Here is a 135044-nt window from a genome sequence, read left to right as displayed (position 1 = left end):
TGAATATGGGTCATCTTGGGTCAAAAAGTAGGTCACTAGGTCAAATCAAAGAAAAAACTTGCGTTTTTGTATTTTTAAAACAGATTTGTATTTTTCAACTGATCTTCATGAAATTTGGTCAAACATGTTTACACTGTTATGGTGTGTTTCTCAGGTGAGCAACCTAGGGTCATCTTGGCCCTCTTGTATTGTATTTTGTCAGAGTTGTGACCAATTTTGCACTTAAAAACTGGAATTTGTTTGTAAGAGTTATGTTTAGATCCATTTTTCTTGAAAACTATAAGGACTGTAGCTTTGAAACTTTGTACACTTGTTTATCGTCGTAGATGAATATGTAGCACTAGAATCATAAATTTCACTTGTATTTTGTCAAAGATTTGACCCTTTTTATTCTTCGAAATTTGGAATTTCTTGGCTAGATATTTACAAAAGTCCTTCTTCTGGAATACTATAAGAGATTGTACACTTGTTGAGTATAATAAGGGCAGTAAGTAAGCATATTAAGCTCTCTTCCTTGTTTATTTGTAGCTTTCGTTCACAGACAACATCTCAGAAACCATTTGATGGAATATGATCGAACTTAGCCTGGATTTTTTTATCGTCCTCTTCAAAAGTTCAGCTTTGTTTCATATAGCGACCACAAATTAGAACGTCAATATGCACATGTGTAGCTAGGGAAAAGATAAGGTGATCTCTAACCTGGATAACCTGAGAAGAGGAGATAAATCAGTGATAAAAGAAGCTGAAGTTATGGCCTCTCTCATCTTCCAATTTATCATTTAATTCCATCCGGAAGCTAGAAAATTACATTCCGTACAAATGCTTGGCATAGAATGTATTATGACACTGGAAAATGATAAAGTGGATGAAAACAAAAGTTAGGCATTGGTAAAAATGCAAAAAAAATGTAAATTTTCTGTATTATTTTAAAAGCATTGCAATGGTTTACTACCTTCTGTACAATATTTTTGGTTATTTATAAGAATATCGAACATCATATGTCAATAAGTTCGTCACTATTACTTCAGAGTACTCACTTTTTATGGATGTTTGAGAGAAATTAATTTGCATAAAATGTGTTGGTAAGTCCCTTAACAACAACACCAAATGTATTCACAGCTTTTCACAAACTATTTATGAACTCTTAGCAAATTTTTGGCATGCTGTTCTAAATAATGAAAACTGAAATTTGACGATCGGTAGAGTCATAATTATTAGATCACCTGAACAGAAGGTTCAGGGTAAACTATTGGTATAAATGTAATTTACATAAACATCTTCTTTGAAACTACTGATCAGAATTACATCAAACTTGGTCTGTAGGCCTAGCATCCAGACAAGATCCTTGCTCAAGGGAAGGCACTTGGCCCCCTTTAGAGCCCACTAGAGCTTAAGATAGAAAAGTGTTTAGACAACTTCCTCTCACGAACTGCTTGATGGATCTTCATCAAACTTGGTCTGTAGCATCATTGTAAAGTCCACTGTCAGATTTATTCAAATCAGGGCACTTGGCCCCTTTTGTGGCCGCTACAGGTACAAATAGAAAAACCTTGAAGCGAATTCTTCTCATAAACCACTGGATGGATCTTCATAAAACTTGGTCTATAGCATCATTATAAGGTCTTCTCCCAAATGTGTTAAAAATAACACTTTTAAACAACAATTTCTCATGAACCACTTCATTGACCTTCATCAAACTTTGTCTGCAGCATCACTATAAGGTTCTCTTCCGAGTTTGTTTAAATGGGGCTACTAGTACTAAAAATAGAAAAAAAACTTCAAATGACCTCTTCTTATGAACCACTTGATTAATCTTCTTAAAACTTGATTGAGAATCATTGTTAGGTTCTCTTCTAGATTTGTTGAAAAGGGGGCACATGGCAATTTCTAGAGGCCATTAGAGCTAAAACTAGAAAAAAACCAACTTTAAATAGATTTTTCTCAAGAGCCATGTGATGGATCTTCATCAAACTTAGCCTGTTGCATCATTGTAAGGTCCTCTCTTCACTTTGTTCAAATGGGGCACTTAGCCCCATTCTCGGCCACTGGAACTTATAACAGAATACATTTAAACGCCGTCTTCTCTTTAAGTGTTTGAAGGATCTTCATCAAACTTGGTCTGTAGCATTCTTATAAAGTCCTCTGTTAGATTTCTTCAAATTGGTGCACTTGGCACTTTTAAGGGGACACTTGAGCTTAAAATAGGAATCTCTTTAAATGATGTTTTAGGGCACATCTTCATTGCATTTTGTCCATAGCATCCTTGTAAAGACCTCTCAAAGTTCAAATAGGGGTACTTGACCTGTTTTATTTTTTTAATCACAATTGTTACAATTCATGATTCAGTGTGTCATACATATATTTAAGATCAAATAGTCATTTTCATGTGAGCGACTTAGGGCTACTATTGCCCTCTTGCTTCTTGAAAACACATTAACATTAAAAAGTGAAAAAAGCTTTGTTTTTTCTTTACTTACCATGAGCACAAAGTGCTCAAATTGAACTATTGTGATCACCTTGTATCCGGTGGTGTCTGGCGTCTTGTGCGTCATCAACAGTTTGACTGTTAACACTAGAGGTCATAATTTTGGCCAAATCTTAATGAAACTTGGTCGGAATGTTGCCCTCAATAAAATCTTGGACAAGATCAGTACTGGGTTATCTAGAGTCAAAACCTAGGTCACTAGGTCACTTAATATGAAAACATTGTTAATACTCTTGATGCCATTTTTTTTTTATCTCATCTTCATAAAACTTTTTCAGAATGTTTGTCGCTTTTAAATCAAGGTCAAGTTTGAAACTAAGTTAACTAAGGCCACATTTTCTACTTGATTATCATAAATCTTTGTCAGAATGTTTGTCTCTTTGAAATATAAAACAGGTTTAAAATTGGATTGCCTGAGGTGAAAAGGTCACTAGGTCAAGTCATAGAAAAACCTTAACACTCTAGAGGCCACATTTTCCACTTGATCTTCATAAAACTTTCTCAGAATGTTTGTCTCCATGAAATCTAGATTAAGTTCAAAACTGATTTACATGAGGTCAGAAATAGGTCAAATAGAAAAACCCTGCTCACACTAGAGGCCACATTTTCCATTTAATCTTTATAGAAAAAAAGAATGTTTGGTCTCTATGAAATAAAGGTCTGGTTTAAAACTGGCTTACTTGAGATCTTTAACTAGGTCACTAGGTCAAATCATGTAAAAAGATTGTTAACACTTTGAGTCCACATTTTCTATTTGATCTTCATAAAACTTTGTCAAAAATGTTTGTCTTCATGCAATTAGGGCAAAATTCAAAACTGGGTTATCTGGCATCTTAAACTAGGTCTCTGGGTCAAATCATAGAAAGGCATTGTTAACACTCAAAAGGCCACATATTCTAACTGATCTTCATTAGACTTGGTCGGAATGTTTGTATGTTTTGAATGTAGGATAAATTTGTAACTGGAAAAAACTAGGTCATTAGGTCAAATCCGATATTCGGTTATCTGAGGTAAGAAGTAGGTCAGGTGAGCGATACATGGCCTTCAGGGCCCTCTTGTTTTAAAAAATGAGAAGTTCTTTTTACTACGAGTAATAACATAACGTAACATAATGTAACTCAACACTATTCAACACAGCTCAACACACAATGCAACATAATAACACAACACTGTGACAGGAAAGGCCGTACCGGCGACAGTAACCATCAGAACAAATCAACACCCTTTACAATATTTACAAATTTATTTACATAAGATGATTATTAACAATGAATAGATATGAAAAGAAAAAAAACTGATTATAAGAAAGAAAAAAAAAGAAAGTTCAGTATCTCTAGATACAAAAGTTCTTAAATTCCATTCTAATCTGACGTGACACAGTTCTTTAATTCAATTGTGAACTTTAAGTAGCACAAACAAAACGCAGCTTCTAAATTCAAAATACAGTCCCTTTAAACCGTGAATACGTTGATTCCGTGTTGGCTCCCTATGGTGGTAGGTGATTGCATCCTGAGCTGACTTCAGAGGATAACAAAAATCATCGTCCTTGCGGTTTACGGCACAACCATGGGACGTAAGCTCTGCGCTGGGAATATCACATCCAGGCGAGTGAAGACAAGTGAACCTCGGGCATTGTACTTCCGGGTTATGACATCACCAGGTAAAATCGTCTGGCGGAAGAAGCTAAAATATATAACATATGGTAAGCACCATAGCAAAACAAATAAGTCAGGGCATAAAACTGCTCCTTTGGGTATACCATACCTCCGTAGGCTCCCATAAATAATACGTGCTACTTATACAAAATATATGTGCTACTAAGTTCAAACGTCACATGATTAAAATACGTCACTTATTACTTCCATTATTACAAAGATTACTTACTTAAAAGACTAAAGTTAAAGTATGAAAAAGATATGAAAAGTTTATGATGAAACATTATAGTAATGGAAATGATAAACTGCAGCCATTATTTACAACTACAAATTAACAAAATTCAATATAAATCAAACGTTATATGAGAGTTGGCATCCATATAATGTCTAATGCCATACATTAAAACGGACATTGTATGTGTCTGCAATAGACTGTCACACAATTACAAATTACAATAATATATTACATACATGGTGCTAGACTTGCCATATAGATTTATACATAACAATACAATGCAGTAATGGCGTTCCATAATAACGAAATGTTTGACATAAGTTTTTGAAACAAAGTACTTTATAAATTTCATGTTACAAATTTCAGTATAAATCTAACATCTTATATAAACGAAACGTTTAGACTCCTCTTTCTAAATAATTTACAAAAGTCTGAAAAATTTAATAATCCTGACATACCGAAACTAGCCAAAATCATGTGCCGAAAAGTAAATGTTACAGAATTCTGTAGAATGAACAAAAATTTATCAAATAAAAATCGTAATGCAAAAATCATACAAAAATCTAACAAATAAATTTCTTACCTCGATCGAGCATAAATTTCTAGCAAGAAAATAATTCAGACATAGATTCGTCTATAAAGTCGTAAGGTGGTGTGCGCAAGGCATATCTAGTCCAGTCTATTTAAAGGATAATGTCCCGCCAAATACTAAATTTCATAGGATTCACGGCTAAGCCGTGGACTCCGACTATTGTCATTTTCACGGGATTCACGATATAGCCGGGGAATCTAACTACTTTGGCGCGAATTTAAATTGACAATTTGAGGCCCATTATAGTGGTTTTGGGGATAAAACATAAATTACTGAAGTTTATAAAATATCAACTTTCTTATTACTGAACAGAATTTAATGAAATTTACATGGAAATTTAAGTTATGAAATACAGAAAAACATGAGAGGTATTTCATGCGTGAAATCTGACATTTACCTCAATAACTCAAAAATTTACAAAAAGATGATGCAATACCTGCATTTACACTACATATAAAATAAGGCCCGTATGTCAATTTGTGACAAACACAAAACAACACGACTTTATTAGTCTTTCTGCCCTATTACAGTTGTATACTGTATATCACTGTGGGGAATCATATGATCAAAATAATCTCTAAACCAAAACAAATTTATGAATAATAAGGAATAATACTGAAACAACTTTTGCTGTCGATCTAAAATATAGTCGATCATATGACAACAGAGATGTTTCCTAAAACTACATAGATTTCAATCACAACCAATTTCTGATTATCTTGAACACTTCAAGAAACAGAAACTTCTTATTTTCCTTAGTGTTTGTAATTACAGGATATCTATCATTATTGTCAACTACATAATGATTTGACAATTTTCATTAGCCATATGTTAAGCTATGTTTAAATTTCATATCTTATCATGGTAGGAAGTTTATTCATGTTCTTCAAAATATATAACTTTTGTTTTAGATTATTTTGATCATGTGATTCCCCACAGTGGTATATGCTTTCCTTGATTGTCTCTGACGTAGATGTCAGTATAACCAGTTCATTAATCTCGCTGGGACTGATCTGTTTTATTGCTTGTCATCTGGCTTGTTTCTTTTTTCTTGCCGCTCTTCCTCCTTGCAGACCATATGGCTCTTTGGGTTTGTGTTAAAATGTTTATATATTTTTTTCAAGAGTATTTCATATTTTCGAAGAATACTTTTTCAGTATCATATTTAAATGTCAACACACCGATATCTATTTAATCGATTCCAGCATCTACCACTTCGGATGGGGTCGTCATATGGGGAAGCTATCCAGCCGGATTGCGGAAGGTTGGTGGTACTACCAAGGTGCACGCTTGTGACTGAAAAAAAGTTCCTGCAGACACACCCGGGGTCTTCCCCTGAAAAGTTAATCTGAACGGTGTCTGTGTGACTTAATGTCCGGCAAAAATATACAGATATAAGAGATTAACATGTATAGTTATATACTTATGGGGCGCTGTTTTACTATTTTATAGGCATTTTTAGCTCACTTGAGCACAAAGTGCTAAAAGGTGAGCTTTTGTGATCGCCCTGTGTCCGTCGTCGTCCGTCAGTAGTCCGTTGTCAACAATTTGACTGTTAACACTCTAGAGGTCACAATTTTGGCCCAATCTTACTGGTCAGAATGTTACTCAATAAAATCTTGGACGAGTTCGATATTGGGTCATGGAGTCAAAAACTAGGTCACCAGGTCAAATCAAAGGAAAAGCTTGTTAACACTCTAGAGGTCACATTTATGATTGTATCTTCATAAAACCTGGTCAGAATGTTAATCTTGATGATCTTTAGGCCAAGTTAAAATGTAGGTCAAATGGATTCAGAAACTAGGTCACCAGGTTAAATCAAAGGTAAGGCTTGTTAACACTCTAAGAGGCCACATTTATGACCTTGCCATAATGAAACTTGTTCAGAATGTTAATCTTGATGATCTTTAGGTCAGTTCAGATCTGGTCAGTTGGGGTCAAAAAGTAGGTCACCAGGTCAAATCAAAGGAAAAGCTAGTTAACATTGTAGAGGCCACATTCATGACCTTATCTTAATGAAACTTGGTCAGAATGTTAACTTTGATGATCTTTAGGTCAAGTTTAAATCTGGGTCAGGTGGGGACAAAAACTAGGTCACCAGGTCAAATCAAATGTAAAACTTGTTAAAACACAAGAGGCCACATTTATGATAACATCTCTATGAAACTTGGTCAGAATGTTTATCTTGATGATCTTTAGATCAATTTCAAATTTAGGTCATGTGGAGTCAGAAACTAGGTCATGAGGTCAAATCAAATGAAAAGCTTGTTATTACTCTAGAGGCCTTATTTATGACCATACCTTAATGAAACTTGGTCAGAATGTTAATCTTGATGATCTTTAGGTCAAGTTCAAATCTTGGTCAGGTGGGGTCAAAAGTATGTCACCAGGTAAGATCAAAGGAAAAGCTTGTTAACACTCTAGAGGCCACATTTATGACTGTATCTTCATGAAACTTGGTCAGAATGTTAACCTTGATGGTCTTTAGGTCAGTTTGAATCTTGTGGAATGTGACCTACTGACCTACTTTTTTGTTTTTTAAGATACAGCCTTGAAATTTGGATGACATGTATAGTTTTGCACACTGATCTTAAAACTGGCTTCAGTGACCATGAATGTGACCTACTGACCTACTTTCTTCAGGTGAGCGATACAGGTCCTTCAGGGCCCTCTTGTTTGATATCAAAAAATCATTTCTTGATATAAAAATTCGAATTCTTGATATCAGAAAATCAGTCACATTTTTTGATATCAGAAAATCGATTTCTTGATATCAAGAATTCATTTTCTGATTCAAGAAATCGATTTTCTGATATCAAGAAATCGATTTTCTGATTTCAAAAATTCAATTTTTTGATATCAGGAATTCATTTTCTGATATCAAGAATAGCTGTCCATATTTTGATATCAAAAAATAGAATTTTTGATATCAGGAAATGAATTTTTGATATAAAAAAATCGTGTAATTTCTTGATATAAAGAATTCGAATTCTCGATATCAGTCATTAATTTTCTGATATCAAGAAATCAATTTTTATATAAAAAAATGAAGCCTATTTTTTGATATCAAAAAATCAAGCCTGTTTTTTTTTATATAAAAAATTCGGCACTTTCCGATCTAAATATAGATGGATGAAACAGGATCATATAGAAATGTATAATCCCCGCTATGGAATGCCTAGACTGTCTTGACATGATGATTATTACTTCATCATGTGCATTTCCCAATATATTCTGTACAAATTATAATCTTTCTTGTAGATAAAACAGTTTGTTACGTACATTTACTTGTTTGTGTTGTGCATCCACCAGTTTGTGCTGTACAATTGATAGTTCGTCATGTGCATTTTCCAGTATATTCGGTACAAATTATAATTTGTCTTGTAGATTAAACAATTTATTATGTACATTTACTAGTTTGTCCAGTACGTTTCTTAGTTTGTGTTGTACATTCACTAGTTTGTGCTGTCTAATAGATAGTTCGCCATGTGCTTTTCTTAATATATTCGGTACTAATCATAATTTGTTATGTAGATAAAACAGTTTGTTATGTACATTAACTAGTTTGTCCGGTACATTTCTTAGTTTGTGTTGTGCATTTAATAGTTTGTGCTGTCCAATTAATAGTTCGTTATGTGCTTTTCCCAATATTTTCGGTACAAATCATAACTTGTCTTGTAGATAAAGCAGTTTGTTATGTTTGAATAAACAGATATGTATTAATCATCTTTTCAAAAGTTTCCGAAAATAGATAATTGCCGAAAAGAACTTATTTAACATAAGTACTAGTATAATTGTTGTATATATGAGAATCCACTTGTAAAGACAAAAATGTAAGGGTACACGTTATGTAATTTCACATGAAATCGGATAGTTTTAAGCAATCAATTGGACACCACAAACTGGCGAATGCACAACACAAATTAAGAAATGTACCGGACAAATTAGTAAATGTACATAAACTATTTTATCTACAAAACAAATTATGATATGTACTGAATATATTGAGAAAAGCACATAAGGAACTCTTAATTGGACAGCACAAACTAATGTATGGACATTACAAACTAATAAATGTACCGGAAAAACTAGTAAATGTACATAACAAACAGTTTTGTCTACAAGACAAATTATAATTTCTACCAAATATATAACTAGTGAATGCATAACTAAGAAAAGTACCGGAAAACTAGTAAATGTATATAACAAACTGCTTTATCTACAAGAAAGATTATGATTTGTACCGAATATATTGGAAAAAGCGCATGACAAACTGAAAATCATTATGTCAAGACAGTCTAGGCGTTCCATACCCCGCACTGAATAAATTAATTAGGGGTTATCCCTAATTGCATGTCTGTTTTTAGAAAGGCGGGAATTTTTGATATCAAGAAATAGTCCTTATTTCTAGATATCATGAAATGATTTCCTGATATCAATAATTCCATTTTCTGATATCAAAAATATATAACTAATTATTTGATATCAAGAAATGATTTTCCGATATCAAGAAATCGAATTCCTGATATCAAGAAATCGATTTTTTTAAATCAAAAATTCGATTTTTTGATATCAAAAAATAGACAGCATTTCTTGATGTAAAAAATGAATTCCTGATATCAAAAAAATCGATTTTTCAAGAATAATTTCTTGATATAAAAAGATAGTTCTTGATATTAAGAAATCGAATTTTTGATATCAATAAATCATTTATTGATATCAAAAATGCCTAGAAAATAGTAAAACGGCGCCCCATATTTACTTGGATGTGATGTCTTGACGGACATATAGACCGTTACTGTCTTAAATGCACAAATAAGTATAAAAGGTAAAGGTAAAGGTCTTGTTTGTTATAGTGTCACCCCTATTGAAAGGGCCAGCCAATTTGGCTAATGAGACACTTTTATTGTGCGTACCAATTACCTCCCAACTCCTACCACTATGCCAGGCGCCAGGCGGATAGAAGTCGGAAACCATTCATTTAACTAGCTCGCGGCTTACGAACCGGTCTTTTCGGAACGAGTCCCATGACAAACATCCCCCGGACGAACGCTCCCCATGGGGCTCGAACCTTCGACCTCCCGATCCCGAGGCGGACGCCTTAACCACTGGGCCGCGGTGACCGGTGACATGGGGACTAACAACCTATTCGCAACGCAACAAGCTGGCTTCAGACAATTCCGCTCCACTCAGGACCAGACCACTTATCTATCGCAAGAGATAAAGGACGCCTTCCAAGAGCAGAAAGTCGTGCTTACAGTATGGATTGATCTGCAGAGGGCGTTTGACAAAGTCTGGACTGATGGACTCCTCGTCAAGCTGATGAGGACTGGAGTAGGAGGTCACATGCTGAGGTGGATTAAGTCATACCTCCACAACAGAAGGAGAGCAAGAGTCAGTTTAGAACATGCCAACAGTACGAAGTTCCTGTTGCGTCATGGTGTCCCACAAGGCGGAGTCTTATCCCCTACACTCTTCTTGCTTTTGATCAATGATCTGGTGTCTGAACTACCGAAAGGAGTTAAGGCTGCTCTCTACGCTGACGATCTGGTGTTATGGTGTAAGGAAGAACTACAGCCACATACAGGATGCAAGAAGCCATCAACAAGCTTTCAGCTTGAGCTGAAGATTGGTGTGTATCGATCAATACAGAGAAATCGTCCATGACACTATTCTCCCTGTCGTCAAAGCAGAGGGCGGGTAAAATCAAGATTGGAAATACTTCGCTGATTGAAGCAGACGAGGCAAAATACCTCGGAGTGACCTTTGACAAACGGCTAACCTGGAAGCTCCACATTAGTCAAGCAGAAGGGAAGGCCCGTAGGAAGCTTGCCATGATGCGCAAACTTGCTGGAACAACGTGGGGAGCAAATGAGCAAATACTCAAGACAGTATATCAGGGAACAGTGAGACCCCATTTAGAGTATAGCTCAACTGCCTGGTCCACTACTGCCAAAACTAACCAAGAGGCTTTAGACAAGGTTCAGAACCAAGCATTGCGGATCATGACAGGTGCTACAAAGTCTACACCAATCTCTTTTATGGAGAAGCTAACAGGCATACAGCCGTTACAAGACAGAAGACATGCAAAGGTTCTGCTTCAAGCAGAGAAGTTCAGGTCTTTTCAAAGCCAAGCTAGATGGCTACACAAAGAATCGGCTCAAACGTAGCAGCTTCGTAAATGAGGCAAAAAAACTCAAACTCTTTACATTCTAAAATTTGAATAGCGTGACGTGCACCAAGATGCATGCCACATTTATTTAAGTTATACACACAAAGTAGTTTGACAGGCTAGACACTATATTTATATTTAAATCGGAAATCAGTCACATCCAGGTGCTGTTGTGCAAGATAAGACAGTTTAAAGAATCTTTGCAGAGAAAGACCAGCTCGAACGTTATAAATTACCAAGTTATCTTCTGTTTTAAGACATTTAATTATCTGCACATGTTTCGCAAGAATTAATGTTTTAATGACAACGTATATATAGGTTATTTTGTTGAATTATGTTGGCTATATTGATAGGAACGTTTTGAATATACTCTGCATATCAATCCATACTGTAAGCACGACTTTCTGCTCTTCTGTTTCATCGCGGTTACTGGTCTGACAGTGTAGTCGCGAACGACAAGAAGAAGAAGAAGAGTGCAAAGAGGCGTCTATAAATATATATATATAAAAACTTTTGAACGGTTGGCTTTATGAACTGCTTGTGAATCGATTCCTAAGAAGATAAAATTTCCAACATATGATATAATAATTATATTTTATTGATCGACACATCAAGGTATCGCTCTGGAACGGTCAGTTGTCCTACTAAGTTTTATGTAAAGAAAATAGCACCTCACCTTATGGTGGCTGATTTAGGACATTTCATTTTGTCGCGTTGACGTGCGCACAGTTTATGTAGCACATTTCGCATAACGAAACAGAACGCGACAGAACAAAACGACACAAAACTTCCAAAATTCCGATATGGCGCGTTGGCACGTGCGCCAGGAGGAGGCAGCGAAATTTGCTACAAAAGTCGTGCACCAACGCGACAATATGAAATGTCCAAAATCAGCCACCATACCGCTTAGCGAATCCCTTACATAAATAGAAGAAACAACAGGAAAGCAATTCAAAACAGAAATATATTCCGTAAAGATATAAATCAAAACCTATGGAACCGTAAAAGTATGTACTCAATGACTTTACAATAGCTAGAAAACCATGGGAAACACCATTAAGGGCATATCTAGCAGGATAGGGGACAATTATCAAACTATTCCGTCCCTTTGGGGATTTTAGAGCCACTTATTTTCACTAAGGACCCCTGCAAAAAATAAAACACGTGCTCAAAAAGGGTTGTATCTTCTAAAGCATATGATTTTGATAATGGATCTTGTTACATGTACGTTTGAGCATCGAACTTTTTTTTTTAATTATCAACATTATTAAATACATTAACAGTAGCCGGGACTTTAAGACAGATCGTTCGTTTTTAAAAACTCGACCACTCAGAACTTGTTTTATCTTGTTTATTGACTACAGAATAGGTCACACGCGGCTAAACCATCCTAAAATACATGTATTATGTATTTACTTTCACAAAACTTTAACTAGCACGCCTTCTTTTTCAAAGTCACAATTGCGTTCAAGTACATAAACAAAATTTATACATTATTGTAATTTTAGTTTTTGCATTCTAGGAAAACACTTTGCATTTAAGGAAAACACTTTCTGTGTCGTATTGAAATATCAAATTAAAAACGTTTCATACTTGGTCATGAGAATAACTATAAGTACTTCAAACATTTGCATGGTGAGTAGTTGTTTCTTTATACTCAAACAGCATTCTGGTTAAAAATTTATCATTTCAGTTGCCTCTCTCATTCTCAACACATTGACTGGATGATGCTTCTTCCATTGGGAAGAAAAAATAGTTGGCAATTAAACTTCATTCCCAAATAGAATAACAATCTGTCAAGAAGATGAAGGTATTCGATCAGAAAACGGTGACAAAGGAATATGCAAGAGATTTCTTAATGGATACAAGTCTCATTATACCACAGAAGCAAACACTAATTCTTCTATCAAATAAAACCTCTATCTGAAAGCCACAATATGACATCGCGAAAATATGCGAGACACTTCCAATAAAGAATAACCATTTTAAACACAAACTTTTCTAGCTAGTTAATGTAAAAACGCAGGCATATTCAAAACATGTTTCAGCCGTAAATATAGCTCATATGACCAATGATTTCTTTAACAAAGGGGTATGTCGAGCACACATTACTGATTGCAATTACGGGACATCGCTATTTCGAAATATTCAGTGTCACTTTGATTGCAAGGTATTCTTCATCCTTAAACAAATGTCGTGTTTTTATTCATCCTAAATTTGAAAGCATGATAGATATGTGATTGTAATGGGTAAAAATAAGAGTGGCATTTATACATAATGTATATCGAATGTCTATAGACGGTTGCGTGACGCATTCGTTGCTTTTGCGGTTTCATGTAGTTTACATCCTGTGCGAAAGGGTCTTCCCCTGTAAATAAAAAAATCCTGTATTTATTCTTGCCATTTATAAATAAGCTTTATTTTGGTTTATGATCGGGTTTTTACCACTGGTAAATGTGTATAAAAATGCACAGCTGGCTCTACATTTTAGCAAACATATCTTTGCCTTTGGGAACGTTTGAAAACATATTACAAAAAGATAAATATTTAGAGAAGTTATACTTATTACAAGAAGATAAATATTTAGAGAAGTTATACTTATTACGAAAAGGTAAATATTTAGATCTAGAAGTTATACTTATTTGCTTACATTTACTTAAAAACTTAAAGTAGTTATTTTCATCTAGTCATGGCACATAAATTATGCATCAATAAAGTTTATGCTGAAATAATTTTTTACTGTTTTTATGTCTGCATATTTATTAAAAATATTAATAAAACACTGTTTTTAGTAAATATTCTATTTGTATTCAGTTATACACGGAAGAGAAATTCAGCAAAATAGGTAATTAAAAAGAACATGTAAACATACACTGGTACAAATTTAGATAAGAAGAAAACACATTAGAGAGACGTTCGATCCATGAAACGAGTGCCGTATAATGTAATATTAGTAATTATATATTTTAGTTTGTCATTAATTTACTTTTTCTTTCTTCAGAGCAAAATGAGGTTCACCGTTTTATACTGTACACTGTGGTTAGTTTTACTCTTTCCTTTCAACACATCAGGTAAAGTGTGTTTAGACTGGACCAAAAACTGCTATTCCGAGCGCCGGACATGTCATGGAATGACTTCCGGATTAAATTTATATAATATGCAAAGTTGTTCGCACCAGTGTTGGAATATGGGATATTTACATGGGAACTGTATGAAAATAAATGAACCAAGAACATTTAACTGCAAAACAAGATCTAAACATGCATGGATTTGTTTGTGTGATCACAGCCGCCCCGGATGGAAGCATGGACACTGCAAATAACAAACTTTCATTGTGGTCTTCAACTCGTAAAGGACTGCCGAACTTAAGATCAAGGATTCATCTTGCACTGAAACATATAGGCCTATGTACGGCGATTTGACAAAACTACTGCTCATCTGAATAACGCCGATTTCAAAGATCGAGGGATTGATGAAATTCACAGATATATACTGCTTCAGTACACATATATTTTGATGACAAGATATACACACAACTTAAACCATGTGATAACTTACGATCTAGAAGAATGCCTTTACGGTCAGAAGCAGTATGGTTGAACTATTGATGAAAAAAAAATGATTATTTTACTTTTTTACTTTACATTATTCCACGCTGCCAAACTTCAATAATAATTTACATATTTTGTTATATTGTTTTTGATATTTATTTATTTATTTATTTATTTGTTGACCATTCATGCATGATTTATTGGGCTGTGCCCAGTAGCATATTATCACTGACATCCCTGTTTTTCGGCGACGCCGTCTAAATTCGTTTTCGTTACCTATGCCACGTGACTTCAGTTTGCAAATCAAACTACTTGATAACGCATTATAGATAATTTATCAAAATGGAAGATTTATGCAACACTCTTCCTGATTGGGCGAGAGTGTTAATTTCTTTCACTCTGTTGATTGTGCTACGCTGAGTGAAATGTAGACAAAGCGTTTATCCTAAACGACGCTGTTCACAGTTTTAAAGCTAACTTTGGCTCAGTATATTAAGCAAGAATATTGATATATCTCAAAATGATAAGTAAGTTTAATAAATATGATAAAAACCTGTTCAAATACCAACATATATCATATTAAAGAAAGAGCTGAATACGGTCTGTGTATCACATGAATAAGGGTGTGATAAGAGTCTTTTATGTAGAGAAGTATTTTTTAAAAGATTTTCCTTGTAACAATTGTCGTCTGTATATGAAAAGGTTTCTTGCTTTTGTGACTTATTCAGATTGCATATTAAAATGAGTACTTGTTTGCTTTGAATATATTTGTTATAAGTTATTTAACTGATTTATTATATATGAATATTTTTCTTTAGTATGGTATGCAAATATTGAACTCAGTTGAAATCTGTTTTATTATATATATGCTATATACTGACCGAATCTCATTACACTGAAATGAAGGTACGCTGCATACAGTTTATCTATGTGATATGACTACGGTCAAACTTTGCTTATGAATTAGAAATATTGAAATAATTACATTTGTATGTTTTGCTTGACCTTCACTTTTTTATAGGTGTGACGTCATTGTCCAAAGATTCATGAATAGCGAATATGCATTTGTTAAAGCGGGATCAGTTGGCCTATTTTAGAAATAAATAAAAATAATAAATAAAAAAAATCCTTTAATTGATTTTTTCTCATGTATTCTAATCAAACTTGATTTGTAGCATCTTTATTAGGCCCGCAGCCAACTTTGTTCAGCTGAGACATTTAACCCCTTTTAGGGGCTGCTAGAGCTAAAACTAGAAATGCCTTTATACAGCGTCTCATGAACAGTTTGGTGGATCTTTGTCATACTTGGTCTGGAGCATCATTATAAGGCCCTCTTCCAAATTTATTTATATAGGAACTTGGGCCCTATTAGGGACCGCTATAGCTAAAAGTAGATATGCCTTTCTTCGCATTAACCACTAAAATGTAATGGATTTTTATCAAACTCGATATGTAACAATATTGTAAGGTCTCCTGCTATTTTGTTACAAATGGGGATAGGGACCAACTTAGCTAAAAAATATAAACACGTTTAATGACCTCTTCTCATGAACCGCTTCATGGATCTTCATCAAACTACTGCTGTAATTATTCGTCTAAGGATAAACGAAACAAAATTGCAACCCCACGAAACCTTTGCGAAAAATTAAAAGAGAACCATTTAAATTGTTAAAGTGCGGTGTTTAGTTTTGCAATTTGAAAAATGTTAGATGAAAGATGAATGTTAGATGAAAAATTCATAAACTTCTTTCCTTATTACAATTCGCCGACCATTATTTTTAAAGATATTTCTTGTTATGTTATAAATTTGTATTGTACAATTTAAATGATTTTGTGCCTTTTACTTGTTATTTTTTAAATAAACTTTCACAATGCCATATGACTGCTTGTCTCTTGAATTTATTCAGATACGACATAGCAAGTTCATATTATTATTGATTACAAGATAGAGTAAGAATAAAATAAGTAAGCAGAACGAAAACTTGAAAATGCGTTGTATACTGTCAAAATTTAATCATAACTTCCTTGTAAGGTTTAAACAGATGTAAACGTACGTAAGTAACATAAATGTAGATACATGTATTATAACCTGCGAATTAAACCTTCCGGATTACGTCTATTCTTCAGTTAAAGGGGCGTGCATCTAGATTTAAGTTTTTGAAACCAGTGTTATACAGCTCCATTAACTTCTCAATAGCCTGTAATATTTCGAAATAAGTTGAACTAAACTGCTATTTAAAAAGGTAACTTCACAGCGTATACATGTTGTTATTTCAACAAAAGTGATAAATATAAAAGAATTTATTACCTTTATAGTTTATACTAATTTGTTTTACTCGATTGTGATGAAAGCTTCAAACTTATTGGAACCACTCTCCGAGTCCGCTTCCTGGAAAAACCAGTACTGGTGTCGTGAGAAGTCATGGTCGTGATCCCAGCGGGACTTGAACCCACAAACCCTGGATTAAGCGGCCGACACCTTATCCCCTAGACCACCGCTCACCTTCTTGCAATAACCTTTTTGCAATAACATACCGAAATTTCAATTGAGGCCAGTCAAAAATGTTTGGTTTTGATTACCTTTAATAAATGGAATACCTGGAAGGATAAAGCTAAGGTACCGAACTAATATGGAAAGCCTATATTCTATAATGCTTACATAATGGAAACACCAAATGTATTTGTTGAATGGACAAGGATAATACAAAAATCGTAGATTTTACAATATCTCTACCTTCCTGATTTTATTTGAAATTTAAGTGCTTCATGCGTTCGGATATATGTATAAATTGTTTTTAGTTCACCTAAACGCGAAATGCTCATGGCGAGTTATAAAATAGATGAAGTCTGTTGTCCGTCCGTTGCCGTCCACAATGTATTTAAAGAACATCTCCGCCTTAACCACCAAGTTGATTTCAATAAAACTTCGACTGTGCATTGGATTGCCCCCTTTTACATGCCTTCAAAACTACGTCAGTCATCTAAAATTCAAATTTTTAAACTACTGATTTTCGAGCTACCTAAAAATTCAATGCCAGCTCGAATTTAAGTTTCTTGAAAGTTTATAGTTTGATCTTTGAGCTGACTTGATATACCATAGAAATTCGGTTTGTTTTCTTTTTATCAAACTAATTTGATGAGAATCCATTTAGTTTAATACAAGAGCTAATATATGAGTAAAGCAATTTATCTGCATGAAACATTTTACAATGAACTCCCAACTTAGCCACTTTAATACAACGTATGAAACGTTCTACACAATCGTGTACTTTCTTAAAATCGATTAAATGAGCAACAATTGGCCTTTTCATTTTTGAGCAGGTTTTAATGATAAATATAAGACTGGAAGAAATGATAAATATAAGACTGGAAGATGGTCAACTACCCTTTCTCTTCTTCGATCAGTTTATTGTTTCTTCCAAACCAAACTGATAACCTATCGTTAACAATGTAACTTGTACATGGTGGGGCAAGTTTCTCCCGGTTGTTCATTGGATTTCTTGAGTCTGCAGAGCCAGCTTTCGACACAGGACTACTGAAACCTTTTTCTCCATTTAATATTTTACTAGTCTAAAAACACACACTGGAAAGGACATGTAAACTCACTGCCGTGTTATTTCTAAAGATCTTGCATTGAAGGTTTAATATCAAAACCTAGATTTATCAAACAGTGTTTTCAATCAAGACCTGTTCAGTATTACCATGTAAGCTTTCGGTACGGTCGCAGTTTTATAATTTTTCCAAAAATCTAGACCTTCTGTCAAGTTTGTTGCCAAATAACCATCACTATCAATGATTTCCATTAGAGTTCTAACTTTCTTAGTCTCATTTACTAGTACACCAGTTGTTCCAATTGTTTTCCAAAATCCATTCTGATCTGTCTCAACCTGACTTCACAATTCTTCCTGTAGATATTTTCAATTACTTTTTGCACTTACTTATAATATTTTATGGTCATTTTAGTACACAAAGTTTAAATGTTTTTTTTTTTTAAACTTGGCAATTTATAATTAAGCCAGTTCTTTCCGAAACGCACACTTCATCCCTTTCTGATTGGCTAGAACATCCATTATTTTCGAAGAACTTGTGGCTTTATAACTAAATTCTAAACGGCTCAACAAGATTGTTTTCGCAAAAAAAAAATGAATATACGGGGTTTTCGACGCCGGTTGACATGCACACAAACATTTACTGGTTAATTTCTCTTTTAAACATTATCAAAATATCCATTCATTATATATATACACATTAACTATGCAATATAAGAAAACTAGGAATTTATGTATATAAAGCATTTCAAAGAAGAAACGACATGTTATATGATACACGTGAATAATGTCTCTAGACATGAATTGGATTTCACTACAATAAGGTTTTTGTATAAATGAAAGACAGTCATTTCGAGGTTATTTCATTATTTTATCTTGTATGTGTTTAGAAGATATTTATCCATGCTGTCCGTCTTGCATTTTCGTTTCCGGTTAAGATTGATAAATCTGTGGATATAGTATAGTTTATTGGTGTTAAAATAAGTAGTCTTTCTTACTTTTCGTTTCGGTAGGATCGGTAACTTAGCCACAGTCAGTGCTTTTTAATGAGCCTATTTACAGTCCATAAAATATTTGCAAACATGGACGGATCCAAACGGAAGGGGAAGAAGCATTTTATAGAAATATTTCGATGGCAAAATGCAATACATATCGTAGTCCTGACCAACCTATAAACCGGGTCAGTCAATTATATAAGTACAACAACACGGCTGACCCATTTAAACGAGCTGTATGTTTACCGTTTGACAAAATAAATGTAACGCAAAACTTTCACCAAGAAATGCAAAATTTCAAGATGTATAATTCCTAAAATCTGTTGACATTCTTTTCTTTTCATAAGAATGTGTACCATATCACTATATAGTTTGATGTAATTAACAGAAACATTGTACCATAATTTAAATCATTAATGTTAAATGAAAAGGTCGAAAAATTATTTGTCAGACCTTCTCCACATTAAAGTGTGTGAAATTATATATATGTTTTCACTGTTCGTCATATCTGTATGTATGCTTGTTATGCCATGATGGGCTGATAGCCTTATGGAATAAAGAAAATAAACTCTCATAAACTCTCCCTTAAATACTATTGAAAAAGCTGCGAGAACTCCAAAACAAAATCACCTTATACATAAGTACTCAATACCTTTGCAGAAGGCAGAGCAACAAAACTATCTAGCGTCGAAGAAACATTTTTTCCTTCCTGGTTAAGTCTGGAATGATAAGTACTGCGGAATAAGGTCAACAACAGTTCCTTAAATTTTGTTGATGCATGGATGCTAAGGAAAAGTGTTCCAACAAGCGGTACAGAACAGAATACTTATCTTTTCTAGTTCTGACCGTCCCTTGTGCATAGGAAAACCGAAAAAAGTGCATTTTATGAAACTTCGTAAAATACTTTTGCAAGTATGCTCTACTGCAAACTAGTCTAAAAAAACTGTTTCAAGTTTCATCAAAGGACGTTTACATTGCAATAAAGAGGATGAGGAAAAAAACATGTGAAATTCCCGCCAGATGACTTTTAGTCTAAGCTGTAGAAGAAATGGCTACAGCGAGATGGTCTACGAAACGTACAAAACATGAAATAGGGTATACTTCTTCACTGACCTTTGAGTTGGACCTTTTGAACGGGTAGTCAGATATCCAGACTGCCTGTCATATCTTGTATGCAAGAAAGGGTATCTATTAAATCAAACTGGAAAATGAATGGATAGATCAATAAGTAAAATGGTTAGGTTTTAAATCTATTTAAAGAAGTTCGAGTCCTGACCTGATGAATTTTCTTTCACCCACTGTATGTATCTGTACAATCTTTAATGTCATCTTTACAGTTTGGTAAGTAGTTGATATGGGCTCTTGAATTTTGTTTTTAGGAATATCTTCAATACGGTCTATTTTTCTACCCATTTCCCTATCCAACACTATATCGTTTGATTGTAAGCCATCTCGAATACATAACTAAAAACAATAAACATATATATCAAAATATAAGGAGAGAAAGATTCGAACCATGAACTAACATGTCTAGTTTGATTGTACATAATGTAATTTTACTTGCATATGCACCCCTGAACTACCGAGCGCTTCAATGAGATGGTGTTGTTTTAAAGGCTACATTATTACATTAATTATATTGACTTACGTTACCAACCATCCCTATAACCAGGAGCATTTTATATTTTAACTTTCAGTCACAATTGATTACACCGTGACGAAGTTACTGTAACCGGTAAGTGTGATTCACTTGTATATTTGTGAACGACCTATACAGTATTTTCTATTGGTTTCAAATTCAACCTCGTCTATGCAAGAAAAGTTTAGTTTATCAAGTACATCTGCTCAAATTACATATTTCAACTGTGAAGTTTGGTTGGGATTGACGGAGTGGTTTAGGAGGGAATGTTCTTTAAAGACATTGTGGACGACAACGTATGGGCAATGGACATCCAACGAATTTCGTGCATTAAAAGGTGAACTTTTTCGAACGCATGAAGCAATAAAATTTCTTTTTTTTTTTACTTCATTAGATATTTATAACGGTTCTAATTGCGATTTTGTTCGCAGTTGAGGTATAAGTAAATTGAGATGCACAATGGCGACACTGAAATGACAGGAGCTATTATAATGCGCACATGAATTTGATGCCAAGAACAAACTATATATGATATATTTGATTGTGAAGGTGCAAATCAATCATACATGCATATTTCCGCGAACAGTAAACGAGATTTACCATGACAGTATCATCTGCACAGACGCAAAGGCCAACATTTATTTAAAGGCATTCATGTTTTGCATGACATGTTGTTAAAAATGGAAATGATAACTTTTTTGCACTGTAAAAATATCGCATTCCATTATGTTTTTTAATAGAAAACAGTGCGACATCTTCCCGAGGTATATGCTACCTCAGTCACGTACATTTCTGTTTTAGATATTTAAGATACTTACAGGTTATCTACGTGAAAAGAAAGCAGGTGGGTGGGAAAAGATTAATACCCACAAATACTAAAGTATGTAAAAATATGTGCGCTTACACCGATATCATCAAATAAATGTAGGCGTTAATTTTCAAATTCAGTGAAAAAGCATTATTATTTTGGTACCATTTATACGTATTTTTTCCAAGAATAATCAGTTTACAGAACAGAACAGAACATAATTTTATTTCAGTAACTTATACATATGAAGTATCTCTTTACAAGGTAATGTTCATGACTGCGAACATTAAAATACTTAATGCATGGCCTTGAAACTCCTTGCTGTTTACAATATGTTCGAAACAAATTAATTTTGCACAGTACTATACAGAAGTAAAAGAAATATAAACCCATTCAACAGGGCTATCTTATATGACATTTTAACCAAATTTTACGATCTTAATTCAATTCGTTTTCAGAATTCTAAACGCGACGTATTTGGTGTTCAGCAATTATATGATTGGAGATTACGCTTTCCTGGTCATATCGGAAGAAGCACGGCATATAGTTCCCATAACCCCGCAGGTACTGAGCGGCTGTTTGCATGTTTGGTCGAGCCCTTACTGGTGTTTACCGTTTTGCTCTGATTTCTGCAGAGTGCAATCGAATGTTCTTCGTTACATTGTATTTCGTACTATGCAGTGCATATATACTAAAACATTTCTATGTTGTGGGAAGGACCGACCCCTTATATTGAAAAAAACAAATAAAACAAACTTGAGCACAATCCATTTGCTTCAGATTTAAACAAGTATTGTATTTTACGTGTATAGCAATAAATGTGATTAAGGGGACGCATACTTTGAAATTAGAAAAAGTGGGTGGGGTATGATAAAATTTACCTGCAAAAAAGTACAAGGTTTTGGTACATGAAATGGATACTGTTTCAACTGTTATAAGTACACAAAGGATTGCTCACTAAAATAAAAATGAGAAAACTGAAACAAGAAAGTTATTGTTGAATTACATAAAACTTATTGTGTACATTCAAAGTCAACAATTAAGACTTTTTGGTGCAAAAATAATAGTGCTTCACCTTGTCCAAACATTTATCAATGTCCTACAGATTCTAATTTAAAGAAAGAATGTGAAATATGGTCACTGTCTTGCTTTTCATTTCGCATATGTAAGCTAAAACACATTATTTCGTTTGTTTACAAAGTAGTGCATAAGAAAAGATACGGTGGTCAAGGAATGCCACATTCCAAAACTAAAACAGTATATTCCCCTTAATACATTAAACATTTATCGTTACAGAAGTCTAGTGGCTTACAATAAGGGCCTAGAAATGTTGCCATTATTAATTTTAACTTGGTATTCATGAACTAAAATGCACTTAAATATCAAAACACATTCAACAAACTTTTGAAAATGTATTGTCTTAAAAATCCCTAAAATAAGGTATGAAATTTGGTTGAGAGGTCCAATCAGTGTGTATATGTGCAAAAGTAACATTCTAATCTTGTTCACAAAAGTTACTATAATACACAGCAGGCATGTCAATGATCAAAACTGGACGAATACACAGTTATCCTCACTTTAATGTCATTTATAATTTGTCCTTGAACTCTCCATCATACTTTTCATAACTCTGTTTGCACGAGTTGCACGAGAATGCTGTCATTCACGTAAAAAAATGGGGTCAAATAAGTTGTAAATGCAATATCATCTAAACGTAATTGATTGATTATGCAGTTCAAGATAAACTTTATCTCATAACGTAACGAACATGTTTAATGTTGAAACAACAACTTCACTTACACTGATTTAAGTAGCAGTCGGTTTATAAGTGACTTTATTGATTCATTTTTGTGTTTTGTTATTGTTGTCAAAAAGTATAACGGAAGTGCCTCACAACTGAGCGGAAACCAGTTTGATGCGCAAAGTAGTCCAATGTAAGTAATATCTTTTGACAAATGTCCACAGAAATTAATAATTTTCTAATATTAAACGAATATCTGAATAGGATTCATTATTTGATAAAGAAATTATAATCATCGACATGTTTTTTTTTAAAAATCGTACACGTGCTGACACCTAAGTTGTCTCCCGTTGTTTATTAGAGTTACCTTTCGTCCGGCGCAGTAATACATTTGCAGTGAATCGCCGAGAAGTCGTGGGAAAATTAAAAACCATGTAAATAAACTAAAATTAACCACCTTTTCAAGATGAATTTCAAGTGATCGCCATTATGCATTTAACCCGCCTGACCTGTGTAGCATCTTAGATATCTGTTCTAAGGTATTCATTGTGTAGAATGTCATGTTATGCCCTTGCAATGCTAATCCCACTCTGATTTTTTTTATTTACATTTTTATCAATGAGAAATATGGCGTCCATCCCGAGCTGAAATGACGTGGCGTTAAATTTTTACAGGTTTAAGCAAACCTGGTGTGTTAGAAAGAAAATCTCATCCCTTCAACATTATTTGGAACACTGTTATTGTAAAAAACCTGTTTTTTCCTTATACAAAAGCTGAATATTTTGTATTGAATGTATTTTCACAAAGACCTCTGTTTTCCTATTACATTCATAGTACCACATCCTTATCCACAAAATACTGAATATTACAGGTGTCCATCAGTATTATATCAGTTAAGGAATATGTTTTTTATTTTCCCACCATCGATTTCTTGAATATGCACCCCTTCCGCATTTCTTTATGAACTGTGAATGTAGCAATATGCGTCCCCTTAATGAAAACATTATGATTTCGTACCGGTGGAGATAACTTCATTTACACCAATAATTTTAGAAAAATTGTGTGTTGATGCGCAGCGTTAACTTGTTTAAACTCTCCAATGGAAACATTTTACGGCTGCCTTACGGCACATGTACTGAAAATTTTATAAAGATACCTGCTTTCTGATTTATAAAATCAGTTATTTTAAGACGTGAGTTACAATATATTTTCCTTGTATTACTTTTTTCAGAAGACCGTTTAATCACTATCAATCAAGATAGAGCAGAGGGTAATAAGCAACATTATATTATGCATATCAGTCACAGAATGTTTACGTTTAGGCTAATTGTAAATGTAAAATCTACAGAAATTTGGCTAATGTACTTTCAGTGATAAATCAAACATAAAAGTGTGCAATGATTAATGATTTGTGACTTAATAAATGTGCATACACGCATTTTTACTTAAACTAAATATAGCACTGTATCTGAACCTGTCCCTTTAAAACACTCTTACGACATGAACGTCAATAATAACGTCATATAGATAAATAAAATATATTGGATTATATTTAACAAAAAGCTAACAATTATTTTACAATTTTACATAGTACGCAAATTGCACGTGCACGTTCAATGCAGTCATATACCTCAAAACCTTCATAGGATTTAAATGACGTAATACAATAATGTAATTATATATATGTTTTCACTGTTCGTCATATCTGTAGGAATAAGGTCAGTAATTCGGTCGAAAATGTGCTTCCGTGGTGTATCGAAAGAAGTCCATATATAAATAGATCCTAATTTTCCCACTTTTTTGCTGAAATTCGTGTAGAACGAGTGCTTTAATCACATTTTTCACTGCTAGAATTCATTCTGCATGAAATGAGACGGTTTTCATGTTTATACACCCAACATGGCAAGTTTTGCGGATAGAAACCGGACGTAGGTGTTTATTGCGCGGACAAGAGTAAATATGCGCCATTTTTTGGGTAGCAGACCACAACTGACTGGCATTTCACTAGGAACTATTCAACCCCCTATTTTCTTTTCATTCATTGTACGTAAAAGAGATGTTCTATAAAGATACGTAAAAACGACCTGAAGTTGTCGTTTTTTTATTATAAAAAAGAAGGATTTGAATTACTGACCTTCAACCTGTATGTATGCTTGTTATGCCATGATGGGCCAATAGCCTTATGGAATAAATATCTTGTATCGTGTTTTCGCCTCTCAAGGTTAAAATGTGCTTCCGTAGTGCAGTCGAAAGAAGTCCTTAATAAAAGATTCTAATTTTTCAATTTTTTGCGCATTTGCGCGTAAATCGGGGGCCAAGTGGGCATTATTTTACTCATGGGATGAATTGTAGATAAAAGAGGACACTTTTCATGCCTATGTTCGCATGTTTTCGGGTTGTTTACTTGAAAACGAAAGTAGGGTGTTTATTCTGCGTGCGGCAATATGAGGGTACCTGACTTCAGTTGACTTGCATTTCACTGCATACTATTCACCCCTTTTTCTTTTCGTTTTCTTGAAGCAAATGTATGGATATCTTTTGGAAAATAGGTCTACGATTTTATATGAAACAAAAAACAATTTCTTTTATTGGTATATAGCCTCAACCGCAAAGGCGAAACCACGAAAACACGATGTTTTAATATATATGTTAGAACTTAACAGGCATCCTAAAGGTATGATCTGATATGCAGAGTGATTGCCGATTTATCATAGGAAGTAAGAATTATAGCTCTATTTGTTTTCAACTTATAGTGTAAGTCTCATAGTATGCTTGAGTATGATAATCGGAATCAAGTATTGTCGAACCTTAATTAAAAGGTGCATAGTTACCTTCTTTTGATACATATCATTTGGTACATTGTACCACTCAACCCTTGGTGTGTATGGGATCACGTGATTATGTAATGACAGAATTTGGATACCATACACGGATACAAATTTACTGATGCCGAAATACACTAAGCTAAAAACTCGTGTTTTATAGGTCACCTAAGTGTCTGCATCATTGTCTACTAGATAATTATGAACGATATTCAAATCATGGCCCCAGGGTCAAATTGGCTCCATCCACTTAGTGCTACATAGGCTTATATTAGAAAAAAACTTGTCTTCTTATTGTTTAAATGCAGTAAGCTGCATTTACTCAGGTAAGCGCAGGACCAGTTGGTTCTCTTATTTATTTATTGCTTGGCGTGTATTCTTTCAGATAAACGTCTGGAGATGTTTTATGCTGTTTCTTTAGGTATATCGCTTTTTAGCTTAAACGTCCTACTTAGTCCAAACACCTCAATTAATGTAGAAGCGAGGACTATAATGTTCATTTTTGAAGTGTTAGAACGAAGTAGAAAGTTTAAGCCAAAAAGAGATATATCGTCAGAAACAGCATAAAATATCTCCAGACTGGGACATGTCTGAAAGTAATAAAAAACGCCAAGCAACAAAAATATGACTTTTACCTCTGTGTATTTCGGTATCTGCATCTGTGCATTTTAATCGCGTGATCCCATATCCTGAAATTAAGTCCAATCAAATACAGGAGAATATTTGATGTTTGACCTTAATTAGGTGAGATTCCGAGACAGAAGACAAACAGAATCCGATTTGCAGATTTAAGGAACTAAAATTTCCTAATTAAAATTTATCATTGTTCTGCTAAATCTGTGCATGTGCGTCAGTGTTTTAACGTATGCATATTGTCGGGTCTGTAGGTCATATATGTAGCTACGCTAATGGTACGTGCTGTTATTCTAGGGCCTGTAGGTCATATAGGTAGCTACGCTAATGGTACGTGCTGTTATTCTCGGGCCTGTAGGTCATATAGGTAGCTACGCTAATGGTACGTGCTGTTATTCTCGGGCCTGTAGGTCATATAGGTAGCTACGCTAATGGTACGTGCTCTTATTCTCGGGCCTGTAGGTCATATAGGTAGCTACGCTAATGGTACGTGCTGTTATTCTCGGGCCTGTAGATCATATAGGTAGCTACGCTAATGGTACGTGCTGTTATTCTCGGGCCTGTAGGTCATATATATAGCCACGCTAATGGTACGTGCTGTTATTCTCGGGCCTGTAGGTCAAATAGGTAGCTACGCTAATGGTATGTGCTGTTATTCTCGGGCCTGTAGGTCATATATATGTAGCCACACTAATGATACGTGCTGTTATTCTCGGGTATGTAGGTCATATAGGTAGCTACGCTAATGATATGTGCTGTTAGACTCTGGCCTATAGGCCAGATAGTTAGCCATGCTAATGTTATGTGCTGTTATACACGGGCCTGTAGGTCAAATTGGTAACTACGATGATAGTTTGTGCTGGTTTGGACCTATAGGTCATATAGGCAGTTACGCTAATGATACGTGTTGTTTAGACTCGGGACTGAAGACCAAATTCATGTAGGTAGCTACGCTAATGATATGCGCTGTTTAGGCTCCGGCCTATAGGTCATATAGGTAGCAACGCTAATGATATGCGCTGTTTAGGCTCCGGCCTATAGGTCATATATGTAGCAACGCTAATGATATGCGCTGTTTAGGCTCCGGCCTATAGGTCATATAGGTAGCAACGCTAATGATATGCGCTGTTTAGGCTCCGGCCTATAGGTCATATAGGTAGCAACGCTAATGATATGTGCTGTTTAGGCTCCGGCCTATAGGTCATATAGGTAGCAACGCTAATGATATGTGCTGTTTAGGCTCCGGCCTATAGGTCATATAGGTAGCAACGCTAATGATATGTGCTGTTTAGGCTCCGGCCTATAGGTCATATATGTAGCAACGCTAATGATATGTGCTGTTTAGACTCTGGCCTATAGGTCATATAGGTAGCAACGCTAATGATATGTGATGTTAAGGTTTGGGGCTATAGGTCAAAAGGCATTCAACCTTATGATCATTATGTTTAGGTCCGGACCTATAGGCCTGATAAGTCGATGGAGCATAATTTATGAAGAGGCACTCCCTTTTAAGCGTTTGATCGCTACTGAAAAATGTGCGTAACCCGGAAGGTTTAGTGCTACCTATAACAAACATGTAATATAGATCGAAGGGAGGTATAACTTTTCATAATATACACAAGAATGAGTGAAATACACTGGCAACTATAAGGGGGTATACTAATTTTTGGCAGAACGAAAGCTCATCATTGTCTTAGTAAAAGAATAGATCCGATAAACAAAGAGGATTTTATGTTTAGGTCAGTTTATTTACAAAAGAAAACAAAACAAAAACAATAAAAAATCCACAATTATTTGTATTTTAAAAACATAACAGGAATGTCAATTGATATGTAAGTGGCCCCAGCCCAATATATACATGAAAGGTCAGCAAATAAATAAATAAATAAATAAATAAATAAATAAATAAATAAATAAAGTTGATGCAGTTGGCAGCAATGAATATGTGAAGTAAGAAAAAACCTTTTAAAAAGATCCAATAATTCGACTCCTAAAATCGCTGTTTCAGAGTGTATGTAACTATGTCAGATCAATTAGTGCATTTCGATACTCGCTCTATCGATGTATTTTCCCTCTCAAAATGTATTTACTCTTAAACTTACAGTTTAATCATCCCGTGAAATCTCTGTTTAGTTCTTTAAATGTCGTAGGTATTACGATTCATGTTTAAAATCGTTTCCCGCAGGACCAATCCTCGTGATGCCAGTTTTCATTACGTAGTAACATTACCTATCGGCAATGTCTATGTTTCCATCCAGGACGGCTGTGATCGCACAAACATATCCATGCATGCGTAGATCCTGTTTTGCAGTTAAATGTTCTTGGTTCATTTATTTTCATACAGTTCCCCTGTAAATATCCCATATTCCAACATTGATACGAACAACTTTGCATTTTATATAAATTTAACCCGGAAATGATTCCATGACATGTTATGCGCTCGGAATAACAGCTCTTGGTCCAGTCCAGGCACACTTTACCGGTGTTCAATGGCAGAAGTATAACTATCCACAAAGCACAGTGAACAATGTTCAACCTCATTTTGCTCTGAAGGAAAAAATGCATTATGCATGTAAATTAAATTATAAGGCTCTGGTTTCAAGGAAAATCCCATCAATACATGGTTTTATTCTTAAATCAATATTTACTCGTATATTTATTTTCAGTTTTATTTTAATTTTGGAAAAGTTAAAATATATTGTACATATATTTTTATCAATTTTCTGTTGATTTGTTGCAGTCAAACCATGAAAAAACAGTATTTCTTTTCTTCATACTTGAACGAATTTCATAAATATGCAAACGTGAAAAACAGTTGCGACATGTAAAAGTGCATAAAAGTATTTCGACATAAAATTCATTGATGTATAGTGCGGAACAAAGAACAAAATGAACATTAAGTATTTCAATAAGCAAATAAATGTACATTTATAAAAAAGATACATATCATCTATAGATTTACCTTTTATATTTTCAAGTAAGTTTCAAGTAAGTTTTCAAATTTATTCAAAAGCATATATATTGTTCGGAGTGTCCCTTTTTATACTACAATTCGCCCCCTTAAAGCAAAAATGTACCATGTGCTGATAATTAAAGGTTATGGTACCTTATTTGCATTAAGGGGGCGAATTTACCCATGGTTAAACGCGATCATAATTGTTTAAAAAAAAGATATTTATGAATGGAAATAAGAAATGTAGAACATTTAAATTTACTGGAAAAACCCATTTTGTATCTATAGGATATCAACTACACAAAACCACAGAAGCTACGCCTACGTCATACAACCGTTTATACATTTAACTGTTATCTCAAAAATATCTTTATCCAGGATGATATGAAAAACAACAACAGCTTAACATACCGCCAAAAGTATATATTGCAATTTTATTGTAGTATTAACAATATAAGGCGTCCAATATTGCTTACAATGTAGCTTTTAGCTTATAAAATCACAGAAAACATTACACCAAAACTAAATTAACAGGGTAATATAAACCAAACGTTCGCCGGAAAATACAATACATAGTAGTTACACAGTGTATTTTGAGTCTTTGACGGAGCTAGATAAATGGTATTTATCCCTTGAAATTTCTTAAAAATGGTACTTTGCACAAATTTTAAATCAATGGAGTAAAACAGAATCGGGTTTTTACATGTTTGAAACTTGTGCGCACTTTTCTATATAAGCCCTGGTGCAGAGAAACCACCAGTTTCGGTTAAATTAAATTAGTGTTTTAGTTCCGATCGATTATTTATGTTTATTTACAACAGAAACCATGGTGGAAATGTGTTCTGTTTTATTTTTATAAAAGAATCCTTTTAAGTTTAGAACAGTGCTAGAGAATGTCATTGGAACACGTTAAACGGATTTAGCACCGGCGAACGCCAATCACATCGTCACAAGTATTCAGTGTTGTTATATTTTCTGGTCCTTTGGGATCACGGAGTCCATTCGAAACATGCATGTGTAATAGAGTTCCGTGTACGCCGGTGCTATGGGGCGTGAGAGGTGTTGCACTTTCCATTACCTCTCATTAACAAATGTATTCAAACCAAGTCTGCTATTGTTTTGCGTAGTTGCATTCTATACTTCCAAAGGATTTCTTCTTACAGATTTTATTTCTTAGCACGCAGTAGCTATAATGCTCAAATTTTAGAAAGGATTGAGTAGATGGTATCTGATTACAAATTAAAATCTACAAAGTTAACTTCTAATAATAGAGTTTAACTAAGCTGACGAAATATGTCAACAGAATGTTAACGTGATTGTTAGATTTCATCTCGGCTGCACCTGTTTCCGCCGGTGATTCCCCTGTTTGTTGTTCTCGATTTATTTATGACGTCAATTTCAGTTGCTATGAATTGGTTTCTAGGAAGTAGTGTTTGCTAAAAAGCACTGTTTATGGTTTTAAGTTATTGTTATAAATGTACGTGAATGTTGCAAAATTAAACAATTAACATATAAATTGGTTTTTCCTAACTTGATATATACTTGTTAAATAGCTACAGTATCTGATATCGATAGTGAATAAAGTAATATTTCTTCAGAAAATATAGTATGAGTATCATTTTCTCATGAAATAGGAGTTCAGCTGTTTCGAGCCGAGTCCAGTAATAGGGTCGAGGGTTTGGTGGCCGTCTTTAATACAATATAGCTATGAACAAATCATTATGCATGATATCCCAACCTTGTATATACACTTGGTTTAAACAATATTATTAACAAGAATGATATGCATTTTCTTTGTACAACCATATGGCGAACTGCCAAGAATTGTGGAGTACTTTCATGTACGAACAATTGTGTTCCTAAATGTTTGTTTTGTTCTTGTTTTCTATTTGTTATACAAATACATACGCCGTTGTGGGGTCAGTATGTGGTCTCTTTCGCAAAGATGCATATTTCACAAAAACATAATAAGCATCCCTCTGCTAACCTTTTGCCGTTTGGAGGACTTTTTCTGGACTTTGACAACTGGGGATACGTATGTCAGGTTACGATTTGACATGAAAATCTTGTGTTATTGGTTGTACATTTCATTACCTGTCATTAATAGGTCCAAATTAAATTGAGCCAGCCAATACATGATTAGTTGCGTTCTATAACAACAGTCTTTAAGTGCACTGTGGCGGCCATAGAATGTCTCCCCGTATTTGGACTGTGTTTCTATATTTTCTGGTACTTCATGACAGATAACGCTGCTGATCCTGGTCTTTGTGGTAACTGGTATCAAGTTTGACCATGTTGAATCCTTGGACTAGATCCAATACAGAAGACAGTATATTTAGAAAACTATACGCCTCTTTTGAACAGGACATTTCTTCAACGTGTACTCAACGTGTATCCACTAGGCTCTGCCTTGGATAAGCCAGTGAATGCATAAGTAAATGTTCTATGTTCAATGGGGGATATGCATACCCCATACGTCTGCGCTAGAGTTGTATTTCTACACAGCTGATCCTGCAGGGTTTACGTAGCTAAACTTCTAAAGTGTAAGTCTGAAAGTGAAACCAAATTCATAACTAATCACTAAATGTAAAAAAAAGCAATGTGCTATTTGGTATTTCTATAGGCTTCTAATAAAGGCTCGAAACAACTACTTCAGTAATATTATTAAGTCATGAATTCGTGACTACAAGTTACAAAACATTCGCTACGAGACAGTGGTGATGCTGCATTTTCCTTTCTTTCATTAAAAAAACAAAACAAAAAACAAAAACAAAACGAGATGGTATCAAAAATAAAAAATGACAAAGATAAGATTGACTCAAACTGAACAGAACATCATTGGCGGCGTCGCGATATGAGATACAATTTTATTTTGTAAGGTGGCTATGAATAGTTTCGAAACGATAAATTGAACACAGTGAATAGTTTGTTAGAGGACCCACGATATTGCACAACAGATTTTTTAAATTAGTGGATTAACAAAAAAATGGCAAAAAGAAAACATAAAATGTATGTAATGCAAATTATCATGTGATAGAAATCAATGTTATTTGTCATTCCTCTCCTTATTTGAAGAGCAGAAAATAAAATTTCGTCAAAATGTTGATCTGATTTTGATAAGGGAGGTTACTCTAAGTCAAGTTTTCCCTATTTCTGATCTTAGTATGACCTACTTACCTGAAACGATGACATTTATTCCACAGTTAACTTATTTTTAAACTTTTGTCTTATTTTCTTTGTTGATAGGTACAGTAGGCTAATGTAATTTCAGAATGTGCACATTTTTGCAGATTTCTTTAACAGTTGTATTTTTAAATATTTTTATGGTTACCTTAATTTTGAAGTTTTTACTTTGCTGTTTGTTATTGAAGCTAGAGTCTCCCATATGGGACCACATGTTCAACTGGTCAGAATATTTCTAAATATTTTTAAAGTCATCTTGATTCTAACCTTTGTGTTCTTACGAAATTAACGACAATATAGGATCGGTAAATCCATGAATAGCGCTAGCGATTCATGTTTAATTTGCCGATCCTATTCTTCGTTCATTTCGCATGAACACGGAAAAAAAGTCTCATTTCTTATATTTACATTTGTAAACAAAATTATATCATAAATTTAAAATCATTAAAATCAGTTTCCCGGCTATTCTGTTCACCAGACGGAAGAACTGCGACGTCATCTATGGAACGTTTTCCCCGACTATACGCGGACGTCGTCAAACAGCGGCCCGTTATCACTAAGCAGCGTTGACATAACTTTCGTGCCTTTCCTTTTGCTGTTCATACGAAATGTACGTCATAATTTTCAATGGAAATGAATAGGGCGAATGTAAATATTTTTATATGACTAGTCAGTTGCTCTGGTTGTATTGTATCTTGTTACTTGTTTCTTTCTTTTTTTACTTTTTTATAAATATAATTTCTATTATAGTTTGTTTTGTATCTGTCCATTCCTGTTTAACTAGAAAAAAATATTTTCATTAAAACATTTTCTACAATCTGGCAGTGGGTTATTACGCTTGCTAAATTTCTTGTAATATTAGATTTGAATCCAGACACTGACATATTTCTAGTAACCTTACGGTTCCAAAGAGGACTTCAGGTTCACCGTTCGTCCGAAAAAACTGAATTCTATAATATTCCAAAAGTATATATAAGAAAGGTTCATGACATTTGCTTTGTGTATAGCGGCAATATAGATATTATGCATGTTATATCATTCTTTTCTTGGACAAAAATTTTGGTTGCTTTGGCAACGGAAACAGTAAAATGCTGTGTATAATCTGAATCCTGATATCTGTCTCTTCCAATCCTGAGGTCGGGGGTTCGATCCAGGGCAGCTACTCGGGAATTTTCAGAAACGCTTTTCAGTGTTTCCCACCAACTAGAGGTGTACTGGTCAGGAACCCAGGCAATCCTTGCGTGTATCAGTGCTAGGGCACGTTAAAGAACCAGGCTGTCTATTCGCAACGAGCTAGGCTAAGTTAGCCGGACAAGCCTTATCTGATTTCTGGTCTCTCTGTCGTGGAGGCTTTGTCTCACTCTGTCCCTCTGGTCAGATCGCTCTGTGTCTGTACTAGTAGAGGATGAATTTCTTTGATGCTTGCACCAATGCATTTCCTTGTACTATATTGAACTGTCTTATCTATTAGACTCCTGCGATACGGTATCGACATGAATTAAGGTTTACATTCTTGCCATTCATTACAAAAAACATAAAGATATCTACGGAATTAGGGTATATGCCAAAGGTGTTTTAAAACTATGGCCTTGAATCCAATACGTCCAAAAAGGACAGGCCCGTATCGAACCTGTTAACAACGTTTGACACCATAGATTACATCGCCTTAAACACAAATTCGGAGTTGCATGCAAAGCATGTGATTAGATGTAGTCATATCAAAGTGACCACTATCAAAGGAACTGTGTGAATGGAACCGTACTATATAGTGTACCTCAGGGGTCAGCACTTTGTTCCAAAAGTTTCATCATGTAATTTATAATCGCAACATGCTGAATCTCAATGCTGACAAACAGAAGTTCTGTTCTCATCAAAGCTTTTTGGACACATTAGTGGCATACCTTTGAACATTTGAAACTATTTGATGAAATCAACATACCAGGTGAAGAATCTCGCGACAGTGCTACACTCTAATATGAATATGAAAGTCAATGTCGTATGCAGGCATGGATATGCACAATACTACGCAGGGCAGGTCACATCTGACGGTATATTACCAGGGATGCCACTAATTCCTAGTGAATATTATGTGGTATTCCTAACACTATATTGTACTAACTACAATATGTCCCGGTAGCTTGCATTATAACTTGGACTTGCTGTCATATTCTAGAGATAGGCCCTAAAATTTTCAATGATAGAATTACATTAAATAAAGTCTAGAAATTAATTTCCAAGTCCTTGAAATAACCAAAAATGATTTTACAAATGTGAAGTTTATGATAGTTTTGTTAATATCAATAACAGAAGTTTTAATTTTTAATTTAAAGTTGTGATCCACAAAGAATGACAACTCTTGCCTTGGGCTAGTACTTATAAGTAGAGATCTATTAGTTTACTTCCCTTGCAATTACACAATTGAGTGGAAAATGAAAACTGTTTAAGACACAATATCATACTTTTTTGCACAACAAAATCATTAAGGATTTATTCATTTGTGTTTGATTTACCCCTCAAGACATGGTTCCTATGATTCTGTCAACTTACATATGGTAAAAAATTAACTTTTAACAAGCCAATAATAAAACGAAGTACCAGTAGGTAAATAATAGTGCAGATAATACAGTTTTGCTTGTATCAAAATGTCACAATAGATCCACTTTTGTAATACAGAACACCTGATAGGATTAGTAAAGGTGCAATTATATTGATCTCTATTTCCTATGCCTTCATATTCTTATTGCCCTTAATTAAAGGAGCTCCGTGGGTTACCAACGGAATACAGTGTACAGAACAGAGTTCCTTTTCACACCTTAAGGCTCTACTTCATCATTCCTGATACTATATTAAGGGTATGCTATATTTTTAAGGCTGGTTATGAACTTAAAATCTAAAGATCTAAAGACATTGTGTCATTAGTTGCGCCAAAGACTCGATCCGCGATGTATGGCCACTGGGGCTTCTTGTAACATCTGGTATCATAAAAACAATCAAAAACGATAATAATGATCACAATAAGAACAATATTATTAAATATAATAATACTGCTACTATTTCTACTGCCACTGCTGCTGCTGCTACTACTACTACTACTACTATAAATACATCCTCTACCAGTTCAAATACAGATCGCTCTGACTACAGGAACAGAGCGGGAGATGGTTGTCAGAGCACAGAGATATGGATAGAAAGTATCAGGCGTGTGTTAGCCTGTTTCCATAACGTGTCTGGTGTACAGCACCTATATTTCCGTGCAAGAACCACCAGTAGTGACCTCCACCAATCAAAAACATCTCAAAAAATCTTGTTCCTGGACAAGAGATTTATATAATAGATCTACAGAGTCAGTTGATATACTAGTATCCCGTTTTGTGGCCTCGTATTTCGCATAACTCGGTCTTTATTAAAATATTATAATTCACATAACAACTGGAAGTCAATACATTAAAGTACTTAGAATCAGCCATTCAAATTATAAATTATTTTACAAACATGCTATTTTTGCATGTGGTTTTGGAAATGTTTAATCGTGGTTTTCATTTTCTGCTTTGGTTATTTTACAATGTCAGATAAACATTATTATAAAATTCCTAAAATGTTTGTTCAAAGAAATCGCCCCTTCTCGGCATGTTACTTGAATTGTTATACTCTACCCGGAGCACGTCTTACTGTGATTTAGTTCTCATTCTTGTAAACAGGACGTATTTGCTCTAAACTGTTTGGATTGGTTACCCGCTTGAGCCGGATTTCAATGGAAAATAGGAAAGATGCATCGATAAAAATTACTTTAAACATCAATTACTGTTTAAGAAGATTTAATAATTTTAATAAATGCAAGAAAGATGGAAGAATAACCGTTCACTATGTGGCTACTTTGGTCAAACAGGTTGAAGGTATACGATGTGCGGAAAATATCACTTCTAGATATAAATGACGGAATTCAGCTAAAATCTTAGAAAGTGAGAGCCATTTTTATTGATTAAGTACCAACTTTTGAGATACCGTCGACTTTTATATCTGAAAGACGGAACGCCTGATGTGACCAAGGGTCTAAACAACCATCGGCCTTTCCTTTCATTTTCCTAGCAAGTTGCTGTGTACAGAGATATTTGCTAACAAATTTATTGAAAAGGTATCGAACATGTAAAAATCATTAAACGGGAATCATAGTGTAAACTGACTGACATTAGGATGCAAATATATTTGACTTTAGATAATAATTACTTAATTTTGTTTCCTGTATTGTAGACATGATGATAATGTTTCTTTATAAATGATTACAAGTTCTTAAAACTTTCAAAAAATGTATAATGTACTCATGGTGGGTGGATTAAGTCAACCCCGACGTTTTACATTTTTATTCGGTTTGTAATAAATAAAATTGTATTTTGTAACCACCGAAGCAAAATATTAATTATTAATTGAAAGAAAAGTCAAGCTTTGTTATTTGGAATGCCATATCACTTTCTTTTTCAGCATCAAAATAAAGGTTATGCCAGTATAACGCTTAATTGCATTCATTAGACACCAACGTTTTTAAAGTCATCATTACATTTTACTGACATTTTGCAAAGACTCGGACATCCAGTCCTAAATATGCCAGTGTAAACACCTTTGCATTTTGAAGTTAGATCTGTTGGTCGCATGGTTCGTTCACTGAAATAAGGGTTAAACATTTTATCTAAGTAATTACTTTATATACGAAAAGGGATGATAGAACTGACAAATCAAACTGTTAAATGACAACCTTGATTAGCTTTCTTGATATCTGGCAAAATATCAGCGGAATGTTAAAATATTCACCTCTGTATCCTGTTGGATTATATTCGCACGTTTAATAATAAAACCATATCAAGATATGAATAACACATGGTATCTGTTAAATGGATTATTTCCACTTGTATAAACATTCTGCATAATTATACGAAAACTCTATATTATTCAAAGCGTGGTTTAAAGTGTAGGAAAACTGCATTTCTGGAGCATAACTTTCCCTGTTGAATATTAATCCTCGATTTTTTCCACTCCCAAGGTTAATCCCTAATACACGCAATGACAGCAAAAGGTATGATATGTATAACACAGAAGTACTGTTGTTATCTATATAAAACGCCTTTGCAGAAGACAGAGCATCAAGAGAAACACCGTTTACTGTCCGACGAAACAGGCTAGAAGAGCATTTAAGAACTACCTACCATAGAGTCCTCAGTTCCGTTGTACATACTCACAGAAGGGAAACATAGCATTCAACTGTAAAAGGGTTAAACACTAAACATGCAGCGTGCCTCAAGGTTGGGCTATAACCATTTTACAAGTTGAAAAAGTACCTTGACCAAAAATCTTGCAAAGTTTGTAAACAAAATACCCATAGAAATTCAGTTTCGGTATACCTTTTCGCAGAAGTGTCTTTAAATTACTATTGAAGTTTAAAATAGTCTGAATTACGTTAGTAAAATTTAGCAAAATATTTACGCAGTGATTTATTTCGACGGTAGCCTTGCTGAAGAACTTTGTTTGTAATATACTGATTACGTTCATTAAATTCCTCAACATGCTTACACGGTCTTGCAAACCGAACTAACTGAGACATATATATCCCGTGTTGCCTGGTGCACACCCCCATCCAAATGTAGGAATTACGATACTCAACAACTAGTCATGAATTTTGGTATGTATTATATTGAATAAATAGAGAGATGTTAATCTTAAAAGGAAACAGTAGTATCAGAACTTTTTGATTTAATTAACTGGAGATCCTTGGGATGAATAGTATCCACAAATTGAGCAAAAAAAGCGTTTGAAAGGTATAAATAGTATAAAACAATTAAATATCGTCCAGATAGGATAGTGTATTGACAAATATAGTAATAATATTTGCTAGCGTATCTACGGGACTTTCAAATAATATTAAATGCTTCATTTTTATATTTTCTGGTCCTTTGGGGTTATGGAGTCCATTCAATTTCTATGTAGTAGAATTCCGGTTAAGCCGGTGTTAGGGGGCGTGAGAGGTGTTGCAATTCCCATTCTCATGAACAGACGCAATCAAACCGAGTCTGCTATTATCTTGCTTTGTTGCATTCTATGCTTCAAAGGGATCTTTTTACATATTTTATTAACAATACTTAAAGACAAACAAAGTCCATACCAATCGGTCTTGAACTCCAGTCCGTAACGATTCTCTTTAGACAGACTCACATATCAACGCCTTTTAGTTCATATCTTTGTCCATCGGCCGGTCTTCACATTACGGTAATATTTTTTTATCAGAAATAGTGCTGTTTAAACTTATCATTATAACCCAGTTATATCTCGAAATAAATTGCACAACTTGGATTTTGAAAGAGATTACCCAATACCGAAAAATAATAAATTCAATTTTCTTTTCAATTAGATTAAATGTAATTTAGCTCTATGCCATTTAGGCTAGCCAAATTGTTTCGATTGTCAAAAATTAACTGGATTTTAAAATTACTAGTTGAGGCAAGTTGTAAATATATTGTTTAATGCATACACTCAAGTACTGCATAGATGGCAGTTATTTCAATCCAAACAGTTTAATATTCACTTATTATTATTAATTAACAATATACACTGTATGGCGGATTCTCTAGTTGACTGTTTTCATCCCGTCTTACGTAATTCACGTCATACAAAATTTACAGCACGACATTTAGAACAATTGAATCTTATGACATATCAAAATCGATTACAAACAGTAGAACAATCATTTTCTCATAATTTCCCGACTTCTATTTAACAAAATTTCCATTCATTGAATCAGTTTTGACATTTCTTGTGCGCGAAAGTAGACGTCACTCAAAATTTTCCTTTAAAACCCTTTAAAGCGACAATATCAAACACCATGAAGATATTACGGTATTGGAGGGTTACCAAAAGTATAATGGACAGGCTGCAACTCTGAGCATTTTAAATTACGCCAACGTCACTACTAGTGTGTGTGATTTGACAACAGTATTAATATGGAACACCAAGACAAAAAAAGGAAGAATATCCAACAGGGAAAGCCACGTTCAAAAACGCAGCCTCCCTAAAGACACACACGAACAACTCTCGCATACCACACACAAAAATGAACACAAAAGGACAAAACAAACAAATACAGGAACACAGTGGGGCACCGCCTTGGAACGGTCAGTGGCAAAACCACCACCAAATCAATACAGTGTGCCGGTCTGGATATGCACAGCTACACGGAATAGGTAGCGTATGTCTACGGCGTGATATTCCAGTGAGGCAGCACTATAAAGTTGGGCATTGTGCTCACTGCTACAAGTAGACACCGTCGTTTATATGACTGACAAATTGTTGAAAAAGACGTTAAACCCGAACACACGCACGCACGCACGCACGCACACGCACACACACAACTAAACTAGAACTACGGTCCGCTGTGTAATATTTCTTGGTTACTCCAAGAATACAGGGTACAATGCAAACTTGCCCCTCACTTGTAACACTATAACAGATCATTCACCAGTCTATTGAAGGGACGTGATCGAAGCGTGCAGACATGCTAGATAGGAACTTAATTAAGGTCACAAAACACTGCCATTAGTTTGTACCAAAGACTAGAATTCGAATTTATAGCAATCACGGCTTTGGGCTCATTTATATGGTCAATAACAATGTTATACATGATAAAAACCACCCAAAACACTTTCCAGGACAAAACCATCGTAATCTGTCTACCATATTCATTGAACAAAGGCCTTTTACCCGGCAATGTGGTATTTTATGAGAGCTCCTTTATTTTTAAACCAGGAAAGATATGGCCGAAATGTCCATATGCCAAAATCCATGAATATTCTCTTTGAATTCACGGGTAGACCATTTTTTTCTGTAAACGTTGACAAATTTGATAATTTTGTTTCACGGAATCGGTCATGGCTACGCGAATTGTGAGAGTAAACATCTATTCAAAAGCTTCCGCAAATAAGATAGAATCATTTACGTGTGATTACTGACAAATATTAATAATGTACGAAGACTAGGCCTTCCTTTCACGTTTTATAACACTGTACTTGTATACAGTAATTGTAAATACAGGCATATTTGTACAAAATGTTAAAAGAAAGTGGTGTTGTTTTTAAATTACGACCTCGGTAACCTTGTTAATTGTTGATTCTTGGAAAATTGTGGCAGATGCATTGTCAGCGAAATAAATAGTATCTATGTCAGCATTGCATCATATACTTTTTTCACAAATGAGACTTATTTGATGAGTCAAGTACATCTTTGAATAACTAATGTAAATTGTATTACGTGTTTTAATTTCCCAAAATATCTGTTTTAAAACAGTATCATTTCTAAGAATACTAGTATCCGATAAACACAATGTACTCGGCGAGCACTTCGTTTATAGCAGTCAGGACCTACTGCTTAAAGGTGACAGTGAAGGATCAGTCTGAACATTTTCTTCAAAGATGTTGTTTAAAGGTGGAGACACTCTGGTGGTGAGCTTTTATAACTACATGCCACATCGCATGCCGTTTCTTTGTATTCTAAAACCGCCTCTGTATCCAAGTGGTAGTGCAGCTGCTTCGAGTGCAAAAAATCATTAGTTCACTACCTGTTCGCGCCATCTAAAGACGAGAAATATTTTACCAGTCTCATTTGCTTTGCGTCAATATTAAATCAGTATAATGTATTGAGTACAGTACTGATGGAAGATGATTTATTTTATTACGTGTATGAAAAGAATTCATTCCAAAAATGACACAAGCGCTAACAGCGCTTTGATACTTAGTATAGGATTTGGTTAGGCTATATCATGTGATTTTGTGATTTGGTGATATATACAGTTATGCATTCAAACCCCCTGCATATTTAAAAAAAAAACAACGTAATGTCACATTGCACAACTGCCTTGATTAATTTACACACATACTAAGCTGGTCATTCGCTTTGCAGACTAATTCGCCATCATTTTCGCCCCGCAAGACTTATAACCATTTCACGTCCTGGTGTGTATAGACAAAGAAGCGTGACGACCTACCATTTGGCGCCATGCATTCGCAAAGAAACAGTTCTATCATATTGATCTAAATTTTAAAATAAAGGCATATTAGAATCGAAATAATTTTTAGCAAAACCGTGTTTAAACACTTTTTATACACTCAGGCGGTTATACGTCGTTCGAAATAATTTCACGAGGGCTGTGCCCTCGTGAAATTATTACGCCCGACCGTGCATAAATAGTGTTAAAACACTGCTTTGCTATAAATTAATTCTTAATTCCATTTTACATTGTAAATCGTTATTGCAATCATCCCTTTTAAATATGATGTAATTTTTGCAAAAGTCACAACAATATCTAAATAAAAACAAAACAAAAAGAAAAGAAAATGGAAACGAGACCCTCACAGTGTTTCTGTAGTAGAGGTTGCAATCCTGTTATACTTTTTCATAAATAGAATAGATACCATATTAAATGCCTCAAGACTTTCAATCCTTGTTCCGGAACATATTTTCATTTGTTGTAATAAGAAGTAAATAACAAGACTGATTCAGTGTGTTCTGAGCAGTTTTATCGGTATGTAGCAAACATATAAAGCGTTGGTCACGCAATGAAATGTAAGAATTCAGCTGAACTTTTACCTTAAAAATCCACTAAAATACATTATTGATTTGCGACTTTTTACACTTTGTAGACTGTATTAATAATTATGGTATAGTGATATGCTTATGGCAAAAATCAGGAAGGTATAGTTGGTAGTAGAATCCTATTATTATTTAACTTATTTACATGCACATGTATATAGATCACAAGGAAGTTATCAATTTTGTCAGTATTCAATTAGGGAAAACATAATTATAAGGTTCAGTTTGGATAAATATCAGTTTTATTCGAAAAAACATTTTATGAGTTAACATTAATTGTACTTGCTAATTGGTATGCAAATAAATTCAAGAGACCAATAGTCAGAACCATATTTTATTATAAAAACAATAAAAAGCACACAATTATATGTGATACAGAAGTACAATTTATGGGTAACAGCACATGTTAGTGGTCCAGCCCGATATATACACGAATGAAAAATAAATAAATAAATAAATAAATAAATAAATAAATATGAATGAATGCATGAATGAACGAACGAACGAACGAACGAAATATAGATAAGTTAATAAAACTGAATCTAACGGTCAAATTGGCAGTAAGGAAGTTGTGAATTAAAAATTAAACATAAATCTATTTAATTTTTACGAATCCGTTCGGCTTGTAACCACTCGTGTTCAATCTATTAAATCACTGTGAAATACTGTTCATATGTGACGTGAAAATCTACATTAAAAGAGGTCTACGTGCCAAGGGATATGGGCTATCAATCGCTTGGTCTCTTTGTATTTCCCTCAGAACTGTTGTTCAATTTGTATTTTCTCTTTATGTTTTCAAACAGTTTAAATTTCATGTCCCATAGTTAACTCCCCATTGTAAGAGCATCTCTGCAGGATCAAACCTCGTTTTGTAGTTCAAGTTTTCATTACGTAGTAACGTTAGCTATCGGCAATGTCTATGTTTCCATCCAGGGCGGCTGTGATCGCACATACATATCCATGCATGTTTCGATCTTGTTTTGCAGTTGAATGTTCTTGGTTCGTTTATTTTCATACAGTTCCCATGTAAATATCCCATATTCCAACATCGATGCGAACAACTTTGCATATTATCTAAATTTAACCCGGAAATGATTCCGTGGCATGTTCTGCGCTCGGAATAACAACGTTTGGTCCAGTCCAAGCACACTTTGCCGGATGTGCTTAATGGCAGTAGCAAAAACATCCACAAAGTACAGTATACCACGTTGAGCCGCATTTTCCGCTGAAGAAAAAACATTAATCATTAAACTTTTCAAAATAAAGTACATTATGAATTTGTATAACATTATAAAACACCGGCTTCAAAGAAAATGCCATAAATATATGCATTTACTCTAAGATCAATGTTTACTCTAAGTTTTATTTTCAGCTTTTTGTAAACTTAATTTGAATATTTATGGTACATCATTATCTTTTGTTGATACTTTTATAAATGGAATACTGATTAATCAAATTGTTGCAGCTATTTCATGCTAAAGCAGCATTTTTCTCTAATTCATAACCATTTACAAAGACGCGGACGTAAAACCATTTCTATGCATAAAAGTATATTTCATCTTAAACGTCATCGATGCATATTTTAGGTGCCAACAGAAACTGAAATATAAATCTAAGTAAGAAATTAAGAAAGCAGATCAGTATTAATTTTTCAAATATGTAATTCTCGTATAAAGATTTACCTTTCTGTATTTTTGTATTAAGTTTTAAAACTTATCCAAAGGCATACATATGTCTGGTAAAATTTCGAGCGAACTGTGCGTTTTTATACTGTACGAACCATGGTAAAACCGATTCTAAAATTAAAGTAAAATCAAGATTTTTATGAATGGCAATACGAAATGAAGATTATTTTAAATTACAGGAAAAAATCCCCTCCTTAAAGGATATAAACACTTGCAACGAATAGTTGACGCAACCGTCTACATGTATATACATTTAATTGCGTATAATTGCGATTCTACTTTAACACAATGCGATCTCAAGTATATCTAAACTACGTTTCATATTTGGGATGATTTTCAAACAAATGCCGGAAAATTATGTTTGTAACTTCACAGTTGGATTATGAAAAGAAGACGTCCCATTAGTGTAAGTGTTGTCGAGTCCTTCAAAGAGATACGCTTTCACGACGTCTTGATACAGAAATCGTTGGAACCAACTAAATTGTAAGGTAAACAGGCAATGAAAACATGGGCGAAGGAAAATTTTTTTGCATTTTATGTCTGATGGAGCAGAAGATTTTGGTATTTTTTAAAAAAAATATACTCTATTAATAGAGCTTAACTCAACTGAAAGACCCAGATTAACAACATTGCCTGTGCGTGTTTACGTTTGTTTACCCTCACCGCCCCCCCCCCTCCACCCCGCCCCGCGGACAACACGGGTGAGCATGATTAACATATAAATTTGTCTTTATTTATTGTTTTTCTTTATCATGTTGTCATGTGTTCCCACTGCTAATATAAAAACTAAATTATTGTGCTCTCTATTCATTAAAACTTTAGATTAAAACTTAGTGTCTTATGTTTATTTATTATTCAGCAAGGAGTTTGTTTTGTGCATTATGCATTCAGATATATACAACCGTGTACTATTTTCTCCAAAAATTGATTTTGACCTTTAAGCTATCAGATATATCGCAAATGCACTAGGGACAATGTTATGTACACTTGAGTGTTGCATGTCGTAAACCGAATTAAGCTGTCGGTTGTGCGTGCTTCCGTTATTGGTGCGTCCTAGGTGATTCTTTTGTTTGTTGTTATAGATTGGTTTATGACATCACATTCAATTGTTTGTAACTGCTGTTTTCAATTGGTTTCCAGGAAGTACCGATTGCTAAGAAGGCAGTGCTCATGGCTCTTCAAATGGTAGATTAGGATATTGTAATTGATTTTATCAAGTTTTATAAAATTGAAAAATACATTGCTTTTATCCTAATTTGATATATAGATTCAGGTGTTTCCTTCATCATAGCTACCAATCCCTGTATTTATGCATAGTGATGTTGAATAACGAAATATTTCTACATAAATACTGTTTGAGTATTATTTACTCGTGATCAAGGCAAACCCAATGATAATTCGGTGACTGTATTAATACAGTTCAGTTATTTTGAAGTGTGGACAAAATCACTTTTGCATAATATTACAACCTTGCACATGTTCTTACAACTTGGTACGTGATTTTGTTCCGTTGTGATTTCTTACAGAGAGAAACTAAATGGAATGCCCGTAGTAAAGAATCATTAACAACAGATCACATCACCCAATCAGAACTCAAGAGGCTGGTTGGGTGGCAACTTTAGGCTTTGATAACTGGATTTATGTACTTCCAGTAATGAGCTGACGAGAAAATTGTTTGAATTGTTTATATGTCTAATAGCTACCACTTTTTAATAGTTATTTTTTTATATGAAAAGTGTCATAAGTTTTCGCAACGTCGAAGAACGTCTTCTAGAGAAGTCTTGTACAAAAGAACAAATTTATTTGTTTCTGTGCACTGAGTGATACGGTACAAATAAAACATACCTAAAATGTGAAGAAATCAGTGTGCATTACTTTGTTAGCGATTTCTAATTCAGAAGCTGGTTGGACATTATCGCTTTATTTCATTGGGAATGAAGGTTGCCTGGTTACCAGTCTCCACAACAAGATGTTGTTGCGCGATATTAATGTCGTACTTTGCCCGCTACATTACGATTACATGATGTAAGACGATCCGACAGTACGATGCGATAGCATAACTATATGCCTGGATGCGATCACGCAATATTAATGTCGTGTCCCATCGTGATGTCGTGATGTCGTATCATGTTATCTTTTATCGCCCTGACCTCTGCAGGAGTCGACAGTACAACCATACGGTAGCACTATCCTGGCAGTATTTATGTATTAAATACCCGGCAGTGTTCAAAATATTCAAAAGCTGTCAAATGCATTAGTCACGCAGTAAAAGCGAGATGTGAAAAAGTGAGAATTTAGCTTGTTCTACGTAACAACTTAAATACTCCTGATTACTGTTTTCATAATTATAACATTGTCAGGGGCGTAGGCAGCTTGCCTTTGATGCTGAAGCCAAAATAAAGATGGCTGTCGGAATTATGCTCCCGTATAAAATTCATGTGAAGAAAAGCTCTGATGCATTTGGACAAATATTTAGAAATATACATTTTAAATTTTGAAAATGATAAATCATATCTGTGAAAATAATGAGCCTTTATGTCATATAGGTGTAACAGACCGAGAATATTTCAGGCCTGACCGGGAATCGAACTCGGGACCTCTCACACCTAGGGCGGACACTCTACCACGTCGCTATAAAAAGGAAGTATAAATTCACCTTTATACTCTACCCTATTACATAGGTAGTTAGGCTACTGAGAGTTCATCTGCAGGCACGCCCTTTAACTTAGATCACTACCGAAGAATGTGTTTAATCCGGAAAGGTTAAGTATGCAGGTAAGTCGATCTTCATTTATTGTACGTGCTAACTTTTACATCTATTGTTAGATTACAAGGAAGTTATATACTTGACTAAATCACAAAAGAGCTTTGTATCTAAAATGAATATGGGTTTATTAACTGGTGTACTTGTGCTTGAATAGCTGCAATAGATAAACTGCCAGTATTTTATTAACGTCATTTCATTTTATACTTTACTGGTCAACAAATAAATAAATAAATAAATAAATTAGAAAAGATCTAAATACGTAAATGAATGAAAGAATGAATGAAGGAAGGAAATAAAATCAAAATATAAAATACTTTCCAAAGACATAATAAAACATTCCAAATGCATCAACTTCAAATGTCCGAAAATCACTCGTTCAGGTCTCGTATATATGTATCACCATGGATAATACGGCGTGCATAAAACCATAAATTAAAATTGATCTTTTCTTCAGTAAAGTTTGTTAATCAGTCGGTCTCTGTATTTTTCACTCAACGTTGTTGTTCAGATTACGTTTGTTATTTATGCTTCCTTAAAACAAACTTTACATACATGTGCTGTAGTTTTGTCCGAATTCTTGTCTTGTACATTTTTAGCCCACCATCATCAGATTGTGGACTATTCAAATCACTCTGCGTCCGTGGTCAGTCGTCCTTCCGTCCCTCCTTCCGTCTGTTAACAATTTATCTTTATCGCATCTCCTCAGAAACTACTGGGGGTATTTTGACCAAACTTTGTCAGAATGATGTATTGGTACCCTAGTTGTGTCCCTCTGAAAATAAGACCGGTTCAACAATTTTTGAGTGAGTTATGGCCCTTTGTTTATTTTTATAATTTATATAGATTTATATAGGGAAAAACTTTGAAAATCTTCTTGTCCAAAACCACAGGGCCTAGGGCTTTGATATTTGGTATGTAGCATCATCTAGTGGTCCTCTACCAAGATTGTTCAAATTACTTATATAGGGAAAAACTTTAAAAATCTTCTTGTCCATAATCTACAACATTCAAATTTGGACCACATGTATAGTTTTGAGTGGCTAGATGAACCTTGACATGAGTTGACCTTAATCTTTACCCAGAGACCTACTTTCACATTTCTGTAGCTACAGCCTTCAAATTTGGACCACATGCATAGATTTGTGTACCGAAATAAACTTTGACCTTGACATTGACCTACTTTCACATTATTGAAGGTAAAGGCTTCAAATCTGGACTATCATGATAGTTTTATGTTCCGTGTCGTGGAGACATTAAAAGAAGACAAAACTGTTGTCCGTTTTACGTTGACTGTTTACTTCATAGACCGGAAGAACAACAAGTGACGTCCAGGACGTCATAGCATACAAAAAAAAGAGCGCGTTACGTAGACGTGACGCCAAGAATGGCGCGTCGTTAAATATACATTTTACTTAACGTGACACTCCGGGGGCCACGATGCTGATTTTTAAACGTAAACATGTTATTTAGAGTATTTACAAGGCATTCTCGCATAAAACTGCTGTTATTGTCACCTTTCGGGGGTGTTTTAACAGGAGAGAAAACGTGTGTTAACAGAGAGATTCTCGCGCTCACGTGCTGTTATAACACCTTTTTATATATGCGCGTTCCGTTGCAAAGCGTAAACGTATTACGACCCAAAAACGGATAATTCAAAAGGAAATGACGTCAACGTGAAAAAACAACGTACACTTTACCGCGCATTTCATGGAAATTTAATGACGTTGAGGGAAATATATTCATTTATCTGATTTTTACGCGTTTTATGCTAGAATAGCGTTAGCGCATGTTCTTTTCGTGTTGTAACATCTTCAGAATCCCCCAGGAATCGTTGGTACCCTCGCCCGAACGGGCTCGCCAACCATTCCCTCGGGATTCTGCAGATGTTATAACACGAACAAACATGCATTATCCCTACATTCAAAGTACGACTTGACTGAAGTGAACAATTACAAAAAGCCATAAAACATAGTAATCACTTTCCCTGAAAAATAACAGTCTTTGCTTACTCCAGAATATGTTATATTACTTCTGTGGATAATGTTTAAACTAGAAATTCAGTCAAACTACTGTATAATCACATATTGCTGAACAAGTGTTACTGTCACTTTTACTCAAAACACAATCTCTTATACACATTACGCGTATTACAGTTTGTCTGATCTCTTAGAAATTCACTGTTACAATCACTAAGTAAGTTCTGTGTAATAATCACTGGGAAAGGTAACTGTTCTATAAGGAATCACGCACATCTGGTTGCTTCAGCTCGAGCGGATATAGTTTTGATATGGGCCGGGTAGTTACACCTCGTCTTGATCTAACACGGGCTGCTCGAACAAGTCCATCGTTTCCAACGATAACGTCTTCAATCACGCCAAGGGACCAGCAATTTCTCGGTAAGTTGGTGTAATGTATCTGCACGACGTCACCAAACGTAACAGCACCTCCATGGTTACCGGATGTTCTGTGAAACTCTCGCAGAGATGTGAGGTATTCTTGCTTCCATCTCGACCAGAAGTGCTCAAGTGTTGCTGACTTAAATCTATAGAGTTTGTCTGCAGAATCATAGGATAGGTCGTCTGCTGCGGTCTCCTTGTCGTCTGGATAAACAGGGGAGGTAACTCTTCTTCCATACAGTAGATGAGAAGGGATAAGTGGTTCCTCATCCATGTGTGTTTGAGTGGGCGGTCATTTACGATACATTCTACTTCTGCAGTAATTGATTGAAGAACTTCCATGCTAAACACGACTTCCCGAGTACTTCTCTGATACAGGTCTTCGTTATGCCAATAAGCCTCTCTCACCAGCCTCCGTACCATGGCGCGTGCTGGGGAATAAATGACCATGTTATACCATGTGTCCCAAGGACTCTTCCTTCAGGATTTTGGCGGTGGCGATGTACGTCAGGGCGTTGTCCGACAAAATGACCTTGGGTATTGCTTTTCTGCTGAAGAAACGTCGTAGAGCCAAAATAAATGAGTCCACAGTCATGTTCGGTACTATTTCTAGATGGACAGCTCGCGTATTGGCACATGTGAAAAGGCAAATGTATGCTTTCTGTAGTTCTCCGCTCGACGCTTTTACTGTTAAAGCTCTGGTAAAGTCTATGCCGGTTACTGTGAATGGTGGCTCAACCTTTAATCTGTTGCTAGGTAACGGTGGGGGTCAGGTACTCGATATGTTCTTCCTGTTACCTTACGGCACGTAACGCACGAGCGAACTATTTTCTAAACACGCTGGCGAATGCTCGGAATCCAAAATTTTTGGCGAAGATACGTGACTGTACTCTCAGTACAAGAATGCATATATGTAACGTGTGCATCCAAAATAATCAGCTTTGTAAGGTTATCTTTGGAAGGAAGTAGGTAGGGAAATCTCGTGTTGTGTAGTAACAGTGCGTTGGACATTCTACCGCCACAACGTATTAAGAAACAAATCAAGCTGTCTCACTAGGTTGGGTCTTTTCATCTGGATGTTTCTATTCTGGTAGATGTACTGTATCACGTCTGAAAAATGACGGCACTGTACGTACTTTATCAGCTGCTTGGCTGCTGCGTTGATCTCGTGCGACTCTAGAGGTCCGTAGATCTTCTCAGTATTTCTGCAGTTGTTCACAAATCTTAGAACATATGCTGTAACACGTATCAGCTTACGGATGTGACGAATCTATTGATGTCTATAACATCTAAAATGCCGGGATCGGGTGTATTTTCTCGCGATGTAGTCATATATGCGGAATAATTGGTACATTCGTGTCCACTGCCGGTGTGCGTACTCAGCATTAAGTCATATCCGGAAAATGTTGTCTCGTCGTTCAGCCAACTAGGACCATGCATCCATAATCTGTTGTCTGGAGTCTGTAAATAGACGGTGGCTGTATCTAGGTGTCGTACGCCTCCCTCTGTGTCTCCAAACCCTGATAAGCATAGCGTTTCACTGCCAGTTGGCTGTAGCTGCAGTTTCTGTGCTAGACGTTCAGTGATAAACGAACTCTGGGAACCTTCATCAAACAAGATGTTCGCGGTTGTGGAGGTACAAGATGATGTAACCATGGAAACGGCTGTCTTCAGTAAAACGGGTCCTGGTGCGAAATTATGGGCTGAGTGAAGCACGGATGACTGGGTTTTCTTCGCGTCGTGTGTTTTAGGGGGTTCATCTGTGGATTTGGTCCTTGATTCTTCCTCACATAAACTAGTATGGTGTCGACGCGAACATATCATGCAATTGAATTTAGATCTACACTCGCTAACCTTGTGACTACGTAGACAGGTAAAACATAACTGCTTTTCTTTCACAATATTGAGTCTCTTTTCACGATCTTTAATTTTTACACAATTTGTACTTGAGTGGTCTCCCTTACAATATACACAGGTTGGTACTTGAACGCTTTTAAATTTCACACTTGGTCTATGAATATTTCTTCTCTCCGTCTTTCGCGTGTCCGATTTCGTCAGGAAGGTTGCTGTAGGAATGAATTCTTGCCCCGTATTCAATGCACTTCTGGCGTCCATAATATTAATTTCATTTATGAGACACTTCATTAACTCATTCAAACACCAAGATAATGTTCCGTGCGCACGTGTCATGTTCGTTCTGACTTCCGTTGGTAATTTCTGAAGGATGATGGGAGTGAGAAGAAATCCATATATGGTCTCTCACTGGTTAAGTGAATCAAGTCCCCGTATGTATGTTTCTGTGGTATCGTAGAACTTTCTCAGACTGGTAACGGTGTTCACGGGAGCGGGAACTTCAAGCAAAGCTTTCATGTAGGTCTGTATAATTCTGTCTTTCTGTCCATACCTTTCGTGTAATAACGACACTGCCTTGTCATAGTTAGCATTAGTTAACGCAAAACCTGCAATTGTTTGTCCAGCTTCTCCTCTCAGAGACGACTTCAGGTAGTTGAATTTCTGTACACCACTGAGTGAAGGTTTCGTGTGAATACTAGTAGTCGACTCGTATGAGCCCCAAAATGACTGCCAGTCAAGAATGTTGCCATCGAATCGCGGTAAATCTGGCTTCGGTAGTCTATGGTATACAGAGCTGTGGGTGAAGTTAAAGTTAGGTTCTCTTTGGGAAGAATTACCGTGGATAACGTCCTCGTGGTTAGTTTGTGATGGTTCGCCGTAGACAGACACACGGAAAGCATGAGAATTAACATTCAAATTAGAAAGCGTTACCTTTTTAGCTCACTTGTCACGAAGTGACAAAGTGAGCTATTGTGACCGCTTGATGTCCGTCGTGCGTCGTGCGTCGTCAGTCAACAATTTCTAAATCTCCTTCTTGAAAACCACTAGGCAGAATTACACCAAACTTCACAGGAATGATCTTTGGGTGGCCCCCTTTCAAAATTGTTCAAAGAATTGAATGCCATGCAGAACTCTGGTTGCCATGGCAACCGAAAGGAAAAAGGAAAAACTTTAAAAATCTTCTTGTCCAAAACCACAGGGCCTAGGGCTTTAATATCTGGTGTGTAGCATCATCTAGTGGTCCTCTACCAAAATTGTTCAAATCATCCTCCTAGGGTCAAATATGGCCACGCCCCAGGGGTCACATGGTTTATATAGACTTATATAGGGAAAACTTTGAAAATCTTCTTGTACAAAACCACATGGCCTAGGGCTTTGATATTTGGTATGTAGCATCATCTAGTGGTCCTCTACCTAGGGTCAAATATGGCCCCGCCCCGGGGATCACATGGCTTATATAGACTTATATAGGGAAAACTTTGAAAATCTTCTTGTACAAAACCACATGGCATAGGGCTTTGATATTTGGTATGTAGCATCATCTAGTGGTCCTCTACCAAGATTGTTCAAATTATTCACCTAGGGTCAAATATGACCCGGCCCCGGGGGTCCCAAGTTTTACATAGACTTATATAGGAAAAAAAATGTTTAAAAATCTTCTTGTCTGAAACCACAACACTTAGACCTTTGATATTTGGTTTGTAGCATTGTCTTATGGTCCTCAACCAAATCTTTCAAATTGTACCCCTTGGGTGAAAAGAGGCCCTGCCCTGGGGGTCCCAAGTTTTATATAGGAAAAAGCTTTAAAAATATTTTTGTCTAAAACCATACGACCAAGGCTTTTGATATTTGATATGGTGCATTGTCTAGTAGTCCTTTACCAAAATTATTCAAATTATGCCCCTGGGGTTAATAGAGGCCCCGCCCTGGGGTCACTTAGTTATTATGTGAGTTATATATTAAAAATACTTAAAAAATCATCTGATCCTATTTCCAAGACTGTTTAATTATAATTACCTCATGACCCCAAGTAATATTATTCCACTTGACTGTGACCTTGACCTACTGACCTACTTTCTTGTTTTTTAAGATACAGTCTTGAAATTTTGATGATATACAAAGTTTTGCACACAAATCGTAAAACTGAATTTTATTGACCATGAATGTGACCTACTGACTTTCGTAATATTTTATCATCATTTTTTGACATTTGAAACATGTAGCTCATATTACTCAGGTGAGCGATCCAGAGTCATCATGACCCTCTTGTTTGAAACTTGCTATTTTCTGTATCTTTCTCTGTAAATTATAGATGTACTCATTATGATCCAGTATCTCCGTCTCGATTTGTTCCCCGTCATCTTCTGGAATGACATCTATGATATTCTCATGGATCTCGGTGATCGTCTGCTGTTTCTTCCTCAGAGAATCTTCTATCGTCTGCAACTCTTCCAAATCAACTGCTTCTTGCTGAATCATCTCGAATTTTGACAAAAGTCGTGTAACTGCAACCTTGTGCCTCTTCTGGATTGATCGTAGTTTAGTTGCCATTGCTAATGTTTTTCGTCACGGCACCAAAATGTCGTGGAGACATTAAAAGAAGACAAAACTGTTGTCCGTTTTACGTTGACTGTTTACTTCATAGACCGGAAGAACAACAAGTGACGTCCAGGACGTCATAACATACAACAAAAGAGCGCGTTACGTGACGTGACGCCAAATACGGCGCGTCGTTAAATGTACATGTTACTTAACGTGACAATCCGAAATGAAATTTGACCTTGATTTTGACCTAGTGACCTACTTTTACATTTCTCAAGCTACAGCCTTCAAATTTGGACCACATGCATAGTTTTGTGTACCGAAATGAACTTGACCTTGTTCTTGACGTAGTGACCTACTTTCACATTTCTGTAGCTACAGCCTTCAAATCTGGACCGCATGCATACGTTTGTGTACCGAAATATACTTTGACCTTGCCATTGACCTAGTGACCTACTTTCACATTTTTGCAGGTACAGGCTTCAAATTTGGACCATATGCACAGTTTTGTGTTCTGAATTGAAATTTGACCTTGATTTTTACCTAGTACCTACTTTCACATTTCTCAAGCTACAACCTTCAAATTTGAAGCCTATGCATAGTTTTGTGTACCGAAATGAACTTTGAACTTGAGATTGACCTAGTGACCTACTTTTACATTTCTCAAGCTACAGGCTTCAAATTTGGACCACATGCATTGTTTTGTGTTTTGAATTGAAATTTGGCCTTGATTTTACCTAGTAACTCCTTTCACATTTCCCAAGCTACAACCTTCAAATTTGAAGCCTATGCATAGTTTTGTGTACCGAAATGAACTTTGACCTTGAAATTTATCTAGTGACCTACTTTCACATTTCTCAAGCTACAGCTTCAAAATTGGACCACATGCATGGACCACATACACAGTTTTGTGTACTGAAATGAACTTTGACCTTGATTTTGACCTTGAGCTAGTCTTGAAATTTGGAACATTCAAAAATGGCTCAATGGTGGGCGCCAAGATCACGCTGTGATCTCTTGTTATCATGTAAAAGACGTTTGTGAGGTAAGAGTTCTTTACGAACTGAAGTACACTATCACAGTGTCTATGCATACAGGGCGGTTGTGATTGCACATACAAATCCTTGCAAGCTTAGATCCTGATTTGCAGTTAAATATTCTTGGTTCTTTTATTTTCATACAGTACCCTGATGATGTAAAGGGAACAGAGTGCACTAACGAAAATTAACAAAACATGAAAATTTAAGATGCATATTTTTCATAATGAGCGGACATTAGAAATCGTTTTAATTTGAAATAATATTTCTTGTCTATAATAAATATTTACAACCAATATGATAATCGATTACCAAACACATTACTTTACTCACAGATTATTAGGTATAGCACAATTCTATTTAATGGCCTATAACACAATTAACAAAACAAGAAGCACGACGTGTATCAATGTGTAGATGTATAGCATTAATGTAGAACACCTATTTTAGATCATTGTTAAATTTATTATCAACTGAAATGAAGTATATCTTTTAAACAATCTAATTCCATGTACACTCCTCTGACTCTGGAACATGGCAGGGATAAAGAGTGATGGTTTGCACGAAATTAACCAGTTCAAGCTCCGCCACCGGCCATTCCAAGGCGGTGCCACACTGTGATCCTTAGTTTGTTTTGTTGTCTTGTTTCTGTTTGTTTTATTTTGTATATGTTTTATGTGTATATGTATGGGGCGCCGTTTTACTATTTTATAGGCATTTTTTGATATCAAAAAATTATTTCTTGATATCAAAAATTCGATTTCTTGATATCAAGAATTCCATTTCTTGATATCAGAAAATCAGTCACATTTTTGATATAAGTAAATCGGTTTCTTGATATCAAGAATTCATTTTTTGATTTCAAGAAATCGATTTTCTGATATAAAAAAATTCGATTGTTTGATATCAGGAATTCATTTTCTGATATCAAGAAATGCTGTCCATTTTTTGATATATAAATCAAGACTATTTTTTGATATCAAATATTCGGCACTTCCCGATCTAAATATAGATGGATTGAACAGGATATTTTTTACTTTATTACGTAGTCATTCCAGATTGTGTTGTGCTGTTGTTAGTTTGTGCTGTACAATTACTTCGTCATGTGCATTTTCTAATATATTCGGTACAAATTATTAAACACTGCACCTGCAAAAATAGAGGGATTGATGATTTACAGTCAACTCGTCCCCAAATCATCTCGTTCTCCAGTCAGCTCACCCTCCTTACACGTTTCGCCCCCATTTTTCGAATTCATTTCCTGATATCAAAAATCCGATATTTTGATATCACAAAATGGACAGCATTTCTTGATATCAAAAAATGAATTCCTGATAATTTAAAAACATCTTAAACTGCATCTTTTAGATGAAACTGTGTAAACAATCTCTCTTTATATTCTATTTATCTGCTTTCGGCTCTTAATCAAACCTTATGTACATTGCCTTAATATCTTTTATATTTTCTGTAGTCAGTTGTATGTTTAGACACTTGTGAAGGCCTCTAAACTGGTCACCCTTGAGAAAGGTATATACAAGGATGCCTTTGGTCAAATTTGGGGAAGATCCATTATGCTTTTCAGGAAAAAGGTGTAAAGAAAACCTTCCGTTCAGGCGAGGCACATAGTATGCGGAATTGAATGAAGCCTAGATACATTTACTTTAGGACGGTTTAACCCGCGGTATCAATAAGATGCGAAGACACAATATAACATATTTCTGTTGAAGAAACAGGACAAAAGTGATATACGTACTGAGTGCCGTTAAGGCCATCTTTGTTTCACCCTTTCACCCTGTAGACTGGTAAGGGCAATAGTGCGATAATTCGATGTGAAAGCACAAACATACGATGCGATGATCCAATAATACGATGTTAAGACGCAAAGATACGATGCGATCGCCAGATGTTACGATGTGAAGACGCCAAGATACGATGTGATGGCCCGATTATACGAAGCTAAAACGCGATAACACAATAAGAAGATGCGATATCAAGATCGCACGTTCGCTTCGTTTTTTTCACATTGCGTTTTACAAATGTATGATAATGCAAAGGATCGAATCAACGACAGCCGTAACAGAACACCACATATACGTAATTCTTAGGTTTTGAAACTCGAATAAACGTAGATAAAGTATCCTGACATTGTGAAATATAGCTACCTTAACACAGCATTGATATCTTTTATAAGATACCACTGTTCCAGAGTTCATGATATTGTTTTCGTAACAAAAGACACGTATAATATATTTATAGTACATTTTATTCATTTTTCTTTCACAAAACAGTTTACAAGATTGATTGAATTGCATACAAAACTTATAAATAATTAATAAATATGTACATATAAGTCAATCAAATTAAGAAAATGACAAATCATTCATCTCTTATCAAACTTGGCCTTATCGATAATCACAATCATCAAACAAAAACTGTTTTCCCTTTTCAAACCGAAATAACTGGTATCATTGTATTGTTTATTAGAGTCATCCATTTACAAAAAGTATAAAACATATATAAAACAGCATTAATATATGTAAATGGTCATTCTTTTACAAAATTACAAGAGACTCACAATAGATTCATGCTATGGACAATCAATGCTTTTGGCAATCAATATTCAGTCAAATTCATATTCCAAAAAACTAGACTACGAGGGGCGTTCAGAAATACGTAGACTTGCCATATCGACGTAGACGTATTAAATTTGTATCAGTTTCAACGATAATGTATCTGCAACAGACGAACCAAATATGAAACTGTTATCTTGCAATCTACATTACTTTTTTTGGGTCTTTCCTTGAATCAAGGAGTAGGCATCCTGGCCAACACCAGCGACATCTGTCTGTATGACGTCAGATTTGTTTACGACATTTTTTCATGACGAATTTATTTTTTTCAAATTATAATATAATTTAAAAACCTTTTCTTATAGAAAAGCAAAACAAACTTAGAACAAACACAATATCAATTTTTTCATTGAAATATCAACATCACATCGTTTGATGTAAAATTACCAAGCAGTGAAAGAAACTCCAGCAGATTGTTTCTATACTGACATTTTTATTCCCCCCCCCCCCCCCTCCCCCCGCCATGGCTCCGAACATTTAGTCATCATATAAAAATGCGCCATTTGAGAAGCTTACAATTTCCTTATAAGATATTTTTTGCAGTATTTATATAAAAAATAACCATGTAACTAGGGAGCCAGGATACTGATGCATGTAAATATATAGAAAATATGAGGTTACTGTCTTATAGATTTAATTGTATTAGGTGGAGTCGAAGAAAATATAAAAGTCGAGGCTATAACAGTTTGAAAATTTATATGCCACTGACATGTGTGGACAATTACACAGCTTCTTTGGTAATTTGATTAAAAATAGCTCTTACAAATCCCTAACTTGATAAATAAAAGAGAAAAAACTAAGGCTAACCTTACGTTTTGTACCCGACATCTGTGTACTGCTTAACATGATGAAATAACTTGAACTTGATGCCAAGAGAAGTTTTACCCCAAGTTCAGTTGCTAGTCGGATAACCGTTAGACCTGGGTTAAATTTATCGACTGGCCATAACGCCACTTAAAAGAAAATATAGGTACCCGTTTCCTCGACGACTGATTAAATAACATCCCTTTCCAAATGCAATATTCTACACGTACAGTCAGAATCGTAATGTATTACTGGTTATAATGGTACCATTTGTAACATACTGCATGTAACGTGAATAAAGTTGTAGAGCATATCTACGTATTTGTTGAATATCCCTCGTATTTTAGTTTAACTTTTCAGCGAAGCATTTGATTCCTGTCTCAAAACTCCGACCAAAGCTGACGATCATAGACAAAGACGTCATTTTTCTTACTTCATAATCATAAAATCACATTAAGCTGTAAATTTGAGGTTAATACTTTATTGCCAAGCGCGATTATGGGTAAATTGCAAAGAAGTACATACCAACCTGCCTGTAGCTCTGAAGGTCGTTATTCACTTCTTCGGGCAATTAACCCATAATCGCACAGGGTGACATGAGGAATTATGTAGACGCTCTGGCACGCACATTAAACATATTCATTTACCAAGACGGCATCTTGCGATTTAAAAATAATCATTTGAAAAGAATCTGATATTACTGCAGTGATAGGGAGATAAAATTAAAGTAGCAAACTGTTTTTTTCTGTTAATAAGTGTTATATTTCTTAGTAATTGGTTAAAAACAAAGCAAAAAATGCATAAGTGATGGACGTGGCTCGTAATGCCGACAAAGCAGCAATATTTTCGTTACTATATATAGAAATATATATTGATAGCCTAGGTAAACTTACAAATACAAACAGGATATTTTGTCCTTCTATCATGTAGAAGTCGGCTTCATTTTGAACATTTGAATATATATAATGTCCGTGTGTTCATGTTCAATTCACAAGCTTCCAATTCAGTCCTCCTAGCTAAATCTACCATTTAAATGGATATTTTAATCAGCGTGATAAATATCCATAAAAATAAATGCCTAATGAATTTTATATTGAATATAGAGTAAACATTGAATCTTACCAAAACGACGAAAATAATCTCTCTTCTAATTTTAAACACGATAATTACTTTCATTCAGTTAAAATACCAGGCTCAGCTTTAAAACAAAATAAACAAATTATGATTAATCGAAGAAATCTCGAAGTTTCCTCTTTCATGATCTTAAAGAAAACTTGGTACTCACTTTTCCTGTAATTACCTTAGAAGATAAAATCTGAAGGTCATAGACTAGTACTTCGTCATTCAGGCAAGACTGAATATGCATTTTATAAAAAAAATATTTCCTCTGTTGTAATCGTTGATTTCTTTTACTTGAATAATGTAACATGGATACATTTCCGAATATAAAAACGTTTTTACGTGAACAGGTATAATAAAACAAATGTTATTCTTTTTTGTATCTTCGGCATCATTGATATTGTAGCAGCTCTATTTTCGTTACTACATATTGAAATACAGGTATTTATAGCCTAGGTGAACTTACAATGGTCACCTTGTCAGTGTTTTGCATTTGCTAACAACTATAATACACATGAACAGTAAAAGAGTGTATTGTGGCCCTCTATCATGTAGAAGTCAGCTTCATTTTGAACTTTTGAATAAGTATAATTTCCGTGTGTTCATGTTAAAATCACAGAAAATTACAGAATGTGTACACATACCATATATATATTGTGATGACATAGTTTATATGACATCAATTTTTACAAACTGATTTCATGATAAAATCGATTCGATGCTTTTGTTTGGTGTTAAATACTTTGATATTTGACTGCCTGGCGCCGCGATTACAGAATTATTGTCCTCAAAATGAATAATATCTTTTAGGTCATTAAGCACTTTTAAGGCAGTTATTCCGTAACCGCGCCAGGCAATCGAGTTTTACCATCTAAATTCCAAGCTTTAGACACTACATATTTACATAAATTTGAAATATTAATGGAATAAACTATAGAACAAACTTGAAATAGAGAAAAGTGAGTCAACTATATACATCTTACCAAAACGACGAAAATAATCTCTCTTCTAATTTTAAACACGATAATTACTTTCATTCAGTTAAGTTAAAATACCAGGCTCAGCTTTTAAACAAAATGAACAGATTGTAATAAATCAAAGAAATCTCGAAGTTTCCTCTTTCATGATCTTAAAGAAAGCTTGGTACTCACTTTTCCTGTAATTACCTTAGAAGACAAAATCTGAAGGTCATAGACTACTACTTCGTCATTCAGGCAAGACTGAATATGCATTTTATAAAAAAAAAATTCCTCTATTGTAATCGTTGGTATCTTTTACTTGAATAATGTAACATGAATATATTTCCGAATATAAAAACGTTTTCACGTGAACAGGTAAAATAAACAAATGTTATTCTTTTTTGTATCTTCGGGGAGGGCCCTAGATAATGTTGGAATAATTTTTGGCCCAACCCATTTGTATGTATTTAATTTAATGCTTGCATTAAATGTGATGTATACATGTGTGAATATATATATACAATAAAATATGATTAAACTTAAAACTTCGGCATCATTGATATTTTAGCAGCACTATTTTCGTTACTAGATATAGAAATATAGGTATTTATAGCCTAGGTGAACTTACAATGGTCGCCTTGTCAGTGTTTTGCATTTGCTAACAACTATAATACACATAAACAGTAAAACTGTGTATTGTGGTCCTCTATCATGTAGAAGTCAGCTTCATTTTGAACTTTTGAATAAGTATAATTTCCGTGTGTTCATGTTAAAATCACAGAAAATTACAGAATGTGTACACATACCATATATATATTGTGATGACATAGTTTACATGACATCAATTTTTACAAACTGATTTCATGATAAAATCGATTCGATGCTTTTGTTTGGTGTTAAATACTTTGATATTTGACTGCCTGGCGCCGCGATTACAGAATTATTGTCCTCAAAATGAATAATATCTTTTAGGTCATTAAGCACTTTTAAGGCAGTTATTCCGTAACTGCGCCAGGCAATCGAGTTTTACCATCTAAATTCCAAGCTTTAGACACTACATATTTACATAAATTTGAAATATTAATGGAATAAACTATAGAACAAACTTGAAATAGAGAAAAGTGAGTCAACTATATACATCTTACCAAAACGACGAAAATAATCTCTCTTCTAATTTTAAACACGATAATTACTTTCATTCAGTTAAAATACCAGGCTCAGCTTTTAAACAAAATGAACAGATTGTAATAAATCAAAGAAATCTCGAAGTTTCCTCTTTCATGATCTTAAAGAAAGCTTGGTACTCACTTTTCCTGTAATTACCTTAGAAGACAAAATCTGAAGGTCATAGACTACTACTTCGTCATTCAGGCAAGACTGAATATGCATTTTATAAAAATATTTCCTCTGTTGTAACCGTTAATTTCTTTTACTTGAATAATGTAACATGAATATATTTCCGAATATAAAAACTTTTTACGTGAAGCGGATAAAAAGGTATTATTTTGTATCTTCGGCACTACTGATGTTGTACATGTTTGCTCACTTGAACGTCTGTTTTGCCCTGAAACAAAATAGATAAAGTAGGAAACCATTTTAATTGTTGCAGCTGAGTCATTTATGAAACATACGCATGTGTTAGATAATACGTGTACAATTGAAACATTGCATTAAAAATGTCTAGAGATAGATATTAACACATGCCAATTTATTTGGTAGATATAGAACATATCGGGATCTGTTGAGCGACTTACGTGATATGGATCTGTCGAGCGACTTATATGATATAAAACAGCAATATTTATGACGCCACGAAAAGAAAAATTACTTTTAGGCATAGGCTGGTCATATGTGTTTAGTAGCAAATGATCTATACATACAAAACTTTAGGCTTGTATATTTGGTGTGTGTATGTATGCGTTCTTGCGTGTTTAAGCTTATTTATTGTAGCCGCTTGTAACCAATATGGGCGGCAACTACAGAAGACTGTTAGTAATATTTAGTTTGAGGATAGTGCAAGATACAGAAGACGCTCTAATTTCAGGAGATTCCATGGTTCTTTAGCATGCCGGGTGTAAAGCACCCATACATGGTACTCTTATTCCAATGTTAGTAATTTTAGTTAAGGAAGAGGGGGTTCGAACTCACGACTGGTTTCATAGTCAGACAGTGTTACCACTGGATCACTGCATCCGCTATTTTTCCTTTTTTATAGTGTGACCCATTATTTCTTTAAGCGATTATAGACGACAAGGAAAACGTTTTGAATGTGTTTTTTAAGATTAGATAACTGCCTTGTAAACTTAGTTCTTACCTTATAAACTTACTTGCCAGTACAACTAAACTTTTTTTGGATCAAGGCTAATATGAACATAGTAGCAAACAAAACTGTTGAAGTTCTGACAGAAACAGCATCACCTAAAAAGAAAAGTAATTATGGAAGTAGCAGTGGCAAGCAATAACTAAAATATTTACTTGCGAAGTTTTGGACGTTACAGTTGGATAATCTATATGACCTACATAAGAGTGGCTTTTCGTAGTGGACCTTTTAACAAGAGGGCCCTGAAAGCCCTGTATCGTATACCTGACCTAGTTCTTACCCAATATAATCGAGTATATAATTTGGTCTAGATTTCATACAGACAAACACTTTGACCATGTTTTATTTAAATTAGGTTAATCATTTACCAAGTTTTTTTTTACTGAATTGACATAGTTTTTGACCTCATGTACCCAAAATGAACTGTGACCTCAGATACCCCATTTTTTACCTTGACCTAGATTTCATTCAGATAAACATTCTGACAAAGATTTGTGATGATCAAATGGAAAATGTAGCCTCTAGAGTGTTAACAAGGTTGTTCACTGAAATTACCTAGTGACATATTTTTTGACCTCAGGTACCCCACTTTTGAACATGACCTAGATCTTATAGAGAAACGATTTGACAAAGATTTATAATGACTAAGCAGAAAATATGGCTTCTAGAGTGTTAACAAGATTTTTTTTTATGATTTGACCTAATGACCTTGCTTTCCCCAGTGACCCATTTACAAATTTATTCTAGATTTTGAACAGATAAGCAGTCCGACAAAGTCTCGTGAAGATCAGGCAAAATGTGGCATTTTGAGTTTTAACAAGACTTTCTATGATTTGAACTAGTGACCTCGATTTTGATCTACCTAATCTAGTTTCAAACTTGACATAGACTTCATGAAAACAAATATTCTGATATTTTTTAAGAAGATCAAATAGAAACTGCGGCCTCTTAAGTGTTCACAAGTTTTTTTTATATATGATTTAAGGTAGTTCTGCACGTTTGATAAACCGGAAGTGATGGTGTAACGTCAGTTATCCGGAAAACGTAGAATAAAGCCTGGATTCGGCGTACGGAAATGAAAATCATTTTATGAATTAATGACAACCTGTAAGTAAATTTATTAAAATGGCACTGTTACTATATTTCTAAAATCAAACTATGATATTAAAACAAAATTCATGTTGAATAATTCAATACAATTGTCTTAAAATTAGCGTGAAATAGTCGGTACACTTTAAACATGGTCAAATATCTCAAAAATAAGCACACGAACCTATACATTTTATTTTACCACATTATAGGCCTTATGTTTATTTACAACCGTAAGAAGTTTCATCAAAATCTACACTGTAGGAAAATTTCTGTTCGCGGAAATGTTTTGAAAGTTATGATTTTCCCATAGACTTCCATTATGAAAAACTGCGTGAGGTCCAAATTTTTCATATCAGACTAGCAAAAAATCAAGCACACGACCCTATTCTTTTTATTTGCTGAAGTTTCTAGGTATAATCTGAAGTTTTGAAAAATCAGATTTTAATCAAATTCTACATTGTAGAAAAAAGTTGGATCCAAACGTGCAGAACTACCTTAACCAAGTGGCCTAGTTTATTTTTCTACCTCAGGTAAACTAGTTGTGATTTTAACCTTTATTTCATAGAGAAAAACATTCTGACAAATGTTTATGAAGATCAAGTAGAAAATGTGGACTCTAGAAAGTTAAAAAGTTCTTCTATATTTTGACCTAGTGACCTAGTTTAAGATTTAAGGTAACCCAGTTTGAACTTGACCTTTATTATATGGAAACAAACATTCTGACAAAGTTTTTAAGAAGATTAAATGGAAAATGTGGCCTCTACAGTGTTAACAATGTTTTTCTATGATTTGACCTAATGACCTAGTTTAAGATCTCAGGTAACCCAGTTTTGAACTTCGCCTATACTTCCGCAAGGCAAACATTGACAAGGTTATTTCTAAAGATCAAATGGAAAATGTGGCCTCTAGAATGTTAACAAGTTTTTTTTTGTGTTTTGACCAAGTGACCTAGTTTTTGATTTCAGGTAAATAAGCTCAAACAAAAATTCTTTCAAAGATTTATGAGGATCGAGTGAAAACTTTTGCCATACACCGTAAACAAGTTTTTTTATGAGTTGACCTAGTGACCTAGTTTTTTATCTTAGATAATCCAATTTTAAACTTCTATATTTTATAGACAAACACTCTGACAAAGATTTATTATAATAAAGTAGAAATTGTGGCCTAAAGAGTGTTAACAAGGTTCTTTTTTATAAAACAGTTGACCTAATGACCTAGTTCAAGACCTCTGATAACTTGGTTTCAAACTTGGCCTATAATTCATTGAGACAAACATTCATAAGTGTTATGAAGACGAGTTAGAAAATGTGGCCTTTAGAGTGTTAACAATTGTTTCCTATTAATTGACCTAGTGACCTAGTTCTTGACTTCAGATTACCCAGTAACATACTCATCCGAGGTTTGGTTGAGGGTAGCACTCTGAGAAAGATTCATTAAGATTGGGCTAAAATTGTGACCTCTAGAATGTTAAAAATCAAATTGTTGATGATACACGACACACAGCGGACGGCGACGGAGGATGATCACAAATCTCACCTTCAGCAGTTTGTGTTTATATGAGCTAAGTCATACTTAATGTTTTCGGAATTGATTTGGAGTGGTAGTTTGTTTTCACAGTAAATCCTATCGAACATCTTGTCGATGCTAGTCGCCACAAGCTTAACCTACACAATGCTCAATAATATTCTTCACTTGAAAATAAATGTGTATCCATAGGACACAGGTGTCCACACACCTGTCACTATACATGGTTTCATGAGTCTAGGTGAAATATTTGCGCACTTTATTTTTCACTAAGTTAATGACCTTAACTCAGGTCTAGCTGAGTGAAATCCCAAGCAGAACACCAAGTGCTCAACTTCACGTGCTACATTTATATTACAGGATGAAAAAAATGTGCAGCAAGACCGGGACTCGAACCCGGGGCCTCCGAATTGAGTTCCGATGCTCTACCGACTGAGTTACCCGCCGCCTACACATCTTCTTCCCGTTTTAATATTCAAGTCTTATACCGTGACATTTATAACAATCCCCATTAAGTCAAATACTTTTTGAGACACATGCGACACAACCTTGTATGACATTTTTGCATATATTTTATATAACCGAGGGCCATAACTCCCGTCTGAAGGACAGAAATCCCGAACAAAACCCAAGATGCACAACTTTACACGCTGAATAGTATTCCTATTACGTTCATGACCCTAGGTCAAATATGTTTTAAGGTGCATGCGACACAAACTTTTATGCCCTTTTTGCATATTTTTTTACTAAGTCAAGGGGCATAAAATCTGTCTGGCTGAATGAAATCTCTAACATTACCACAGTAGCCCAACTTCACAGGCTAATAACTTTCCTGTAATGTTTCATTATCCTGGGTCAAATATTTATTTGAGATACATGCGAGACAAAATTTGTATGCATATTTTGACTAAGTCAAGGACCACATCTCTTGTCCGGCTGTGTGAGATTCAAATTAAAGCACAAGGTGCACATCTTCACGTGATGAATAACAATTCATATAAACAGTTATCCGAGACCCTGATATTCTCATCCGTCCCTAAAACCAGTGATACATATATTAATAGAAACAAAATCAAACGAATTTGCGTATTTGAAATTTGCGCCGTAAACAGTAAAGTCGTCATGACGTTTCAAAGGCAAACAACAACGCAGAATTCCAGCTTAGTTTTATCATCTGCAACGTAATGCTATGCCTTTTTCGTAGAATAACGTATTATGAATCGAAATATATACAATAAGGGACAAAAAGGAAAAATCAACATATTAGATTGTTATCCGGTTTTAAGAAAAATGATAATAACTATTGCACGAATCTACAATATAGATGTAATTCTGCAGTTTTTGAAGATACTTACTACAGACACTACCACTAGCTTCGTATCCTGTCCCGCATTTACACATGTTTGTATCAGCTGTATCACAAACCGCATTGGACACACCACTACAATCCGAATCAGCAGAGCAAGTATCGTCTAAACCTAGAAAACATTATATCACGTGGAACTTAAGTTGAATTTCCGATACGATACCTAGTAAGCGGTGTCTGGAATTAGATTTTGATGTAAAAAAGCGAGATAGGGGTATGTGGAATTGCGGGTTACCCTATTTAGGTTGGTTCTACAAGCAGGTGAGTACCATTACTACAAAAATGATACCACGAGCTCAATATAGCCCAAAGTTGAGTTACGGGGTTGTACCCTTACCTTTTGTCTTTTGTAGAAGCTGTATATAGAAGCATATAAAGAAAATATATTTTACGAAACATAACGATATTGTAAGGTATATTTAATCACTATCGAAAAAACGACCAATCAGTCAAAATGATAACTGGCAGATCATCAGAACTTTAAACTGGCTCCCGTTCCTATGTTTGTTCTTATACAGAAGTTTCTTCATAAACAGAGGAAGCAACTCCAGCAGGATGTTTCCATAGTGACATTTTTATAGCACCTGACTCCGAAAATAGATTTAGCCATCAGATCAAATGTGCTATTGTAGAGGCTTAGTAGGGAATCGATCCTATCGACTTTCGTCGCGAAGAGCGACGAAAATCAGGATCGATCCCTTTACGGTAACACGCGATATACCGAATGAGATATATACTATCGAATTAAAAAATGTGTACTTCCGGCACGTGCACAGAGCGTCTGATTTCGGATTATTTGGAAGAATAACCTTTTCCTTGTGCCTAATAAGCGTTCACATAACTTGTCCGAACCGCAACGTCTTGACATCAGTACAAATATGGGCAGTGTTGTTTTTATTACAAAATCTACCTTTAAATTGATAGGGAATCGATCATGCGCGAAGCGACGAAAATCGGGATAGATTCTATACTAATACCGAATGAGATATTTACTATCGATTTGAAAAATGTGTCCTTCGGTCCGTGCCTTCATCAAATGTTTAATTTAATCAGCTTAATCATAATTTATTGTATATATATATATATATTCTATACTCACACATACAAGGATACATAAATACATCAATTTAAATATACAAAAGGGTTGGGCCAGAAGTTATAACAAAATTATCGGGGGCCCTCAAATGTTTTCAAATGTTATGGGATGAGTTGAAATCGGATCGATTCCGGATTGAGGCAGTGCCTTATTTCATATTATTTACTTCTAAAATATTTGCAGTGTTAGAAAAAATAACCATGCAGCCGTGGAGCCAGGCTAATGACACATGTTCATTTGCACATATGTACGTATTTCATTTGAATGAACAAGGAAAAGAAATTCTGCGTAAACTGAAATGGTTGGGCAAATACATGTATTTCATAATTAATCATCGGCTATAAAAAGCAAAATTATTATAAAACAAGAAAATAATCCAATCATAAAAGTCAGTTCTAAGAAAGTAGGCCCCACAATAGGTTGAAATGTACGCACAAATATACAGACAAAGCAAAACATGCAGACAGTGAGATAAGCAAGCAAATAAATGAATGCAGTGGGACACCGCCTTAGTACTGTCAGTGGCAAAATGATATGGGAGGGTGTGAGAGATAACTTTAAGTCGGTTAGAGGTGTTTAAATCAAATTTTGATCAAATAATGAATTTGTTCGAAATTTTACACCATTTGTGTTCACTGAGTGCTCAGTACACGGCTGATTTTCAGTAATTAGATTTCCCTATCCTTGTTGCCCAAACAAGTGTTATTTTAGCAAATATACTTAATTTGAAAAACATACTTTACCTAAGAAATGACAAGAAGTTTAAAACTATTGTTTTTATTAGTCAAAGATTTGACTGACAATTATAAATTTTGCCAACATTTTATAGAAATGCAAGTTTGTAAAATTATTATTGACTCCCTTTGCTTAGCTTGTAAACGCAGCCATTCAGATCATTTTATTGATTTATTCAAATATAAGTCAAACACAAATGTAACACTAAAATTATATTGAAAGCAATATTAAGAGTCAATACAATACAATACAATACAAATTTTATTTAAAGTTTGTGCATACTGGTTTCCAAGTAGTTTCCGGACCCAGGTAGTTTTCCGGACCTTTTACATTTCATGCTGTATAGACTTTATGCCGTCGTAAAGCATCTGAGTAACAATATCATATCATTTAGACCTTTGTTGCCTTTACACAGCAGCGAAAATCTAGCATTACAGAACTTATTTATTATTTGAATATCCCGGTTGATTTAACTTACTTCGATGTAATGTTAACACAAGAGATTGTCACCAGCAGGGGAATTTCATACAGTGCGCATGTGCAGAAATTGAGGCCCCCTGAAGGTAAACATCAGTCATTTGATGCTCCCATTTACAGACGATACAGTAAAAATATTCCTATAGTAATAAAATAAAACAATGAAAGTCAGAAAAAATCGACCTATTCACTATACTACGGCATTAAATAGTCGATTAAAAATAGGAACCAGAATAGACAGGGATTTACCTAAAATACCTTCTATCTATCAAATGTTTAGCAGCAGTGTCAATGCCCGAGAGGTCCGGGCGTTAGTCTGCCAATTTTGAGACCGGTCTTGTTCTCTTTTTTTTTTAAAAAAAGATGTTGTTAATTATATTAAAAGTTCTTAATTTCTTTTTTTGTAATATTACCAGTCCGCTAAATACGTTCCGCCATTTTAGCGTGACGTTGCAAACGTCATTCAAACGTAATAAGACGTAACTGTAATGAGCGTATTATAAATCTAGTATTTGTTAAATTCTTGAAATATACTTTTCAAATCATCATCACGCCTCAGTTATGTTTTAATTTTGAATATATATAACGAAATCGGAAATCTTGCTTTTGCATAAAGGTTACAACTTTTACCATGAAAGGTCCGGAAAACTACTTGGACTAACTGAAATATTAATGGAATTAACTGTCCCGTTTGAGGCCTCATCTATATTTGTGTTATGAACGCAAGTTTAATACGAATTCTGCATGGTGTTAACGAAGAACCTAGCTTTTTTCTGTGAAAATTTTATGTTTCTTCTAAGTTTTTTTGAAAGTTACTGGCAAAAAATAGCGATTTCGGTCCGGAAACTACTGGGAAACCAGTACATAAACAGAAGGCATTAGCTATGTGTAGCTATTTTTCAACACAGTCCGCTTTTTAACTTCTTTCATATTAAAGTTAGGTAATTACAAAATTTGATAAAAAGTAATAATAAGCATCTAATTCTTTGTAATGAGGTAAAGGTATTTAAGATCCAAAACGTCATATTTAAAAACATGAACAATGACTTCATATAGTTTTCTAAACATAAAATTAACAAGTTTATGTGTATTAACAGTACTACTTATAAACTTCGATAATGTGGCAGTTGACCTAAATACAATCGACACTGTTTATTTTCCGATACAGGTAAATCAAATATTTGCTTTACAATGGATCTATGACGGATTATCATCGAACACCCCTGGACTTATTGGACTCAACTGCCACATTATCAAAGCTTATTAGTATGTGTTAAGTTTTAAACAGTATACAATGTATACATGCATAGGTAAGCACATTATAAATGCGTACTACCACTAAAAATGTTTTTTAACCCTTACCTTGCTAAATTTCTATAATGAACTTGTCCATCTTTCAATTTGGGCAGTACCATTAACTGTTAAAAGGGCTGTTTACCAAAAAGATACAGACTGAATAGCGAACAGTGCGGATATGCAGGCTGAGCATGATCTACACTGGTCGCTAAGGCAGGATCAATCGTGTCCAGCATGTTAAGGGTTAACACGTGACAGTTAATTATGAAAGTAGCGCTGTATGCAAACTTAATTTATATATTTAGTAGATTTAAATACATTTGATCAGGATTTTATACATTTAAAGTTAATGTCTAAGATAAAATACTTTAGTGAAAGATGACCAGTTGATATCTTTAAATAAATATCTGAAAGAATATGTATACGAAAAGTGCAAATCGTCAAAAAATGTTGTTTGAATGTGCCCGACAATAATAAATGGCGCACCGAACCCCACTCTTAATTTCATGTTTTTAAGTTACAAAACGGTGAAAGTAACAGAAATCCAAAGTACAGAAATATATTTTATCTAAAATCAACTATAAAATGTGGTCACTTCTCGACATTCCTGTTCATTTCAAAATAAAATGAAAAAATGCAGTCAAATCTCATACAAATCATATCATTTCTGCATAGCTCTGAAGAATATTTACATCCTCAGTATGACTTAACCAAAAGTCGCAACGATAACAGAAAATATGTGACAACGTCTCACATACAGAGTTGCAAAGTCTCATAATTACCATCTGAAATGGTAGAAAATTCGTATGTACATTTTCTCTTTTCGTCGAGACCTTTTCTTGGACACTTTCATAAATGACTGGATGATGTGTGAGCAAAGTATAACAATTTAATCAGTATGACAAATGTATTTGTCGTTCACAAGCTGAACTATCACCTTACATTATATTCTTAAGCAGACTGGAATAAAAGTCTTCGAAATGGATCCATACAATTCATTATTATAAATTTTAGCATGAATTAAAACGTTAAGTTAATGCTCTACTACAGAAACAAGTATCTTCAGGTGTTCCGTTTATTTTAAATATCAAAGGATGCTGCAAGCATTGTCGGTGAATCCTACAGATATTGTTGTTCAGCTGAAACATTACTTATACATTCAGTTTTAAAAAGTGTATACATGTTATGCATTACAGTGTTTACGTTTTACGTTACAGAGCGGGTACAATCTTAAACAAAAAGTAATTAAGATTTTAATACTTGAAAGGACACAACAATTTAAGAATTGCATACTTTACTGCATTTCTTTCTGCCTCGTCGATTTTTTTTTATTTAAAAAACGTGCATTTAGGCATACTAAAATATTTTGTTATTTCGCGTTTTTTTCATCTCCCAATTTCCTTTAAAGATGGAAATTCATGAAACTTGTGCATTTACTAAAATCCGCCATATTTCTACAGCTTATTGCATCACCTTTCAAATTCAATTCATGAAAGTCGTGCAGTAACTCGATTTGTTTCTTTCGCATTTTACTGAATCGCCATTTTCCTTTCTTTAATTTGAAATTCATGGAAAGATAAGTATTAATTTTATTCTCTTACTGCGTGTCCCTTTCTCTAAACACAAAATAAAACTTCATCTATCTCGTTTATTTCTTCCCTCCAATCTATATTCACAGTGACTCAAGTATTTATTCTTCATAATTACGCTATTTTACTACATCTGTTTACCCCCTTCGCTTTTTTTAAGTACTGAAATCCCGTATAATTTCACATTTTCCCATATTTTCTTGTCAAAAGATTTTGTTACGTTGCAATAGATATGCTTTCAAAATATCTTCTTATAAAGTCCATGTATGATCCGCAAGATCTCTAATAAAATTTTGTATAAATTTTACAAAAAATCATTTAAAAAGGCAATATTATATTCTATGTGCACGAAGTAATTTATTACGCCGTGAAAGGCTCCCGAGACCGAATTGTCGCTGACTTCGAATCACTTGCCCTCTCGGCCATGTGCTTGAAATTTCGCTTTGGGTGTGGGATTCTCTCATGTAAGAAAGTCTTCCAGTCGGCTTACAGTAGGTCGTTTGCTGTACCCAGGTGCCCGTCCGTATTCAGAGGGGCACAAGCACGAAACGCCTAAAAGTCGCCATATTATCTCTAATTGTCTCGGAGTGACGTAAAAGCCTTCATTAATGTAACTAAGTGGGCTAAAATGCTTATACATTCATAAATATATACGTGTGCACCTAATAGCTAATACGTGAACATGTAATTACTGATACATGCGTACGCCAGTAATCAATATTGCATAGATAATCCTGATAGTTAAGCATTACTTCTAAGACTTTGCACAGAAGTTAAAAGTATTGCGTACACATGTTTTTGTTTTCACGCACAGGCGTATCACTCATTTCGTCCGCACGTAATACTTACTACGTGGGAATACATTAGTAAGAAAGTATAAACGTATTAGCTATTTAATTACACATTCAATTTAATTACAGTGGAACTTGAGACGTCAATATTTTTGCATAATGACGTTCCAGTTTCATATCGGGTGCCTGAGGTCATTTGTGACGTCAGTTTAGTACAGGTCGTCACGTTTATAAGTTCGTTAGCGACGATATTTTCAGTTTTACTTAGGCTAAAGACAAATCTCTGTCATTTATATTATGATTACAATTGTAGTATGTGAATGTTATAATTTGCATCGAGAAATATCAAGTCCGTGATGTGGTTGCAAACTTACTTCAAGAGAGCGAAATGGATGCAAACTTTAAAAAAATTGTTGGGTGTTTGCTAAAATGATCGCATATACGTTTATTTTTCATCAGGTAAGTGGCTTTTTATGGTATTTTGAACTCTACGGATATGTGCATGCATCATTTCGATGTCTACGCCACGCACGGTTTTGCATTTCAGCGTTGTAGATTTCGAATTTTCGAAATTATTGAAGGTATAAAATGGTCATGTGCATGTTTTGATATTTGAACGAGCTTGTTTCTTGCCGATTTATTTTTAAATATCCTGATCAAACTCAAACTAAAACCCTTAAACGAGACAAAACAACTAGGCCTAATTATGCAGAATTTCATAAAAGTTTGGTTCTGCATGTTTCACAAATGATTTTATATCCAAATAGGGCTAAATCTTGTTCGAGCTCTATTTTTGCTACAAACTGGTACATCAAGCAATTTCGGACGCAAACTTTTACTTTGAAAATGGTGTACAACTCTCGGAACATGCATGTCGATTGTGTTACATGTAGCAACACGCGGCCCTTTGATGTTTTGAATGAAAATTTGTTAAGATAGACAGCTTGAAAATTGAAGTGTAATGTGCGACTTACAATTAAATGCACCGAATTTAACTTAAATTCAAATTTCCTTTTTATATTTAAGGTTGAAGACGAGTTTCCATCACGCCAATATATAAAATTTAGCAAACGAATGAAGAGGTGGAGGATATGCATATTTTAAAAAAAAGATATGTACTATTATATGTCTAAGTTTCATAAAGTGCAGATTTTCGTCTTAGAGACACATAACTTTTTCGCCAATAAAAGCAACAAAACGAAAATGTTTTGCTAAAATTCACGATGGACTGTTTAAACTTAAGTGGTATAAATAAAGACCAATCAGTGGAAAGTACAAAAGAATGTGAAACTTTTGGAGCAAAAATCATTCAAATAAGATGGAAGAAGAAGAAATTATAACAATTGATAGTGTACCGTCATTAAGCAATCATAAATATACCAGCGATGATTAAAAGTGAAAAATATCAACAAACTTTAGGTAAAATTAATGAGGCGACTTCATTTTTTACATGTTTGATACGGGATGGGAAATATTCTACAACAAGTATTTCATTTAAGTTGTTTAAAGATACTTTACAATGGTACGATTGCAAAACGATTTCTTAATTGAGGCTAACTGAAGAAAGTAAAGAATAATTTTGCACAGGCCAGGGATTACTGGAAGGACAATTTGTCAGATTCATGCATGAAATTTGCACAACAGGGGCTTGTTCAGTGAAGAAAACTACAATTCATCAGCATCTGACATCAATATTCCTGTTCCGTCAGACAGAGTATTAAACGATTTCAGCCCAAAGTCAATTGCATTTGGTAGTGATAAACAGGAACTAGGGATTCTTAAAGAAAACATAGACCTCATTTAGAAATCGTTTTGCAAAAGTGCCGTTGTAAGGCATCTTTGAACAACTTACTTGAAATATTTCATTTGAAATCTCTCCTGAAGTCGAGCAATATTTCTGTTGCATAACATACATATTTCTCGATGCAAATCTAATAACCTATAATTACTTGCTCACTTCATGTTGCTTATTTGCTTCCTGTGATTCAAATGGATCTGTTTACAGACTGTATTATAATTAAGATTAGTGCAAGCAATAGTATAAGTCAACACTGTGCCACCGTACATGTTGCTTTCATTTTGACTAAGGTCGTGTAATGGGAAAACGAGATCAAAATAAACTACTACACTCAGAACAAAATCTAAATTTTCAGTCATATTTAGACTTGCTGGTATGTTTAACTCAAATGTGTTTAGCCGCACTACTTCGATGAGTGTCAGTAACGATTGCCTGTGTCTTCGTTTAGAGTTTGCAATATCATCGGATAGAGTCAGGAACATGATATTAGATCAATAGTGTTTTTGATAAAGCAGTTGCAGTAATATATTTCTGAGACATTGCATTTATTTTATCATTGACTGTCTATTACTATTGTTTTTGAAAACGTGTAATATAATCATTTTTGTTCTGAAAAATAGCAAAATACTTATATTTACTCAAAAACAGACGAATGTTTTTAAAATCTAAATGTTTTAATCAATTTATGCGATAATCTGAATACATGTTCTTGCAAAGACACAAGTAAATGTAATCAAAGTAATTATCATAGATGAAAACTATATCAGCCGTGTCATACTGAGCGATGCAGTAACCAGCCATTGTAGAGATTTGTCACATGATATCGTTGAGACATGACTTACGTTGGAACTTACTTCTCCCGGAGTGTGTTGTATTCAATTCGGTCTTTGAGTACAAGGCACAAACGGTACTCGAGTTTCAGACGTTTCCACTGGTTCTTTAACGAATTGAGAAAAAGTAATTAATATGAGAAGAAACGATAATAAACAGAAACATATACCTTTCTGGACACACGAGGCTCCACTTGTCTTGTATGCATTTTCACAGTCGCATTGAGAGTTGCCGGAGTTACAGGTGGCCTGTGAAACCCCCGCACAGTCCCCATCTGCGGCGCATGTATCACCTAGGGCTTTAGGGAAAGTACAAAGTTTATTGATAAATGTTTTATTCCTGTGTTCCTGTTAAGTCTCAAACAATCAATAATATTATTGTATTTAATTAGGTGCAGTTTTCTTTAATATACATATTAACAAAGAAGTACAGAGTGACGAACAGTCCGAAGAATTTGTTGACAGCTCACAAAATGATGGTTCCCTTAGAATCCCATGTATTTCTCTTTATTTCTATGAACGTTATAACATTTTTTCTATTTTACCATCATTAAAAATATAACATTTCAAGATATTTGATATGTTTTCCCTTATTCATTTTTCAGCTTTATTACCACCTAATCAAAACTTTGCATGTCAGTTAGTAATAAAAAAATTGAATTTTAACGTCGATGACAAAATTAGGGGAAAATATTATGGAACAGATGTTACTTACTTTTCAATCGAGAAACCAATATTGATTATCTGGTTACTTGCAACCGGGACAATCTGCTATGATATGCCAGTTCAAATATATCAAAATCTGGGGACGATTAAGGTATCTTGCATCGTGTGTATATTGTAACAACTAATTTATTTTACAGATTGTGCTGTGGAACTTTTCATTAAATGCATTCACAACATATCTAAAATAAATTATAATGTTTATGATCAATTTATAAAGTTATGCTCACAATTGTCCAGAAGTTGGCCGGTTCTTAATCAAGTGTTTCTAAATGATAAGTATTGCTCGGAGAGAGTAAAAGATACAGACGGTCGTTTCCATTGGTTCTTTAACGAATTGAGAAAAAGTAATTAGTATGAGAAGAAACGATAATAAACAGAAACATATACCTTTCTGGACACACGAGGCTCCACTTGTCTTGTATGCATTTTCACAGTCGCATTGAGAGTTGCCGGAGTTACAGGTGGCCTGTGAAACCCCCGCACAGTCCCCATCTGCGGCGCATGTATCACCTAGGACTTTAGGGAAAGTACAAAGTTTATTGATAAATGTTTTATTCCTGTGGTCCTGTTAAGTCTCAAACAATCAATAATATTATTGTATTTAATTAGGTGCAGTTTTCTTTAATATACATATTAATAAAGAAGTACAGAGTGGCGAACAGTCCGAAGAATTTGTTGACAGCTCACAAAATGATGGTTCCCTTAGAATCCCATGTATTTCTCTTTATTTCTATGAACGTTATAACATTTTTTCTATTTTACCATCATTAAAAATATAACATTTCAAGATATTTGATATGTTTTCCCTTATTCATTTTTCAGCTGTATTATCACCTAATCAAAACTTTGCATGTCAGTTAGTAATAAAAAATTTGAATTTTAACGTCGATGACAAAATTAGGGGAAAATATTATGGAACAGATGTAACTTACGTTTCAATCGAGAAACCAATATTGATTATCTGGTTACTTGCAACCGGGACAACCTGCTATGATATGCCAGTTCAAATATATCAAAATCTGGGGACGATTAAGATATCTTGCATCGTGTGTATATTGTAACAATTAATTTATTTTACAGATTGTGCTGTGGAACTTTTCATTAAATGCATTCACAACATATTTAAAATAAATTATAATGTTTATGATCAATTTATGAAGTTATGCTCACAATTGTCCAGAAGTTGGCCGGTTCTTAATCAAGTGTTTCTAAATGATAAGTATTGCTCGGAGAGAGTAAAAGATACAGACGATCGTTTCCATTGGTTCTTTAACGAATTGCGAATAAGTAATTAGTATGAGAAGAAACGATAATAAACAGAAACATATACCTTTCTGGACACACGAGGCTCCACTTGTCTTGTATGCATTTTCACAGTCGCATTGAGAGTTGCCGGAGTTACAGGTAGCCTGTGAAACCCCAACACAGTCCCCATTTGCGGCGCATGTATCACCTAGGACTTTAGGGAAAGTACAACATTTAATGAAATCTATCAAAGTGTAATTTAGCTTTGTGGTCCACTTAAGTCTCAAACAATGAATTGTATTTAAGTGCAGTTTTCTTTAAAACGCATAGTAATAAAGAAGTACAGACAGACGATCAGTCCAAAGACAATTTTTTCCAATAGAAGCCGGTGTAATTCTCATACTTTTGTGAATGCTACAGCGCTTTTTTTCTCTTTTTTACCAGCTTTAAAGATATTACATTTCAAGATGTTTGGCACGTTTTCCCTTCTTCAAATTTTAGTTATATTATCAAATAATCAAAAACAGCATGTATTTGTAAGTCATTCAGTAAGAAACAAAATATGACTTTTTTACGTCAATGATAAAATGAGAGGAAAATCTTATGGAAGAAATGAAAACTTATTTTCTGAGGTACATCACTTCATTGCAAATGCATAATATTCTAATAGTACTCTGCTTATGATTTTGAGAAAGACAAGTAAAATGCACTGAGATTTGTCTGTGGGTTGAAGTGTTCTGCACGCGTCGAATTCCGCAATTCGAACTCTAGTGGTGTTCTGCATCGATGGTACTGTGGCACTACCGAGGAATGATATGTGCACATAAATTCGTCAAAGTTACAGTCGCTGATTCATTTTTCTTTCCATTATTCCTTTTTTTATGAAATAGAATTTCACAAATCGAGCTCCGCAGTCCGACTTGTATAAATATATTGTGTAAAAGCAAAGACTTAATCTGGAATATTATGTGCTTGATTGGTGGGAAATCAACTGAGATTCAAAGAAAATTCTGCGGACCTTGTGATCAAAATATCGTTCAAAAGTATCAGAATACTGTACATCTACTGAAAATAAAATTTAGCAAATAAATCACAGCTTTATACATAAACTTACTTTGCAAACAAGAAATAGTTATTGACTTCCTTTTTATATAAGGAATAAAATTAGATTGTAAAATAGTAAACTAGTTTTCGCATAGTGCTATCGGAAATCCTAGTGCAAGTATTACCGTATAAGGAAGAAATATGGTTAGAACTGCTCACATTATTGCTGTGTACCATTTACGATTTTATATGAATCCGCGTAAAAAACAAGTTCCTCATTCAAAAGTTGTTTTTTACCAAGTAGGTATTGTAAATTTACTCATTGAAAGCTAAAATTTTACTTTCAACCTGTTCTTGTTTTCTTGTATGTAAAATGTATGGTATATATACGTTTTAAAATGTTAATGCAAATATTATACATTTGAAAAGGAAAAATAAATGACTTGAAATAAAAGATTGTAGCAGCTACAGTTACTTTGCTTCGGATGACAGGTAATCTTGGCAAATGACATATCAACCTTCTAAGTGGTTCTGAACACTTTACTTAAGATTCAAGACGAAAACACATGAATATTCCGTTGCGAAAAGCATTTCATAACATATTCGGATATTGGTGGCCTCGGCTCTTCGTAGGAAAACTTAAAACATCACATGTTTCTTTTTAGCTCACCTGTCACATAGTGACAAGGTGAGCTTTTGTGATCACCCTTCGTCCGTCGTCAGTCCGTCCGTGCGTGCGTGCGTCAACAATTTCTTGTCTGCACGACAGTGGTTTCATTTATGATTTGATTTTAACCAAACTTGCACACAACTTGTATGACCATAAGATCTCGATTTCTTTCTTGAACTGGCCAGATCCCACTATGGGTTCCAGAGTTATGGCCCCTGAAAGGGCCAAAATCAGCTATTTTGACATTGTCTGCACAATAGCAGCTTCATTTATGATTTGATTTTTACCAAACTGGCACACAACTTGTATCACTATAAGATCTTGGTTCCTTTCTTGAACTGGCCAGAACCCATTATGGGTTCCAGAGTTATGGCCCATGAAAGGGCCAAAATTAGCTATTTTGACCTTGTCTGCACAATAGCAATTTCATTTATGATTTGATTTTAACCAAACTTGCACACAACTTATATCCCTATAAGATCTTGGTTCCTTTCTTGAACTGGCCAGATCCCATAAAGGGTTCCAGAGTTATGGCCCCTGAAAGGGCCAAAATTAGCTATTTTGACCTTGTCTGCACAATAGCAATTTCATTTATGATTTGATTTTAACCAAACTTGCACATAACTTGTATCACCAAAAGATCTTGGTTCCTTTCTTGAACTGGCCAGATTCCGTCATGGGTTCCAGAGTTTTGGCCCCTTAAATGTCCAAAATTGGATATTTTGGCTTTTGCAGCATACAGAGACTTCATATATGGTTTTATTTGATACAAACTTCCAAAATATCTTCAACAACAATAAATCTTGGATTCCATGACAAATTAGATCCAATCGTAGGTTCCAGAGTTATTTTATATCTGATTACCTCCCCTGAGTGTAGTCAAAATGGATTTATATCAGTAAGTACTTATAGGACATATTTGAAATTTCATTGTTGTCAATAGTTGGACTGAGCCAGTCAAAGTGGATAACTATGGACTGATTTTTTGTCAAATTACCTCCCTTTATTTCAAATTAAAATGGGTATATCTCCGTAACTAATGAAGATACTGATCTGAAATTTCATTTATGTCAACAGATTTATTTGGCAGATCCTTCCTTTTTTCACCTATGATAATTTTCTTTTTAATTACTTTCCTTTTACGTAACTATAAATAGCTTATTTTAGTAACTGTTTTATTATTGGCCGTAGGGAAAAATCGAGACCACTTTTCTGTGATACAACATGCATGGTACCTCCAATTTTTAGGTGTGTTTCGACATATCTGTACCTTGTAAGAATTTTTTTTTCTTTTTGGTTAAATTTCTTTCCTTTGTTGTTCCTGTCCTTTGGACTTAGATATTTTTTCTGAGGACCTTCTTGTCCTCTAGTGCAATGATAACAGGTGAGCGATATAGGGCCATCATGGCCCTCTTGTTTATATTTCGTTCTTTAGTTATGCAAATATTATTATTTTTCATTTGAACAAAACAAAACCTATATAACATATGAACACATAATTATCATAAACAGACCGCCACATAAGATCTAACTTTATGCAGGCCTTCTCTGAAGATGACACATGTTCATTTGCACGCATGTTCTTCTTTTATTTGAATGAACAAGGAAAAGAAATTCTGCGTAAACTTAAATTTTTGTGCATATACATGTATTTCATAATTAATCATCGGCTATAAAAAGCAAAATTATTATAAAACAAGGAAAATAATCCAGTCAGAAAAAGTCAGTTCTAAGAACGTAGGCCCCACAATAGGTTGAAATGTACACACAAATATACAGACAATCAAAATACATAGGAAGAGAAGACAAGTAAGCAAACAGGAATTCTGAATCGGTAAAGATTTGATCAAGCAAGGAATTCGTTCGTGGCTGTTCATTTACACCTGTTTATGTTCACTTAGTGCTCAATACACAGCTGAATTCCACTAATTAAATTTCCCCATCCTGACTGCCCAACTAAGAGTTATTTTTGCATATGTATAAATTTGAAAAACATAATTTACCTAAGGAATGATAACATGATAAGAATGTTATAACTATTGTATATAATATAAGATTTGCGTATGAAAGTTGCAAAAATTCAATAGAAATGCAGTTTGTTAAATTACTATTACCTCCCTTTGCTTAACTTGTAAGCGCAGTCATCCTGTTCATTTTGTTGATTTATTCAAAATCAATCAAACGCAAATGAAAAACTAAAAACTATACTGAAAATAAACGCAAGAGTCAGCTTTTTAACTACTTTCATATTAAAGGTGTGTAATTACAAAATTTCAAAAATACATTTCTAACAGGCATCATAATCTTAGTAATGAGTATTTTCCCCCTTAAAAAAATATGAAAGAATATGTATACGGAAAGTGCAAAACGTCATAAAATGTTGATTTACAATCTTTAATGGTGCACCAAACCTCACTCTTAATTCCTACCATGTTCTAAAGTGACAGGGTGGTAAAAATAACGGAAATCCAATGTACAGAAACATACTATATCTAAAAGCAACAAAAGTTGATCATTTCTTTACATTACTGATTTTGAAATGAAAAAAAATGCAGTAAAGTCTCATACAAATCAGTATATTTCTGCATAGCTCTGAAGTATATTTACATACTCTATGTGACATAAACAAAAATCCTTCAAAATTGCACCCTTGTATTCTACATTCTAATCGCAAATGTAGAAGGGAACAGAAGTATCATAAGAGTCCGTTCATGAGAGGTATACAAATTTGCACCTATCGTCGTGCATCTAGCACCGGCATAAGCAGTATTCCGTTATAAAATGTAGTCCTAAAGAACTTGAAAATACAACACCGAGTCCAAGTACGCAAAGATAGTTCTCAGATATTGTTAGATATCTCTGATTAAATACATTAGATACCTATGTTTGTCACAAATATCACACACACACATATGCTTTATAGAGAAATGAAAAAATGCGAATGTTTCAAGTAATTATATACATAACGCTTGTGTAAAAAAAAAAAACAAAAAAAAAAAAAAAAAAAAAAAAACAAAAAACAAGGAAAAATATCCAACGTTTTGCTAATCCGAACGACTCTCATCTGGAATCTTCCCTTTACAGAACGCATTTTTCGATAATTAACTAATAGAGGATGAAAATCCCCGAGACAGTAACGTCCGTATATAATTATTCGTCTTTGTTGTCTAAATATACCGAGGCAATTTTTTCGATGTCTTCCGGTTCCGGTGTACAAAAAGGGGGCATAACTTCATCGAAATAAAAGCAAGAATTATGGAACCTATGTCATTCAGTTTGACCTATCATCATGGGGAACATGTATGGAGTTTGTGATGAGTAAAAACTGAGACATCAGCTTGTGCCTATATACGACGCCGACATGTATTCCTTGAAATGGTATTAATAATGTAAAAGATCTGATGAGTTAAACAAGGGATGAAAATTAGACACTTTTCTCGCCAAGCTGGAAAATGTAATTTTGATAAAGAAGAAAAAATAGGGTATGTCATCTGAGAACCTTGCATCGTTGATATATTGTAGTTTATTTTATGCTAACTGGTGAAATACTGAAAATTATCCGTGAGATATTTCTCTATATCACTCACAGTGCCGAACTTATTTTTTTTTCAGAAAAAATATCTCTCTTGAAATATATTCTATAATTACCCGACTTTGCTGTCTTTAGAATTACTGGTACCCTATGGTTATCTTAATTTTCAAGCCATGCACGAGTCATGTACAGCTAGACAATTATGTATTGAACAAGTTAGCTATATCAAAGTTTTCAAAAGAAATAATAACAATGCTCTAAAAATATTACCTAGGTGGTTTAAAATTGTCATTCATGCATTTGTGTTCTACCCCAACATTAAATTATAATGCTTATGATAAATTTATATAGTTATGCTCACAATTTTCCAGACGTTGGTCGATTCTTAATCAAGTGTTTCTAAATGATACGTATTGATTGTTGACTGCTGTATTCTATTCAGTCTTTGAGTACAAGGCACAGACGGTACTCCAATTCCAGACGTTTCCACTGGTTCTTGAAACGAATTGGGAAAAAGTAATTAGTATGACAAGAAGCCATAGATAGCCTGTGAAACCGCCACACAGTCCCAATCAGCACTGCATGCATCGATTAGACCTTTAGGGAAAGTACAACGTTTAAAGAAATCTATCAAAATGCATTTACGCTTTGTGGTCCTCTTAAGTCTCAACCAATGAATTTTAATTAAGTGCAGATTTCTATAAAACGGATAGTAATAAAGTAGTACAAGGAGACGATCGATCAGTTTGAAGAATTTAATGACAGTACAGTTAACAATTTTCGCCATATACCCAACGTGTATTTCTCATATTTGTGTGAACGCTACAGCTATTTTCTATTTTACTGGCATTACAAATATCACATTTAAGAAATCTGATACGGTTTCCTTTTTCATTTTTCAGCTTTATCATTTAATTGTCCGACAATAAGAAACTGAATTTGTAAATTTCTGTGTTAAATGAGCGGAAAACTAATGGAAGAAATGTTAACTTATTTTTATGATTTTGATGTGCAAGACATGTAACAAATCTCTGAAACTTTATTTTATTATTTGTATTATTTTATTTTTTGAAAGCTTATGGGTAAAAGTATTCTGCGAACATTAATGTTGGATGTAAGTGTCTACAGATTGTGTCGCACAGTGTAAAAGGCTATTTATGTGAACTATGCAAAGAATGGTAATAGAGTTTACATGAAAACAAATGTTTTCTGCTGATTAACATTGATTTACGTATGGCCCATTGTAAACATTCAAAATCAACAACGATTTTTAAGTAGTATGAATCATTTTTCTTAAACATTTATCAATATCCTACAAAAACTAATTAAACAAGAGGGTCATGGTAGTCCTATACCGATCACCTGAGTTTAGTTGCTTGCTTGAACAAATTTCTTTGCTAAAGCTTCAAAAACAAAAACGTAGGCGAGTAGGTCACGGTAAAGATAATTCAAGATAACTACTGAAATATATATGAAAAATTATACAGGTGCTTTAAATCTCTTTGCTGTAGCTTCAAAAATAAGAAAGTAGGTCAGTAGGTCATGGTTAAGAATATAAAAGGTGAGTATTGAAATCTGTATCAAAAATTATAAACTTGGTCCATAATTTCTGTGCTGAACAAATTTCTTTGCTAAAGCTTCAAAAACAAGAAAGTAGGTCAGTAGGTTACAATTAAGACTATTCAAGACGAGTGTTGAAATTGCATCAAAAATTATACATGTGGTCCAAATCTCTTTGCCGTAGCTTCGAAAACAAGAAAGTAGGCAAGGGTTAAGAATTTTAAAGATGATTATTGAACTCTGTATCAAAAGTTATACATGTGGTCCAAATTACTTTGCTGTAACTTCAGTAACAAGAAAGTAGGACAGTAGTCAAGATTAAGACTATTCAAGATGATACTTGAAATCTGTATCAAAAATTATACAAGTGGTCCTAATCTCTTTGCCGTAGCTTCAAAAACAAGGAAGTAGGTCAGGGTTAAGAATTTTAAAGATGATTATTGAAATCTGTATCAAAAGCTATACACGTGGTCCATATTTCTATGCTGTACGTTCAAAAACAAGAAAGTAGTTCAGTAGGTCATGATTAAGACTATTCAAGTTGAGACTTGAAATCTGTTTAAAAAAATATATATGTGGTCCAAATTTCTATGCTGTACGTTCAAAAACAAGAATGTAGTTCAGTAGGTTATGATTAAGACTATTCAAGATGAGACTTTAAATCTGTTTAAAAAATTATATATGTGGTCCAAATTTTTATGCTGTAACTTCAAAAACGAGAAAGTAGGTCAGTAGGTCACGATTAAGACAATACAAGATGAATATTGAAATCTGTATCAAACATTATACTTGTGGTGCAAATGTCTTTGCCACTGCTTCAAAACAACAAACAAGTCTATGTACAGTAAAACAAGGGACCAGCCGAGCGTGGCTTATATAGACCACAGGGTCATGATTTGAACAATCTTGTTAAAGAACCGCTAGTGCATGCCACATATCAAATATCTAAGCCTTATGATTTCAGAAAATAATTTTTAAAAAGGTTTCTTCCCTATATAAGCCAATGTAAAAACTGTTGACCCTGGGATGTAGTCAATTTTGACCCCAGACAATACTAAATACCAAATATCTATGGTTCTGGACAAGAATATTTTTTCAAGATATTTCCTATATTAGTCAATGTCAAACAAAGGACCCCCACCCCCGGGATATGCATATATTGACCCAAGGGTCAATATCAATCTTGGTAGAGAACCACTAGAGCATGCTACATACTAAACATCTAAGCTCTGGGTCTTAACATTTTTAAAAAGGTTTTTATCTGTACAAGTCTATTTAAACCATGTGCCCCCCGGTGATGGGCCATTTTTAACCCCAGGGGAATAACTTGAACAGTCTTGGTAAAGGACTACTATACGATGCTACATACCAAATATCAAAGCCCTAGGCTATGTGGTTTTCTGCATGAAGATTTTCGAAATTTTCCCTAAAGAAGTCTATATAAACCAGGTGACCCCCAGGGCGGGGCCATATTTGACCCCAGGGAGATAATTTGAACACATTTTGTAAAGGACTACAATAGGATGTTTCAAAGTTTTTCCCTATATAAGTCTATATAAACCATGTGACCCCAAGGGCGGGGCCATATTTAACCCTAGGGGGAAAATTTAAACAATCTTGGTAGAGGAGTACATACCAAATATCAAAGCCCTAGGCCCCGTGGTTTTTGACAAGAAGATTTTCAAAGTTTTTCCTTATACAAGTCTATATAAGCCATGTGACCCCCAGGGCGGGGCCATATTTGACCCTAGAGGGATTATTTGAACAATTTTAGTAGAGGACCTCTAGATGATGCTACATACCAAATATCAAAGCCCTAGGACCTGTGGTTTTGGACAAGAAGATCTTTAAAGTTTTTCCTTTCGGTTGCCATGGCAACAAGATTTCTGTATGGAATTCGATTCTTTGAACAATTTTAAAGTAGATCATCCAAGGAACATCCCTGTGAAGTTTTAACAAAATTGACCTGGTGGTTTAGGAGATGTTGTTTAAAGGAAAGTGTGTACGGACGGACGGAAGGACGGACGACGGACACCGGACGCCGGACGAACTCCGGACGGTGAGCGATCACAATAGCTCACCCTGAGCACTTTGTGCACAGGTGAGCTAAAAAGTAATAACTTCACTTTCTTTATTTTCATTTTGCATACTGAAAGCTCGAAGCTTAAAGACCATATTTAGTTTGTTTACAAAGTAGTGCATATGAAAAGATATAGTGGTCAAGAAATGCCATGTTCCGAAAGAAATATATAGATAATTTCGAAATATATAAATAATTTCCCCTTATACATTCAACATTACTAGTTATAGATGTTGAGTTGCTAACAATAAGAGCCTAGAAATTATCTAATTATCAATTTTGTACTTGATGTTGTTTGAAAAACAACGCATTCAAATTTAAAAAAAATCAACATAAAAGAATATTTTCAAATATTCCGTTAAAAAAAAGTCTTCATTTAGGGTATGAACGAGGTTGAAAAAGCCCGATGGATGCAAGTATTGGAAAATCAATTGTTTTTTTGTAAGATTTACACTAAATATTCAATAACAATTATTATGAAACTTCATTTTGCTCATTTCGAGAATACACTTTTTTATTAAGACAAAAAATACAAAGCAAATTATTTTCAAGTGTGTAATTTATCATAATTATGAAATGCAACTGTCTTTAAGTTTTAAATCTGCTGCTTTCCGTGTTTAAATATTTCCCCCTGTATTTCCATCAAGAATTATAGTTTTCGCATGGTCTGTTTCTTGACTTTCTGAACTTTCCTGTCTTATGTCAAAGATCTTACTAATAAACACACAGCAAGAATTTTAAAGGTCAAATCTCAACCAAAAACACAATTATCCTCATCTGTACACCACTTTAAACTTCGCCTCAAATTGCCCACCCAATTTTTTATTAATTTATGTCCGTCTGTTGCACGGGAATGCTTTCATTCACGTTGAAAGTCAGTCAGGCAAGTTGTAAATAGTATATCATTAGAATATACTTTAATGACAAAGCAAATCAGGGAAATGTAACAAACAAGTAGAATGTTGTGTTAACCACAACACTTACTCTCTCTTACTTATATCTCGTTCGTGTCAGTTGTAATGTCGTCCATCGCGCTTTGAGGGCGACACACGATAATCATGACAACGCGAAGTGACATGGCGACAATGCGATAGACAAACGCCAATGGGAAACGACGCTCGACAATGCCAAACGACGGACGACAATGTGAATGGATAATGTCGCGTTGTCATATTGTCATCGTTAATGTGAAGTGACATTTTCTCAAAATGTTCACGCTTTTAGAACAGTTCATATGTATAATGTTATAAAATACTGGTTAAAATACTACAACTTAGTCATAATAAGTATGTGTATATGACATATAACTTGTTAAAGGATGATCTTGAACAAAACAATGTACGTAATTGGTGTTCTTTAATTAGATATTTACTGTGTTCTTTAGGTTTTGTTGATGCTTGGATATTTCAAGGTGTGGGCAATTCAGATCTGTTCTTGTGTTTAGTTAAACAACGACTAAGTGACCAGTTTATTCAAAATTGGAATTAAAGACTAAATAATTCAAGTAGAGCTTTATTGTACAGACACATTTCGTCGTTTAGATTTCAACCGTATCTTAGTTGTTTCAATACTAATAAATTTTGCCAGTCAATTACGCGTTTACGAGTTTCCTCTCATAGGTTACAGATTGAGGCAGGAAGATGGGTTAGACCAGTTAGTATTCCTGTAAATGATAGCAAATGTATTGTAGGTCAAACACTTGAAGACGAGTACCACTTTGTATTAGAGTGTCAAATATTTAAGGACTTAAGAAAACAATTCATACCAAAAATATACTGGCACAGACCGAATATGTTCAAATTCGTAGAACTTTTAAATTCAGAAAATCAAAATATAGTACGAAATTTAGGAAAATTCATACATAATGCATTTGAAATCAGAAAATCAATTTTGTAGGACATTACATTTTCAAAACATTTTGCTTTCATCTTCATTATAAATATTTAGGAAAGACTTTTGTTTTAAGCATCGATAGTGTGCAAAATAAAAAAAAAAAAAAAAAAAAAAAAAAAAAAAACTCTTACGCTTTCAGTTTTCGGTAAGAGCTACCAAAATTTCTAAAAAAAAAAAAAAAAAAAAGAAAATATATATAATAATAAAATAAATAAATAAAAATCCCTGAATTTTGAATTTTTGTACTATCTCGTCGGAATGAAACTCATTCAGTTATCCTTTGTCTTTTGTCTCCTTTCGTTAAAGGTTAACTGTTTAGTTTTGTTCTGTTTTTAGTCACATATCATCTTTGTCATTATATTATATGTGTTACATAATTATATGTATGTATATGTAAAATTGTGAGTGTAATTTTCTTCGTAATCTTTTAATTATATATTGATATGTGCCACATGTATATCTGTATAGATAGGTGTAATATGTGTTTGTTATTGTTTTCATGTATGTAAATATATCTATTATATACCGATAACAATTTTTAAATTTTGCACTCTTTACACTGTCGGTATTTTGATAATGTCAGAAATATCTAAGAGTATCTTTTTTTTTTATACTGAAGGTCAGGTAAAACAAACACTTTTGGAGTAGTTACTGCCACGAGTCCCAAATTGTTTAACAATTTACAGTAAATGTTTTTTTAGCATTATTTTCAGTAGTAAAACGGTTAGATACGAAAGACCCGTGGTGACATTTCAACTTCATTATTTCACGATTTCTGCTTCATGATTTCACGATTTCCACTTCATGAATTCACGAATTCACGATTTCTGCTTCCTGATTTCACGATTTCCACTTCATGAATTCACGATTTCACGATTTCCACTTCATGAATTCAAGATTTCACGAATTCACGATTTCATGAATTCACGATTTCACGAAAAAACTTCACGATTTCTTGATTTCACGATTTCATGATTTCACGATTTCTTGATTCCACGAACTCCACTTCATGAATTCACGATTTCACGATTTCTGCTTCCTGAATTCACGATTTCCACTTCATGAATTCACGATTTCACGATTTCCACTTCACGAATTCTCGATTTCACAATTTCCACTTCATGAATTCACGATTTCACGATTTCCACTTCACGAATTCTCGATTTCACAATTTCCACTTCATGAATTCACGATTTCCACTTCACGAATTCACGATTTCCACTTCACGAATTCACGATTTCACAATGGTGAAATCGTGAATTCATGAAGTAGAAATTGTGAACTCGTGAATTGGTGAAGTGGAAATCGTGAATTCGTGAAGTGGAAATCGTGAAATCGTGAATGCATGATCTGGGAATTTTGAAATAGAGAATTCGTGAAGTGGAAATCGTGAATTCATGAAGTGGAAATCGTGAAATTGTGAATTCATGAAGTGGAAATCGTGAATTCATGAAGCAGAAATAGTGAAATCGTGAAATCGTGAAATCATGAAATCGTGAAGTTTTTTTTCGTGAATTCGTGAAGTGGAAATCGTGAATTCAGGAAGCAGAAATCGTGAATTCGTGAATTCATGAAGTGGAAATCGTGAAATCAAGAAATCGTGAAGTTTTTTCGTGAAATCGTGAATTCGTGAATTCATGAAGTGAAAATCGTGAAATCGTGAATTCATGAAGTGGAAACCGTGAATTCAGGAAGCAGAAATCGTGAAATCGTAAATTCATGAAGTTGAAATCGTGAAATCAAGAAATCGTGAAATTATGAAATCGTGAAATCAAGAAATCGTGAAGTTTTTTCGTGAAATCGTGAATTCGTGAAATTGTGAATTCATGAAGTGGAAATCGTGAAATCAGGAAGCAGAAATCGTGAATTCGTGAATTCATGAAGTGGAAATCGTGAAATCATGAAGCAGAAATCGTGAAATAATGAAGTTGAAATGTCACCACGGGTCTTAGCTATTTCTGACCTTCTCCGGAAGAATTTTTTAAATTCCAATTAAAAAAAGTTCGCATAGTGTGATGTTCACCACTGTTTTGCTGTATCTTGTATTATGTAAATTATATGTCATCATGGGTTTTTGTAGCCTATATGAAAGTAATAAAGTTATCTATCTATCTATAATTCTCTATTTGGTAGGAATCTTGGTTCTACACCCTTAGTATAGTTAAACGCATGTATATATAAACGTTAATTGCAGAGAAAAAACATTCATTCCCACGAATGAGAGTCTCTGTTTTATACGTAAACCTCTGGTAAGCATATACCATACTTGTGGTGTCGAGTTTTTCTTATCTTTAACTGATTTATTGATCGCGGCCGATGAGGCCGCGATCATTTTGAATAGGACAAGTATATGTGTGCTGGGGAAAATATTTCATGATGGACATGTGAATTTTTTACTTGTTATATACCTTGTTAAAAGAGTTATCATATTCTAAAAGTCAACGTAACCGGTTAGGGAGATTGCAAAGCCACGCAAATGGTTTGTGGGCTTAACCGTATCAACAATAGCCTAAATACAGTATATGTGCTTAACAAGCTGGTCTTTCTATTTTTCTAAAGATAAAAAGCGAGCAAGTAAACTAATGCAAAACAAACCCACAAAACAAAAGTGAATGAAATGATTAATGAATGACACACAGGAATGTGAAAAGAAATGCTGACAAAATTAAACGGTAACATTAAATGTTTTTGTTTTCTGAAACAAATATCATGGATATGCGATTGAAACGATATTTCAATAAATGACCTAACAGATACACTAAATGTGTCATATAAATTTTAGGCTATGAAGAAATACAGTTTTATATTTTTTTTTTGTATAAAATACCTTTAGGGTCACAGGTTCCACTGTTATCCTTGTGTGTAGATTTACACACACATTCACCATCTCCATTACCGTCTGTATCAGTGACAGTATCGCATTCTGCGTTGGGATCACTGCAGTCTCCGTCTACCGCACATGCCGTTTCTAAAACAGCTGCAAATATAAAACATTGCATAATCATAGTTCGACTACGGTAGGTATAACCGTGGAAAGAACTAAATATATAACTGTCTACCGAGAGTCTTCTTACAGACTTCTTTGACTGACCGTAGACAGGTAACTATCATAATGTAACATTATTTTGATCTATTAAAAGTCTGATACATATATACATAAAGTATAAAATAAAAGTTGCTTTGCATTTTATGCCAATGTTGGTTCTTGCAATTGCAGAATTTTGCCTCTGTTTGCAGTGACTAAACAGAATAGCATACCGCTGCAGACTGGAGCTTTTTATGCGTCATTCTTTTTTCTTCCGCGATTTCATAGGCAACAGACATTTTCGTGTTTCGTACTTCACACCCTGTTCATACTTTTGGAAATATGCGGATAGGTCAATAGTCGCGACTGATTTGAATTCGCGAGTCACTCAACTGGGGAAAAGCAAACAACAACGAATTTTATACAAGCTTTTGTAGATACAAATATTACCTTCGCTTTGTTTCATCAAAACAAATATTGTCACCAATAACAGAAGAAATTTGAAAGTGTCAACCTGAAAAAATAAGTACAAAAAGTTTTATAATTTATATCAGCACAAAACACGACGGTCACCGTGAAAAGGAAGAACAATTATCATAGAAGTTGAACTATATCTCTCTTACGTTATGCCTAAGGGACGCTTAGTACAAAATAACCTTTTAACACGTTTAGTGGCAGATTACAAGATAGGACAAATGAAGATGTAATTTCGAAATTCTTGGTATGTCCTTTTTATTTTATTTTATTTAAGTTAGTAAATAAATCAGTGTGTATTATACAACACTAGTAGATTTACATCGACTATGCAGAAAAAAGCACGGGTTGAACGTTCATTGTAACATATCTGGACATTTCTCTTGCATTTTGTGATTATCTCCCTTTTAACCAAACCCAAAACATAAATACTGATAATAACACACAAAGCTTACCTTGGCTTATTTTATAAAACGAATGCAATGCAATTCACTGATAACTGAATAATTTTGATAATATATGATGCCAAGAAGCAAAAACATATTTTAGTATTTTCACCTCAGTTTATCTTCTCTTTATCGCTTTATAGATATGCTTAACATGGTAAATATTATCTTATAATACATACAATATAGTTGATTTAGATATTATGTTTAAAAGTATATAATTCGTTCATCTCAAGTAAATGCTTTGTTGAATTAGCTTGTAAAATTACACGAGATTTATCTCACGTTAAGCACATATAACTCCATCTTAAAGACACCAGATTGAATTTGTTTAACAGACATTATCATTTTTGTAAAGTACAAAACGGGTACAGCACATTATAAAGAAATCTAATTGATAGGAAAATGACATAATTTCAGGCGGAAATTTTGAAATCAAGATGGTCGCCCAAATAATGATGTTGAAAAATGTTACCAATCGATATTCAGAGAATGAGTGTTTGAACTTTCAAAAAATATATCTCCGTAAAATCGATATGCCGTAAAATATAGCCAAAAAATTTACATACCTATATTTTTGGATATTTCAAAACTAATGGAATCATTATATGTATGTTAAAGACAATTTATGACCTGTATTGATTCTTGTCTTAACAATGAACCAATGTGATGTTATCATTGTTAATTTATTTTGGCATTATTTTAACAAGTACTTTATGATCATAGATATAAGATAGAAGTCAAACGTTAATAGGGTCTATTTCGTGTCCGGTCCGTAACTTTGCCATTCATCAAGGGATTTTGAAATTACTTAGCATAAATGTTTATCATAATGAGACGACGTGTCATGCGCAAGACACAGACCCCTAGCGCCAAGGTCAATGTCACACTTAGAGGTCAAATGTTAACAGGGTCTGTTTTTGTGTCCGGTCCATAACTCTGCCATCCATGAAGGGATTTGAAATATCTTGGCATAAATGCTTACCATAATGAGACAATGTGCCACGTGCAAGACCCAGACCCCTAGCTCCAAGATCAAGGTCTCACTTAGAAGTCAAGTCAAAGGTTAATAGGGTCTGGTTCCGGTTCGTAACTCTGCCATTCATCAAGGGATTTCATAAATATTCCCCATAACGAGAAAGCGTGTCATGCACAAAAATCAGACCCCTAACTCTAAGGTCAAGGTCACATTTAGAGGTTAAAGGTTAACATGGTCTGTTTCTTGTCCGTTCCATAATTCTTCCATCGATGAAGAGATTTTAAAATTACTTGGCTTAAACGTCCCGTATATTGTGATGACGTGTCAGACGCAAGACCAAGACCCCTAGCTTCAAGGTCAAGGTCACACTTAGAAGGCAAAGGTTAACACTGTATGTTTCTTGTCCGGTCAATAACTCTGCCATTCATCAAGGGATGTTAAAATTACTTGTCACAATTGTTCTCTATAATGAGTTGGTGTGTCATGCTCAAGATCCAGAATCCTAGGTCCAAGGTCAAGGTTACCTTTGGAGAACTATTTTTTTATCTGGTCACAAATTCATACCTAAACTATTCTGGCATACTGTAGCATTCATGGGCACACTTCGGGGCGTTTGTCACTAATAGTGACAGCTCTTGTTTCAGGTTCAATTTTGAATACTTAGTATATTTTGAGAGTTATATATACTTGTACTTTTCCCTACAAAATGTCAAGGTCAGTAGTGGCTGTTTGTCAAGTTACCTTAAAGACTCATCACAAAATAACTGTATTCTTTTGTATTTCCATAGTGGTAATTATATATTTTTTGCATGGAGAAAATGAGAAATAACAAGTATGTAGTTACAAATTGTCAGTGACATATATATGGCTAAGACAGTGTGTTTAATGTCTAAATATATTATTAAATTAATGTAGTAGTGCACGGTACTTCATGTATTAAGGTGAGTTTAAACCACACTTTGTTTCTACAGTGTAAGATAGTATTATTCTATGTTTATAAAACTATACTGAGAAGAGAATGACTGAATAAGTTTGCAGATGAAGTTTTGAAAACAGGTCTTAAAGTGTCCACCTGTCATCTTGTAGAATAGCTGTATTATACCAGTATTACCAGAATTATTTGCACCAAGTTCATGTGGGAGGAAAAAGTATGTCACTAGGTCGTGGTGGGTCTTCAACACTTCAAGTAATTTCTTGAATACCGATGATTGAAAAAAAAATACTATAGCCTATTTATTAACGGTTAATGTGAATGCGATAATGTTACACACTGATAGCCACACGAAAACTACATGCAGATATAGACTTGTCATAGTACGCTACTGTGGAAAATATAAAGTGGTAGTATTGGACTGGGAATTCATGGCATGATATCCTCCATGAAATCTCATTTCTTAAGTGTCAAAGATGTGCGTATCTATATTTTGTTTACTTATGCTTTTGATAGGGGAGGTAAAACTCGCTTGTAAAAAATTAGGAAAAAGGGTAAAGTTTACATCTACCACAGTTTTTGCACTGATTGATTACAGTCACTATCTGATTGTCAGTAAATGTATATATGTTAAATAAAACAAAGTCAGCAGTAAGAATTTCATCGAAAAGGAATGAAGGTCAAACTTGATATTCAAGGTCAAAGGTCAAATGTATGTAAATATCACAAAAATTGGCATTTTTGAATTTATTTTTTATTCTTCTAAAATAGTCTTTGTCATAATTCAGTGATCTTTATTTATGTAAGGTGTATATATCAGCTAAAGTCAGCAATGCAGATGTTTTCCCAAAAAGTCAAGGTCAAGCCTGAATTGAAGGTCATCATGCAAAAATATAGAAAGTAACTCAACTTTTAAATCTGTTTTAAAAGCACATCTTTTTTAAGAAGGTAAATCACTTGAGAAAAGCCAAGACATAAGATATTAATATGTAGCTTTTAAATTCAGTTGTTATTTAACCTTTTAGTTTTTATTACTGAGGTACTTCCTTTTTTGTTTATTCTTTTTTCGCGTTTTAGCTTTTCATTGATCTGTTTTCTTTCTTTTACTTAACATATAACCTAATCGGTACCGTAATAAATCGAGGAGCCCATTAAAAATAAGTGCTTTTCAAGCTACTTTCATGGGTTATGCATGGTATAAGATCAGTGGAGAATAATTTATGAAACAGAACCAAACTTGAAATAACTTTTATATATTTTTTATTATCTTTAAATCATTGACAATTTCTATCACTTTTATTAAAACTATCTATTCGTGTTTTTTTTTTATCTATGTTATGCAATACTATGTAAATGTAAGTCACATGCTAGTTTTAGTAAACGTTTGCTTAGTTTTAAATATCTTACTTAATGCGATACTTGTATTTTTAAATTGTGTTTATATGATCTTATACCTGAATGAATCTATTTATCTATCTATTTGGTTTAATTAAGCGCATTTCAACTGTTTAAATATAATTTTCCCCGGAATCCGGAGGTGTTAGTTCGAGCCAGACTAGCTACTGCGCTCCAAGAAGTGGAAAAGTTGTCAATTTCTTACGGAGAGTGCCTGCTGGTTAGACGTGTAAGCAGACAGTCGTGGCATAACGGGAAGGCTGGTAAAAAACGCCCGTTTTCGTCAACATTTTTTTTTACAAGCACTAAACTCTTTTTCTTCAGTAACTTACAACTGTCCCATTGAAAACTGTTAGTCACGGACAGAGTGACTACACCTGACACCAAACCTATGATCGCTCGATTGTCGGGCGAACGCTCCAACCAGTGTGTAATTCGGTCCGACATGATGGGTTGGGGTAATTTTTAACTGGGTGAATTAGACAACAACCTAGTTTCACAGGGTCAGTTGTATTTGAAGTTTCAAAACTGGAATTATTTTAAAACCTGGAATGCACACGTTTGTTAAACATGGTTTAAAATGTTCATTTAAAAAGATAGAAGTTAGCATTGTGGGAATGTGAGAATTGCTGTGACATATATTAGGCCAAGACAATGTGTTTAATGTTTTAACCTCAGATCCCCTTTCTAAATTCCAGTTTGTTTAGTTCTGCTCATTGTTTTCTCGTTTAGGGCAAACCCATTATTTTAACTGGGGACCATACGCCGCTTTTCATGGAATTACACACTAGTGTAGCATTGAAGGTTCCATGTGCACCGCCGTATGAACACATCTGCGGATGTCTCTAAATTGTTTTTTTTTTTGGTACTTTTAACATGTGTAAATGTTGAGTTCTGCTCAACCCGGGGCTAGAGGGCGTGGACAGTAGCTTGCATTTCCGCTACCGTCCATGAACAGGCTCAATCAAACCGAGCCTGCAACATTTTCGTTTTTGTTGTGTTGAGCGACCTGTGGAGTTTCCACTTTTTCTATTTAATATTTTATTGAATTAATGTAGCAATTTGTACAGAAATCTGCGTATTTAGTTAAATTTCAATCATATTTTCTTTCTACAGTGTAAGATAGTTATTCATCTATGTTCTTAAAACTATGCTGAAAAGAGATTGACTGAATAAGTTTGCAGATGAAGTTGTGAAACCACATTTACTCACGAAGGGCCTAAATTGTCCACCTGAAAATTTGTATTATAGCTGTATATTATCTGTATTATTATATAAGAATGATTTTCATTAAGTTTTTGTGAGTGAAAAAAGTAGATCTAGATCGTAGTGGGTCTTTAAAGACGACAGCGTATATTGACCTTAGATTAAAACAGTTTATCAGTATAACAGTACCGTTAATCTTTTATTAAGCTGGTATTTCAATTGTATATTTGATAATTAGGTAAATGATATTAATCGATTGTAAACTCAAATGGTTTTTCAAATGTTTGAATAAAGCCGTTGATGTGATATGGACCTTTGTTGACCTAGCAGTACTAAAATAATGATACGCTCAATAAAGGTGAAGGAAAAGAAACGATAGAGGCATTGTTTTGTGGAGTTTAGTCGCAACGATATGTAAAGGATATAACATGATTGTATTCTTTAAATGAATTGAATAAAATATAAAATCCAAAAATATGTAATGGTTTTATTTTACTCCATCCACGTGAGCATTTCATAAGATAAAGTAATCGAGTTAGGCTGGCATAGACCTTTGAAACTTCATCAATTTTGTATTTTATTCTTTTAATGTTTTCTTTGCCACCTCAACAGATAAAAAAAAGTAAACAAATGTAATGCATAACCTTTGCAATGGAACAAAGACAGCAAAGCCTGTAACGGTTTTAATGTTTCCATTTTATCAGCATTGACTGACATTGACATGGTGAGGAAAGTGTCAAAAATGTCAGTGATAAATAACAAATAAATTATCCAGGCGGGTTCGAATTAGTGTTCCTGATCATGACGCGCTATATGCACCAAAAATGAAAGCGGTTCTCCTATAACAAGTCTTCTAGACTTGCTTACTACACTCAGTATCATATGCTGCCAAAAGTAGTTGATATGTCGCAAAAAGAACATTTTTATTTCTAAAGCAATGCAAATGTCATTATAAACGTAAGTTGATTTGATATTGATACAAGGTAGTCAATGAATTATTTGAGACTGTAATAGTGTAATTAATCAAATAGTTCCACTACCTTGCCCCCACAACTTAAAAGTGAACATTATCTGAAATCATCTGGATTAGATGGACAAGTTCTTAGAAAGAAATCTGGAAGATAGCGCTTTAAACTATTAAGCGAATTCTGTGATGGCTATTTGTAAACCGTTGAGGGCTTATAAGATCTGGACCGCAAGCTATCGACGGGCCATTAAGTGAGATGCCATTTGTCAACGTTTAGTAACAGTGTTCTTTAACTGCACTTTGACTACCTGGCACTTTGATTATTTACAATACAATACAATACAAAAGTTTATTCAGCATAAAACATAACACATGCTTACAGCCTATACAAAATTTATGTTCAATGATAAACATATTTAATAGAAATATAACTGGGAGAGAATTGTAGCAGGTTGCGCTAACAACTCTCGAAAATGCACAAATTAAATAAGTGAGATAAGTTTTACGAAAATAATATCGGAGGAGCGTTATAATTTTTATAACTAACAATTGTAGAATTGACAAATTAACAATAGCGTATATTGTACACCATATTACATATATTCTTCAGACTGAATGTAGATAGGGGACTAAGAAATGCGGGTTTTTGTTGCAAAATATATATACTTCGCTAAGTTTCAGATAATATTTTTTGATTTTGATGACATTAATTTTTCAAATTTAATGATACTTGGCCAGTGGCAATAATATTTCTTAAAATATTTGCTTCTTAAGTCACGGTGCATCGAGCATACTAATAAAAAGTGGTACTCGTTTTCTATGGTATTCATATTACACGATTTACAGAGTCTCTGTTCTCGCGGAGTATCATTGTACCTTCCAGTTTCTATCAAAAGATTATGTGATGAAGTTCTAAATCTTGATAAAGCAAATCTATATTTGTTATCAGTAAGTACTTTCAAATATTCTTCTAGCTCAAATTCAAATTTAAAGATACGGTATGACTGTAACCGATTAGAGTTGTTAATATCAGAATACCATTTTTGTAAAAAGTTGTCAATAATTCTTTTCTAAATTACCTCAAAAGGAATTTCAGATTCAGACTGTTGATTCCATACATATAATAAACCATGCTCTTGTGAAATATTTTTAATTTGGGAGGCCCAGTTCTGTCCATTATACGTAGAATTAAGATCTGAATCATTTTTAGCATCATATAAATTGTTTTTACAAGTGCTGAGTCATTTTGTTTTAAAATCTTTATCCAGTACTTTATCATGTTTATTTTTCGAAGGACTGATAAGGGGATTCTTCCAACTTCTCCATAAAGTGCTGCTAAATTGGTTGATTTTTTTACACCTAATATGCGTCGTAAAAATCTGGTGTGAATAGCCTCAACATCAGTGGCTTCATGTATACCCCATATTTCTGATCCAAAATTGAGAATTGAAGAAACGAGTATATAAAACAATTTACATTTTTGATTTATTGGTAATTTTACATTATTGAAAATGCAGAATAGGTTATATAGCGCGAAAGATGCGTGTTGAGCGATACATTTCTGAGTGCGATACCAGTTACCATTTTTGAAGAATGTCATATCTAGATATTTAAAAGAGGTCACTGTTTCTATCACATTACCGTAGATCATGAAATTGTGAGAAGTGTGCCTTCCTTTTCCAAAAATCATTGCTTTTGTCTTTGATGTGTTAATTTTCAAACTCCACAAATTACAGCAATTTTCAACATCAGTTAGCATAGACTGTAGTGTTTCGGGCGATTTGGCAAAAATTACCTTATCGTCGGCATATAAGAGAATGAACAGTTTTAACTCGTTTATGGAAAAAATATTGTCTAAATCTGTGTTTATATTATCTATAATATCATTAACGAAGAGCATGAAGAGTAAAGGGGAACTGGGATCTCCCTGCTTCAAGCCGATATCTGACCTGAAGAATTCGGACGTATTTGATTTGTATCTTACGCAAGACTTCACTGTCGTGTACATAGACTTAATAGCTTTAACCATTTTACAGCTTACATTTTCTAAAAGAAGTATTTGCCACAGAAATGTTCTATCAATTTTATCAAAGCATTTTTCATAATCTATGAACACGCAGTACAGTCTTGTTCCAGAATTTAAGACCTTAGCTATTACAGAGTGCAAAATAAATATACAGTCAATGACTGATTGTCCCTTTTGAAATCCGAATTGATTTTTTGTTATCTTTTCGTACTTTTCAGTCCATTTCGTTAATTATTTAAGTTATAATATGTATTCGTTTTCTGTCTTGGCCATATTTGTTTGTATGCTTTGTAAATGGTCAAAGGCATTATTATGTGCCGATTAACCAATAAATAAAATGTTAATCGGTTCAGTAATAGTTGAGAATAAATTTTCGCTAGGACATTGATCAAAGTAATTCCTCGATAATTCTTTGCATCTTTTACATCGCCTTTCTTAAAAATTCAAAATATGTACAATAAATTGGCCTTTTCAAAGTTTGATGTTGGATCACAGTTTGGTTCCTTGTCGTTGAAGTTGGTTCACAGTTTGGTTCCTTGTCGTTGAAGTTGGTTCGCAGTTTGGTTCCTTGTCGTTGAAGTTGGTTCGCAGTTTGGTTCCTAGTCGTTGAAGTTGGTTCCCAGTTTGGTTCCTTGTCGTTGAAGTTGGTTCGCAGTTTGGTTCCTTGTCGTTGAAGTTGGTTCCTTGTCGTTGAAGTTGATTCGCAGTTTGGTTCCTTGTCGTTGAAGTTGGTTCACAGTTTGGTTCCTTGTCGTTGAAGTTGGTTCGCAGTTTGTTTGGTTCACAGTCTGGTTCCTTGTCGTTGAAGTTGGTTCGCAGTCTGGTTCCTTGCCGTTGAAGTTGGTTCGCAGTTTAGTTCCTTGTCGTTGAAGTTGGTTCACAGTTTGGTTCCTTGTCGTTGAAGTTGGTTCGCAGTTTGGTTGGTTCACAGTCTGGTTCCTTGTCGTTGAAGTTGGTTCGCAGTCTGGTTCCTTGTCGTTGAAGTTAGTTCGCAGTTTGGTTCCTTGTCGTTGAAGTTGGTTCGCAGTTTGGTTCCTTGTCGTTGAAGTTGGTTCGAAGTTTGGTTCCTTGTCGTTGAAGTTGGTTCGCAGTTTGGTTCCTTGTCGTTGAAGTTGGTTCGCAGTTTGGTTCCTTGTCGTTGAAGGTGGTTCACAGTTTGGTTCCTTGTCGTTGAAGGTGGTTCGCAACTTCATTTAAATAAGTGTCGCGATAGAGGAATAGATTCTTTTCGATGTCGATGAGAGATTTGGCTTTTTTTCAATAGAAATTTTAGAAAGCCCGATATGATCTCTTAATCGAAATTGTGTCCCAACTTATTTTTTATGTAATCTCCTCTCCAAATAGCTGTCTGTAAGCTACTCCGAAACCATGGGCTAATGTTTTTCAAATAATTCCATAAAAAACAAAATCCCGATAAGTAAAAACTTGTGTTTTCAAATCATTCACTCATTAGAATTTGTGCCAAAACCTGTTATGAGATTTTAAACAGAAGACAGTTTTATCTATGTAAATATTGTAATTTCTTTCTTATGTGTTATTTGTATCTCTTAATTACTCCTAAGAAATAGGTGCTAATCAGTTCGCCTATGATCTGATTGGGATGATATCTGTTTAAGCCCAATTTTTTAATCTGCGCTATGCCTTTCCTGAAATATTACTGTTTTAATCGCTCCTTTTAATATCCCCTTAAATATGGATTAACGCCTACTTCTTAGCTTAAATATTACGTAAATAGCATAGTGCTAGTATGCAATGTTTGGTGTACCAGATGTCTCTCGTTATATGAGTGACAATGAGGCCAATTTTATTATAAGGTTACTAACGTGACAACAAAAGTATATCAGGCAAGTGTGATTGGGCAGTTTACATAATAGTTGCATGATGAATATTTTTAACATGTTCCTGCCTCAACACATTTCATCAACTTGTACTTAGATGGAATTAAATTTATATGATAGAAATGTTAAGCACGAATACCTAATTTATAAAAGTGGCATTAAAATGAATTCTAAATATATTGTCAGTGTTTCTGGTATACTTGGCGTTCGGCGGAAGGTCTTATGGATACATATATTGCGTCAAATGATCTATTGCGAAAGACTTGTTTGTTTTCTTGTTCTATGTAAACCAAGCATTTCTGTCCATACTTAAAAGAGCCTTCTTATTAGAAGGTTCAACTTTAAAGTAAATTACGAGTCTGTTTGACACAGAAATGCAGTTGTTCAACTGTGACAAATATTACAAGTGATATATCCCGTTAAACTTTGTCAAACATGTAGGGGTCCAAACTTTTAACATGTTCAAATCAGCTCGTTTGCACTGAAAACATCTGACCATGTTAGTTTGTATTTAAAAAACAAAAAGAACAAAAAAGTAAACTAAATAAAAAAAATATAATAAAATAAAATAAATAAAAAAAAAACAACAACAAAAAAACAAAAAAAAACAAATGAAATTGGAAAAGGATAAAAATTCTGCAAATGAAATAAGATTTAATGAAAACGAATAAGAATGTATTTATATAAGCCTTACCATATTTGAATACTTCAGTCCGATCACTCTATTCAATTAAGAAGCAGGATTGTTTAAGTTATATTATACATGTAGTACATAATGATATCTTCATATACAGGTTAAGGCAATAACCTATATTTATCTTACATTAAACAATTAATCATCTTATCATGATTAATCTTTTTTGTAAAGGGTGTTTGATAATTATCATTGTAACCTAATGTTTAGGGTATTTTTTCAAGTTATTTGAATGAAGTCATTGGAAAGATATCAATCACTGTAAATAGTTCTATTGTAGATTTGATCAGTATTTTACATAGAGACATGACATTTGAAACACTACAAGTTGTAGAAGTACGACCCGACCGAATTAATTAACTTATATTTAATTTTCAAAGGTTAGTAAAAACTACAGCATCTATTTCGCTCGTTTTATAGCGCAATCTATGCGCATTTTAATGCTCTTTCCAGCAATGTATGTGTCTTGTCTACGTTTCTTCTAGTTTCTGAGTTACCTTCGAGGTTTTGACCGAACCGATGATAATTTTCTTTAAAAACACAATGGTACGATACACGTAATTACTCTTTGCACACAAAAATCTATGTAATTTGCAGCTTTTCGTACTTGTTTCAATTTGTAACTGTTAGATCTTTATCATATAGTAACCATGCACAATGTTTCTTTATGATTTTTCGTGAATTCTTGCAAAAAATAGACAAACTATTGAAATGGTACGCGACACGTGCTATGATACGCAACACGTACTAACTGTTGGTAGTCTGATACGCAACACGTGCATGTGTCACCAACGGCGATTTAGCTTCAAATTTGCGTCACAATTAATCTATTGAACTATTTCAAACGTTTTCAGTTTTTAAGATCGTTCAGAAGCACTGCAATCTTTATTTATGTTTAAAGTGGTCAGCACGCTAAGACTTTCATGTTTCAAAATTACATAAAATCTATTAATCTTATTTCAAAAATGCGCAGTTGTTTAGTTTTCTAATCTTGTATACTTTTCTTCTACAGACATGGCAAAACCTAAGAAGAAACGGAGTCTGACACTTGGCAAAAAAGTGGATAAAGAAGCAAAACAAGAATATCAATATCAAAGTAACTTTCCAATTGCAGCAATGCGCCAGGAAATCACCAGCGAGAAAACAATCAAAAAGACTGTTTACGCCATCTGAATCCACTCTACAACTTATATCCAGCAAACTGAAGAAAAAAGGCATTTAGGTCATTTGTCGCTTCCAAAAAAATACAAACACACAATAACTCTCGATTAAAGTTAAAGTCTTCAAGATCACTTTTTGGACCTGTAGAAGAAAACAGTGATATGTAAAGACAATGTAGAGCACTTCTTAAACACTGGATTGCAAGTGTGAAGAGCTGCATAATACAGACAATGTAGTCCCCGTTGATGTGACTGATGAAGAAATTAATGAAAATTTATTGTCAGAGGTTTTCTCGGTATTATAAGAGGAAGATGGACTTGATGAAGTAATGATAAAATTTCTAAAATTGGCTAAAGATAAAAAATCCCAGTAAACAGTATAGCATTTTGTTTCGTGGATGGAGGTTGTTTATTGGTTTGGGTGCACTAATACAACACAAATGAGATACTCGAACAAAACTAAGATGTTTGGATACTTGGCTGGAGAATGTTCGGAGGACGGTCGGTTTATTCGTTTTATGAGCGGATACAAAAATAGGGTAGAGAACGTATTGGGAATGTCAGATCAAGGGCTGGCATCACCCTAAACATATTTGATAAATTTTGCCGTACCAGGTTTGCTAGTGTACATAACATTTAGTAACAAATAACATCATCTAAAATTTGAACTAATTATTGAACTCTAAATAAATGTTACTATATATACCTTTCTGACGCATTTTTAGTCGATAGTTCCGATAGTTTCTTCATGGAAACATTTAACAGAAAACGTTTTTTTTTTTTTTTCATTGAACAAAATACTACACTACATTTTGTATATTGGGTCTGGTAAACCTACCCCCCTTGGCCAAGCCAACATTATCTGCTACCCCCTGTACAGTATATTTTAACGTTATGGTACATCCCGAGACATAAAACAATCATACAAAATAAACAGTCTTCATCGGATCACGTTTTAAAATGTTCACCCGCCACACCATGTTTGCGAACTGGGTGAGCTTTTATATTATGTACGATTGTTTATGTCTCGGAATGTACAATACTGTATATGGGCGTAGCTAATATGGGGGTCTGGCCAAGGGGGTATGTTTTTCACAGTGGTATTTTGGAGCGAATACATCGTCTTTATATATCTGTAATTGTTTTATAATACTCTTCTCGCGATTTTAAGGATTTTGTATTACTATGTTTATAGTTGGCATTTTTATGTGACGGTATCACCATTTTGACATTGTTTCTAGTTTCAGTTTTGTATATCCGTGTATATATATATATATATACTTGCAATTTGCTCAAGTATTATTTATGTGTGAGTAAAGTGTGATTTAACCAGGAGTTCAAGTTAAATACGTATTTTATATTTACGTACAAAAGATGGACAATTAATAAATAATTATAATAATTTAAACTGACGTTGTTTTTGGTGGCTATATTGTCCATTGAAACAGTATTCCAAATACTTACGAGCAGAAAGAGGCTTTGGAAGAACCAACACAAGATCCTACCTAGTTTTCTCATATAAAGAGGCTGGTATTAGTGGGGCTATAGCATAAACCTTCATATCTTTTCAATTTCACAGTGATTAGAAACTTGAATAACATTTCGGTTACTTCTTTATTGCAATTAAAAACATAATTAAACAAAATTTTGTCACAAAAACATGATTGTGCAAAAAAAGAACATATCATTTTTTCAATTGACAAAAAAGCTATCAAAGCTCATTTTCATTATCTATACAGAATCTATATAGCAAACTTCCAACAATAAATTAAAACTTCTTAAAATTTCTTTTTCTCAATGTCACTGAGTCTTTCTATTCCCATTTAGTATGTCAATTCATATCACATAATGTCCTTTTGCATAAAATTTAGCCCCATGATTTTAATCACACTGTTTTCACATTGTTTACTGAATGTATCAAATTTTCCCTACCATTTACTATTAAAAACATCGGTTCTTTCTTCACTCAGTATCTATTTCACTTCCGGTATTTGTTCTCATTTAGTGTATATTTATATCACATTCCCTTTCACATTAAGTACTCAAATAATGTTTCTTTTCTCCAATTGTATTTATATCATCTTCCTTTTATTTTCGGTACTGATATCGTAACTATTTCTTTTCTCGTTCATAAGCACCTCTCAGTCCAGTCCCATCCTCTTCATCGGCAGCATTTTATTTCATTCGTCCTAGCCTTCTCTCACCTTATACACAGAGCTCCTTTCTGAACTGCGTTCCTTGATGTACTAACAGTTCCCTGTTTTCTTTTCACAGGAAGTCTCTTTCTGCTTGCAGTATCGAACATGTGATTTCTTCACACAGTAATTCAGTGTTTAAGAAATGTTCTACATCGTCTCTGGTATCACTGTTTTCCTCTACATGTCCAAAAAGTGATCTTGAAGACCTTTATCGGGAGTTATTGTAAATTGTTTTTTGGAAACGACAGGTGACCAAATTCACTTTATTGTTTTTTATTTGCTGGAGATGAGTTGTACAGAGGTGATTTAGATGGTTTCTCGCTGGTGATTGCTTGACGGATTGCGGCAATTGGAAAGTTATTGACATTCTTGTTTTGCTTCTTTATCCACTTCTTTTTCCCAAGTGTCAGACCCGGTTTCTTCTTAGGTTTGGCCATGTCTGTAAAGGAAAAGTATACAAGATTAGATCACTGCGCCATTCTGAAATAAAATAAACATTTTATGTAATTTTGAAACCTGAAAGTCTTAGCGTGCTGACCTCTTTAAACATAAATAATGATTGCAGTGCTTCTGAACGATCTTAAAAACTGAAAACAACGTTTGAAACAATTAGTAAATTAATTATGACACAAATTTGAAGTTAAATCGCCGTTGGTGACACATGCACGTGTTGCGTATCAGACTGCCAACAGTTAGTACGTGTTGCGTATCATAGCACGTGTCGCGTACCATTTCGATAATTTGTCGATTTTTCTCAAGAATTCGCGAACAATTATTAACAAACACTGTGCATAGTTACTCTATGATAAAGATCTAACAGTTACAGATTTAAACAAGTTTAAACAGCAGCAAATTACATAGATTTTTGTGTGCAAAGAGTAATTACGTGTATCGTACCATTGTGTTTTTAAAGAAAATTATCCTCGCTTCGTAACTCTGAAACTAGAGAGAACGTAGACAAGACACATACATCGCTGGAAAAAGCATTAAAATGCGCATAGACTACGCTATAAAACGAGCGAAATAGATGCTGTAGTTTTTACAAACCTTTGAAAATTGGTAAAAAAGTCAAAAATCCGCCATCTTGATTTCCGTGTTCCGTACCATTTTGGGTCACGTGATTCCCCACACTGTTTATGAAATAATCAAGGCATTCGAGTGGGAGTGGTTTGTCGCCTGATTTATCACGGTTTATTGGTCGAAAGGGCAAAGACGTTTTCCTACGGAGGTGAAAGCCCCGGCTTCGATTCCTGGCTACTCCCATTGCGGTCTGTCCTTGGGCAAGGCATTTTTTGCGATTGTTTCAGTCAACCCAGGTGAAAATGGGTACCAGCAATTTGCTGGGGGTAAAGTACATTTGACTGCTTGAACTGTTCTTAAAATAGAATCGCTCAAAAGCTCTACAGGTCTTATGTACATTGTTGCACAAAGCGATGGTAAATAAAATTAACCTTTACTTTTACCTTCAATTAAGACGCACAGGAATTGAACCACGAGGGCATTAGCAAGTTGTTTAGTACTAGTATCCAAACATCTAAACGATGAGCCGTGGTAAATTAGACGATAAACCACAAGATTGCACCGGACACATCAAGAAAATTTCCTACTTCGCCAAACATAACCTTTGACCAGAAGGGGCTGTTGAAACTACTATCAAATCTGAAACCAGATAAAGCTCCGGGGCCGGATGATAAAATCATTTTTGTCGTTCAGATCCGTATTCTTTACTCGGGCTGCAAATAGTAAGTTTTATTCAACGACAAATCATTGCATGTTAGGGATTTATAGGTTATACAGTATCGTCACACTGTTGGTATCTCGGTCTTTAAAATTCTGCTGAATTATGTGTTTGTTCTGGGTTTAGCGTGTTTCAGTTATGTACTGGTATGTAACGGCAGTCAGTTACCTAGCCAGTATTCCTGGATTGTGTACTGGTATGTAACGGCAGTCAGTTACCTAGCCAGTATTCCTGGATTGTGTACTGGTATGTAACGGCAGTCAGTTACCTAGCCAGTATTCCTGGAGTGTGTACTGGTATGTAACGACAGTCAGTTACCTAGCCAGTATTCCTGGATTGTGTACTGGTATGTAACGGCAGTCAGTTACCTAGCCAGTATTCCTGGATTGTATACTGGTCAGTACTTGAACGTCGGTTTCACATGAATCAGAGGTGGAGGATAAATGGTCTTCTATCAAGTCTAATTCTGTAATATTCTGTTTTAAGCCAATCTGTTTTTAGCGACGTTAACCGTTTCGCCGCGGGCAACCGGCTAGGTGTTCGTTTGGCTTCCCGACACTGCGCGGGTCTATCCGGCGTACGCCGATGTGCGCCGGTCTTGCGAGATAGGCAAAGCGGCAAATCGTGTATTTTCGCGATATAAAATCGAATAAACATTTGGAAATTTGGGTTAATACTAGTAAAGGTAGAAACATACTGCAAGACATATTTTACTAACCTATTTGTAACAGGCCACAATAAAAAAAATCATAATAAACTGGATTTTCTTTTTTTATTTGCAGCTCACGTTTGCAGGAGCGTTCGTTTATGAATAGATTATTTCTTCCCGCTCACGTGACTGGCATGTCCCGGGTTTAGAGAAACGAATAGGCCCAATGCCTCTCGATGAGTCATCGTAAGCGAAAGGGTAATTCTAAGTAAGGAGCGCAAATCACGTGGTTGCATATCAATACCTCTGGCGTTAATTAAGGCTTTTCTAGGACTTACTTGATCTTGGCATGAACCTTGTTTTCTCTTTCAGATGTTCCATTCTTATGTGTTTTTACATTTTAGTGTCTGGTTATGTGAATGGTAATACGTTAAAGAGTTGATACCTGCACCAGGACTGACCACATAGTTAAGCACAGCAAATATTTATTTAACACCTGGGCTTTTACCAATAACATGCATGTGTATTTTGTAAGTTAAGGTATTGATTATAATAAATGAGAAAAGTTACTACTAAAGGCAAAGTAATCATATAGATCTAAATTGAGAAAAGAAAAAAACATTTAATCAACACATTTTATTATCATTTATTTTCCTTCGTTTTACACAAGAAATTTCACATATTTGTGCAGCGGAACGTACTACAGACTGGACACAATCTTAGCCCTATGATGACTTTCTGTGTGTAGCTTACAGGGGCACAGTCAGCTGGAATATGCATCGCGTAACATGCTATACGCGGGCACTCTTCATTTACTGAAATGCAGATAAAAGAATTCTATCCTAAATAATGTTATAAATAAATTAATACTGTATTCATATTCAAATTACAGTTATGGTCACGACAAGCAACAACGCCCCCACCTCCCCCTCACCCTCCACCCCACAATATTTACTGCAATCCCGCAATTATCTCTTTCAAAAATACTTTCAAAACGATAGAACGATGGTTTGCTATGGTTTTGTTGTGTAGTTCTGTCGCCCCTGCAACTACGAAGTTTTGCTGCTTTTCAGTTGTTTGTCTCATTCTGTTAAAAAATACTGGAAGCAAAATATTGTTCTGTTCTTATAATACGGAGAGGGCAGAACGTCAGAACGCAACTTGCAGAAAAAAACAACATAAATCGTTTCTTCCAGAACGTTGCAATTATCAAGGGTTTACATTCTTTAATTGCCGATCACAATTATGAAAAAAGAAGAAATTAAGTAAAAACAATTACAGAAAGACTCACGGGAAGGAAATCTGTCATGGTTACCATGGTTACCAAGGTTACCACGATTACCACGGTTACGGACGCATACCATACAGCCTGGACATCTCTCGCCATTATTCAGAGTGATAAACGCTTGCTTCCGGCTCATTCTGTCACATGCTCTGGCATCACTCGTGCATTGTAGAGACGACACGGGTGGACAGTCCTCACTTGCCTCTCCTGTAAAAATGAGTCATATTCAAATATTAAATGTTAACCGCGAGATTGTGTGTGTTAGCCTGTAGTTTTTTCTGTCTGTTTCTAACGAAGTTTATAGATATTTCCCCCTTACACATAAATGTAGCCCTGCTCATTATAGTGACATTTGAAGTGCAAAAGCACTAACATGAAAAGTATGAAAATTGCCCCTTGAAAAAATATTTCAAACTTAAACTTTAAAGAAGTCACGAAGCAAGCAGTTTTGAAGTTGTTTTCTTCCAGAATATATAGTTTATATATACATTATAGTAAAAATCTGTCATATTTTATGTACACATTTTACACTGGTCAGATTATAAAGCGCTCTTTTCATGACCGCCCATAGAGAACATAAGGAATTTTGCAAGTGTCTCAAATTTAAGTCTTTCCGTCTGTATGTATGTTAGAAAATATGTTTTAGGTTTAAATAATTATGCAAATGAGATTTTTTAAGTAGGGTACATTTTTGGAATAAGAACAAGAACCATTGAAGAGATGAGCACTAGAGAATTTAAGTACGATCGAACTAATGCTTGCCTGTTAAATGTTGATGAAAATTTCATTAGTCAACCAAAGACATTTCCAAAACGGAATAAATTGTCAATGTTAAAACATATAACATATTATACTACAACCACTGTTTAAACTGCCTCTTTCAGACCTCTAATGTTTTGAATTTTTATGGAACATGTGCGCGCAGGTGCGTTGTTTTGTGGTGGCTGTGCCCTTGGGAGACAGTAACGTTGTTTAAAAATACTTGTATATCATCGCAAAGTCCAACACGTGTCGTAACTAGACGTTACTAACACTTCCATTTCATTTCACTCTGGGATTTCCTTTATATACATAAACATTCCTTTATATATATAAACAAATTAATTAAAAAGGAAGAACCCTTATTAACGCCTTAAATACATGTTTTTTCAGTGAATATATTTTTCACTAGTAAGACACTATAATTTGTGTAAATTTAACCAAAACCTGAAATGAAAAAAAAAAAAGACTTGTTAGATCCAAATATCTTTCAGGCTCATGAACACCATACATTATATTTTCACTCGTGGCTATGCCACTCGTGAGAATATTACATCTGGTGTTATTTCGTGAAAGATGTTTCAACCTTACACTGAAACAAACAAATATCCTCTCTATATTACAAGTCCAGTCTGAGATTTCCTTCTATAAAACAGTCAATTAGTAATAAAAATGAGTACCTTGTGTAACTCCGAGTAGCAGTAAAACACATGACAAGTAGAACAACATGATTGATGTTACATCAAATGCTTGCATGGAGACCAAACAAACCTTTTATATCCTGAAACATGTGGGACTGTTTTGAATAGCTTTCATTTCTAAACTTTAAATGTGACATTTGAATAAAAACAAAAGATGAATATTTAAAAAAAAACAAAAACAAAGTTCAATTATACCAAGTATGTGCAACAAAACACTATGTACTAAATATGTTACAAGTCACCTGTACTTAGAAAACAATTTTGTAGAATATAAGTGACTCACTGCCTTCACATAATCCTCGTTACGGGCAACCTCTCGAAGTATGAGAATATTACATTGTTATATAGAATCTAACTAAAATTAATGTACATTTGTAGAAGAAGAATCTTGATAATGCAATAAATCAAGCAAAATCCATCAGCATATCTTCAATAAACATGCAAAGTAATATAACATCTATGGCAAGATAGCCAATACATAATAATTACATATAAGCTACAGTTACAGATATTTTATTAACGCGTTAAAATTAATAATAAGTGTGTACGTGGTGTTAGAATTATACTAGAATCATCGGGATAGAGAGGGCATTGCTTTTCTCGCCTAATTTGGAATGGATTTGGGTCCGCAAAATAACTAGATGCATATTACACACTGTGGGGAACCCACGTGACCAGAAGGTATGGTACGGAGCCCGATTTGTAAACAAATTGGCTCGCTTCAGGTACTATTTTTGGTCATAACTTTGTTAATACTCAATGGTGCATTATACTTTAAGAAAACATTAATCAAAGTGTATATTAAATTTTACATTATAGATGAAAGCTTATTAAATAAAGAGAAAATAAATCTTCTACAACGTTGATATTTTTTGAGTGCAAGAAATTATTATAATCTAAAAATAATCCGTGTCCTAAAAATACTATTGTAGTAAACAGTTTTGTATTTTAAAAATTGTAATGCTAAATTTGGTTATTTTCTTTTCAGTCCGCTAAATTAGGGGGAAAATATTTATTTCAGTTCCGGAAATAAATCCTATTATCGAAGTATTTGAAAGACAAAAAAGCATGGGATATTAAAAAGTGTACATGCATTCCCCAGTTTGCAAATGACAGGTTGAGAACCGGTGGATGTTTTCAGCGACAGCTGTTGTCGGATGAACATACTGTCCGGACATTATAATATGGCCACGTACACAAATAGTTACGTCCTGGGGCCGTTACTGTGTTCCTAAAAATATGTTACCAGTAGACACAAACATTTTATATTATTTCAGAATACTTATCATATACTATTCATTATAGTCATTGTAATTGGAGGATAAACTGAAAACTTGAAATTATGGATTTTAGAATTAAGTTTTATATAATCTGCATTCTATTTGTGCAATATTTAGGACAAGGTATATGATGTGTAATGATATGAAAAATAAAATATAGGAACTTTTGTTGAAATATCATTATTCTAAAATTTGAAATATAGTTTAGAGCGAATTATAATAAAACCAGATATAAAAACCTGAAAATGATACAGTTGGTGAAGGTCACCCTTATCTTTGGTCAGCATAAAAATGATTACACGGAAAATTATGAAATAACGGGCAATTTCAGAACGATAATGTACTGAAATGCGTAGCCACAAATAAACTGCAATTGTAAAATTCCGTTTTTACTAGTGACAGATATTTTGATCTTATTTGAAAAACAAACTAATTTCCTTAATTCCATTTTTAATAGTTTTAAATCACATTTTACATACTTTGTGGTTTCTGTGCAAAATATATTTGATACCAGACATATTCACTGTTATATTTAAAAAAAGTCATTGCATCTAATTCCAAATGAAATTCGCTCCACATGTTCTCAAAAGAAATATAAAATGTATATATCTATACAGTTGACTGCTTAAAGAATCTCGTTGTTTATATCAGCTGAATTATAACTATGCCATTATAATATAATTATGCATGTATATATTATGACACTAATTGATTGCTTAAAATGGAAATTGTATAAATGGATACTTGAAGGCAATATCTATTTTAAAGAATGAATGTTATATTAATTAGGTTATGTGATAGTGTAAATTGCATTTGGTTGATGTTGTTGTTCAGAAGGCCACATTTAAAATTAAGATGTATCATTTGTACTTTGAACTTATCTCATATCTTCATGTGCTACCTTCTATAAATAAATCATTATTGTTATTATTATTATTATTATAAACACTTTTATTTTCTTACTTCAAGGTATGGTATCTGCGGACGACCCTGAATGTCCCAGGCTGCAGTGTGACCCTAAAACCCTTGCTTGTCCGTATAGGTCATTCTTCGCAAATATTGCCACGCGGAAAATTTGTCGCGGGTGTAACGTTTGTATTAAACAGGGTAAGCAGTATTCTTCTTCCATTAGTTTGAGCCCGCTTCGACAGCGCTGGAGGTCGTGGGTTTGATTCTTGCCGCATTATACCAAAGACGTAAAAAATGGTACTTGTAGCTTCTTCGCTTGGCGCTCAGCATTAAGAGGATAGTGCTAGGACTTGTCAGCCCCGTGTCAGTATAATGTAACTGGGTGGGGTATCATGCCAAGTGTCTACGGTGTGATATTCCATTGAGGCAGCACTATAAAGTTGGGCTACAAGTAGACACCGTCGTTTATATGACTGAAAAAAATGTTGAAAAAAAACCGTTAAACCCGAAACGCACAGAGTAGACATAACTATAGGCCATATGGCGACTTTCCAGTTTTGATGGCGGCGGTCTCTCCAGAATTATTTTAGTTACCCGAGTAGAACCAGTGACCTTTCGTTAGCTAGTTGGATTAAGAAGTCTACACCCTAAGCTAAGTTTCGGGGGGGGGGGGGGGGGGGGGGGGGGGGGGAGGGGATTCGTGGACGTGTGGTTAAGGTCGTGCTCTTGCCCCTTGCCTCGAGGAAGCCATCCAGGTGGTATTAGGAAGGTCGGTGGTTACATCCAGGTGCCCGCATGTCTCGAAATAATGCACTGAGGGTGGGAGTGGCGGAGGGGGGGGGGGGGGGGGGGGGGTCTTCCGCCACCATCAAAAGCTGGAAATAGAATGTGAGAGAGGGTAGTTATTACATTATTTAAGAAGAAAATGTTTCGTTAACCTCTTTTTGTCTGATGTAAACGCCAAGTAGTTGATTATACACATTATTGTCACTAAAAATATTATACAATTGTTGCCTTTTGGTGAGGTCGATATGTGGATTTATCGACCTGATAAAAGCGATATCGACCAAGGAATTTTTTTTTATCAGGTCGATAAATCCACCAGCCGAACTAAAAAGGCAACAATTGTTTTATTATTAAATCCAGCCTACTCATAAGTATAAAGATTAAATACAGATATCTGCAGCCTTTGGTCATTTTTCGTGGTAAATTGTGTACGGCGTCGCATTGTTTTGACGTCAAACCGTCAATACGTGTTTTTGGCTCCACCTTCGAGTCAATACGACTTTTTATCATTGATCATGTGACTACATCTAGACCAATGGAAATGACTATAAATGTAGATTTAATAATAATATAATATAATATAATATAGTTTAATCTTCGTAGAAACTTAGTTATTTAAATTGTAATTGTGCTAATAGCTAATGTTATTGGTTGAATATCACAAAATAAGTGCATTATCGTCGTTGGCTTAGATAATTGCATGAAGAAAACAACAGTCGTTCTTTCTTTCAGGATCACCTGTAGATTCAAAGGGATGCCCACAACTTCCATGTCCTAAAATTTTACCCCCGGGGGCATGTATGCGTCCTTGGTTCTATAACAGCTGGGTGGTCTACAACGGAAGACAGTGTCGTACTTGTGAAGCCCTTTTATGCAATGTATAACGCAACTACAAGAGTATACTGTGATAATTGAATTCCTGTAAAAATACAAAGACTGCCGAAATCGCAAATTTGCCGACTTCCATTACAGATCATAATTGTCTTTATTAATAAACACGTGCAACCTTCGCTTTGTTTTGATTTTTTTGTTATGTATCTAACCTCTAGCTATGGCTCCTACGAGGAGTAACTGCCTCCTAATAAAGGCATGTACTTATTTTACCATTAGCAACCCAGTACAACATCATTTTGCATCAATCGTGTTTCAGTCTTCTCAGAGGCGTGTGCTATAGAAAGGTATCGCTGTATTATATAATATAGTAGTGTGGAGTACTGCACGAGTCCTCTTACACTCTAATATTTCATCCTACCACAATAATAACAAATACTGGCAATGTTAAATGTAGAACCACTGCATGATAATGAATGATTATTTTTCAGTAAAACTAAAAGTAGGTAATACGATCCCTATTTAATCTATTACATTAGTTCTTTACACAGACCATTAAACAGATCCTCCTCTCTCTGGAGAATATGGTGAAAAGCTAATAACAATAAATTGTATAAAAACAACATAACAAATTGTTAGCGTGTGGATTCTAATTTTACATATTTTAGTTGAGTGAATACCCGTCACAGTGTATGATCAACAAATACGAGGGCAATTCAATGGAGAATGTTAAAAGATCATTCACCGGGGTGGAATGACAAAGTTTTATTCAAAACGGCGGTTGACAAACTTATTTATTTCATTGTTCCGATTTAATTTATGAAGTGGTTACACCCGGCTTATTTGATCAGCCACTGGTAAAGCTTACATTGTATCTAGTCATGATCATGATACAGTAACCCAAACTTGATATTTAACCTTGTTATCAATGCCCGCGTTGCGAGATGGCATGCTATTGTTTACATAATGGACTAAATCCATGGACCTTTCCCAAATTACTAGTATGCAATTGATTTATACTAAACAGTCCAGTATAAACAATTACATTGGCCCCAGCATGTAATGTTACTTTGATAAAAAAAAATCCCCCTTGTACTAAATTCAATTTTTGCAATATAAATTATAGCCCGTCTTATACCTATTTCCTAAAACGGATTCAGGTATTTGTATTTTAATGACGATTTCAATCAGTTTTATCCGAAATGAATTTAACTACAAAGGACTTTCTTCTTAATTTAAGACGTGTCGTGATTGTTAATCTTAAAATACTGCAACGGTTGATAGTCAAAATGCTGAAGATATGTTTTTGTTTGAAGTTAATAAAGGTATTGATATCTCACAGGTTAAACAACGGAAAGATGTCTTTGACCGTACATAAGGTGAACGCACAGCAGTATATAATTAGGTAAACATATTTTCAATTATTGGTGTCAGATACTGACGTGATCTTACAACTACCCTAGGCCTATATAAGACTGCCATTGCAAGAAATTATTTCAACACATATCTCACAGAGACGGAATACAATAAATGAAACAGTTTGAAAACAGACGAAAAATGCATTTGTAAGTATTTTCTTCTTGTGTGTTGTAAATTATAACTTAAAAAAAGAAACTATTTACATTAATAGTTTATTTACACTTGCAAAATATTTTAAAAATATTTTGTAATTATTAAGTACAAATCAAATAAAATCAAGTTTTAAAGTTTTGTATTGTAGTTTATACAGAAACAAACTAGTTCAGTTATAACTCATTTTGAATGTAAATGATAAATTGTAAATTTTGTTCATTATTTTGCCCATTCAGATTTGGTTACCATGACAGTTTCCATCACCATGACGATACATACACGCATGTTCATCAGCATGTCAGAATTGTCGTAATGGGGGCAGCTGCCGTTGGCAAAACCTCGCTTATCAAACAGTGCCTTTATCATCATTTTTCTGATGATTATACCAGAACTATTGAAGACATATTTCTCTACAAAGGTGACAAATTCAGTCTGGAGATAATCGACACTTCCGGTTCTCATAATTTTCCGGAAATGATGAAAATAGCAATAATGGCGGGAGATATTTTTGTAGTAGTTTTCTCCGTAGATGACTGGACAACATTTGACAGAGTAGCAGCGATAAGAAAACAAATAACTGAGATGCGGGGCCAAGATATACCAATTATTGTTGTTGGGAATAAAGCTGACACGCAAGAGCGGGAAGTCCCAATCGAAGTCGCCGATTCTGTAGTTTGCATAGACTGGGGTTGTAAGTATCACGACACTTCAGCAAATAATACGGACCAAGCTTGTGAAGTGTTCAATGAAGTATTAAACTATTTTCCTGCTCTATACGGGGAGAAAATAGTACATCAGAAAGAAACTGTTCATTTGCCGACGAGGTGTACTAAGAGGAGAAAATCAAAGATAAGAAGTTCTTTGCAATCTTTTGTTAAACTGATTCAAGAAAAGTGTTCCAGAGAATCAGACTAGTTGCACTTGCTATACAGAATCAAATGTGGATAAACATGTGCAATCATTTTGCTTTACAAATATTTGTTTCGTGATTAAATAGTGTTGTAATGTCATAAACATGCCAAAAATAGTTGTCGAAACAACGAACTATCTTGCCAAAATATTGTTGTGTAAATTTTGTATATTAAAACTATTTTTGCATTTGAACAAAGTGTTTTCTGTGACACAGCTGTTTTATATCCTGTTTACCATTAATCCGTTCATTTCAAATATTTGATCAGTTGAAACGGTGCGGAAGGAACTACCGCATTTAATTCTACTTCTTAAACTTGAAGGTAAAATATAATTTGCTACACTGTAAAAAAATACCGTAAAATATTACGGGAAAAGTCCCGGCAGCTGGTTTCCAGGACAGTTCCGTAACTGTACGGGTCGACTGTAACAGTATTAATAACGGGCAATACTGTAGTTACTACGGTACCCAAAAGTTACAGTCTCCCCGTAAATATACGGTCTTGTCCTGGAAACCAGCTGCCGGGACTTTGCCCGTAAAAATCATAAATCATAAATAACGGGCAATACTGTAGTAGTTACTACGGTACCCAAAAGTTACAGTCTCCCCGTAAGGATACGGTCCTGTCCTGGAAACCAGCTGCCGGGACTTTGCCCGTAAAAATATAAAATAACGGTTCCCGCAGTAATTGAGATATAGTGAAAATGCATCAAAATTAACCTAAATGTCTAACTAAAAGGGGACAATATTCATGAAATATTGGTACCAGAGTTATGGACTTTGTAGATGATAAGGTGGAATAAATATTTCAAGTCTGAATCAAATCCATTAGGTAATAACTGAGACAGAGTGAAAGTGCTTCAAAACTTTAACCTGAAATTCTAAGTAAAAAGGGGGATAATTCACGAACTATTTGTGCAAGAGTTATGTCACTTTTGTAAATGCCGTGAGTGATGCTGAATAACTATTTACAGTTTTAATCAAATCTATTTACTGAGATATGAGTGAAAGTGTATGAAAACTCTATCCTGAAATTCTAAGTAAAATAGGGCACAATTCATGAAACATTGATATCAGAGTAATGGACCTTGTGTTTTATGATGTGGGTTATAAGGTAAAACAACTATTTTAAGTTTAAATCAAATCCATTTAGTAATAAATGAGATAGAATAAAAGTGCATCAAAAGTTAACCTGAAATTCTATTTAAAAAGGGGAATGATGAGGAATAACTATTTTAAGTTTGAAACAAATCCATCAAGTAATTACAGAGATAAAGTAAAAGTGCATCAAAACTTTAACCAAAGTGCGGATGCAAAGAATGCCAACGCCAGGTCGAGTAGGATAGCTCTCTATACTTTGAATAGTCAAGCTAACTAGACAAAACATGCTGAAGTCAGTGAAAAATGGTTGGCGGACAAGGAGTTTAATGAACATATTACTTAGACATAATAAAATAATCAATTTCAAGATTTTTTTTAAGACTTCAAGATTTTTATTTCAAAGCCACTGCTCATTTAGAGCATATGACATAATAACAAATACAATAATCAAAGAAAAAGAACATACATGTATATTGCTATGTTGGAACATAAAATTTGATGTTTTATTTAGTTAGAATAATAAAAAAATATTTACTTCAACATATACTTAATTAGATACATACATCTTAAGAAACATACCAAATTTTGGTCACAAGAATATGATACCTAAATCATATGGCAAAATATTAAAGTTCTGTCCAGAAACAATGTCAGTCTTAACTAGAGCTGTCACTATTGGTGACAAATGCTCCCAAAGTAGGCCCAAGAATGCCACAGTTGTATTCACAAAAAAATCACATATCATTTTGTGACCTTGACCTAAGAGACCTCGGTCAAAAATGTGACACATCTTCTCAATATGGTTTACATTTGTGTCAGATTATTTTCAAATCCCTTGATAAATGGCAGAGTTATGGACCAGACAAGAAACACCTTTGACTTCCAAGTGTAACCTTGACCTTGGAGCTAGGGGTCTGCGTCTTGCACATGGCACCTCATCTCTATAGGGAACATTTATGCCAAGTAATTTCAAAATCCCTAGATCAATGGCAGAGTTATGGACCGAACAAGAAACAGATCATGTTAACCTATAACCTCTAAGTGTGACCTTGACCTTGGAGGTAGGGGTCTGTGTCTTGCTCACGACATGTTGTCTCAGTATGGTGAACATTTATGCCAAGTAACTTCAAAATTCCTTAATAAATGGCAGAGTTATGGACCGGACACGAAACATACCCTGTTAACCTTTGACTTGTAAGTGTGACCTTGACCTTGAAGCTAGGGGTCTCGGTCTTGCGCATGACATGTCGTCTCATTATGGTAAACATTTATGCCAAGTTCTTTCAAAATCTCTTCATGGATGGCAGAGTTATGGACCAGACATGAAACAGACCATGTTAACATTTGACCTCTAAGTGTGACCTTGACCTTGGAGCTAGGGGTCTGGGTTTTGCGCAGGACACTTCGTCTCATTATGGTGAACATTTATGCCAAGTTATTTCGAAATCCCTTTATGGATGGAAGAGTTACAGTCCGGACAAGAATTTACCAGGCGCACGCATGGACGGACAGTGCGATTTTAATATGCCCACCTTCGGGGGCATTAAAACACTGTAACAGTAATTCCAGCATTTGAACTCAAAGTCTGAACATGAAATTTCAAATTCTGAACAATATTTCAACAAACTCATCATGAATTTTAGTTTCTCAAAGCCAATAGAACAAGAGCTCATAGTAGAACACGAAATGTCCACCGCCATCCCCTGATACAAGTATTACAACAAATCGACTGATATTTAGAACCAATAACAGGGAACGCATAGACTTATATACAAAAGTTTTTTATTTCATTTTTTCTATTTAGTAATTTACACTAGAAGTTAAAAAGTTTGCTTTTAAACTACATAATTATATATAAACAAGAGCTGTCGTATGACAGCGCGCTCCATTATTCAAAGAATTGATTGAAAGAGAGGTCAAAATATTACCAAGAATTTTCAGACAAAAGAAAACAAATAGAACAAGGCAGTCTGAACGACAGCTAAATCCCCCGCCACTGCTATGGATAGTTTAAGGGTAAACCTTTGATTTTAGCTGTGACCGTGACCTTGAACTGACATGGCTGACTCATGAATTCTGCACAACGTCTTGATGAGGTGATCATTTGACCAAAGTTTCATGAAAATCCTTCAAGGGGTTTAGGAGATACAGAGCTGAAACCTTTGACCTTCAGTTGTGACCTTGACCTTGAGTTGACATGGCTGACTCATGAGTTCTTGATGAGGTGATCATTTGACCCAAGTTTGATGAAAATCCTTCAAGGGGTTAAGGAGATACAGAGTGGACACCAAATGGAAGACCTTGACCTTGAGCCGGCATGGCTGACTCATGGGTTCTGCACATCGTCTTGATGAGGTGATCATTTGACCCAAGTTTTATAAAATTCCTTCATGGGGTTTAGGAGATATAGAGCGGACACAAAATGGCAGGCTCAAACCTTTGACCTTGAGTTGTGACCTTGACCTTTAACCGACAAGGCTGACTCATGGGTTCTGCACATCGTCTTGATGAGGTGATCATTTGACCCAAGTTTCATGAAAATCCTTCAAGGGGTTTAGGAGATATGGACCGGACACGATTTTGTTACAGACGGAGAGACAGACGGAAGGACGGACGCAGACCATTCCTATAATCCATCCGCCACGGCGGAGGATTAATAAACAAACAATGTTCCTGTATTTGTGGATTTTGATAAGTCTTGCACTAAATGGCAATGTGTATGAAAAACTGAACCAATTTAAAAGTGCAGAAATGGCCATAATTTAACCAAAGTAGATGACAGAGTTATGTATTCTTGCCTACAGATAGAGACTATTATACTGAACAAGTGATAAAAGTTTCAAAGCCATATGTAAAACACTTAACACAAAATATAAACTGGTACGAAAAACTTAACCAAGATTTCTAAGTCAAAAGGGGCCATATTCAGGAAAAATCCTTGATGGAGTTATGTACTCCTGGCCTTTTACTGGACATGGTGATGGTAAACAAGTGTTGAAAGTTTCAACGCATTATTTTAAAAGACTTGACAAAATGTGGACTGGTACGAAATACTTAGCCAAGATTTCTAAGTCAAAAGGGGCCATAATTCAGCCAAAATCCTTGATGGAGTTATGTACTCTTGCCTATAACTGGACATGGTGATAGTAAACAAGTGTTGATAGTTTCAAAGCTTTATCTTAAAAGACTTTGTCAAAATATGAACTGGTATGAAAAATTTAACCATGATTTCTAAGGCAAAAGGGGCCATAATTCAGCCAAAATTCTTGATGAAGTTATGTGCTCTTGCCTATAACTGGACATGGTGGTGACTAACAAGTGCTGAAAGTCTCAAAGCTTTATCTCAAAAGACTTTGTCAAAATGTGGACTGATACGAAAAACTTAACCAAGGTGTGACGCTGACGCAGACGCCATGGTGAGTAGGATAGCTCTACTTATTCTTTGAATAGTCGAGAGCTAAAAACTATTATCACTGGAACCTGAAACATCAATGTTTTTTTTCCATATTGACGCTCAAATTTTATATTGGATATCTGACGTAACTTGTGATGTAAATTTCGTGCATGCCGTCGCATTTAAACAGTTCTGTTGCCAGAATAATTTTCAATCTCACTCAGGCTTAATAACAAATACGACTCATTTATGCAGTTATTTAAGTGTAGACATGGATGTAATAAAAAGATTATTAGATTTACATCAAGAAACCTGCCCCCATTTTTTCACAGGATATTTTGTTTTGTTCGATTTAACGTCGCACCGACACATGATAGGTCATATGGTGACTTTCCAGCTTTTAATGGTGGAGGAAGACCCCAGGTGCCCCTCTGTGCATTATTTTATCACGAGCGGGCACCTGGGTAAAACCACCGACCTTCCGTAAGCCAGCTGGATGGCTTCCTCACATGAAGAATCCAACGTCCCGAGTGAGGCTCGAACCCACATCGATGAGGGGCAAGTGATTTGAAGTCAGTGACCTTAACCACTCGGCCACGGAGGCCCCTTTTCACAGGATAATACGGTGCTCCTAAAGTCGTGCAATATTTCCGCTGCAGAACTCTTGCAGATTTCTTGATACAAATCTATGTACCTATAATTACACTTTAGGCTCATAACAGATTATACAATTTGGTGTGTAATTTCAACTGAAACTGATCAATAATGTTAAAATTCTCCACACTCAATGTTTCAGGTCAGTAACAAAGTACAATGTACATGTAAATTTACAACTCTTTCTTATAATTTCTCTATTAAACATACAATTGAAATATCATGTGTTTTAACAAGTATTCATCAGTCAGGGGTGTAACTGTTTTAAGTTATGTAACCTACAGTATTTCAGTTACTTTTCAAGCCTTTTATAACCTGTATTAGTCATATAAGTATATGGTTAACTCAGGTAAGTTATTCAAAAAGTCTTCTTGCTGTATTCACAAAGTGACCTTTAAAGTAAAATTAGTAGCAAACTGTGGTTAATCAAATTCTCTTTTAGTCTGATCATGACCTGATAAGCATAAAAGGGATGTTAAGAGTTTTATAGCTTTAAAACTTTTATAAACCTTTATCATCCTTGTGTAAAAAAATTTACTGCATGGCTGGAAAGATAAAAATTCAAGGATTCAGGAAATAATTGCATTAGTCTCATTCAAAATGAGGAATTAGCTAAACACAGGTTTTATGATAACTAAAACAAGTTATGAAAGTATATTAAGCAATAACTCAAATGGGTTATGAACTGCCATATTACAACTTGAAGCAGTTACAACCCTGACTGTTCATACCGTATTTATGGTACATGTAGTGAGGCAAGCATAGCAAGTTCTTCACGAAAGAATATAAATTTAACAAGAAATTATAATAAAAGACTTGACATACAAATATGATTCTTACATCATTAAATCTTGCCTGTTTTTCAGACTTTTCTAGGTAATTTGATATGCTCAAGCAATAAAACTGTTAAACATACATGTATATTATTTTTCTAAACTCTTTTAAACCTTACCCTGCTAAATTTCCATAATGAACTTGTCTATCTTTCAATTTGGACACTACCATTAACAGACTGATTACAAACACTGTATATCATGATCAGACTGCACACATGTGCAGGCTGGTCATGATCTACACTGGTCGCTGAATTAATTGTGTCCAGCATGATACGGGTTGAAAGTACCGGTAATTAAAATTCTAGTGAGTTTCTAGTGGGTTATATCTATACACCTTTTGTTAACGCCATTAATTTAGAAAATAGAATTTTAAAAAATATATAATTAAGAAAAAATATATCTCATTTAGTGATTTGGCGTAGAATAAATCATTGTTTGGAGTTCAGATGGTTTCTTTTCTAGTGCACCGCTATGCCTTTTGACGCCATGATGTAATGATTGTGACATCAGAACAGTGAATTTTTTGTATAATGAATTAATAAATCACTTTTTTCAGCCCTTTTTTTTAATAGGAAAATTAATCGGATCGTGTTAGAATTTCATATATCAAATGAAAGCTTCTAAAGGTATTTTTCTTTTACAACACTCAATAAAGGAAGGTATTCCATTCAAAAGTATTAGTGACACAATTCACAAAGGGAATAAATTTTAGATGATAACCTGTTACATGTTGTTCCAAATGAAATGAACTTTGAAAATAGAGCTAGAGCTTAAAAATTCAACCCGACATTTACACTTGTATCATGTCTTACTTATAACTTATTAAATTATATACAGATTAAACGATGTAGCTTTGTAGTAAATTGTACACGTGTTAAGTAGAAATGGAACAAGATAATCCTAACTTTTAACAAACATAGCAAAATCTAGATTATGTAGTTTTGTCATTTTCCAACAAACATTAAAATATCCAATCATATTTAATGGGGTTACCCCACAATGGGCTTCAGACATTAAAAAAGATAGCTATCTTTCACTTTAGATATTAAGCTCAGATGTAGAAGATTACAATCAAGTATATAACTTAACCTAATATATACTTATTAATTTTATAGTATATGTACATGTAGAACTACAATCATATACTTCAAATTTTAATGGTAGTACAAATTTATACTGTCTTTAGCTATACATGTTTGCAGTGTGTATTAATTCTAACCTAATGTATAGTACTGTTAATATGCATAAACTTGCTAAATTTAATGTTTTTAACAATTCAGGTCTTGTATACCTTTAACAAAAGAAATTTCAAATACAAAGTAGACAAGTCTGTCATCAGATAATGACCAATATACATGATCATGTGAAATGTTACTAGCTTCTGTGGGTTATCAAAAAATAATGCACAGAGACAAACTATGAATATTTTGAAGAGAATGAGTATAATAAGTGTACTTCATACAATCTGTCTTCCTTTGACTAGTTCTACATAAATTAATATCACTTTTTCTCCGAAATGACCTTATGTTGCAAAGGAACTACATGTATATAATATACTATTGATTTAAATGGTTTGTATAGAATAAGTATAACAAGAGTTCTTAAGTCAATAAATAAGTCTTTCTTTGACTAGATTTGTGCAAATTAATCTCACATTTTTCACAACCAGAATAAATAGAACTAGTTTCAACTTCAAAACGAAAAGAAGTGTTGCAACGATTCGAACAAATTAAATGTTTTCTTGGCCATGTTGGTGAGCTTACACTTGGTCACAAGTTGGTGTCTTCTCAAATCAACAGCTTCCAAGTAAACTTCAACATTTAACATCCTCAAAAGAGAGGACAACAACTTTTTCATTTTATACGTGCACTGAATGATACCATCCCTGGTATACACCTTTGTATATATATCCCCTTGTCACACATTGTGGGCTCATTGAAACTTCATTTTCAATGGAGTAAGATCACCTGATATGAACATATCTCTACACACTTCTGCGGTTTTTCAACTTAAAAATATATGAAATCTGTTAACCTGTCCAGCGACAAATTTCACAACATGCAATATTAAAATTTACACTTGTGTCTGACCATTCATGGTAGTTTTCAACTTATAACATACTGATATCACCAATACTGAAGACATTTATAAGAAACGACGCCCTCATCGACAGAACCACCATCATTCCCCTTTCATATCCTCTACTCTTAGAGCATATGTACTGATACTGACAACAATGCTTTTTAAGATCAGTCATGGTTGAACTTCAACTTGAAGAATTTCAGGTGGCTTAACAACCAATCTATGAATCCCAACATTTACTCTTTGTGTAAATTAGTCGAACTAATCCGACAGTTTCTTTTATACTGTGAGGGTCAAACTGAATATTGCTTTAATTTATCATTACATTAAAAGTTGATGTGAACATACTTTTGAACTTCACAAACTTTGTTGTCTGTTTGTTGTTGTTGTTGCTGTTTTTTTTTTGTTTTGTTTTGTTTATTGAGAGTACAATTCTTCAAAGCTGCCTCCAGCTTATTAACGCACACACTCTGCACCCATGAGCAAGTACTACATTTGTTTTCTTTCACAGTAGCCACGTCTAGCCGACCTTCAACATGGTTACGAATATAGTTGGAACGAACCAGAGTCCACATTTATCTGCATTACTCATACAAATACTGCATTTTTCGATGTAAACATTGAACGGAACTGTTTTAGACAATCAAAATCCAGACAGATGCACTAGTATGTGTGTCTTAAAATAGTTTCTTCCATTCATACGTGCATTTTTCAAACTGTTTGAAAGTCGAATCAATAATGGCGCTATCCCAGAATACACGCCGTTCCAACGGTCTTATACCGTAATCATATACTACGGTCTGTACCCGTTACTATTTAACCGTAAAACCCATTAAATTTTACGGTATTTTTTTACAGTGTACGTGACTGGCGTTATTGTGACAGTTTGGCGCTCCTGCTATTTTAGTAAAATTTATTTATTTGGGTTTTACGGCGCACCAACCTATACTGTGTTGGTGCGCCGTAAAACCCAAATAAATAAATAAATTTACTAAAATAGCAGGAGCGCCAAACTCACAATAACGCCAGTCACATAGCAAATTACATTTTACCTTTAAGCTTAAGAAGTAGATTATAGCTGTCAATGTTTTTAAATTTCGACTGATTCCAAAACCATAATTCCAGATGACTGTCCGGCTGGTTATCAAACTATGTGCATAAACATTCTATGACTTAGTTTGGTGGGAAAATTATTCTTTGTTGCTTTATCAAAACGACGCTAGACCATGTGTTGTAAATATATACTGCATAGAAGCTTTAACGGCTGGAGATAAAAAGAAGTTAAACTGTTTATAAAATGTAGCAAATCTTGTCAAAATGTATAATGAAATACTGTAAATGCAGTAAAAATACTCCATTTTGAAAAAATAATCACTTCTTGGGTATGTTTACATGACTGACCAATCTGAACGGACAAACATTACCTTATTCCCAGGTACACACTTACCTCATTCCCAGTAAGTTCCCTGTACCTTTTTAAATTGGTGGTCTGACCCGCAACGACAGAACGACAAACGTCGTTATGGCGCCCCGCCGAACGTCACCCCACCGAATGCCGCTTCGCCGAACGTCGTTATGGCGCCCACCAAACGTAGCCCCTCCGAATGTCACCCCGACAAACTTTCGCACTGGTATCAGCGCAAAATTTGTTGAATTTTCAAATCTATTGTCCTTTGCCCCCTTCTCTTATTACAGATCTAGTGCAGTTGTTCTACGCAAGTCACAAAAGAATTATCATTGGAGTGCACTTCAAAATACGCAAATATTTGCATGCCCGCATGCATTTAGTGTGTAATATATACACTTTACTGACTAACAGTTATGGTTAGGATTACCATGGTTACACAATATATACATTAAAGATACAAGTCATTCAAGTTTATACCGGAGTCTGTAATATATCACAGGCGCATCAGAAACGTGGTAACTGGGCCATTAGTCGGAGTCATTGGAATTGTATGTAATGTTGGGACAACATTTCAGTTTCATTTATACATGCAGCTTTAAAGTTATTGGTCGATTACTGAAGGAAAGCTATGTTTCGGAGATTGGTGGCGTACATTTCATTTTTCATATTTTTTGATTTGTTCGGCGAATATTTTGGTTTTAGGTTGTTTGGTTGTGTTTTTTTTCTTCAAGTTGATACTTTGTTTGCTGGCAGTTAGAATTGTTGTTTCATTTTGTATTTGTTGTTACAAGGTTCGATTGATCATTTGCATTTTTTGTATTGATGAGTTCTTTTGCGTTTTAGAGGTGTATAAATTATAACTTCTGCTGTCTGGTTGTGAATTGTTTCGAATGTATGTTTTGTTCGGAGTATTGAGACCGATTGCTAGGTTTTGAATAGGTTTTAGTTAAAGCTTGCGCCGGCCGAGCATAAGTTTTGAAATATATGCGGTAATTTTGTTCACCATATACTGTATACGTGCGTGTATGTGAGATAAAGCTTGCCGAAAAGTGGCGCAAATTTAATTATATTAGTGGAAAGAATGTGTGTGGTGTGTGTTTGATTTAGGTGTAAATTGTAAGTCACCATGCTTAAGTATATAATGCATATACAACGAAAAATATACATAATAACTACAAATATATACACACATACACATATAAATAAGTAAACAATAAAATGCTAGTTTCTAAAAAAGTAAACATTAGCCATAGTCAGGTGGTGCAAACTATTTTCCTAACCATTGGAAACGCCTTGCACCGACCACCAAAACCTGACAGAACGTTGTTTAAGACCTGCTTTAATTATTAAACGGAAACAATATTCGTAATTTTCAGCAATCATTCAGCCTGAGCCACTGAGATAATCCGGATTGTTATCGAACTCTGCTGAATTATTGTGCCAAAAACATTATGACCAAGTTTCGTCAACACTGGGTAAGACGTGACATACCCAAATCAGAGACTGGACATTGTCGATTTTTGCAATTTTAAGTAAGTCGAGGAATTTAACTACAGAGCCACTGAGACAATCCAGATGGTTATCAAACAAGGAGGAGACAAACATCTCTAGTGCATCAGGAGTAATATTGTGGATGCTAGACAATGGATGTCTGGTTATCCAGTAATATAAATAGCTGACTCTGAACCTATGGCCAAAGAATAATAGGCCAAACATAAAAAAGACGCAAAATCTTTAACGTCTATGATGGTGACCTTTTATTTATCTTCTATGTAGTGGTATTTGTCTTGCACACAAGGCATGGTTAACATTAGTATGGTCAATGTTTATTTAAAAACAAGAGGGCCATGATGGCCCTATATCGCTCACCTGAATAATGGTGACCTTGACCATAACCTTTACCCTCAGGGTCATCTACTGGTCAGGACAAACATCCCTACTAAGTTTTCCTTTTGGTTGCCATGGCAACCATAGTTCGGCGTGAAATTCAATTCTGTTTTTTACCGAAATAGAACGACTAAAGCAGTCTTGGAAGAGGGTCACCTAGAGATCATTTCTACATTTTTTTTCTGAAATCTGGCTCACAGTTTCTGAGAAGAGGATTTTTAAAGATTTTCCTTTTGGTTGCCAGGGCAACCACAGTTCTATATGGATTTTAATTTTTTGGACAATTTTGAAAGGGGGCCACCAGAAGATCATTCCTGTGAAGTTTGCTTTAAATCTGCCAGGTGGTTTTGAAGAAGAAGATTTTTGAAGTTTACAATATAGCCATCTAGCTAAAATAAGCCCCGCCCCCTGGCGGCCATATTTTTTATTGAGCATTCTTGGTAGAGGGTCACCTACAGATCATTTCTACAAAATATTTTTGAAATCCAGCTCAATGTTTCTGAGGAGTAGATTTTTAAAGATTTTCCTTTCGGTTGCCATGGCAACCAAAGTTCTGAATGGCTTTCAATTCATTGGGTAATTTTGAAAAGGGGCCACCCAAGGATCATTCCTGTAAAGTTTGGTGTAAATCTGCCCAGTGGTTTTGAAGAAGATTTTTTTTAGAAATTGTTGACACACGACATACGACGGACATTGAGCGGTCGCAAAAGCTCACCTTGAACCTTTGGCTCAGGTGAGCTAATAAAGTTATTTTAATATTCACTGACGCATAAAAGTTTGGAAAAGAAATACGAGATAATTTTTTTAACCTTGAATTGTGACCCTGATCTTTAAGATTGGGATCATTGTTTGGCACTTAAGATATCATCTTCTTATGGCCAACATTTATGCCAAACAAGAGCTCGTCGAACACGAAATGCCCCCCTTGATGCATTTAGTAACTGCACAAGGAACAGAAATTATATGCTCACTGTAACAAAAGTTCTACCATTCTGGTTTAATCTGACCTTGACCTTTAACCTAACAAGAGATTACAAAGTAGGTAAAAATCAATGTCAAATTTCAATTCAGAACACAAAAATATGCATGCGGTCCAAATCTGAAGTCTGTACAATCAGAAATGTGAAGTAGGTCACTAGGTCAATCTCAAGATCAAAGTTCATTTCGGTACACAAAACTATGCATGTGGTCCAAATTTGAAGGCCTGTACCATCAAAAATGTGAAAGTAGGTCACTAGGTCAATTTCAAGGTCAAAATTTTTTTTGGTACACAAAACTATGCATGTGGTCCAAATTTGAAGGCTGTAGCTTGAGAAATGTGAAAGTAGGTCACTAGGTCAAAATCAAGGTCAAATTTCATTTCAGAACACAAAACTATGCATGTGGTCCAAATTTGAAGCCTGTACCTTCAAAAATGTGAAAGTAGGTCACTAGGTCAATGTCAAGGTTAATGTTTGTCTGTGATAATTATATGTTAGTAATATTTTAAAATATAGTATTATCATTAACTTTAAATTAATAATTGCTATTTTAATTCGTTTTAATTAATCTTATTTAAAATATTTTATATTTAATATTTTATTTCAACTTGTATTGTAAAACGACATTGAATATGTTTTAAATGTAGAAATAGGCGTTTAAGCAAATAAACCAGTTTCAGTTTCAGTTTCAAGGTCAAAAAATTTTTCGGTGCACAAAACTATGCATGTGGTCCAAATTTGAAGGCTGTAGCTACAGAAATGTGAAAGTAGGTCACTAGGTCAAGGTCAAGGTCAACTCATGTCAAGGTTCATCTTGCCACTCAAAACAATACATGTGGTCAAAATTTAAATGTTATAGGTTATTGACAAGAAGATTTTAAAAGCTTTTCCCTATATAAGTCTATATGAACCATGTGACCCCCAGGGCGGGGCCATATTTGACCCTAGGGGGATAATTTGAACAAACGTGGTAGAGAATCACTAGATGATGCTACATTATAAATATCAACGCCCTAGTTTTTGTGGTTTGAACAAGAAGATTTTCAAAGTTTTTCCCTATATAAGTCTATGTAAACCATGTGACCCCCGGGGCGGGGCCATATTTGACCCTAGGGGGATAATTTGAACAATCTTAGTAGAAGCCCACTAGATGATGTCACATACAAAATATCAAAGCCCTAGGCCCTGTGGTTTTGGACAAGAGGTTTTTCAAAGTTTTTCCCTATATAAGTCTATATAAACCATGTGACCCCCGGGGCGGGGCCATATTAGACCCCAGGGCAATAACTTGAATCATCTTGGTAGAGGACCACTAGATGATGCTTCATACTAAATATCAAAGCCTTAGGCTCTGTGGTTTTAGACAAGAAGATCAGAAACCGTTTTAACTGTTCCTGGCCAATGTGACCTTGACCTTTGACCTAATGACCTCAAAATCAATAGGGGTCATCTGCTGATCATGATCAACCTAACTATCAATTTTCCTGACACTAGGCCCAAGCGTTCTTGAGTTACTGCCCGAAAACCATTTTACTGTTCCTGGTCAATGTGACCTTGACCTTTGACATACTGACCTCAAAATCAATAGGGGTCATCTGCTGGTCATGATCAACCTCCCTATCAACTTTTGTGACCCTAGGCCTATGCGTTCTTGAGTTATCATCCGGAAACCGTTTAACTGTTCAGGGTCACTGTGACCTTGACCTTTAACATATTGACCTCAAAATCAATAGGGGTCATCTGCTGGTCATGAACAACCTCCCTATCAACTTTCATGATTCTAGGCCTAAGCGTTCGTGAGTTATCATCTGGAAACCGTTTTACTATTCAGGGTCACTGTGACCTTGACATTTGACATACAGATCTCAAAATCAATAGGGGTCATCTGCTGGTGATGACCAACCTCCCTATCAACTTTCATGATCTTAGGCCCAAGCGTTCTTGAGTTATCATCCGGAAACGGATTGGTCTACATTCCGACTGACCGACCGACCGACCGACATCTGCAAAACAATATACCCCACCTTCTTCGAAGGAGGGCATAATTACAGAAAATCCATCCATGTATGGCCAAGCTTTTAACCGATCAAAAATGGTACAGATTGAGGGACAGACAAGTGTAAACCTAAAGTCCTTCAAAAGTTGCTGTTAAAATAATGTGGCCAATAACAACCTTATAAGATATTAGAAATTTCTAAACCAAAGTATAGTCAGCTTTGTAATAAGAGTATTACACTAGAACAGTCAAAGTTACCAATAATGCTGTTCGAATGGACAAAAACCTTACAGTATTCTTTAAAACGGTCTAATACAGCTACTTATCCGATTTCCAGGGCAATATTTCTTTCGTTGTAACAAAGTTTAAAAGTTCATCTGCTCAATTTACAGCTTATAACAGAACTTCCTTGTTTGCTAATTATGACTTAAACGTCACATCTATGTTCATGTTAAGAATATACAATGTAGGTCTATGGAACTAATGAACTAAATCTACTAGATAGTGTCAGTCATTAGCTCAATCTAGCAAACCATTCTCTAAATTAGAATACTCCCATTCTTTTAACTTCAGCCATAATTAATTAAATAAATCAGATCAAATGACTTTTTTGCTTAAATTTCCAGTTACTAAAACAATGCAAATTACTTTTCTTAACTTCTGACCAGGTGAAATAGCTTTACTGAGAAACCAAACAACCAATCACTGGCTGGTCGCAAATCTATGTTTCCTGGTCTAACGTTCCAACTTCTCTGACAAAAGTAGTCCGCTTTTACCAAACAAGCATATCTGAGTAAATTCAAGTAAAACTGGAGTTGAGACAGGGGCAATACACACTGTAACAAGAGGGCCATGATGGCCCTGTATCGCTCACCTGTTATCATTGCACTTGAGGACAAGAAGGTCCTCAGAAAAAATATCTAAGTCCAAAAGACAGGAACAACAATGGAAAGAAACAAGAGGGCCATGATATAAATCCATTTTGACTACAATCAGGGGAGGTAATCAGATATAAAATAACTCTGGAAACTACGAATGGATCTGATTTGTCATGGAATCCAAGATTTATTGTTGTTGAAGATATTTTGGAAGTTTGTATCAAATAAAACCATAAATGAAGTCTCTTTATGGTTGCAAAAGCCAAAATAGCCAATTTTGGACATTTAAGGGGCCATAACTCTGGAACCTATGACGGAATCTGTCCAGTTTAAGAAAGGAACCAAGATCTTGTGGTGATACAAGTTGTGTGCAAGTTCGGTTAAAATCAAATCATAAATGAAGTTGCTATTGTGCAGACAAGGTCAAAATAGCTAATTTTGGCCCCTTCAGGGCCCATAACTCTGGAACCCATTAGGGGATCTGGCCGGTTCAATAAAGGAACTGAGATCTTATGGCAACACAAGTTGTGTGCAAGTTTGATTAAATTCAAATCATAAATGAAGCTGCTATTGTGCAGACAAGGGCAAAATAGCTAATTCTGGTCCTTTCAGGGGCCATAACTCTGGAACCCATAACGGAATCTGGCCAGTTCAAAAAAGGAGCCAAGATCTTATGGTGATACAAGTTGTGTGCAAGTTTGGTAAAAATCAAATCATAAATAAAGCTGCTATTGTGCAGACAAGGTCAAAATAGCTGATTTTGGCCCTTTCAGGGGCCATAACTCTGAAACCCATAATGGGATCTGGCCAGTTCAAGAAAGGAATCGAGATCTTATGGTGATACAAGTTGTGTGTAAGTTTGGTTAAAATAAAATCATAAATGAAACCACTATCGTGCAGACAAGAAATTGTTGACGGACGGACGGATGCACACACGACTGACGACGGGTGATCACAAAAGCTCACCTTGTCACTATGTGACAGGTGAGCTAAAAAAAACCTTACAAGGTATAGATATGTTAAAATACACCTAAAAATTGGAGATACCATCCATGTTGTACCACAGAAAACTGGTCTCATTTTCCCTACGGCCAATAATAAAAAAGTTACTAAAAATAGGCTATTTATAGTAACGTAAAAAGGAAGTAATTAAAAAAAATATTGTAAGTGGACAAAAGAAGGATCTGCCAAATAAATCTGTTGACATAAATGAAATTTCAGATCAGTATCTTCAGTAGTTATGGAGATATAACAAGTTTAATTTGAAATAAAGGGAGGTAATTTGACATAAAATCAGTCCATAGTTATCTACCCTGATTGTCTCAGTCCAACTAATAACAATAATGAAATTTCAAATAAGTCCTGGAAGTACTTACTGATATAAATCCATTTTGATTACAATCAGGGGAGGTAATCAGATATAAAATAACTCTGGGACCTATGATTGGATCTGATTTGTCATGGAATCCAATATTTATTGTTGTTGAAGATATTTTGGAAGTTTGTATCAAACAAAACCATAAATGAAGTCTTCTATATGGCTGCAAAAGCAAAAATAGCCAATTTTGGACCTGGAACCCATGATGGAATCTGGCCAGTTCAACAAAGGAACCAAGATTTTGTGGTGATACAAGTTGTGTGCAAGTTTGGTTAAAATCAAATCATAAATGAAGCTGCTATTGTGCAGACAAGGTCAAAATAGCTAATTTTGGCCCTTTCAGGGGCCATAACTCTGGAACCCATTAAGGGATCTGGCCGGTTCAAGAAAGGAACTGAGATCTTATGGTGACACAAGTTTTATGCAAGTTTGATTAAATTCAAATCATAAATGAAGCTGCTATTGTGCAGACAAGGTCAAAATAGCTAATTCTGGCCCTTTCAGGGGCCATCACTCTGGAACCCATAAAGGAATCTCACCAGTTCAAGAAAGGAACCGAGATCTTATGGTGATACAAGTTGTGTGCAAGTTTGGTTAAAATGAAATCATAAATGAAGCTGCTATTGTGCAGACAAGGTCAAAATAGCTAATTCTGGCCCTTTCAGGGGCCATAACTCTGGAACCCATAAAGGAATCTGGCCAGTTCAAGAAAGGAACCAAGACCCCATTGTGATACAAGTTGTGTGCCAGTTTGGTAAAAATCAAATCATAAATAAAGCTGCTATTGTGCAGACAAGGTCAAAATAGCTAATTTTGGCCCTTTCAGAGGCCATAACTCTGGGACCCATAGTGGGATCTGGCCAGTTAAAGAAAGGAACCGTGATCTTATGGTGATACAAGTTGTATGCAAGTTTGGTTAAAATAAAATCATAAATGAAACCACTATCGTGCAGACAAGAAATTGTGGACGGACGCACGGACGGACTGATGACGGACGAAGGGTGATCACAAAAGCTCACCTTGTCACTATGTGACAGGTGAGCTAAAAATACACAATGAGGAAAGCGAGTACATGTGTTGACTTTTTATTTTTGGCTTTAAAGTTTCTTCAACAGTATTCAGCTACGCAAGGGCGGGCAGTTCACCAAAGCAGTGTTCCTGGATCTCAGCCGGTATACATAAATCAGATTTGGAGGCTAAAATTACTTCAGACACAATGCTTTTTTTCTCGAATAACATATGCCAAGTCCAAAGATCAAACTCATGAGCCAGTGATCTGTAGATCTGTGCTCTCCCTATTGAGCTGTGCTGACTGGCAAGCAGGTGTTGAAAATATTTGACTGTTTCTTCGTTTTGGGTTATTTAACTTATTTTTCAACAAGATTTCTCCCGAATTCTGTATCAGAACTAGCACCTTCTCCACTTACATGTAAATCAGAAAAGGAGGATGCACAATTCACAAACAATGACTTCTTTTAAAGGGAACATATGCCCATGTTGTCACACCCTACTGACAATACCAACTGACACTCCATACTGACACACCATACTGACACTCCCTACTGACACAACATACTGACACACCCTACTGACATGCCC

At 34.6% G+C, this 135044-nt stretch overlaps 3 protein-coding genes and 4 long non-coding RNA genes across 7 annotated transcripts; 2 read left to right on the top strand and 5 right to left on the bottom strand.

Moving 5' to 3' along the window:
- The first annotated feature begins 12995 nt into the window (after nt 1–12995).
- Nucleotides 12996–16572, top strand: LOC123537455 (uncharacterized). Its single transcript, XR_008368136.1, has 2 exons — nt 12996–13750; nt 14141–16572. It is a non-coding gene; the product is annotated as an uncharacterized LOC123537455 (long non-coding RNA).
- A 12031-nt stretch (nt 16573–28603) lies between these two features.
- Nucleotides 28604–31357, bottom strand: LOC123537138 (uncharacterized). The gene is made up of 2 exons (XR_006683461.2): nt 29839–31357; nt 28604–29423 (listed from the first exon to the last, which is right to left on the bottom strand). It is a non-coding gene; the product is annotated as an uncharacterized LOC123537138 (long non-coding RNA).
- An 11498-nt stretch (nt 31358–42855) lies between these two features.
- Nucleotides 42856–44522, bottom strand: LOC123537246 (uncharacterized). Its single transcript, XR_008368209.1, has 2 exons — nt 44319–44522; nt 42856–43861 (listed from the first exon to the last, which is right to left on the bottom strand). It is a non-coding gene; the product is annotated as an uncharacterized LOC123537246 (long non-coding RNA).
- Nucleotides 44523–57161: 12639 nt separating this feature from the next.
- Nucleotides 57162–102161, bottom strand: LOC123536265 (substrate-adhesion molecule-like). Its single transcript, XM_053528575.1, has 9 exons — nt 102074–102161; nt 91568–91631; nt 90920–91069; nt 77399–77527; nt 76456–76584; nt 75513–75641; nt 66720–66842; nt 62743–62846; nt 57162–61992 (listed from the first exon to the last, which is right to left on the bottom strand). Exons 1-8 carry the CDS (start codon nt 102074–102076, stop codon nt 62752–62754), a joined length of 822 nt encoding a protein of 273 aa, XP_053384550.1. The 5' UTR covers nt 102077–102161; the 3' UTR covers nt 57162–61992; nt 62743–62751.
- Nucleotides 102162–108448: 6287 nt separating this feature from the next.
- On the bottom strand, nt 108449–110700 carry LOC123537281 (uncharacterized). The gene is made up of 3 exons (XM_045320947.2): nt 110543–110700; nt 109110–109310; nt 108449–108633 (listed from the first exon to the last, which is right to left on the bottom strand). Exons 1-3 carry the CDS (start codon nt 110616–110618, stop codon nt 108494–108496), a joined length of 417 nt encoding a protein of 138 aa, XP_045176882.2. The 5' UTR covers nt 110619–110700; the 3' UTR covers nt 108449–108493.
- A 5133-nt stretch (nt 110701–115833) lies between these two features.
- Nucleotides 115834–117000, top strand: LOC123537531 (GTP-binding protein Di-Ras1-like). The gene is made up of 2 exons (XM_045321321.2): nt 115834–115934; nt 116178–117000. The coding sequence occupies exons 1-2, from the start codon at nt 115900–115902 to the stop codon at nt 116854–116856; spliced, it is 714 nt and encodes a 237-aa protein (XP_045177256.2). The 5' UTR covers nt 115834–115899; the 3' UTR covers nt 116857–117000.
- A 1321-nt stretch (nt 117001–118321) lies between these two features.
- Nucleotides 118322–125265, bottom strand: LOC128550147 (uncharacterized). The gene is made up of 2 exons (XR_008368135.1): nt 124135–125265; nt 118322–124085 (listed from the first exon to the last, which is right to left on the bottom strand). It is a non-coding gene; the product is annotated as an uncharacterized LOC128550147 (long non-coding RNA).
- Between the last annotated feature and the right edge of the window lie 9779 nt (nt 125266–135044).

Source organism: Mercenaria mercenaria, chromosome 17 (assembly GCF_021730395.1).
Source record: "Mercenaria mercenaria strain notata chromosome 17, MADL_Memer_1, whole genome shotgun sequence".
Classification (NCBI taxonomy): domain Eukaryota; kingdom Metazoa; phylum Mollusca; class Bivalvia; order Venerida; family Veneridae; genus Mercenaria; species Mercenaria mercenaria.
The sequence above is the reverse complement of the archived record's forward strand: the minus strand, read 5'-3'. Positions and strand labels throughout refer to the sequence as shown.

What these genes read in the sequence shown, in the direction of transcription:
- LOC123536265 (XM_053528575.1), bottom strand. An exon ending in TGGAACCTGTGACCCTAAAG is followed by an intron (nt 77,528 to 90,919) that starts GTATTTTATACA and finishes CTTTCCCTAAAG; the next exon opens with TCCTAGGTGATACATGCGCC. An exon ending in AGCTAGTGGTAGTGTCTGTA is followed by an intron (nt 62,847 to 66,719) that starts GTAAGTATCTTC and finishes TTTTCTTTTTAG; the next exon opens with GTGATGCTGTTTCTGTCAGA.
- LOC123537281 (XM_045320947.2), bottom strand. Translation starts at nt 110,618, where the DNA reads ATGCAAGCATTTGATGTAACATCAATCATGTTGTTCTACTTGTCATGT. An exon ending in GCTACTCGGAGTTACACAAG is followed by an intron (nt 109,311 to 110,542) that starts GTACTCATTTTT and finishes TCATTTTTACAG; the next exon opens with GAGAGGCAAGTGAGGACTGT. An exon ending in CCATGACAGATTTCCTTCCC is followed by an intron (nt 108,634 to 109,109) that starts GTGAGTCTTTCT and finishes TCTGCATTTCAG; the next exon opens with TAAATGAAGAGTGCCCGCGT.
- LOC123537531 (XM_045321321.2), top strand. Translation starts at nt 115,900, where the DNA reads ATGAAACAGTTTGAAAACAGACGAAAAATGCATTT. An exon ending in AACAGACGAAAAATGCATTT is followed by an intron (nt 115,935 to 116,177) that starts GTAAGTATTTTC and finishes TTGCCCATTCAG; the next exon opens with ATTTGGTTACCATGACAGTT.